The sequence below is a fragment of the Microcebus murinus genome, chromosome 21, assembly GCF_040939455.1.
Source record: "Microcebus murinus isolate Inina chromosome 21, M.murinus_Inina_mat1.0, whole genome shotgun sequence".
Taxonomy (NCBI): Eukaryota; Metazoa; Chordata; class Mammalia; order Primates; family Cheirogaleidae; genus Microcebus; species Microcebus murinus.
This window is the reverse complement of record NC_134124.1, coordinates 14,911,430-15,033,325: the sequence shown is the minus strand read 5'-3', so window position 1 is coordinate 15,033,325 and position 121,896 is coordinate 14,911,430. Positions and strand designations below refer to the sequence as shown.

Here is a 121,896-nt window from a genome sequence, read left to right as displayed (position 1 = left end):
TAAATAATCTGAGGTCACTCAGCTAGCAAGTAACAGAGCCATGTCTCGAATGCAGTTACTCTAAAAGCTTTTGCTCATTACCCTGACACTACACTACTACTACCTATATCACTGCCATATCAGGACAATTTCTCTCCTTGAGAAGGGAGAAAGGCCATCTCCTGATGACCAGATATTTGGGAATTCTGCTGTTCCCAGTATTCTGTTGTATAGAGTTCTGTGAGCTGAACATCCTATAGCCATAGAACTTAAAAGAGAGATAAGAAATTGGATTACACTGGAATTGTATTTAGATACAACTCTGTACATCGCTTTTCTGTGTAGTATTTGCTACTCTTCTTCGAAAAAGAGGGATTCAGGTCCAAGGCAAAAATAAAGTTTTTAATAAACTTTTATTTTTATATTCAAGATAAAGCATATACACAATTAAATGTGGAAATAAATAACTAGAAATGCTTTGGAAACTTTTCCATTTCCCACTCAAACTCATTTTTTTAAGCTCATGAGTCTTTTTACTTGATTTTAAGAAACATAGTAACTATAATACCAAGAAGAAAAAGAAACTACAGCTTTGTACAGAAACATACAGCCTCATCTGACTATAGGGTTTAGTCGGTGTTTTAATAACAACAAAAAAAAGCACACAAGACACAAACACTCTTCAACAGATTTACTCAAACAGCTTCAAGAAGAAAAAGGCACAGATTTAAGGGGATGACAATGATTATTAAGAATATAGTAAATGGGGCTCAGTCAAAAAATGATACTTTATGAACTAAGTCAGGAAAAATGAACAAAATGAACTCTTTCAAATTATCTGCCTTCATTAAAATGAATTTTTAAATTAAATTGTATAAACATATGATATAAAGTTGGAACTTTAGGAAGTATCTTTGTATATTTCCTCTATGTACAAATCTTTGTATACAACTTCAATGTTCCTTATTACATTTCCTATATATCGAACCGAGCCAGGGCCTCCCAACTGCATGCCTCAAGTCCCTGTGGAGCGTTCTGGCAGCTGGATGGCCCTAGCTGCTTTCTGACAGAACAGCTGGAAAGGAGGGTGGCCAATCAAATGTAGTCGTCTTCAACTGGTTCTCCATTGACATCACAATAGTGGATAAAAATTGCCACAACTCGCTGAAACACACCCTTCTTCATCTGTCGCATCTCTGAAATTTCTTCTCCTATTGTTTCCATACAGATGTCTGCAGAGAGCTGCCCTTTCCTTCGAGGAGCATAGATGGTGCCTTGGAAATTAGAAAGAAAAGGGGAGACATGTATGATAATCAGAATCATTTGGAAAATCACTCTGATAAGCTGGTCCATAAAATATAATGTAATATAATGTAACTAATGTATGAAAGTTCATGGAATGGGTCGCCATCAGTTAAGTTTTGTGCCATGTTTGATGTCTAAGACAGCTTACATGATTAAAGATCCAAGGTAAAAATAATGTACCAGAGAGGTAAGTCATATATCTATACATGTAGTTCATAAGTCCATTCCTACATAAAATATTTTTTAAAAAACCCTAGCTAAAAATAAATACTCAAGTGTGCCAACACTCAGAGAAACAAATTCAAAATTTCCTCTCCAAATTTCTACACCTAAATCATAAGTTCATTCCCACATGCTATATAATAAGCAGCTCATAAGTAGAATTAGCATAATTAGAACAATTTTGAAACAATATAGTTGATAAAATCTTAACAGTTAACACGATCACAAACATTTAGGTAATACAAAACTCTAATAGGAAAGTGTCTAGCAGGAATCCTATCCGCCAGCCTTCACATATCCCCAGTAAGTCTACTGATCATCTATTGTACAAATTCAGAGGTGTTTTAGGGTGGCATGGGGGGAGGAAATAAAAACATTTATACGGGAAACCATTTAAAAGCTGCACTGCTAACTCTCAAATGTAATATTAAGTATCTAACACAGTAAGATACACTTAAATTACAGAATACAAGTCAAGTCAGGTCATAATTACTTTCTTCATCGTCTTCAAAATCGTATCGGGCAAAGCTGTTGGGCTCTGCTGCCCGTAATGACCTAAGCCAAGGAAAGTCAGAAATCAGGGAATACGGCGCTCCATCCACAACACCTAAAGGAAGAAGACAGATGTGGTAGCGTTAAGGGTGTGGAAGTGCTGACAGTTCCAAACTCTGCAGTACTTTTTAAGTGGAATGTAAAATATAAAGAGTGAGTAGTCAGGTGCCTTCAAGTCATTTCCAACTCTCAGACCACACTAATTTTCAATTTTTACGCCTACTTTTTGTGTTTCAACACTGCTTCTTATTATTCTAGGGATGGTAAAGACTCACACAGGCAGAGCAGTATTTATCTGGTCCCTGCTTCTTGCAGGTATTCAAATCACCCATTATTTTGACAAATTGTAAGGTTCTCATTCATATCTCCCCTAAGGCATGTCCCTCTCTCTATCTAGCTAATAACTATTTAACTTTCCAAACATTTAAAAATGCTCACCTTCTAAAGTATAGATTTCTCTTCCCCAGGGGTACTTGGGGTACTTCTTTAAGTCTTCTTCAGTTCGAGTAGCCTCAGGGAAGAATTCATACTTAATGAGCTCTCTGGAGGCAACAAATTAAAATAAAAATTATAAAACTGGAAATAATATTAGGGCATAGGGGTAAAATGGAACCATCAAAATTATTTCAGACCTAGATTCTACTGAACATCTTAAACAAAATATAAAATACTTAACAGAAATAGAATACATTACATTCAAATTATAAAATGCAAATCTAGTCAGGTCAAAATTACTTCCTTCACTATCTTCAAAAGAAAGCAAGCTATTCTCCATGCAAATGTCTTATGTATAGAAGGTCCTCAATGCAACATTCATATAACAAATACATAAAAAGTCCAATTTTCCAATGATAACATGATAGGCTTAAGATTTCTTTAACTTGATCTCTTTACTATGCCCTAAGACTAAAGACATAAATTTAAATGTATATGTACAGTCTGTTCTTATAATTTTTCTCTAAGTTTTAAAGTAAAAGGTTACAAATATACATGTATGCTTTTTAGTTTTAAGTCCTTACTTCCCTCAGTTTTTCATATATATTGACTTCATGATAAGCCTGCCTGAAAAGCTCAGATGGAATCATTTAAAAATAAGGAACAATTAGGATTTGCTTTTGGGAGCCCCAGCTATGACAATTGACTAAAAAGGCCTTTCGAGGCCACAGAATTACTTACTGATTGATGTTTGCTATAGTGTCCATCCAGCTGCGAATGCGCACTTTATTGCGGACATTAGGAGGGTTACTGAATTCATGGATGATGCAGATGTGATAGGGGTAGGGGCCACTAAACAGCTTCTGCTCCAAAGTTAGTGTGTCTACCTGTGGAAGACATCATAAAGAGGTATTTGGACCAAGAAAGAGAAAGCCTTAGAAATCTTTCTCCTAGAGCTTGAACAATCTTTCCTTGGGTCTTTAGTTTTGAAATCCCTGGATGATTTGAAAATCGAATCTTCACAATCAGCCCTGAATACAGCATGCCACACTGGGGTTAAGATTAGCAAATTCTTCTGTCTGATGAACTCAAGATTTCTCTCACTATTATGTAAGTGCCCATTATACCAGAGAATCCTAAGGTAAATGATCTCAGTCAACTCAGAATCTACTTCTGATATGTTCTTTATAGGTGTAAGTATCAAATGCATTATAGAACTGTCACTGTGTAGCATCATATACTACTCCACAAACTGGACTACTACATAGTTTTAAATATATAACACACTTTCTCCTTGTCTCCTTGTGGACTCTGTTCACATTGTTTTCTTCTCATGGAATGTCCTCTTCCCAATCCCTAGTTATAAGATTCCACTCTGCCATCTAAGTGGCATCCTGTTTATCTCCTTTTTGGGAAGGCAAACCTCTTGAGGGAAGAATAATGTGCTGTGTGTTCTTTAGCACCCATCAGATTTTGAGTGTTGAGATACTCAACAATCTGTCAAACTCACTGCTTTGAGGCCATGCATACACATTTACTACAAGGGTGGTTTAATATTTCCTTTAAACTGTCTTTTGGTGTCAAGCACAGAATCTCAAATACAATGTTTACTCTTAATACCTGATTGTTTACTATATACTAGCAACTGTTCCAGAATTTCACCTATATTAGATTAACATTACAATAACCCTAAGCGTACTATTAGTCTCATTTTACAGATGAAGAAACTAAGACAAAGAAGTTAAGTAATCTGATGCAAGCCAGACAGCCAGAATTTGAATCAGGCAATCTGAAACCAGAGTCTATGTTCTTAACCATAGATAACTTTTAGTAAGTACAAAAATCTGTTGAATAACAACTACCCTCATCATATCATATAATTTGTTTAAAAATATATAGAAATCTAGCAGAAACACATTAATGAAAAAGACTGGCAAAGATCTTGGTCTAGCTTGGTCTAGCGTTTAGAATCTAAAAAATCATTATTGTGGATTGAACAAATACATAAACTACAAAATCAAAAGGTTGAAGAAAAACAACACTAAATTCACCACAATATGTGTATCATCAAAAAGGAGCAAAGCTCCTTACCTGCTGCATTGGGCGTAGGTATATGATACGGTTTCTCTCAGGAGGCATCCTTAGTATCTGGTCTAGTACCTGATCCATATTTAGTTTCTTGCATTGTGCATAGTCAAATCGGTTGACAATTGGTGCATTTTCTACTTTCAAATGTTTCAGTACCCTGCACCTGGTAGCTACAAAATAAAAAAAACAGTGGTAACCTTTTTAATTAATTTATATAAAATAACAGAACAATGTATAGACCATTTGGAATCTGCTTTGGAGGCCTGGACTAATTTATATTAGCACAAAAGACTATAGTTATAACATCTTTAACATAGGTCAGTCAAGTACAAATTATAAAGTACAAATGAATGACAGTTAACAAAAGGATTTGAAAATATAATTCTGTTTAGTTCAAAAGAAGGTGATTACCTTCATGCTAGAAGGGACATTAATGTGTCTTTTTCTATCTAAGATTTTACTGTTAAGAAAACCAAGTTCTAGAAAATGACTTGTCCAAACAGGAATTGTTTAGGAAATATTTATCGAAAAGAATGAATGATAACTATTAAGTTATAAATTTTTGTAGTTAATGGTCAAATAAACCTAGAATAATTCACATATATATCCTACATTCACTCACAGGAAATGAACAGAGATGATGTTAATCCTTATCACCAGTATAAAAGCAGAACCTTAAAAATAAAGACCTAGAAATAATGGATACTTAGGTCTAAAGCTTTATAGTCGAATATGGTAGCCACTAACCACCTGTAGCTATCTAAATTTAAATTAATTAAATATAATTAATTGTAATTAATTAAAATATAATAAAATTAACAATTCCATTCCTAGCCACAGTTTAAGTGTTCAACAGTCACATGTGGCTAGTTGTCAACACACTGAACAGGATAGTTAAACAATATTTCAATCACAGCCGAAAATTCTATGGAAAACACTGGTCTAAAACATAATTGGTCTTCCTGTTTAGATATAAAACATGAGATCATAAAGAAAAGTAATTGCTATATAATAAACATATTTAACTGTACTAGTTATATCAACTTCTATTTTTTCACCTCAAATTTCAACCTGGTCTAATTTAAGAGAGAAGATCAAATGGAAAAGATTATAAATCAATAGCTATTTTGCCTGATCTTTTTAACATTTCATAAAGACAACTTCTGTAACATCCTTGACCCAAATGTCATCATTTTCCTTAGCAATGTAGCCCTGTAACTACCTTTGGTGTTTAAATACTGAGCAAGTCTCCTGCCTTTTAGGTTCATTTCCTCCTTTTGTAACATGGCAGAAAAAAGGAGAACTTACGTTGAAGACAGGCAGACAAAAGAGGGAGAGGACTACATAACAATAAGGACCCAGTGGTTCTCTGCTATAAAACTAGACGTGGCTAAATTTAGTTCTAATCTCATTTAATCGTCTCATCTGCCATTAACTTAGCTGATATCTAGAGACTGAGCTAATTATTGAAGATGCTCTGTCCCATGATAGACTGAGATAAACAATTTGGTTTAACATATTTGCTGCCATGTGAGCTGTATTTAATTCATGATAGTTTTGAGCCTGAGGCCTTGTGAAGCATATGTAATTCACAAGCCCCTACCTTGGGAGCCGCGTGAACTATTTTTCAAGTTGCATATAACTCACGCACAGAAAATAAAAAATAACAAATTTTTAATTAAATTTGAAAGGATCATTTTGTTTTAGAAATTTTATTCTATTTTCGTAATAAAACACTGTGGCCCCAAGGAAAAATTTTTTTTCTAGTGAGGAAGAAGCCTGGACCTGAGGCCATGTGATCCTTGACTAGGTTAGAGAAGGTATGAGGAGAATCATCAGAGTGCAGTGAAGAGATGAAAACCAGTCAGGTTCTCAGAGCGCTCAGAGTAAAGAAAGGAAGGGAATAAGATGCCAACTAGCAGAGTCTGAAGTTTGAGCTCTAGATTCTCAGAGTTCAGGGTCAGAGGGTGGAGTGCTGACTTATTCTTACACCGCTGCTCTAAAGCTAGGGTGAACAGCACTGCTGTTATGATCTCTGAGCTTTTGAGGAGTTCATGTTTTTTGTTTTAGGAGGAAACTCAGAAGACAACAGTGATTTATTATATATGTTTAGGACCAAAGATCTCATTGACCAGGATGGAGAAAAGTACTACATCTTTAGGGTGACCATGGGGCCTGAGGTCCTCAAGGTCTGGACTCTTGTAGAACTAAAGGAGAGGTAACGTTTGAACCTCAGTTTCATCTCTCCTTTCTAGGATTTTCCCAGTTTACAACAAAATGTTTGGTAAGCACCTTTTAGTGGGATTTCTTTGCCTTGTTTATTTTTCTTTTTTTTTTTATTTCAGCATATTATGGGGGTACAGATTTTAAGGTTTCAATAAATGCCCATTTCCCCCCCCCCGCCTTGTTTATTATAATACTAAAATAGAAGAAGAAGTACAAAGAAAAGATAACCCCTTGATATTTTTTTTTTTTTTTTTTTTTGGTAATTCAGGTTGAGTATCTCTTATCTGAAATGCTTGGAACTACAAGTGTTTCAGATTTTAGATTTTTTCAAATTAGGGGAATATTTGTATTATATATTCACATGTTGAGCACCCCAATCCAAAAATCTGAAGTCCAAAATGCGTCAATGAATGTTTTCTTTGAATGTCATGTTGGTGCTCAAAAAGTTTTGGATTTTGTAGCATTTCAGATTTCAAAATTCTGAATTAGGGATGCTTACCCTGCACTAATATAATACAAATTAACATTTACTTGGTGTTTACTAGAGTTGAGACCCTGTACCATGTGTGGGTAAGTGTGTATATGTACATATACAGGCATATCTCATTTTACTGTGCTCCACAGATAATGAATTTTTTACAAATTGAAGGTTTGTGGCAAACCTGCATTGAACAAGTCTATTGGCACCACTTCTCCAACAGAAATGTGCTCACTTCGTATGTCACATTTTGATCATTCTCACAATATTTCAAACTTTCTCATTATTATTATATAAATTACAGTGATCTGTGATCAGAGATCTTTGATGTTACTACTATAATTGTTTTGGGGTGCCACATGCCATACCCAAATAAAGATGGCAAACTTAATCGATAAATGTTATATGTGTTCTGACTGCTTCACTGACTGTTCCCATCTCTTTCCTTCTCCTGGGGCCTCCTTATTCCCTGAGACACGACAATACTGAAATTAGGCCAATTAATAACCTTAAAATAGCCCCTGTTTATGTGAAAAGAAGAGTAGCACACCTCTCACTTTAAATCAAAAGCTAGAAATGATTAAGCTTAGTAAAAAAGGTATGTTGAAAACCTTTGGTCTGGATAGAAGATCAAACCAGACACTTAACCACTTAACCACAAACCATTTCCTTAACCACTTCGGTACAAGCCTTGACTATAGTCGATAGCCGTGATACAAAGGTGCACAGCTGAGTGTTGACTTTAGTCAACAGCCAAAAGCTTTTACTTTTACAGCTTTTATCTCTGCAGTTGGAGTATGTACATTCAGCTAATAAGTCACTACGAATCTGTGACCTTTTAACAAGTCCTTAGTAGGAGTTATTATAGTTATTTTACTAAAGCTGCCTGTAAAGTAAAACAAGCTTTCAGTGCTTTAAAGCTTTCCTCATCACACAAGAGCAAAACAGAATCGTCATCAATGCACAGCAGGAAATACCGTGCCAACTATGAGTGCCAGCTGTGGGCAAGGTTTAGTGGCCGGTGAGCACTGTACTGAAGTTTGCACTGTGCTTAAGCCAAAGCCTAACCCAGGGGAAGGCTCTCAACATCCAGGCCAGATTCTCCAACAGCACAATGATTATAACTTGCTCAAGGCTTGGATGACTGTTAGCAATTTTTATCAATAAGTATTTTTAAATTAAGGTATACACATTGTGTTTTCTAGACATAATGCTATTGCACACTTAAAAGACTACAGTATAGGCCAGGCATGGTGGCTCACACCTGTAATCCTAGCACTTTGGAAGGCAAGACAGGTGGATCGCTCAAGGTCAGGAGTTCAAAACCAGCCTGAGTAAGAGCAAGACCCCATCTCTACTAAAAAATAGAAATAAATTAATTGGCCAACTAAAAATATAGAGAAAAAATTAGCCGGGCATGGTGGCACATGCCTGTAGTCTCAGCTACTCAGGAGGCTGAGGAAGAAGAATCACTTGAGCCCAGGAATTTGAGGCTGCTGCAAGCGAGGCTGATGCCACGGCACTCTAGCCTGGGCAACAGAGTAAAACTCTGTCTAAAAAATAAAATCGACTACAATATAGTGTAAATATAACTTTTATATGTACTAGGAAACCAAAAAATTCATGTGACTCTCTTTATTGCAATATTCACTTTATTGTGGTGGTCTGGAATCAAACCCGCAGTATCTCTGAGGCATGCCTTGTATACATACACATACACAGACACATTAATGACTGCATTTAACTTTCTTAAATGTTTTATGAGTTAAGCATAGTTGTATAGTTTACAAACTGAAGAAAATGAACACAGAATATATAATTTGCCCAAAGCAAGAAGCAAATCAGATCTTCATAATTTACATGGATGGCTAATCAAAAATATAATTTTGAGAGAAAAAGGAAAAATTAATAGATCATATATAGGACATACTATATATCTAAAATTTAAACAATTTAAAAAATTTAAAACAATACATATGAAAGAGACATATATTAAGTATATGAAAGGTACACTGGAAAAACATATATTCAATACAAAAGTATGAATGGTGGGAATAGATGAGATAGATTGGCAATGAGGGACAAATGGGACTAAGAAGAAAAGCAGAGACTTGCCTAATGATAATGTGCCAGGAATTAAGAATATGACTAATCATCTCAATCAAATACAGAGCAGTTATGCACTTAAGGCCCAGTCACTACTGCCCCTCAAAACATGTCCAAATTACACAGGCTAGCAAATGTCTGAGTTGAGGTCAATTCAAGCTGAGGTCTATCTTACCTAAGCCCATACATGCTGTTAATCCATTCTGCCAGATCAGGTAGCAATTATCTTTTGGAGGAGAGGCTATTTTAAAAGATGAACCAAATTTCTACACCTGGAACCTCAGAAATACTACAAAGTTATTTGAGAACTATAGAACAAAAACTGAATTAGTGATAATCCAATACAATGTTTCTTTTAAAAAAACAATACAATAATGTTATTGTAGTATTTATGAGTTTTTAATTCTTTAAATCTATTCATGATGATCTTGTATTATACCGGCCCAAATACATACCATGGATGAACATCATCTTGGGACAGTCTTTTAGCACTAGATCTGTGATTCCACAATTGGTCATAGTGACTCCAACAAGATTTTTGGATTTTAATACAAGAACCTACAAGGAGAAAAATTAAAAAGTTGTATGTGAATGTATCTTTCTGTTCTTTGTTGTTTTTTAAGCTTACATGTTTTCACTGGAACAACTGAGAAGCAGGTGTTACCAATTTCTTCTTTTTAGGACAAAGAAACTACATAAAGATACAAACTTTAGTTCATTTGCATTATTCAAGAACTGAACTGGACTGTGATAATGATAAATGAGGGTTTTTCCCCTTTACCTGCACGTGGTCATCCTCAATCACAGGATCACTGGTACTGGTAGATTTATCTGCTGTCCGTTTCCGTTTCATGGCATGACGTGGCTTAGTTTTGGCAACTTCTAGAAAAGGCAAAAAGAATACCTAAATTTTAGCTTTGTTTTCTTTCCTTCAAACATATTTAGTTGCATACTTTAAACTCCATCAAGGCAATTCCCAAATCTACAACTTGGTTCCCAATGGAATACGGTTATATATATATCAGTATTTCCAATGGACCATTTCAAAACAGAATCACTCTCCACTATCTCAACTGTATCTACACCGAACATAATGCCCTTTTCATACCTGACCCATTCTAATCAACATGCTTGTCTTTAGTCTGACTCACCCTATCCTAAATACTATTGGTGGATCAAGCTCATGACTTTCCTGCTACAAAGACTTTAAATTATTGACTGCTGCACTAATAATATGTTTCAATGCCTCACATTTGGAGCTATGCTCTAGCTCTACCTGTTCTCAGTTTAATCCCATTCCACATCCTAGTCATCGTCTACTGCCAATGTTTCTATAGCCATCAACTATTTTAGCTTTTTCCGCCCAGGACAACTTTTCTGGCTTGACTTTTTGAAATGCTACCCATTAGTGAAAAGTCCAGCTGAAACACCATCACCTGTTCTAACAAATCATCCTGGATCTCGAAACATTATATATTGTTCTGAAGTTCCTGTACACTTGTTTTGTCTCTCCATTTAAACTAAAAGCTCCTTAAAGACAACACTGTCTTATTTCATCTTTGTTTTGATGTCAGCCACCATTAATGAGCTAAAATGAACATTTATTGAATAAACTGCCACTGAACAAGAATGAATGCACCACAAGTACATAAATAGAATAACAAATATTTACTGAGCGCTTACTGTGTGTCAGGCACTGTTTGAAGGGCTTTAATATATTAGCTTATTTATACCTTATTATATCTCTAAGCTAAATCTGTAATTCTCCTCATTTTACATATCAGGAAACTGAGGCATGGGAAGATAAAAGAGCTTGCCATGATGTTAAATGCAAACTAGGAGTGAAACCCAGGAAATCTGGCACCAGTCACTAAGCTAGAAAACCTACAATCTTTTATCTGTCAAACCCTGGCTAGAACGTCCTTTATTTACTGGCATTGTTCTAAAACAATATACTTCAATTATAAAATCAAGTATTACCTTGATTTTATTTAAAAACAATTTCTAAATTCACACCTAAAACTTAATAAGCACATATATATTAAGAAAATGCATTACAAGTCCTTGTCCTCACTTTTGATGCGTAGTCAACTGTAGCAGAGCACACATTGAATGAAATACAGTTGACCTTAATGAATTAAATACCCATCATACTGCTCTTTTAGATACCACTGCTAATTACAAACATTCCACTTGCTAATTCTGCAACCTCAAACATGAAAGGAAGATAGGGAAATGAGGTATACAAATACTGCAAATTCCCAAAAGTTTGGGTTTTGATGGGAACTCTAGAGAGCTAGTCTAAGATACTTTTTCTCCACCATTTGGAATCTTTGTGAAATTCTACTAAGCAAAACAAATGAAAGCAACTGCTTTGGTTGAAGGTGGGGCAGGGGCGGGGGTGGTGAAGAGCCCAAGAGCTCTACCCATTAAACTTCTTCCCAGGACCCTGAAACTAAGCAAAATCCTAGGGTTCCAAAAAAACATAAACACTAGGCAACCCAATACAGGCATTCTCCCATAGCATCCTGAAGGAACTTCATGCAAAATCTAATTACCTTCATCAACCTAGGACCTTCTGAAAGCAGCACATTTCACCTGATAACCAAAATTCACACATATGTTACAACCTCTACTAGGTACTAGTTCCCTCCCCCAGCACCACAAAAATAAAAACAAGAAATAGTCTATTTCCTCTCCTTCGTGACAGTGTTCTATTAATAATAAGGGTCATCTATCACAGCATTCTTCTTTCATGATCTAATTTTCAAACTTCTAACCTTCCTAGAGTGTTCTCGCCTTCCCTTTAATCAATCAGAATATGGGGTTCAAAGTTAAGTTCCTTGCTCTTCAGCATGCCCAAACTGGTGGTTTACATTTTTTTAAGAAAAGTTATAAAACTGAGTCACACTTTATATGTGGAATACCTTGAAAAACAAAGGCTTCCCAATGTAAAAGGCAAATAGTTGTGTTTGTTGTTATTCCCCTATGCCTCCTTTAGTTTTGGGACAACCAATTTTATTTAGGGATAATTTTTAGTGGTTTACAACTATTAACTGAGCCCCATACCATGTATAAAATATGGTGCCAGAGCTGGGATATTATGGTGAAAAAGCAGACACCATCCTTGCCCTCATGGAGCTCACAGTCTACTGGAAAGACAGTAAAACACAGAATTATAATATAGTATGGTTCATATTAGTGTTGAAGATGCTATAGAAACAGAGAAAAGCAAATCAATCTAGTCTTGGTGGGGGCAGGGGGTGTCAGGGAAAGAGTTTAATATTTATGAGAACTATATTAATATATATATATTTTTATATATTTATATATTTTCAGACAGAGTCTCACTTTCTCACCCAGGCTATATAGCTAGGCGTCAGCCTAGCTCACAGCAACCTCAAGCTCCTGGGCTCAAGTGATCCTCCTGCCTCAGCCTCCCAAGTAGTTGGGACTACAGGTGAGTGCCACCATGCCTGGCTAATTTTCTGTATTTTTAGTAGAGACAGGGTCTCATTTTACCTCAAGTGATCCTCCTGCCATAGCCTCCCAGAGTGCTTGGATTACAGGTGTGAGCCACCGTTCCTGGTCAAGAACTATATTAATCTTAAATGCTCTTCTTTGATATCTCAGTTAATTATTTCTGTGATATTTACTTTATAAATTATTATACAGTGAGGATAACAACAACTTAGAGGAGTTTATTTCCAAAGTAGGAATTCACAAAACAAATTACATTGTAGTTTCTAACATGGCTTTAACATTCTGCAAGGTAACAAATCAACCGAATAAAAAGCTCAAATGTTACTATAACTGCTTTAAAAAATCCATAACAATCAAGTGAGTTCCTTTATTAGTCTGGATTTCTCTCTTTAAAATTTTTAAAGCAGAATGGCCAATAGGTATCAAAACCATGCTAGATTAAAATTAATACATAAGCCACCCACATAATTTGTTGTTCTATCTAAAAGGAATCTGGTTAATATTAAAATCAGTTGAGAGTAGACAGACATTTGTACAGTGCTTAAAAAATATTAGGAAATAATTTAGCTACTATAAACATGAGTTATGGATATTAGAAGTCTCAAATTGAAAAAAATCACAAGATAATAAATATAATAGTAAAAAGTACAACATAAATGAGTTTTTTTCCCCTCTTTTCTTTTTTTTCAATCCAAGGAATTATTTAACCTCAGAAAAAGTTCTAGTTATGAAATAGGTCAGAGTGAAATGGTAAAGGGGATAAGCAGAACACAAGGCAAAAAATGAAAACTGGAAAACCCCAAAGTTAATATGAAGGATCCATATTAAAACAACACAAAACTATAACTTTACCGAGAGAAATAAGACAAATAAAATGGGAGACACAACAGTCCCTAAACAGGAAGACTCAGCTATAAAAATGACAATTTTCTTTTCAGTTACCAATTTAATGTAATTCCAAACAAAAACCAAGACGATTTGTTTTTGGAACTTGATAAAATTATTACAAATCACAGCTATAAAGACACAAGGCAAATGCATGACTAGTCAAGGAAAGTTTGAAAAATAATGATGAAAGAGGACAGAACACTGGGACAGAAGGGAGGGCTCAGAGATAACCCTAAGTATAACTAAGAATTTAGTACATGATAAAAGAGCATTTCAAAATGATAGCATGAGAATGGATGTCAATAAATAGTAATAAAACAACCTGCTGACAACTTGGAATGAAAACATAAAGTAGTTCCACAGATTAAAATAAAACTTCCACTGAATTAAAGAACTTTTAAATAGATGAATAAAGAAATGGAAAGATGTGAGTATTTATCTGAACAAAGTGTAGGGAAGAAGGCTTTTTACAGAATACAAATAAATAATTCATAAAGGAAAACATGTAAATCTGACTTTACAAGTAAGAAAAAACATGCAACAAACGATATCGCAGTAGGGAGTTACTGTGTAATGGTACAGAATTTCAGTTTAGAATGACAAAAAAGTTCAGGTGGTTGGTGGTGACATTTGCACAACAATGTGAATGTACCACTAAATTGCACACTATAAAATGGTACACTTTATATAATGAAAATTTTACCACAATTAAAAAAAATACCATAGAACATTTAAAACTCAAGCTGGGAAAAGTATCTTTACCAAATGGCAGAACTAGTATGTACAAGGCATAATGAAATCTTCAAGTAAAACTCTGATTTTAGTCCAGGAACACTGGCTCATGTCTGTAACCCCAGGACTTACAGAGGCCAAAGCAGGAGAATTGCTTGAGGCCAGGAGTTTAAGACCAGCCAGGCCAACACAGCAAGATCCCATCTCTACAAAAATTAAAAAATTAGCCAGGCATGGTAGTGTGTGCCTGTCGTGCCAGCTATTGGGAGGCTGAGGCGGGAGGACTGCTTGAGCCCAAGAATTTGAGGTTGTAGCTATGATGAAGCCACTGCACTTAGCCCAGGCAGCAGAGCAAGACCCCCTCTCAGAAAAACAAAAACCAAAACATCCCCAAAATAAATCTCATATACTTTAATATGAGTTTATGTTACTATAATAATTAGCACATAATTAAAATCTCATATTTATCCCACTAAAGCTTATTTTTGTTAATTTAACTCCATAAAATTCAACAAGCTCTAGGTAGTACGTAAAAAAGCACTGACTCTGCCTATGTTCTAGAGCTGATTTTAAGATTATACAATTGAGGGATACCTGGAGAAAATTAAAATACATTATTATTCACTGTCAAATAATAATGTTTTAGGCAGAAGGCACTACTTAAAAATAGGGTCAGAAATGGAAACAGAATTATGATTAAGAAATGTGCTTACCCTCACTTAACCTAATGCCTTAGCTATATATTATAAATATTAATGAAATTAAATATGTATGTATGTTTTGATACCTTCACAAAGTAATTCTCAGCAAAACTATTACTTACCTGCTTACTTCCTGGCAAACTTTACTGGGAGCAAAACTGATTTCTGAAAAAACTACTCAGTACTGCACAAGCAGACACAGAGGCAGGAAACTGCACTATGTTACCCCAGCCCTAGGAACTTAAAGTCTGTATTACCTTTTGGCTAAAGTTTAAAACTTTCTTAAGTTAAGGCTTCCCTGAGGTGAGATGGAAGCAGAATTCATCTACTGGGACTTAGACATCAGAATAAGTGTTATATTTAAGGGTAAATACACACAGTGATATTTTTCTTAAAAGCTGAACTACTTGAGTTTTCTAGGTTGGATGTTTTACAAACTGTTTAACAATCCCACCCTCCAAACAATTGCTGAAAATTAGTTCAAAATCTGTATGAGCCACAGAATCCCAAAACAGAATTTCCTAAATTTATTTTTTATAAGAAAACTCATGAAATAAGTTCATGCTTTCCTCCAGCCCTACCCTGCAGTTGCTAATCCTGGGAGCATTGTCATACCTGACTCAGATACCAGCGGTACATGGGACAGTCTGCTCCTGGCCCTGGTTAGGGGCCTCCGAGGATAGTCTTCATTAGACTGCACGTCACAACTCTCAGGCTGGGAGCTCCCCCTCCTGTCCTCACCTGTAGCCCCAGAGCCACTCCCATTAGTCCTCTCATCATGTGCTGGGCCTGAAGACCCCCCTTGTGGCAGAGTCCTAAAGGAAAAGGCGGATCTCGTACCATCCGGGCCATTCACAACACAGGCTCGGCTGGTTGAAGGACGTTCCTCATCAGAACACCTGCTAGTTCTCCTTTGGGATTCCTGGGGCCTGTGACAGCAGCATCTGGGGCAGACAGAACTCTCTGCATCTCCCTCCTCCATGGCCTCAGAGTCCTCTGACCCACCGGGGGAGCAGACACACTGCCTGGACACATCCACTTCTGTAGGGCTAGGCTCGGAAGAGCCGCCGCTGTTCACCGTCCTTACAAAGTCGGGGCTTTGAGAAGCAGTGCTGTGTGAGCTGGAGTTTCCCACTGTGCTGGCGGTGGTGCTGCTGCAGCTGGGATAAACATCCTTGTTTTTTTTCTTTTCAGGAATATCCCTAGCTGCTTTCATATCGGCTTTGATCTGCTCACTGGTGACCTGACAGCCTTTCTCACAGCTGCTTTCCTCGAGGGGAAACTGCTTCGACTGGCCCATCTGATGGGAGTTGTACCTCTTTCGAAGTGGAGTCTTGCCTTTTCCACTTACTGCTTATAGAAAAAGAAGAACGGCCCGAGGAAAAGAAAAGATTTCAGTACAAATTATGGACAAAAGGCAAGAGTAAATTTGGAACAGGAACAATGTATACTAATTTTCCTAAAGCATAACTGATGACATCCTGGAGCTGCTCAAAAATTCTCTATGGCTTCCTAGTGCCTACCTGGTTTATACTCCTTAGCTCAGCCTTCAAGGCTCTCCAGGATCAGATTCCAAAATACTTTTCCATTTTATCCCCTGTACATTCATTCTATACCCCATCCCCAACTTTTCTCTCAATATACCCCTGCATTACTACCTCAGGACCTTTGGTCTCACCCCAAGTTGTCAGCCCTGGACCTCTGTTCAATTTCATCTACACCCTAACCCTGAAGACACAGTAGTATATGCTCTGTAATACTGTTATCTATGTTTTTGATCTGACTCTTCAACTAGACTGCAAGTTCCATAAAAAAAGACAGACTGTGACTTACTCATCTCTGCTACCTCACAGTGCCTAACACAGTACCTGGGGCACAGTAAGGCTCAATGAATATATATATATATATATGAAGGAATAAACAAAGTTTTGTCTGGCTGACAGAGGATCTAGTTGCTAAATTTAGAAACTGAACTTTCTGGGAAACATTAGGTTAGTTAGCTAGTCACATTACTTTTCCTAAATTTTAGTTTCCATCAAAGCTCCTTTTAAACATAGTATAAAGTTATCTGAATTTCTTGAAATAAATAAATTAAAAATTAAATAATCAGTCAATGATTAGTAAATTATTACAAGTCCAAAGAACTAAACCTTCCATACACAGAAGTGTATATATATATATTTCAGGTACAGTGTTAAATGTATACTGAACATTCAAACATTAAGGAGTAAAGTTACCCAAGGAAAAACGAGTGGACAAATTTTTAAAAATCCATCCTTTGCCAAAAGTGGTAAGCAAATGGTTCTGAGACACAAAAGTGAAGTAAAGACAAGGAAGAAGTATGAACCTAAAAGTTAAGAGAATTCTAGTTTCTTGATGAGGCAAATGGCAGAGGCTGTTGCTTAGAATTAAAGGGAGACAAAGGATTATAAAAACATACTTTACGACTCCCTCAAGCACCAAACTAGCCAACAATATTGACTAAGCCTAACTGGACAGATTATCAACTGGGGAATGGTTATTTCTTCACTGCTGTGGATGACTTACAAGTCATCCCTTACATGAGGCACAGACCTCTTGCTAATTTCACCCTCATGCCACGGCTACTTAAAGCCTCCACTGTGGATTCACAATCCTTCCTTCTTCCCCTCCCTAAGCCCTCATTCCACAACATTTTTGCTGTGCTGCACTCACCCACGATAGCACCACCCAGATTCCCCTCCTTACTTGGGCAACTGACTTTCTTGCTTCCTATCACATTTCATAAGGAATATGTGAACTGTACCATCAGTTGCAATAGGGACACATTAATGAAGGCCAAATGTGTCAGTTTTGACAGTGACTCTCACTAACAGGTCAGAGTAAGACAATTTCTCACCTGATAATTCCCTGGACTGCACAGATTCTCCAGTTTTTTCTTCACGTTCAGAGTAACGCCGAGTACCATTCTTAGGAATCCAGACTTCTTGGAGTTCTAGACTATCTTCCTCATCATCGCTCTCTGAATCATGAACAGTAATTGGGGTTGGTTTTACTACACGTTGAAGGCCACTGGGACCTAAAATAAAAAGCACAAGCCTAGCAGTTACTTTTTTGTCTAAGAAACGCTCTCATGCAAAGTACTATTTCTAGGGATCTAGAATCACAGAGATACTTTTTGGCTGGGTAGCCTCCCTTAGCATTCATTTTAATGGAATATACACTTGGATGAGATGAGATACTGTGAAAGCACTTTAACTCGAAAGCATTATGTCAACATTAAGTATGAATAATATGCCAACCAACTATATACATTTCTAAAGGCAAATTAAAATAGAAGATCATATGGCATCCTCCTATAGGACCTTCGCTATTTAAAAAATAGCACAAATCATTTTAAAAATAATCAAAATAATCTTAATAATAATTTTAAAACTAGGCTATCTATTGTTCCAATTTACAAATGTATGAGCCAAGGCAAAGCAAATGAAGATGAACCTCACAAATTTATGGGACTGGTGAGCAACTCTGCATTTGTTGAGTATAGGTCTATTTCATGAGATGTCAGAGATATATTCTTGAAGGCTAGATGCATGTTACATTTCGGTTGAGTACATATACAAAAAATGCTTTGTCTACTTGGCCATATAGCTGTTAAACCTTTAGCTTTATGACGCAGTTCTCTCTGACAAGTGACTAATATTAGCTTCATCAATAAAATGTAAGCTCCAAGGAACCTTGCCTGTCTTTCTCTTGTTTGTTACACTGTATAATGCCTGGCATAGAGTAGGCACTCAATAAATGTTTGCTGCATAAGTGACTGCATCTGTAAGATACTTAAAACAAGATAAAGACATTTTCAAAGACAATGTAGCATTCCAATAAATTGGGAGTGTAAAAACTTGAATTCTAATCTAAATTCTGTCCCTTGATTACTGGTTGAGTAGTATTGAGCATATCATTCACTTTTTCTCCCCCATTTGTTTATTATTTATTTATTTTCAGAACATTACAGGGGTACAAATGCTTTAGTTACATATATTGCCTTTGCACCACCCAAGTTGGAGCTACAAGTATGCCCAACCCCCAGACATCACCCACCGTACCCATTAGGTATGGATTTACCCAATACCTCCTCCCCCCACCACCTGCCTGACACCCAATGAATATTACTTCCATAGGTGCACATAAGTGTTGATATCATTCACTTTTAAAAGAATATTAGCTTCTCCATTTATAAAGCAAAGGATTATGTGGAATTTTTAAGGGCCTATGACTCGATAGCCTGCTGTAAAAGTCATTCAGTGACATAAACTAAATCTTGGTCTGTTTACTGAAAAAAGTCAACCTCTCCACTGCTCCTCCTCCCCTCCGAAATGAGAAGAGGGTACAAACAGAAGATTTAATCAGGTCATTTATTTTCCCAGCAACAATTTGAATACTTTCTTTCTCTATATACATGGACACACACCTGTGGTTACATAGAGTAAGCAGTTGTTGCTATAGTTATAAATAATAAAAAACTTTAGTAACACACACACACACATACACAGCAAGGAGAATACCAATAATATACTATAGGCCTCAAGAATAAACAGCATACAACACATCATTCGCTGTAAGGTGAGAACGCAATCATTCTCAGGGTCTCATGTTCTTCATTACAGCCAGGCTCTAGTTTTCAGAAGGATAAATATGGAAGTGTCACATGATTACCTGCTTGTTCCTCATCAACATCCACAGGAATAATTGCCTGACTGTGAGCTGGAGTATTGTTTCCACTCTCAGCCACCACCTCTCCATCTTCTGGCACTATGTCTTCCATTTCATTCAATGCTTAAAAATAAACACAAAATAAAAACCAAGAGAGGTATAAAAAACCACAATAGCAGCAAAACTGTGGCAGCCCTGAGGACTGAACATCCCCATTGATTTCTAGGCCCACTCTGAAAGAATAGCATGTAACTTGTGCTTCATAGTAGAAATATTAACAAGAAGTGCCCAATCAGTCTACAGAAGAGAAAATCACAGATGGGAAAAGACAGCTGTGTAGAGAAAATCCATCCAACTCATACTAAGTCATATAGTTACCAAAGAAACAAAGCAAAATATAATTAAGCCCAAAAGACACCATTCAGATTAATGTTATTTAAATATACAGTAGTGAGGTATGAGATTTCATGGAGACAGTGGAATCTGCTCTGGTCTTAAACATATAACAGCACACTCCCCCTAATGTTTAGTCTCCCACTGTGAATTTTTGCCCAGCTCTATCCTGCAATATCTAGATTTCATTTAGTGCCAAAATGAAGACTGATTTATTAGTAGCTTCATTTGTGCAGCTGAGGAATGGAGGCTTAGAGGTGTTAATAGTTTGCTAGGATTGAAACAAAGGTGTTTCCAGAGCCTGCTATACTACAGGCACTACAAGTACGTGAGAAATTTATAGTTCCTTCTCTCAAGAGGACATACTCTATATTCTGGCAGAGATGTTAGACACACAGAATACGGTCAGAGTATACTTGCTAAGAGCTAGAACAGTCCAAAAGTGCAAGAGAAACAGATAAAAAAAGTAGCAACTAACTCTCATATTGGGTCAGGGAAAGGTTCACTGAAATAAGGTAACCTTTCATATATTTCCATACCAGGAAGAATGCAACATTTTTAAGAAGAGTAAACCAGTGATAATAAAGCACAGGTGTTTGAGTTGTGATAAGGATGTGAAAGAGAAAATAAGCTGAAAAGGTACCCTGGGCTCCAGACTGTGAAAAGCTTGGAAAGCCTTACTAACAGGCTTAGACTTGTTTCCTATAGGCAGAGGGGAACTTCTACTACAAGGTTTTTATGCACGGAATGGCATGAACAGAAATACATTCATATATCTATGTGAAAAGGTTTTCTAAAACTGCTGAGCAATTGCTTTTAGGTTGCCAGAAAAACCTACTGAAATACTTAATACCTAAAAGTTGTTTAAACAATTTCTTTCATTGCATTCATCTGAATATTTACTGAGCACCTACTACAATGTGTCAGTATTCCTGGTATTCTTAGGTGATGAGCAACAGTAGTGACATTCAAGATCCCTACTCTCATGAATTACCTAGTTGGGGGAGGAAAAAACTTTTATTTTTTTTTTTTTAAATAAAAACACCAGACAGTAATGTCTTATGTAACAAAATTTTAAAAGCATGATATGATAGAGAATGGATTGGTAGCTATGTAAGATCAGATGGTAAGCAAAGACATCTCTGAGATTAACATTTAAGCTAAGACCTAAAAGCCAAGGAGCCAGCCATGAAAAGACAGACAGAGCAGTTAGTGCAATGGTAGGTGCCAGCTGGCATATTCAAGCATGGTGAGAAAGGTGGGGAGGAGCACAAGATGAAGACAGGCCAGATCATGCATTACTTTGTGACTCAATTCAAGAACCTGGATTTTATTCTGAGACAATGGGAAGCTACTGAAGAGTTTTAAGTAAGAGATCAACATTGTCTGGTTTGTTTTAAAAAGACTGCCCTGACTGCTCTAAGAACTAATTTTAGTTGGGCAAGAGAGAAAATAGGGAGGTTAGTTTGAAAGCCATTAAAACATTTAGGTAAAAAAGGTCTGATATAATGCAATGCTAGTACAATGTGAAAGGAGAGATATAGGCATATTGGGGAGATGTTTTAGAGACATTTAACAAGACCTGCTAAAGGACTCAATGTTGTAGAAAGCAAGTAGGCAGTAAAGAAAGAATAATGTCTTGATTTTAGTCTCTGGTAATTAAATTGAATGATGGTGTTTTGGTCTAGGGAGGATACAAATTGTTCTTGGTTTTGACTCTGTATTTCTTTGTTTTAAAATATTCTGTCATTAGGCAGTATATCTTCTGTAGCTTACAGAAATTTATATAAGCTAACTTTTAACCACTTCAGTACCAGCATCGACTATAGTCGATAGCCACAGATGAATGCACACAGCCGAGTGTCTACTTTAGCCGACAGCTGTGATATGACTTTTCTAATTTTTCATTTATCTAAATAAAATTGTGAACATTTAAAAATATGTAATAAAAACATATATGTATATGTTACCTACTCTGATATACATTACAAGTAAAGCTGCCTGTAAAGTAAAATAAGTTTTCAGTGCTTTAAGGCTTTCCTCATCACACAAGAGCAAAACGGATTCATTGTCAATGCACAGCACAAACTATTGTGTGGACTATGTGTACCGGCTGTGGGCAAGGTTTTGCGGCCAGTGAGCGTGGTACTGAAGTGGTTTAATAGAATATCAATATTTATCAAATGTTTTGTTTAGCTGAAATGTTATTTCATTTGTAAAAATGTATTATTAAACATTATTATAAGCTTTAATAAATTTGAGCTGTTTTTATAAATATATTAGCTGGTCTCTTTTATAGAAAACATGATTAAAAATTTATAACCTTCATTAACGTAAAATAAAGGAGAACTCACTGGCTTTTAACAAAATAATTTGTATGCAACAATTTGCAGTATCAGAAATACTATTTAGTGGTTGACAATTACCTGCCCCAAAATACATTTACTGGGATTTTTTTCAGATTGCAGCTCACCCTTAGGCTTCACAAATACAGACTTTTCATAATCAGTGGTTCTCAAAGTGTGGTCCCATAGCAGCAGCAGCATCACCTGGGAGCTTGTTAAAAATGCAAATTCTCTGGCCCCACTCAGATCTACTGAGTCAGAGACTCTTAGGACATAGATCAGCAATCTATGTTTTATTAATAACAAGTCCACCAGTTGATTCTGATGCACACTCAAGTTTGAGAACCACTGCCATCAATAAAGCTGCAAAGCAATTTCACCCAAGGTTACTTTAGGCTAATTTGGAAAGGGAGGGGGGCGAGGAAAGAACAGGCATACCATGACACAATATTCAAAAGCATTAAGTACCAGGAATTTATGTTCAAATTAGAAAATTAGTTAAATGATGTATAGGTAAAAATATACTTTATGGTTATAATTACTTAAAAAATAATTATATAAAAATAATTAGACAATATGCTTTAGCAATTATAGAAGCATGATTTTAATACACGGCAATTTTGTATGTTAGGCAAATGTGAACTGTTAAAAAATGTGAACATTTATTCCTCTGTTTACACTGCTGCAAAAGTTAGTGAATTTATATTTTCAATTAACTAAGCTCACAATTAAATATTCTAAATCACAAGACTTCTGGAAGTACAAATCTAAGAAAGATAATATCCTACCAAATTATAAAATTTTGGTAAATTAATAAAATAACACTAAAACAATAAAATCATATTTTTGTTGGAGTTAATTTATACAAATTAAATGGCCTTTATAATTATACAATGTCCTTCTCTTAAAGATAGTTACTTCAAGCAAGCTGAAGTTAATACAACAGAACAATAGTGACTCTACTTCATTCTGGGGTTAGTCCAAAACCAAGTAGAGGCCGATGCATAAAAAGTTAGAAAACTTTACATCTAGGACAATCGACTTGTCAATACCAGTTTCACAGTAATTTAAAAAATATTGTTAAGTTTTCACCTTAGGAGTGGAACCATCAATGTTAGTTATGTCAACTAACATATTTCTTAATGATCTCATTTATTATGAAGTCCTATACTACTTCTTTGTTTTGACCAAAAACCAGTCTTTCTCCAGCTCTTTGTGAAAAAACAACAATAAGAACAACAAAAAACTATCTGATATGTGTATGTGTGTATGTACATGTATAATAGCATACACAACTAAATATACTGCCACCTTGGAGGAACCTGTGGAACTTAGTCTTCATTTCTCCATAAATGCTGCTACCACCTTTGGTGTTCTTAGGCTTCATCTTGTCAAAGCTATTTAATTCTTCAATCTTGGCATTTACGTATTGCTTATTATTCCTTTGCTTTGTAGCCTTTAATAGTATTTTGAAGATATTGTACTTGACAATAGTCCTTCTAAGTAACTGCTGAGGCTGAATCCTTTCACAGTAATTATGGCTTCTTAATTCTAAAGAGCTTTTCCTATACCTCAAGTATTTGGTTTTTATAAAAATCTCTCATCTACTGAAATCATATTTGTAAATCAAATTTTAAGATTTAAGTTTTATTGTACTCTCTAAATCAAATACAGGTACAATTTAAGTCAAATATGTTCTTGAATATATTTTGGGTACTTGCTGCACCAATATGTGATTTCACAATGGAAGGCATTCTCCATTTTATACTAAGAAGACTACGGCGATGTGATTTTCCACTGGAATCTACAATCTGTCCAGTACATGAACTCCAACTATTGGGTTCATAGATTTGGGGCAGTTCTGCATTGCAGCTGCTGTAAGTTTCCCATGGATGGTCCATGATCTCTGAAGTACAGATCTTCATGGTACTAGTGACTGATACAATGTTCAGTGGCACTTGGAACAATAAAGCAAAATGACACTCACTCCCCCTTTCTCACTCCTAGAAAGTACTGGCTCTGCACTTTGTTTTTTGGGAGATTTTTTTGTATTTTTGTGGAAGATTATCAGGGGAAAGATTTTACCGTAAGTTTGAAATGCCTAAGGATATCATGTGGAAATAAAGTATGGAGCTAGATACTGCTACAGTTACTTCAAGAAAGTAAAAAAGTCAAGGCTGACTTTTGGAATTGATGTGGAATTTAATACCATTATAGTAGGTACTCAAGCCATGAGACTGAATGAAAATGTGTAGAGAGAAAGGGAGATCATGGATAAAAGTGGAATAGAAGAGGTGGTACAAGGAAAGTAAACTGAGGGAAAGTAAACTCAGGTCAAATGAGGTATGAGAAAAACCAGGAAAATTGGTTTAGAGATGCTGAGAGGAAAATATTTCAAGAATGTAGAAGTAGGCAACAATGTCAAATGCTGCTGAAATGTCAAATAAGATGAAAGTGGCGAAATTACCCCCAGATTTGGTAAGACAGTCAATGGTGACTTTGCCAAAAGATAAAATGGAAAGTTCTTATAGAGATGTGAGGAAAGAAAGTGATGACAATGCCTACAGACAATTCTTTGGTCAGGACCTGTAAATACTCAGAGCGATTATAAAGAAAATCATGCTCCATACATGCTCTAGAATTACTATGTACAAGACAGTGGGCAAAGGGAAAACAAGATGGCTAGAAAAAATTCCTTTCCCAGTTCTTAAGGGTCAACTGGAAAATGTGATAAGGAAACCATCTCACTCCATCCTCACCCATCAATCGAGGAACAGATGGAGACTATTCACACTTAGGTTTGGTACACAGCAGATGTGCAGTAAATATTAAAGAAGTGGATAGATGATCATATAACCGAAATTGAATAGGTTTTTATTAGCTCATGTACTTAATTTGCTGGGTGGTTGTGAAGACTTAATGATTAAAGGTTCAGAAAAGGTGCCAATGTCTAGCACACAGTTGGTATTGATTTTTCAGTTTTTAGAACATATAAAAACGTTCTCCATGTTCATGCTATCTATTGGTGAGGGAGACTTTAAAAGATAACCTTTTACCTAAATCCTGAAAGTTAATTCTCAGTTGAATCAGGCCTTTAAGGTTATCATTGCACCCTAATTCCCATGGCATCTATCAATCTTTTTCATTCTATAAGCACCCTTAAAGATTCTGCGGACAAAGATGGTTTTGAAACAAGCAAAGAAAAAGGAAAATGCATCCATCGCCTGTGTGCCTTGTTAATTAGCACCCCTCAAGGTAGAAAGTGAAAAGTTGAAACAAGAGAAAAAGGGAACAAAATAATGCCAGAGAAACATGATCCAAAGTAAAAATCACTTCTATCTGGAGCTCACAAAAGATCTGGGTTACCGTCGGCTGCAAACTGTTGCTCTCCTGGTTGCAGGTCTTGCCGAAAGTCATTCTCCTCATCTGAGTCATCTGGGTGATGGTGATTATTGTCATGGAGGTTGGCATTGTTATTCTGGGCATTATTGTCATTGTCATTGTTGGAGTTCTGGTTGCTAACAAGGGCCGAGGAAACCCCAATTCCTGTGCCTGCACTCAGACCAACTCGAGCACAGCCCTAAGGCAAAACCAAACCACATGTTTGTTAATTTAGGTTAGTATGGAACATACACTTCATATTTAATAGATCATCACTTCACCCTTACACTAGAATTAATATTTATAAACACTTAAAATTTGTAAAATGCTGTCACACAGGCAGAGAAGAGCTCATTTAAGGCTTACAAAACTTAAAGCTATTAATAGATAAAGTGTTACTAGCCTGATTTACAGACTATGAGGTACACAATGGGAAGCGATTTACCCAGCAGCACATGGTCAGTACATAGTACAGCTAGGACTTGAAACCTGTACTTGAAACCTCAAATCCTGAGCTTTCCCCATTATACTGCTTCAAAAGTGAGAATACAACCATTAATAACTAACAAGAGAGAACATAATTAGCTGAAGAATTAATTAAATAAAATTTTTATTACGTTGAGAGTATAGAGTTTAAGCAGTTTTAAAATAACATTTTATACAACTGGCAACCTTAGACTTCCCAGTGTATATATAACTTAATAGAGAAGATAGCAGCAAAGTAAAACATTCTCCAAATAAATTCCAAATCCTTATTTACACTTTGGGCTCTTGATTAGAGATTTAATCTACCACCTAATTACTCCAGGTAATCATTTTTTGTCTTAGCTCAAATTTCTAGCCTTATCCTTACCTTACCTTTAGTTTATATAGAACTGATGGAGATCGCTTCCTTACTTCTTCCTTTCCCTTCCCCGGAGACCCCTTAATACTCATATATAGGAACAGGAGACAATGCATCATTATAACCTTTATGCCTTCACTAAGGCTGACAGTAAAAAGCCCAACTATAACACTATAAAGGCATGTTATAAAATAGAAAAAAAAATACACACGCTGTTTTATTTTCTTCCCTGAGTATCAAAATAAGTAAATAAATAAAAATTCTCAAATGTGACTTACCTTGGGTGGTTCACGAAACATCTGGTCCAGTGAAATAAATTCCAAGCTGGGCAATAATTCAATAAACTGGCCAAAGGAGTCTAGCTTCAAAGCATGGCACCGCACTAGGTTGATATCAACCAATCGAGTCCACCTTGAGTGGTCTGTTGAAGAAATGACATGACCAGAGAGAATTTAAGTAACACTTTACCCATTACTGATAAATTTTTCTATAGGTCATAAGGACTTTTAAATCCTTTTTTTCTTTAACTAACTTGTTCCTTATTTCATGATCTCTAAAACTTGATGACTCTAAGCTATGATGTTTACATACCTTAATTTTGTGTAAAAACTAAATGGCCTGGGAAGCACTAATTTGAAATCAAGTCAGCCCTGATTTAAATGTGATCCACTCAATAACCTACATGACTTTTCAACAATAAGACACTGGATAAAGAAATTATGGCAATTCTATTTAATAGAACATTATGCAGCTATATCAAAAGAAAGAAGGAAAGCTGAATATGCTTGTTGTTATGAAAACAACAAATTATTTTCACAACTCTCCAAATTATACTTAGTGCAAAAAACAAGCTATAGGACAGTGTATACATAGTAAGATCCTTTTGTATATATAATCATTTTTAAATGCTATACACATATACGCTGCAATATGCACAAAGTAATTTGTCCAGAAGAATATACAAGAAACTGTTGATGATGGTTACCTTTGAGAAGAGGAGACTTTTCATTTTGTACCTTTCTGTACTGTTTGAAATTTATCAAGTGCATGTATTACTTTTATTTTTTTAAATGTTAACAGGAGTTCTTAGTGATGGGATTATAGGCCATTTTTTTTGTTTTCTTCTTTATACTCTTCTGTATTTAAGAAAACAAACAAACCAAAAACCCAATAAATGTTATTTTTTTAAAGCGATCTACGCCTGCTACATCCTAAAGTTCATATTTCCCAACAACTTCTTGGTTCAGCTGGGCCAGGAATAGAATTTAACTTCTGGTAGGTGAGACATGGCCATTTTAATAAGTGATTTCAGTAGAAGCTCCAGAGCCCTAAAACAGGACTAGAAAGTGGCTTTGTAAGGAGATTCAGGTCCCTGTGAGGTGACTCCAGAGCAGAGGTAGAGGTGGCTACTCTACAGGTGTCAGTGAGTGGCTTTGTCACAAGTGAATGTCACAAGGAAAACTTTCCCCAGCTCTGAATATTTAAAGATTTATAAATTTAGGTATTTAAAAGGGCCTTTAAAACTACAAATAGTATTACTCTCTGAGAGAGCGAAAATGAACTCCCACCACAAGAAGAAAATATCAAGTGTCAAAGTCACACTGCTACATGTACAGGACTGGGTGAGGAGGGGAGGTCTAAAACAGACTAGGATTTCCAGTCAACAAAAAATTTCACCTCAGGTTAATGTTTAACATGTCACCTAATTAAAAAATTTTCAATATACGTACCTACTTTGTCCTTTCAGATCATATGCCATTTTGAAGGTAATTCATAGAAAACAACTAGAATAGCCTAGATTCTAGGTAACATCAACCCTAGTTCTTCTACACACCTAACCAACGTAGTACATATAAAGATCAAGGCACTTGAATCCATAACCTGGACAGTACAATTCTAGGCAGAGGACTTCAGAAGTTTAAAGAGGCATTGAATATACTTCTAACATGGTTATCAAAGGTTCCCAGAGCTTCTGTGAACAATCTACACACACAAAAAAATCTACATTTTACATTAGGAATATAAACATATCATACAGAGAAAACAAAGACATATTATTTCAATATCAATAAAATATAGCTATATTTCTAAGTCTGCAGTACCTGAGATCCAGTTGTATGGGTTGTGTAGATGGGGGCAATTGTAAATTGCCAGATATTTGATACAAGAGAAAACTTCATTGACGGCCTTCATCCCTATATCAGTGATGATACCAGGATTTTCTACCACGTCAGCCAGACCATACTTCACGAGATCTGCATTAGCCATTCTGCCTAAAAAGAGAAATCAATTTTAAAAAAAAGTCAAATTCTTAAGTGCCATTTAAGTGGTATGGAGTGTTGCCAATTTTGTTTCTCAGCATCCAGTATGATCAGTCTCTATGATCATTCTATATCAACTATTTATCATCAGATTCAGGTACAAGTATAATTTCATGTTATGTTAGGTAGTCTGTACTTCTGATAGCACTTTTTTTTTTTAAATTTAAGACAGTCTTGCTCTGTTGCCTGGCTAGAGTGCTATAGCATCAGCCTAGCTCACAGCAACCTTAGACTCCTGGGCTCAAACGATCCTCCTGCCTCAGTTTCCCAAGTAACTGGGAAAGGTACATGTTACCACACTCAGCTAATTTTTTCTATTTTTAGTAGAGATGAGGTTTCACTTTTGCTCAGGCTGGTCTTGAACTCCTGACCACAAACCATCCTCCTGCCTTGTCCTCCCAGAGTGCTAGGAATACAGGCGTGAGCCATGGCACCTGATTTGGTAGAATTTCTTGTAATAAAATAAATATATTAAAAGGCAAGAGACATGCAGTAGAAACAAACGTTAAGTTGTTAAATATGAAATGTCTGATTTTGAATCAAAAGTTTAATTTATTATATTTCAAATAAGCAGCAGCACAAGTAATCAAAGTATGGGCCTAAACTATTGACATAGTTTTACCATCTTAATGGTAGCTTGTTTATGCCAGTAGCAAAGAAGCCTGGAGAGTGAATGGCGATGAAACCGCAAATGGCATTTCCTACAGCTTGTTGAGAATTGAGTACTTTTGCTTGCAAGAAGTGGTCCAAAGCCTGGAAGAAGTGGTAGTCAGTTGGTGCAAAGTCTAATGAATATGGTGGATCATGGAGAGTTTGCAAGTCCAGCTTCTATAGTTTGAGCAGCATCGTTTGTGCGACATGTAGTCAAGTGTTGTCTTACAAGAGGATTGGACTACCTCTGTTGATCAATCTAGGTTGCTTAATGGCAAGCATCCTCATCATTTTATCCTACTGGTTGAAGTAGACATCTGCTGTAATCGACTGAACAGGTTTCACCAAGCTGTAGTGGGTAACACTAGCGCTGGACTGCCAGACAGACATTATTAACTTTTTTGGATGCATATTCAGTTTTGGACTGTTTCAGCACATCATCTTTATACAACCATCGTGCCGAATGCTTGCAATTGTCAACAAGAATCCATTTTTCATCACACCTAACAATATGGTGTAGAAATGGTTTACCTTTATGTCATAATTGCAAAGAAAGGCAAACTTTGAGATGATTTCTCTTCTGACACTCATTCAATTCACGCAGAACCCATCTATCCAGCTTCTTCATCTTGGCAATTTATTTCAAATGGTCCAATATTGTTGGAGTAGTAACATAAAACCTTGCTGCTAATTCATGCATAGGTTGAGATGGATTCACTTCCACTACAGCTTTCAGCTCATCATTATCCATGTTGGTATCAGGTCACCCACATGGTTCATTTTCAAGATTAAAATCACCAGAAAAGAACTTACCAAACCATCAAATTACTGTGTGTCCATTAGCCACATGCTTCCCAAACAATTCATTGATATTTTGAGCTGTCTGTGCTGCATTGGTTCCACGATGGAACTCATATTTGAAAATAACATGAATTTTTGACTTATCCATGGTTTCACAAAAATTTCTATAAAAAAATTTGAAAGATAATCGCAAGGCAAAAATGTGCATTTGAAAGACTGAGGATGTACCTTCACAATAAAAATAAAACAAGAAGTGTCAAAGGGAAATGTTACAGATAACAACTGTCAGACTTAAAGAAATCAGACATTTCATACTTAACAACCTACTATTGTTTTTCAACTGTTTAGAAAAGGAAAGAAAGAAGCAAAAATTCTTAAAGCATTACTGAGAAATATATTGTATTGGTTCATATCATGATGAAGTCTTAGTTTTACCTTTTAAAAAGGAAAATAAAATCTTAAAATGCAACTGCCTCATAGTGAAAGAATCATGTTCTTGGAGTCTGGCGTGGCCATGTGTAGAGAAGGGCAAATTCTGAGGAATTCAAGATTCATTTTTAGAGCCCATGTACTGGTTAGTAACTATCTATCTATCCCCCTGAAAGTAAGTTTCTGACTCAAACACTTGCCACTGAGCTTTAGTACCTACTGCCTGGTCACAAACCAGGGGTGTAATGTAAGTAAAGGAGAATGCTCCACCTAGATCATGCCATCGGGAATCACACCTCATCCCTTGCCTCTTATTGTTTCTCCCACCTGCCTGCCCCTCATTCTCCAAGATGGTCCACTTGATCATGAGAGCTCCTTGAAGGGATGATGTCTAGGTAGTTCATAGTTTCATCATTAGTGTTCAGCATAGCACTTGGGATATAAGAGCTCAATACAAGTCTCCCACAATCCTTGCAACCAATCCACAAAGAAAACACTGTTGCTCTGGTGAAGCTGCCCTGAACATCACAGTGATTTATACCTTTGGCTTGGAACATGTTTACAACAGTCAATCTACTCCTAACTCTCCCAATTTTACCTTCCATATCATTCATGGTCTCTCTGTCATAGTCCCTGTTTTGGGTATTTACTGGCTTTCTTGCAGATTTCACCTTAATCCATCCTTTACAATTTAGCTATTTTCTTTAGCCTCTTGGTAAGGACTTTTTTCATGCCCTTTGGATTCAAGATGAAACTTGCCTTTTTACCTTAAGATAGGGTAAATCTTAAACTGACCCTGTTCCCTGGGCATTATCTGCATAAATGCCACAGCCTAACACGACAAAGCCATGTCCTATATTTAGTCTTCTGAGATTACCCTTGTGTTCGTGCTCTTCGAGTTTCCCTCTGGCCAACTCCCTCAAAACCTGATGATATCACTTGGGATTCATTTTTGTTTCTTTTCTCTTTTCAGCCCATAGATCAGCTAAAAGTAAAAACTACCATTTAATAAATGCTTCCTGGGTGTCAGAGATTGTTATATTTATCGTTTTTTTCATTAACTCTTCAGAGATACCCAAGAGAAAAGCAGGAAATGATCTTATCTCCATTTAAAAAATGAGAAAAAATGACTTAAGGGAGTCACTTGCTAAGGTCTCATGATTAATAATAGGCAGGCCTCAATTCCATTTTTCTCCAAAGCTCTAGGAATAAAGATTCCTCTACACTACTTCTGAAGTTTTCATTGAGTTTCAGCTCCCTATCACCTTCACATTAAGCTCTGAGATAATGAATCCACATGAACAAAGAACTCTTCTCTAAGGATTCATCTTTGGGTCACTGATTTTCTCAAACACATCATCAGCATCTTAACCCACATCAGCCACTTACCTATAGCCCAGTCACTTTTCTTTAATACACAGCATCTATTTTCCAGCACATTCATTTCCCAAATCTGGTATTGCCATTCTTACCGTATATGTTAGGGGATAAAGGGGATGTTTCTATTTATTTTGTCAGACTCTTTGTAACAAAAAAGTAACTCAAGTTTTACCTGAGGCAACCCCTCAACTCCTGGAGAGATGCTTCAAGTCTAAATTACTGAGAAGAGAGAGACTAAGTCAGAGTACGTGACTGAGCAGTGAATTCTCATCCTTCTCGAGATGGATCTGTTAGAGGCATCTGGTGCCTATTCTTAAACAAAGAATCCTAGGCAGTCTTTGGAGGAACAGAGGAGAGTATGTATGTATGTATGTGTGTATGTGTGTGTGTGTGTATATATATATGTGTATATATATATATGTGTGTGTGTATAAGAAAGAGCTGAACTTCAGTGAATAAGAAGGGAATGGCTTGTACAAAGGTCAACACTAAGAAAGTATTAAATATGAAAGAGATTATAAACAACCTATGTTGAAAACTGTGAGTTACTATGTCACCCAGGCTACAATGCAGTAGCATCATCATAGCTCACTGTAACCTCAAACTCCTTGGCTCAAGCAATCCTCCTACCTCAGCCTCCCAAGAGTTGGGACTACAGACATATGCCACTATTCTCAACTATTTTTTCTATTTTTTGTGGAGACAGGGTCTCACTATGTTGCTCAGGCTGCTCTCAAACTCCTGGCCTAAAGGAATCCTCCTGCCTTGGCCTCCCAAAGCACTAGGATTACAGGTGTGAGCCACCATGCCTGGCTATAAAGTGTTTTTATTCTATTGAAAATATGTGTTGAGGAAAGAGACACACTGTAAGTAAATAACTGGTTATAAGGAGAACTCTTCAAGACAATCCTTCAGTAGTCCTAAATGTGGCCATCCTGAAGATACAAAATTTGTCAAGTTATGAGATTTTGGGAAAAACACAAAATAAAATTATAGAAAAGATAACAATTCCCAAACTAATAATTTTAAGTTACTATACGGATATTATAGAAGCACAGAGAATGTTAATAATCACATTCAAAACCAGAAAAGCTGGGTATCAAATACATTAATTTTACATAAAATCACTACATCATCTTAGTATTTTAAGCTATTTTGGAGAAAAGCTGATCTTTTTCAAAGCTATACAGATTTAAAGTGATTCTTATATTAAACTGGCTAAGGAAGGATGATTTGTCTTTTTAAAATAATCTTTTACCTGTATTAATGAAAACTGTGAACAATGAAAAACACACAACTATTACTGTGACAAATCTTAGAAATGAAAAACAGTCATTTTTTTTTACCAGGACTGTTCAGATTAGAGGAATTAAGCCTTGTTATGTTATTCTACAATGTATACTAGAGTCAAAGGAAAAAGTGTCATCTGGTATGATAGAGTTCAAGACAGATCTGTTGCTAATTACATGGGGTAGAATTTAATTCTTGAAAAAGTAAAAACATGTTGGTGCTGGAAATTTTCTTCCATGTCTTATTAATGCCATATGGAAAAAAAGTTTGAGTAATGAATTGACATGCATTCAAATCCAAAGGAATGAGCTCCCAATTGTAAATGCATTCTAGAAAATGCTGTGAACAAGCCTTCCAACAGCAATCATCATTAAATAATACTGACCATTATATGCTCACACTATCTGGAAAATCCAGAACCCCCAGCGGGCTTATTATGGAAATGAAGAGCATGGACAGGGAATGGGACCTCATCTGAGAGGACCATCAAAAGCTTCAAGAAGTGTGGCAGATCAAATTCAACAATGGAACCAAGGAAGACATTCTGTGAAAAAAATGAAGCAGAATGGGAAAGAAACTTGGGCAGTAAAGTGGAGACAATATCAAATGTAGCTAAGGATCTTTTCCTGGTGTACTGTTAATGATTATTTTTCTATAATATTTTCAAATCAGAGGCAGTATCAAAAAAAATCACTGACATTAATATAAGAGTTTCTTTTTCAAGAAGTGAGAGCACCTAAGATTTTAAGTTGTCTTATATTCAGGAAAATATGGCGCATTCCAATTCAAATTTCAGTTTGTCAAGTAAGTCCCCTACAGTAATTCTAGGAAATAAAATGGGATAAGTCTTACTCTGCAGCAAAAACTCATCTACATATCCCAGATGAAGGGTTTCAAATTGGGGAAACTCCAGTTCTGCCATCTTTAGGGCAGAAAAGACACCATCTTTGGTTAGAGAAGGTTGGATTCGAACTTCATGTAACCTGTGAACAAAGACATACAACATATCAGATTAAAATAAAAGCCATCAGAATCAAAGATTCTTTCTAAAGTAAGGCTCTCAAAAAAGCTTATGATTTTTTTAAAGTGTCACAGATGTCAACAACTTTTCCACCTCCATTAAAAAATATCAGATATTTCCTTTAAAGGAGTATTTGTAAAATGTAGGCACATTTCAGTTAGTACACTAAAGCTACACATTAAATAACCATATATTACACAGTAAGAACCATATATCATTTCAAGTGCTTTTCTAAACCTGATTTAGTCAAAGTCAGAATCTGCATGTGGTGCTGGTATTTAACATTTTTCTTACACTAGTTGTTAATGGCCCATTTTAACAACAGTATAGTTCTGTAGTAGGTAACAATACCTACTTAAATTTAGGAACACAATTTACCTTACTTATATTCTTAATCAATATTCTACTGAGGGAAAGTAAGAGTTTTGTTTTGAATAAATTGAAAAAAGTGGTTAATTTAAAGAAAATATTATAGAAATAGAAGTAGAAATATTATAGTAATAGAAGACCTTAGATATGTAGAAATAGTAAATGTGGCATAAAGTGATAAGAAGACATGCTTAAAAAATATAAAGATGTTACAAGGTCAGATTTTGGAAAAGTTGTTCTAAAATGTTGATTTCTGAATAGCAAATATTAGTCATAACATTAGGACCACTATAACATACTAATCTGCTATTTAAACAATTTTGTATTTTAAATCTGAACAAGGCATAATCAAACTTCATATACACATACATTCCCCAAGTTTGTTGTAAAACAGGGGAAAAAAACATTTAATAATATGACAAAAGACACAATATGAAGAGGAAACACACCTACGGGCAGCGGTGATGATGAGGTATCCAAGATCTACTTCAAGAGCATTTTTGCAAGCTCCCAAAACAATAGTGTGCAAATTTCTAAAACCACCTAATGGAGACAAGGAACAAAAACAAGCATTTCTTTTGACCACAGCACTTTCAGTAAAGCATTTATACACACAATAGATGATAATTATTTAAAAGTAAATCTATTTCTTCTGTTTGATCTAATCAAAAATAAAAAAAAAATAAAATAAAAGTAAATCTACGTTTTATTTTTACATTTAAATATCTCAAGATGAAATATAACTATTAGTCATCTCCTAAAAAGAGATGAGAACAGATATTCATTTTTAAAACACACTCTGATGGCATATGAAAACTACTGCAAAAGATCTAGACTGCTAAGTAAGGATTTTCAGAAAGCCAGATTCTCGTGAGAGAATTGTAAAGGGACCTTGCTATTTTCTGGCCATATTGCAAACCTCTGATGTATCATATGGAACAAGACCAGCACTACTTTAACTTCAACTAATTTTTTTCATGTTTTTGAAACTTGTATTTATATACAAAAAATGGACACAAATTATTAATGCATAGCTCAGTAAATTTTCACAAAGAATTGATTTATCTGTTTTAAATTTTATAAATAAAATCACAAAGCATGCATATTGTTGTGTCTGGCTTCTTTCACTAAACATTTTGTTTAAGCCATTTATCTATATTGTTAAATGTAGTTGTAGTTTGTTCCTTCTTATTGCATAATATTCTATTGTATGAATATGCCACATTTTCACACATTAACTGCCATGCGAGTTGTATTTAACCCAAGCTAGTTTTAAGCCAGCCCGGGGCTTCATGAAGCACATGTAACTTAAACACATGTCTTTTCACCTTGGGAGCTGCGTGAACTATTTTTCAAGTTGCATATAATTCACTCACAGAAAGCAAAAAAAATAACAAATTTTTCATTAAATTAAAAAGGATTGTTTTGTTTTCAAAGTTTTTATTTTATTTTCACAATAAAACACTGGTGGCCCCAAGGAAAAAAAATTTTCTAGTATGGTAGTTAATGTGTTAATTACCCACTCTATTGCTGGTGGGCATTTGGGTTGTTTCCACTTGGGGTCTATTAGGAACAGTGCTTCTATGAAGGATCTCAAATACATCATTTGGTGAACAATGTATACATTTCTGTTGGGTTTTAAGCCAAGAATGCAACTATTGTTATGTGTATAGTCAACTTTAGTAGATACTACAAAACAATATTTTAATTTATACTCTCACCAAGAGCATAAGAAAGGCCCTGTTGCTCCACATTCTAGCCAACATTATTGTTTATCTTCTTCTTATTAGGCATGCATAGGTGTAGTCATTTTAGTGTTTGTATATTACAGAGATTTTAATTTATATTTCCTTGATGATCAGTAAAACATCATTTTTTTTCATGTTTACTAGTCATATGAATGGCCTCCTGTGTGAAGGCTTTTCTTTTCTTTTCCCTTTTTTTCTATTGGGTTGCCTGTCTTTTTCTTATTAATTTCAGGAATTCTTTATATTTTTCTCAGTACAAATTATTTATCTGATATCTGTATTGCAAATTGCTTCTTCCACTCTGTAGCTTGGCTTTTCCCTCTCTTAATCATGCTTTTTCATGAAAAAAAAATCTTAATTTTAATCTGGTCTAATTTAACAATTTTTTAATTTATAGTAAGTGCTTTTTGATGTCCTGTTTAGGAACTCTTTGCCTACCCAAGATCAGTAAGACATTCTCTTAAGTTCTCTTTTAAAAACTTCATTCTTTTATCTTGCACATTTGGATTGATGATCCATCTGGAATTAATTTTTGTGTAAGGTATGCTGATTCCTTGAGGGACTTCCTTAAATACTCACTACAGAAGCAAAGTCTGTTTCTCTTTTAGGGACCTTTATACAAACTCTTAGCTTTTGGCACCTCTCTCCAGGTCTTTTCTCCAGTGAATGGACCTACTGTGGCCTTCTTTTCCCTTCTGACTTTTATCCTGTTAGCTACAGTCATAAAATAACGCTATTGGCCTCGAGGGAGCCTGTTCCATCCCCCAACTCAATGCAATGAAGTTCACTTATACCAAACTTGATTAACTGACAAAATGTCTAAAAATAGTGTGTACTCTTCATTATATTTTAACAATATTAATAACAATGTCTATTTGTTATCAATGGTACTTGATGATTTTCCATTTTATTTTAGATACCCAGTTAGATTTAACTGTTAACTACCTATCTAGCTAAACCTCTAATTTGTTTATTGCAATGAGATGATAAAAACAGTTCATATAATGCATATTCTGTCACTTATCATTACTTATCTATAAGGGATCTAAAGAGTGAAATATTTTTTCTTTTAAAAGCCATCATCTTATGGATAAAACTAATATCCAAGTGATAAGCATGAAAGCAATTTATACACTGTAAAGTAATAAACAAATGTTAGACATTAGCATTAATAATGCCTGAGTTCTTTTGGAGGCCTAGAATGTCCAAGTCACGAAACATCTCTTATCACCAAAAGTCACTATAAATCTCTGTTATGATTTCTATGAAAAATTCCAAAATATAGAATTTTCTATGAAAAATTCCAAATATAACAGAAGGTATTATTAATCAAGTAATAATACCCAGCCTTATTACTCTACTATTTATTTTGAGAGCATTTAACATACGTAAGAAAGAACAGGAACACTAGCCTATGCTTTGGTTATTTATTTCCCATCAAATATACCAGAGAGAAAGCGCATATCACAAGTATTTTCTTTTAAAAAGACTCATAAGAGAAGCTAAGTAAAACCTTAATAAATTTTTGAAATTGACTTTTAAGATATTTAGTAACTAAAGAAAATGAATACCTGATCTCCAACTGTCTTCAACTACATGTTGGATAAGACCTCCAAGGAAAGGAACTCGAACCATTTCTAAATGTTCCAAGTTTCGGGCAGAAGCTAAGCCTGTTACTAAAGGGACATATTTCAAGGAATTTGTGGGTCCTGGAAAAAAAAAAATCTTTACTAGAACAATGTAAAATGCTTTACAAATGAATTTTCAAATTAGTGACTAAAATGAATAACTTATAAATTCTATGTCTTAAAATGACAGCTGAACTATTGGCTCTCTACAATCTGTAATTCTTATTACAAATGAAAGTTGGCCTGTTAACTATACACTTATTCAGCATAAGGATTTTTCAGTACCATTAGAAAGTACATTTTACAAATTCTCTGAAGTCTCCATAGTTTTGAGTTCAAAATAACCTTAGTTATTTTTCCCTTAGGGAAAAAGCCAAGATGAAAATTTGATCATCCACTCAAGTAAACATCTCAATCATTAAAACATCTCTCTGTGACCAGTGCTGTAGTAGAGACTACATGGAAGATCATAAAAGACATAGTCCTGTCTAACTAAAAGCCTGTAATTGACATGGAGATAGAACATAAATAATTATAAGAGGATAAAAAGGTATAATGTATGAAGTATAAAAATAAGATCTGCTACATTCCATAAATAAGGAAAGAGAAAGAGAAGAGAAAGATAAGTTGGAAAAAGCAGAGCCTGAAGGATGTATATAAGTAAAGAGGAAGAAGGAAGAGTGTGTTTCAGGATAAGGAAACAATAATACAGTGTTCAGGCAAGACACTGAGGTGAAAGCTGTATGGTTGTGTAGGGGTCAGCAGGCACTAAAAGAAGGTACATATTAGAACAGAGTCAGAATAAGGACAAGAATAAGGGGGTCTTGGCTATTATGAATCTTGATGCAGAGTAGCTCCTACTTGACATTCTAGGGCAGCGGTCCCCAACCTTTTTGGTACCAGGTACTGGTTTCATGGAAGACAATTTTTCCATTTGGGGGTGGAGAGGCGGAATAGTTTCAGGATGATTCAAGCACATTACATTTATTGTGCACTTTATTTCTATTATTATTATTACACTGTAATATGTAATGAAGTAATTATACAACTCACCATAATTCAGAATCAGTGGGAGCCCTGAGTTTGTTTCCCTGCAACTAGACAGTCTCATCTGGGGGTGATGGGAGAGATTTACAGCCGAAGTGTGTTGCTTATGTCCAGTCTACTTGGTAATTTCATTTTGGTTGCTGGCACTGCAGAAAACCCTGCTTCACAAAGATAGGATGTTGGAAATGGAAGCAGGCTTTTCAGTGCTTTTATGGCAATTTCAGGATATTCCACCCAGATCCTATGGAGATCTGAAGTTGTCTCAAACATACTTTTAAGACCACCGTCATTTTCAATCTTGAGCAGTTGACCTCTTCAAGCACAGATAAAGTCGATTCATCTGGCTTATTCACCAATGGGTCACAGATCCACTCCTTCCCAGGTCAGGGGTCTTTTGTGGTTGGGAAGTAAAGCTCAAATTCTTTTGAAAGCTGAAATAGGTGATCATGCACCAGCTGGGAGAAAAAGGCTCTGGCTGAGTCTCTAACAAAATCTTTCCTAATGTTTGAAACATGTCAAAAATCCCAGTGTTCACTTGTCATCCCAGAATTCCAGTTTGGTTTTGAATGCAGCCACTACTTTATTTGCCAACTTGAACGCAGCTATTATTCTCCCCTTAAGTGACAGATTGAGCTCACTGAGGAGGTTGAATATGTCACATAAGTAAGCAAGTTCTGCGACCCATTCTGTGCTGCCAGCAGTGATTGTTTTTCTAAAAGAAATCTGTGAAGTGGTTCTCATAACTCAAAAACTCTAGCCAGTGATCTACCTTTAGAAAGCCATCTCACTTCTGTGTATAAGAGAAGATGGGTGTGTTCTGCGTCCATTTCCTCACAGAGCTGTGCAAACAGACGTGAGTTAAGGGCATGTACTTTAACGTGGTTGATAATTTTAATCACATCCTGAAAAAAGTTTAGTTCATGTGACATTTTTCAGCTAGCCAGCATTTCTCTATGGATGACATGGTGCGCAGACTCACATTCAGAAGTAACCTCCATGACCCGAGTAGTGAAACCAGAAAACCATTCAGTCACAGCAGCCATTCCGTGTGTGCATATACTGACACACAATGATCAATTCAGTTTTCATGATATGTAACCATTCAAAGACTTGAGTAGTTCTGCAGCTGTGGTGTTGGCTGGCAACAAGAGTGCACATAACATATCCTTATGTACATCCTCCTGAAAAATATATCGCACAAAAAACAAGCATTGTTGCCTTGTTGTCAATATTGGTAGACTCATCAACCTGGACTGGTACCACGGTGACTCATTAATCCTAACAATTGTGCCTCAATATCTTCTATTCTTTCATCAATTCGTCTAGTTACAGTGCTAGCCAAAAGAGGAACAAGTGCCACCTTTTGAACCGCAGCCTCTCCTACAAGTTCATGGCAAAAGTCCTTGGCAGCAAACAGGACCAACTCTTCACCAATAGTAAAGGGCTTCTTAGCTTTAGCAATGTGGTTAGCCACTAAGAATGATGCTCTCAGTGCAGACACATTTGATGAAGTGGTGTCCTTCAATAATTGCTTCTGTTCTTCATGTTCACATTTTTTCTTTTGAAAAACTCCAAAGGATTGTCTTTTAATGCAGGGTGCTTGGTCTCCATGTGGAGAAGGAGTTTTGGATTTGTTGGATAGCAGGTCACCATATATACAAAGTGGGCTTGGAGAATGTGAATGACCTGTTGTAATGAACTTGTAATTTAAGTAGGTACCTTGGTATTTTCTTTCAAATGCAGCTTTCATTTTGTTGGCAGTCTTAGAGTCTTCTGCTGTCTTATCATTGGGTTCTTCCCTCTTTCCAAAGAAGCTCAGTGATGTTTGTTTTTTACTCATTTTTGCTAGGGTTAGCTTGTGGGCTTAACAAAACTATGACTGAGACAAGTGCACAGTGCGGAAAAGAGGTGTGGACCAAAGTGGTAAATAAAATAACAGGTGGGCCACTGTGGACTAAAATAAATGTCGGATTCTGACTTAAAGCCTGCCATCAGATGCAGCTGTACAACTGAAGTACATAAACTCACTTGCCACTACAAGGCCTGCCACCTGATACAGCTTAATTGTCACTTGCCACTCACTGATAGGGCTCATATGGGTCTGCAAGCAATTGATTTATTATGGTCTCTGTGCAGTAAAACCTCCCTGCTAATGATAACCTGTACTTATAGCAGCTCCCCAGCGCTAACATCACCTCAGCTCCACCTCAGATCATCAGGCATTAGAGTCTCATAAAGAATGCACAACGCAGATCCCTTGCATGTGTGGTTTACAGTAGAGGTCTCACTCCTATGAGAATCCAGCTGATGTGACAGGAGGTGGAGTTCAGGCGGTGATGTGAGCGACGGGGAATGGCTGTACACAGAGATGAAGCTTCACTTGTTAGCCTGCCGCCCACCTCCTGTTGTGCGGCCTAGTTCCTAACAGGTCACAGACTGATACCGGTCCACAGCCCGGGAGTTGGGGACCGCAGCTCTAGGGCAACAGGGACACTGAAGGTTTCTGTTCAGAAGAATGATATCATAAAAACAATGTTTAAGGTAGATTACATGAGACAACTATTTATATGTAGGATGATTAAGAGACCAGAGACAGACAAAGCTGACTGAAATTTAATAAAACAATCTTATGAAAAGTAAAAAGTGTCTATAAGAAACATATAGAGATATTCTGACTTATTTTTGTTGTTTTTTGTTTGTTTTGCTTTTTGCTAAAGTCTAACACAAACCATATTTCTAATATGTTTTAAACAAAAGTACATTTATCTTCACAAGATAAGTTACAAAACATATATAGTAACAGCATAACATAATTTTATTTACAAATATAGCTACAGAGTTTGCTTGAAGGTATTTTTAGACTCACATATGTTTAATTCTACCATAATTGTGCACCATTACCTGCACAGTTCCTCATGACGAAAGTTCGTAAGCTGATACAAAGAAAGTCTTTAAACGGTTGTGGTTTAGTGAGTCGTACCCACTTCATATAAAGGTGCCTTAGCATTGGGATACAAGGAATTTCAGGAACATTCACCCCTAAAACACAAATACAAAAAAAAAGAACAAATAACATTACAGAAATGCCCTATATTCTGTATGTAAATTCAAGAGTTTATTTTTCAAATTGATAATTTATCCTTCAAGGAGATTTTTATTATAACAAATTATATAATTAAAATCAACTAAGTGTAGCTTATTTAAATCAGACTTATTACTATAAAGAGCAATTTATGCAAACCACAAACAGCCCACTTTGTAAATTTTTTTAGAAAAGGCATATGGGAAGATGGGATTTAAAAAGTACTTCTACATTTTACACATGTAAGTCTTTCTCATAATCTTACAACTCTTCCAGGATCATTTGCCCTGAAGATATAAAGTGAAAATAGGTTACTAAAAGCAAAATTGTGAAGATGGACATGGAATACAAATTTAAGACTAGACTAGCACTACCCACTCACCCACCAGCAGAAAAACTAAATTTCTCTGCAGAAAGTCAGGATAGCTGGATGTCAATACAATATTGTGGTTTCTAGAAGACATCCAGAGATAGAGCTTAAAAAGCTATTTCTACAAATACACGGATCATAATGATTAGTAAATATGTGACAGAAGCCAGCCAGCATGGTTCTGGGAAAGTGAGAAATCTGACAGTTATTTGTTTCAGCATTTCAAATTGATACAGGTATTTTATGCTTCTGATTCCTGAGTGGCATAGTACTAGGAATCATACTCATAGAGGACCAGGTCTAGAAGAAGGACAGTGGTGTAGAATGAGGGGGGGAAATTCAGGAGATATGGAAGAAAGAAAGAAAGAAAATTCGTAAATTCTAAATGGAAGGGAGCAGTTTGAGAAACTTGCCCAAGAGTCTAAATACTGTGGGCTTGAGAAAAGCTGAGGAAGGGACACAAGTTTATGAAAGAAATTCAAGGATTTCTCCTTGGATTTCTGATGGCATTTAACAAACCGTAACTGACAAAACCAGTTCAATACAGCTTTTAACTTGAGACAGTAGAACCCTGCTAGCAAGAGTAACCAGAAAAAGCAAAGTTGGAGTACTTGAATGGCCAGTTCTTTAAAAGCTAAATTCTGCAGAATGTTCCTACTGTAACCTGTAAGTATTACTCCTTAACCTAGTCCTCTCAAAACAGCATAGTTAAATCTAGCTTGAGGTATGAACACACATTGTGTGGTAACACTTGGAAAGGGAAGTTAAAAGTGGGGATGAGACCAAAAGAAGAAAAGCAGAAGTGAGGTACAGATTGAGATGCAATATGCAGAACTCACAAGGTAAATTTAGTATCTACCATGAAGGTGGTTGTACTGACTATATTGATTAGGAAACTCGAGGTAGCAAGGGTGAGACAGATCCAGAGAAGATAGTATACCTTATGCTCAATCTACATTTCGGCCCAAATCCACTCTATAAACAAAGGATGTAATTATCCATTCCTTCAATCATTAATTTACCACATACCTTTATATGACCATCATACAGTAAGTATTAAACTGTTGAATGAATCACATAAACTAATGCATTTCAATAAAATTTACCTTACAAAGCATTTATATTTGCAATGAACTGTGTTATGCATCGTGGAAAATATAAAGATAGAAAAACAGTCTTTAACCTTAATAAGCTTATATTATAAACTACAGATTATTATGGAATCCCTTTATTATCTAAAAATCCAATTTCAAAGATATCCAAATTCCTAATTAAAGTCATTCTCTTAACTTCTATTTTTATAGAGATGAGGTCTTGTTATGTTGTCCAGGCTGGTCTTGAACTCCTGGCCTCAAGTGATCCTCCTGCCTCAGCCTCCCAAAGTGGTGGGATTTACCAGTATGAGCACTGCACCTAGCCAACTCCCTGATCTTATAAATGAAGCGTTGCTAGAGATTTTTATTCTTCTTTCATAATTATATGCATCTTATTTAAGATCTACTTCTTATTCCTGCTGTGCTGCATTCCCTTTACCACCTGACAAAGTTTTAGAAATTTCCAGTTCTTCAGACCATCTCCAACACCTGGAATAATGCTTGGAACACAGCACATACTCAATACCTATATGATGAATAAAATATTAAATGACTATTAAAGGTTAGATTGTATTAACAGGGTCCCCAAAATTCCTTTAAGAAGTCTAAGCCAAACATAAATTGCATCTGAGAAAATATCTGCCCTTATTACTTATTTAGGTTGAAATTATTGGTATATAATTTCAAAATTATTTAAGTGGAGAATGCACATATATGAAGCAGTATATTTCCCCATAGGTCTTTAATGGGAAATCTGAGTTTTTAAACAAGTTTTGCAAGCATTTCTTCTGCCATCATCAATCAACAAAGCCATCTCCAAAATTATCATTATTCCCTTTCAATGAATATTCAGTTATACAGGATTCCAAGGAGTTCCAAGTGACCCAAGAAACATGTACTCACCAACTAAATGTAAAGTTTGAATTTTGGCTCCTATCGGAATTTTCAGTTTATTTTCAGGAGGAATTGGAAATGCTCCATTACGATTACGAAATTTCCCCAAAATATGAACATGTGGCATATATGTCCAAATGGATTCTACCAACTCCAAATGAGAAGTTTCCACACCCTAGAAAATAATGCCAAAGCAAGCATAAGAAAGGTTTCAAATTTAGCATCTACAGCTTCTACTTCTCTATCATAAGATACTAAATATACAATGGAACTTAAAACAAAAGTTTGTTATGGATGAAATTTGTATATGAGTAAAAACATGTTCTATCATTCTTTGGCCTACTGTTTCTTCAACAGGAGTTGATGCCAAAAACGTCCAACCAGGTGCACTCACCACTAAGTTTGGACATGCCTGCAAAGCTTCTAGGACTCCTGGAATGCTAAAAGCCTCATGGCCCCTTACTCTTCGCCTCTCAAGGTATCGAGGATGAAGACCATATAGCTGTTCGACATCTGGCATCTTCTTCAATAGTGTTAGAAAACTGGAATCTGTGAAGCCTGAGAAGTTCAAAAGTATTTAGAGCCAGAATCTTTCTGTTCATTAACATTTACTAGGCACTTATAATTTGTATCAAAAGTTAAAAAAAGAAAGAATTTCCTTTTTAAATTTTCATAAGGCTAACACTATAGCTGAACAAATGGTTACAAGAGAAAATGTATTCTTTTAGTAGCAAAGGAAATGTATCACAAACTCCACTTATTCTGAGTTAATACTTTATAACTGAGGTTTTTAACTTATTATTGACTTTTTTGTTGTTGCTTTTAAAGCACAGAAATCTTCAGCAAAAAACACACTTTAATCCAGATGACTTGGATCTATTTGATTGGTGGATGGAGAGGGACCATCCACCTGATCATAACCACCGTCCTCCTCTCCCAAAGGTGCTCTCTGGTCTATAAAAGTTCTAGGGCTCTGTAGAACACTTAACTAAAAATATAAATAAAATGAAAAGTCCTCATCTTCAGGAAGCTCACAGTTCCAACCTAATTTGCATCTCAAACTAGGTTCTCTTATCCTATCCATTTCCTAATAATTAGTCTGCCCTGGTATTTATCACTCCCTTGCCATTTTATATAATTTATTCTTTTGGAAAAGAAAGCACAAGTTACCTAAGAGAACAAGAGTGATCCAAACTGGGGGGATACTAAGTTGGAATCAACAAGATGGAAACTGAGAGAGAGAGGTTACTTCCACAGCAGGAGCTGTTAGCTATATAAGCAGGGAGACAAGTCTCATACAGATGACATGTTACCTATTACAGGGGCTTTTTATTTTTAATGGGAGCAGTCAGAAAGCCAACTGCCAGATCACTAATGACAAATTAAAATATTAACTGTCCAGAATAAAAATAAGTCCCAAATGACTAAATCTTACTTAAGTTTTCATATAGGACTAGTCCAGGTATGTTAACTTTAGAATCACAAAAATGAAGAGTAAGAAGGGACCCTGGAGATTATTTGGTCTCTGTAATTATAGTACTAGTTACTCTCTTATATGGTAACCTTTACTGACTGAGCCATTTAGTGTGTTAACCATTCTACATGTTTTCTCGTTTATTTTCACAACCAAAGTCAAAAAGGTTATCATCCACATACAAATGTAAAAAATGAAGTTAAAAGAGTTTAAGAGCTACCAAGTGGTAGCTTGGTGAAAATCAAAACCAAGTCTGACTACTGCCAACATCCATACTCTCGTCCTATGTTACATATAGCCTCTCACCAAAGAAATAGGGAAAGTTCTATTAATACCTTATTTATAGAGAGGGTGTGACAACCCAAAGAAATCACATATGTAAACCATAAAAACTATTATATAAAAGATCAGAGTTTAAACTCTAGGGTGGCATCAATGAGCAAGGTTAGTGTGATCTTATCCTAGGCTAGGGACTATTTGCTTTGACTCCATTTTATATTCATTGCAGAGATGGGAAACCTTGGGCTCATAGGTATTTATCACAGCCTGAAAGTCAACAATGTGCAGACAAATTCATCCCTAATTGGGTAAGGAGCTGAGATGTTAATGCTAAATTGCATCACATGGGAGCTCTACTATCCTGCTTCTTTATATAGTACGTTAATCCCATCTCTAGAATTCCTGCTGGTCTAAATTCTACTAAAGTAAATCTAATAAAGGAATAAGACAACCATTTTCACACTGCTCTAATTTTTTTTCTTATCTGTATAAATGATCAATCTCTGAAATAAGATAAATACTTTCCCCTTAGAATGGCTTTTTTAAAAGCATCTGATGACAGATCTGGGTTTGCCTCCCACAAAGCTAAGTTCTGGCCTCAGATCTTTGCAATGTTCTTCACAAGAAAGCATATATTGATAGTGACTCTAGCCAACTAACAGAGTTACTAGTTGACTGATGATCCTTGAAAGGATGCAGCACTGCAAACTGCACAATGTTCCAGTATTCCAGAGGTCATCTGCTCAGTTCTACAGAACAGAACAAGACAACTATCTCCTCAGCACTTTACTTCTACTAAGGTTTTTTATTGTCCCCCTGAGCCTCATATTTTCAAATTCAGACATCACAGAAAAAGGATGATGTAAAAAGATTTGAAATTGCTAAACTGTAGTAACTAATTAATGGATTGGTCTTAATTGAAAAGAAGCCTCAATTGGCCTTTCATTTTAATTTTTTCCTTTCAGGAGTGCTTTTGCTTAGCTAAAGTCATCAACTTCCTTTTCAGATGGTCTCTTCAACTGAGCACAATCTCTTGTGGTTAGGCTGTTAACTCAGTTTTTCACCTAAAAGGCCAATACCTTATTTGAGAATCTCCAAGACCTACTGTAAGCCTTTGAAAAGTGCTAAAGAAGTCAAAGTTCCAGAAGTGCAATTTCTGTGGCCTATTAGAACAGTTAAAAAATAAATAACTAAGTGTTTGTTTAACTAGAGGGTGCAGTTAAAGTGCACAGGAAAACTATGATGGAAAATGTTACCATTCACCAGAAAACCTGTATCACATACTAATGGACACACTGTCTAACATAATACATATATACTCATTTACTCAAAGGCTCAGGAAGTGTTTTCCAATCATATCTGCGTGAAACAGGCTGATACAGTTTCTTAAGTAGTAGGAAATGATAACAGCAAGCTGTTAGAAGAGTAAAGCCTCAGGCAAAATGCATTTTGCCAACTTAAAGCCAACATAAATAATTTGGATAAAATCCTGCCTTCTTACATACAAGGTGACTGAGATTGCCTTTTTCAAAACAACAAATATTTTATGGGACCATTATTATTACTCTCCAGTAGGGCTCGACTATACCTAAATCCACTTACCACTTGGCATGTATTCCCACCACCGCCCTGCGCAGAGATCCACAACCCTCACGACTCTCAGATACAGGGTCACTGCTTCCTTTAGCTTCCGGGAAAGACATTCCATACACATGATATCCTGTAGAGGGAGGTACCTTTGTGAGAGAAAGAAACTCATATTTATTCAAGTGGATAAGTACTTCCTCTCATCAATAAGGTATTTTTTTCTTCCCTCCATTCTCCTACCCCTCAAATGAAATAAAAATCTTAACATTCACAGGGCTTCTAAGGCTAACATGCATAATAGTTTTTTACTAAAAACCTGTAAGTTAGCAAACACTCAGGTATTCAAATAATATATTGAGCTTCCTCCATATAGCATTTGATAAGAGCTGCTTTTCTTCTTTTGAGTTTTAATATAGACAAAGAAAATCTAAAAACAAAGAAAGAAAAGAAGAAAGAAAAAGAAATCTTGGTGCATTTCAAGGTATGATGATAAGGGAACCTAGGAAAGATTAGAAAGAACTAATTAATATGAAAATGGACAATGTTATTTCCTATCTTCTACAGAATTCCATTTCTATAGTGACTCTGCTCTCTGAACCCACCCCACCACCCCAGAAACTCTACAATTTTCTCCATTAACAAATATGTATACTAACTTTATAGTATACAATTTCTTTTCCTAGATCTTTTACCTTTAAGATCACACACTGATAAAAGTACCGCATAAGTATTTAGAGAAGTTATCGTATCTCTAAAGGAAATTACAATTTCCTCTTTTCTAATCTTCTTTAATATCTTTTCCTTCCTGAAACTTTTCAATTAATCTCTACTCTTATTCTGTTTCCAATAACACCCATATATATTTTGAAAGATCAGAAAATCTCATCTCTCTTTCTCTTAACACTCCTCCACATACACCTAGATTAAATTTGACAAAAAAAAAAAAGAGAGCTACCCTTCATTGAGCCTGTACTGTGTCACAGACACTGTACTACACTCATTGTTTCACAATAACCTTAAAAGGTAAGTAGCTGGTTATTCTGTTTGCCACACAGCCCTCTCCCAGTCCTTTTTCCTCCTCTCTCTGCCCTGCTATGTTCCCTAGCCCTCTGGCTAATAGTTGATTGAATGTGGCCAATGGGAGATACCACCTGAGGGCTACAGGTGGCAATGTTGCCTTTCTGCTGCATACTGCTAGTCCCCTAGATGAATTCTTCAATATCACTTACTGGTTCACTTAATCCCATCTATACCTCTGTAAATAGTTCCTGCATTAAACTACCTTCTAAGGCAAGGCATGGTGGCTCACTCCTGTAATCTTAGCACTCTGGGAGGCCAAGGCAGGAGGATCGCTCAAGATCAGGACTTTGAAACCAAACTGAGCAAGAGCGAGACCCTGTCTCTACTAAAAACAGAAATTAATTGGCCAACTAAAAATATATATAGAAAAAATCAGCCAGGCATGGTGGCGCATGCCTATAGTCTTAGCTACTTGGGAGGCTGAGGCAGAAGGATTGCTTGAGTCCAGGAGTTTGAGGTTGCTGTGAGCTAGGCTGACACCACAGCACTCTAGCCTGGGCAAGAGAGTGAAACTCTGTCTCAAAAAAAAAAAAAAAGTTAAACTATCTTCTAATTCCAGCTAAATGTATCTTCTGTTATCTGCTGGAATCCTCACTGATATGGTAAATGCTAATATTACTCCATTTTATAAGTCATAAAATTAGCTCCAGAAAAGTTAAAACCTGCAAACAGTAACATGGCTAGGTAAGGGGGAAGAAGAGCAGGAATGTCAACACAGTTTGGTCAGACACTAACACAAATAGCTGACACTTAAAATTTTTGCTAATTCTAAAAGAAAAGTCCACATACACTTGCTGATTATTAATGTTTCTCTGTTCTCTTTTATTCTATCTCTGGACCCTCTTCCTTCCCCTTTAAAACTATTTAAATAAAGAGAATAAAATCAAATGAAACTTTCTACAAAAAAGCATCACCACTAGCCATAACTTAATTTGTAGTTTCTATAATTTAGAAATAAGTAGAATAAATAATTTTCAAGAACTACATAACTACACATTTTATAAACAATGGAAAATAATGAATTTGTTTTTGAAATCATGTTTGCCACTATAACATTTTTTTCTAAATCATTTATTGTTGTCCAAACTATTTGCCTGGGTTAATATTATACTTCCTTTAAATATAAACAGATCGGTAATCACAAAATCAAGATTATTTTATAGCGTATTTGCCCTAAAAGGAAATATATTTTTTCTTTATAAATATATAGGCAAAGGGCTGGAGTTCAAAAGGCAGATCAAATATTTCACATTTTAGAAAAGACACAGCACAGCAAAGTTAGTTTTCTCTTAAGGAAGGAGATAGTTTTTCCTGTTTCATGAAAGCACACTAAGTAGTTACTACAGCACTATACAACATGAGTCCTCAAATCAAAACTTTAGAAAGGCTAAAAATAAAACAAAACTCAATGTGTTTATTTTTAGAATAAACATCTCATACAAAGTTCAAGAACTCAGCTTAGTTCATGGTTCTTCCTACCTTTTGCCAATTGCTATTAAGAGGGCAACATCCTACTTGATTTCACCTCTTCCATTTGAATATTGTTTGAACTGCAAAATCTTATCTGATCTACTTTCAATTTAAAATATCATCCAATTTGTTCACAATACATTCCAGCATTTTCTAACCATCATTTAACACTTACCCCTGGAAGCAATTTATCTATGCTTTCTTCTAGAATTTTAATGGCTTTATTATTTAATTCATTGATCCACTTCAAATTTAGTTGTAAGATAAATAAGAATGATGCTTTTATTCTGATGATTGTGACATCATCACCAAATAATCCACCCAGCTTTTCCTTATTAATGCAAATATCATTTTATCATAAACTAGATCCCTACATGTATTTGAAGGCAGCCTATGTTTATCTATTGTACCCAACTGATAGGGATGGCTTAGATATCTGGCTCTCCAAATCTCATGTTAAAATTTGATCCCCAGTGTTGGAGGTGGGGCCTGGTGGGAGGTGTTTGGGTCATGGGGTCAGACCCCTCATGAATGGCCTGGTGCCAGGCTTCTTTGAACAATGAGCTCTAGCATGTGAACTCACATGCCTCCTCCCTCTCTTACTCCTTCTCTCACCATGTGACATGCCTGCTTCCCTTTCACCTTCCACCTTGTCTGGAAGCTCCCTGAAGCCCTCACCAGAAGCAGATGCTGGTACTACACTTCTCATACAGTCTGCAGAACTGTGAGCAAATAAACCTATTTTATTTATAAATTATCCAGTCTTAGGTATTCTTTTATAGCAACGCAAAATGGACTAACACACAAACTGTCTGGCTGTCTTCTCCAGAACCAAATGTTAGGAATGTATTTGAACATCTTGGTAGGGCTGGACTCTTTTTCTGAAAAATTTTGGCTATTCTGGCAGATTTTTCTTCTGCCAGATGAACATTCATATCATTTTGTTATGTTAAAAAAAACCCTAATATTTTAATGGAATTGTCTATTCCCAGACAGAGCCAAATTAACAAAAACTACACTGTGTCACAGAATAACAAATTACAGAAGATAAAGACTAATACAAATTTATATTAGCAAGCAAAAATAAAGTGCTATGGTCCCCTAAAATAACTCTGCTTAACTATTTTAAAACTTCATAATCTGCAAATATTCAACAATTTATAAAACTTTTAAGTTTTATAAACTTTTCTAAGGGCTTCATATGTGGAAACATTTCCTAGGTAAATAATCTAAGATAATAGAAAATCCAGATGCTTGAAAGTTTATTGCAACTGTACTTGCAGAAAACAGAAAAAGTGGAAAAAATCCACATGTCAGACAAGGGAAATAGCAAATATCATATCACATACACATTCAATGGAATAGTAAGCAGTGACTAAAATGATAATTATGAAGACCAGGTAACATTATGAAAAAAGGCAGAACACAATAATAACCATTAAAGCTTACCAAGCATTTATACTATGCAGTGTGCTAAGTGCTTTTATGCATTGTCTCACTAAGTCCTAATAATATCACCTTTTTATCTACCATTGGACCACAGCTAGTAAATGATGAACTCAAGATTCAAACTTAGGTCTCTAACTCCAGAGATAAAGTATTATAGAATTTATTTATTTGAATGGTATAAATAAAGACAATGACTGAAAGAAGAGAGCAATGGGAACTTGAATGACAGGTTTCTTTTTTTTTTTTTTAATTGTTGTTATAATACAGTTTGGGTAAAAATATAATTTTTAAAAGAGTTTTTTTTTTTAAAAAAAGCCTTTCTTGTGTTGCATTAATCGCAAAACAACTTTAATTGTGTGCACTGCATAATAATGATGGGTATTATTTCACAAAACTTTAGTTTCAATCACTTACCTATATATGCACGTTGAGCAAAATGTGTTTCTCACTGCAGGTTGTAGTTATAGAGAGTCAGAAACACTGCTTTATATTTTACATACGTAGTATTGTTATAACATGATAAGAAAAGTCAACAAATCTATCAGCCAATAAAATTCCAAGAAGCCCAGCTATCCAATAGAACTTTCTGTGACAAAAGAAATACTTTCTATCTGTACTCTGCGCTGTCCTATACAGCAGCCACTAGCCACACACAGCTACTAAGCACTTGAAAGGTAGCTAGTACAACAGATAAACCGAATATTAATTTTATCTAATTTAAACTTAAATGCAACATGTAGCTAGTGGCTACCATATTAGACAGCACAGCTCCAGGGTTTGCTCTTATATATTCCAGATAGATGAAAGTCAACCAAACAAAATCTTACCTAAAAATATGGCAAAGTACTTCATGTGAAAGTTGATTCATATAGTCCTTTGTTTCATCTGATATTGTTTCCTCTGGGATTTCATTATTCATAAGACAGGTTTTAACACTTTTCTTTCGTGGCCCCATTGCTGTGTAGTCTCCAGTATCAAAGAGCAAATTTCTCCTTGTTTATTTGAGTTCAAAGCACCTGAAAAGCAAGCAGAGAATACAGTAGACTAAAAAAAAAAAAAATCCAAACACAGAAATCATTCCTATTAAAACCTAGGCAAAACAATGTTTATTGTAAAATACAGACAGGTATACCACATTCAAATTAATAAAAATATTAATTTGTTCTGTGTAAAAGGCACATAACATCTTTTTCTGAAGAGCAGTTGACCATATAAATATGTATTATTTAAAATGAGCAAAAACCCAGGAATCAAGAGTCCTATGTTCTAATTTGTACTCTGTTGCCTCCTATCTATTTCACTCAATTTCTCTAAGTGTCGATTTCTTGAAAGATGAAATATCATTAAACTAGAGAAACAAACCCCTTCCAGCTCTAGGAGCCTGTGATTCTAGGACTGCCCTTAACACTGCAGAAGAAAATAGACAGGATTCATGGGTTCTAGTCTTAGATCTGCCCCAAATTAATTTTATTGTATCAAGCTTTCAAATTCTTCATTCTTCTACCTATAAAGTGAGGGGATTAGACTAGTGGGTTGCAGACACCTTTGTGAATCTGATAAAAACTAGAGACATTCTCCTCAAAAACAAACACAAGTTTATGTACAATTTCAGAGGGAAAATGAAGCAATCTTTCTCCTTCTCATGCAAATACTGAGAAGTTAATTCATTTTTGTATCACATGTATATTTCATTTTTAAAATAAGCTTTAGTGAGGGAAGAAAGGAGAAAAACAGAAAAGAAAAAGGGAAGGAAGAAGGGAGAAGGGAAGAAGGGAAAAAGTAGATTGAGTGAACACCCAGATGTTTTTCTGTTTTGTTTTGTTGATCAGCACTTAGAGTAACACCTTGATTCAGGACTTGGAGTAACATCTTATTGTCAAATTCTCTGGGAATAAATATTGCAATAATGTTGGTTTAGATATAGAACAGTTCATATAAAAGGTTGGTCTCCTTAGAATTAACGGCATTGTAGATGGAGGTGGCATAGGATGACAGCTGAAAAGAAGTTCATTCATGTATTTGTTAATTCAGACGTGCCTTTACACATTAATTTTGAATGCCTGCTATGTGTCTAGTTGTGAACAAAGGACCCTGGAGGCATGTGGAAACAGATTAATCAAATAATCATGCAAATGAGGTCAGAATTACAAATAGATATAAGTGATACAAAGAAAGTAAAGACAGCATATGACAAGGGAGCCTGAGTCACTGATGGTTTTCCTAAGGAAAGGACAATTGAGCTAATATCTAAAGGAAGAGCAGGAAATAACAGTACAATAAGTAAGTAGGGAAGGAAGGAAAGTATTCCTAGAGGTGCAAACAGCATGTTCTGAATTCTGCAGAAGAAGCTTGGCTCTTTTAAGGAACTGAATAAAACCAAAGGTGTTAGGACAGAGGGTGATAAGACTAGGGGAGGCTGAATGCTAGCATGGCTCTTAATCCTAAATGCAATGGGAAACTACTAAAGAATTTTAAAATAACAGGAGTGTACTACACTTCAAGCCTCAAAAGGACTATTAAGCAAGAAAGCCAATCCACCTAAGGATCACCTGTACATTTGGACCAATCCTCCAGCTATCATATTTTAGCACATGCTTCAGATTTAAGAATCCTGACAACTCTTCATTGAGACCATGTTCTTTACTCTTCATTCCTTCAGTAAAATGCTTTCTAAGTTCTTCTTACTTCTTTTTCTTTACCAAATCCACACCACTTAATAATTTAACACCTTTTTCTATGATTCTACCTTTCACTGCTCCTTACTATTTTGGAATGCTATGACTTTGTGTAAATCAGATTTAGTAGCACCAGTGCACAAACTACACTTAAATTTTTAGACTAAATAGCTTGTATTTCACATATCATGTAGCTTATAAAATTTTACTTGTTTAGATATTTACTCACAAAAATGATGTTTTACAACTTTATACACAGGTTTAGGTCTCTAGCAAGCTGACAAAAATCTATTTAACCTACAGTATACATTAACACTACCCCAAATCCTAAATTAGCAGGACTAACAAAATTTTAGGTAAAACTATTCTCTTATTTCCCACATCATACTAGGAATTGAAGAATTGGTCTTGCAGCTACCTACTCGGCAGCAACTACCCTGCTCTAAACCTTTAGGGGGAGGGGACTCATGGAGATGAACACTGGGGGTAAAGGATAAGATCTCTATCCTACATCTAGAAGATTGACAGTTCAGGACCTACAGCCAGAGGAAATTTACCAGCCCTTTCAAGTCCAAGTAAGTGTCTCTGAAAACGTTCAGGAGATGAAAAGCTTCCTCAATAAACACCATGCAATTCATGCAAAGTCCCAAGTGCTGATAGTGTCTCTTTTATTTGTGCACCCTCTCGTACTTTCTTTTCTTTTTAGTGGGAGAAGGAACAAAACCAAGTGAGAATAGAAAAATGTGATGACTGGCTTGCTTTTTCTTGCTCTCCTTCCACTCCTATCTCTGATATATCACCAATGGCCACTAAACACTGCTTTCACTTCAGAAACTCAACAAGATAAAGAAGATCCAAAGCAGCAGCATGTTAAAAGAGGATGAAGAAAGGAAGAAAAGTCCAGTTATCAGCAGTAGAGAAAGAGATAAATTGAAGAGGGCCTAGCAGAGAAGTCACAGAGGATGAGGGAGACATGAGTACTGGGACACCTCAATTTATACTGTTTTGCTTTACTGTGCTTCACAGATATTTTCTTTTTTTAAACAAATTGAAAGTTTTTAGCAATCCTGCATAGGGCAAGTCTACCGGTGCCATTTTTCCAAATGCATGTGCTCACTTCGTGTGTATCACATTTTGGTAATTCTCGCAATATTTCAAACCTTTTCATTATTGTTATATGTTTTAAGATAATCTGTGATCTTTGATATTATGATTGTAATTGTTTTGGGGGCACCACAAGCTACAACCATAGAAGATAACAAACGTTGGCTGGGTGCCCCCCACCCCCACTGGCTCACATCTGTAATCCTAGCACTCTGGGAGGCCAAGGCGGGAGCATTGCTTGAGCTCAGGAGTTTGAGACCAGCCTGAGGAAGAGGGAGACCCCATCTCTACTATAAATAGAAAGAAAAATTAGCCAAACAACTAAAAATAGAAAAAATTAGCCAGGCACCGTGGCATGTGCCTGTAGTCCCAGCTACCTGGGAGCCCTGGAGTTTGAGGTCGCTATGAGCTAGACTGACGCCACAGCACTCTAGCCCAGGCAACAGAGTGAGACTGCCTCAAAAAAAAAAAAAAAAAAAAAAAGACAACAAATGTAATGAATATTGAAACCCAAGAAAGGCCAAAAGCTTGTCCTCTTGCATCAGTTAGCCAAGTTACAAATGTAAATAAAAAGTTCTTGGAAAAAAAATAAAGGTGCTACTCTAGTGAACACACAAATAGTAAGAAAGCAAAATAGCCTTATTGCTGGTATGGAGACGGTTTTAGTAGTCTGGATAGACATTCAATCCAGCCACAGCATTCCCTTCAAGCCAAAGCCTAATCCAGAGCAAGGTCCTCTCTTAAATTCTATGAAGGCTGAGAGAGGTAAGAAAGCTACAAGGAGCTAGAAACTAGCAGAGGTTGGTTCATGAGGTTTAAGAAGTCATTACCATTAACATAAAAGTATAAGGTGAAGTAGCAAGTGCTGATGGAGAAGCTCCAAGACATCCAGAAGATCTACGTAAGATAACTGATAAAGGCGGCTACACTAAACAACAAATTTTGAATCTGTAGAAGAAACAGCTTTATACTGGAAGAGGATGCTATGTAGCACTAGCTAAAGAGAAGTCAATGCTTGGCTTCAAAGGATAGTTTCTCTTGTTAGGGGCCAATGCAGCTGGTGATTTCAAGGTAAAGCCAATGCTCATTTACCATTCTGAAAATCCTAGGCCCTTGAGATTATGCTAAATCTACACTGTCTGTGCTCTATAAATGAAACAAAGCCTCGGTGACAGCACATCTGTTTAAGCTTACTTTTGAGATCTGCTCAGAAAACAAATTCTTTTCAAAACACTACTGCTCATTGATGACGTATCTAGTCACTCAAAAGCTATGATGGAGATGTAAAAGGAGATTAATGTTGTTTTCACATCTGCTAACATAACATATATTCTGCAGCCCCCAGATCAAGGAGTGATTTTGACTTTTGAGTCTTATTTAAGAAATAGATTTCATAAGGCTATAGTTGCCATGGACAGTGACTCTTCTGAAGGATCTGCACAAAGGAAACTGAAAACCTTCTGGAAAAGATTCACCATTCTAGATGCCATTAAGAACATTCCTGAGCCAAGAGAAAAGCACAAAACATCAACATTAACAAGAATGTGGAAGAAGGTGATTTCGACCCTCATGTATCACTCTGAGAGGTTCAAAACATCAGTGGAAGAAGTCACTGCAGATATAGTGTAAATGACAAGAGAATTAGAAGTAGAGCATGAAGATGTGACTAAATTGCTATCATCTCATCATAAAATTTGAACAGATGAGGAGTTGCTTCTTACGGATGAGCAAAGTGGCTTCTCAAGACGGAATCTACTGGTGAAGATGCTGTGAACATTGTTGAAATGACAACAAAGGATTTAGAATATTACATAAACTTAGTTGACAATGCAGCAGCAGAGTTTAAGGACTGACTGCAATTTTGAAAGAAGTTTTACTGTGATAAAATGCTATGAAACAGCATTGCATGCTATGAAGAAATTTTTTGTGAAGGGAAGATTCAATCAATACAGCAAACTTTATTGTTGTCTTATTTTAATTAAATGCCACAGCCACCCTAACCTCCAGCAACTACCCCTTCCCTGATCAGTAAGCAGCCATAAAGAATGAAGCATGACCTTACACCAGCAAAAGATTATGAAGGCTCAGATGATCATCACCATTTCTTAGCAATAAAGTATTTTTAAATTAAGATATATACATTGGTTTTAATGCTACTGCACACTTTAACAGACTATAGTATAGTGTGAACATAACTTTCATATGCATCAGGAAACAAAAAAGTTCATGATTCACTTTATGGTGGTGGGCTGGAACAAAACCTGCAATATCCGAGGTAGGCATGTATAAATAGCAGGTGAGTATAATATGTAAAGACTCTATTTTGTAGCACCAAGTGTTACTTCTAGGGTTAGCAAGTTCTAGAGGCTCAAACTCTGAACCTCAAAGAGATGTCATACTGACAGAATTATAGAATCCCAATAAAAGTTGAAGGGGCCCTGAGAGACTACTTTGTCACACAGTTCTCAATTTTTTGTGGGTCACGAACCCATCTGAGAATATGATGAAAGCAGCACATCCTCTGTCCAGATTCAGGCAAGCAGAATTATATACAATTTCGGGGGGTTCATTCACAGACATATCAAAGTTCCTCCAGAGATCCCTATCCAAGACTAGTTCCTGAAACTTCCAGATGGACAAACAGAACCAGCAAGGATAAGCTGTTAAGTCACTTGCCCAACGTCATATAGTGCCAAAGCTCAGGCTGGGCTTCAGACTTCTCAGACTACATTACACACCCTATCATCAAGTCAGTCCTTTGCCACTGTGGCTGTCTTCCTGCATTCCAGAGTTATGCCCCAATGCTTGGAGATGGGCTTCTGGATGCTCTGACAGAAATGCTTCTAACCACACCCTCCTTCACAAATTAGGGTTTGTAGTCCAACTAATTTAGGTTCCTACATAGTAGCCTAGAGTCACCTTGGGTGTCCTAGTCATTCTGCCTGTTTAGCAGACCGTAGTCACAGGAAGCATCACTTTTGTCCTGGTATCTCCAAGCACATTCTTAGACCTCAGCTGTTTGTCAGTATTCTTTAAGCCAGGGTTCTTCAAAAACACAATTTTTCTAAGTGCTCTTCTCCTTCTTTCCTGCTAATTCAAATCTCCTTCCCATCCCAAACAAAACTATTACCCCCCCTACTAAGTCACTTGGGTTGTTCCCAAATGACCCCTATCTTTTAACCCTTACTGCTCAAAGCTATCTCCACCTCTAAAAGGGGAGCACCAACATTTTCCAGCTTGCAAAATTAAGTTCTTCTTTTAATCCTCTATTTCCATCATAAAGGTTTTAACATTTATGGTTCCTAATACTGATAATTGCTGATACCTAAAAAATCTTACCTCCATGTCTTTATTCTCTAAATCTGTCACAACTAAAAATCTTTCTATACCTGTTCTATCTTGTCAACATTCTCCTTCATCCTTGACTTGTTCTAATTACTCTTTTCCTCAGATCACACCAGGCTCTCTGGAGCACTGAATGTCTCTTGTTAGCATATCTCACAGACAGAGATTAACTTATCTTGCAACTGATCAAGTTAGGGACCCCTTCTTTTACAAAATTTTCATTATTCTGAATCAATTTCTCATCTCTATCTAATCAATGACAAATCACGATTTTCTGAAAAAGCTTCTTCTTTTCTCGACTACTATTATCTAGTCACTCATCTACCCTCTCACTCATTTATTTACTATCTAGTAAGCACTAGACAGCGACAAAATCTTTCTCACCATGAAGCTTATAGTCTAGAGTCAAGAAAGATTCTAGCACCATCTAAGTCATTCGATTCAACAGGAATAGCTTAAAAACAGGAATAGTGCTGAAAAATGCCTAGGAATCATCCAGTTCAACCCCTCAGTTTACATATTAGGGAAGTGAGGCCCAGAGAGATGAGCTGGCTAGCCCAAAGTCACAGAGGCAGAGTGTACCAGTGCTGAAACAACAATAAAGGTCTTCAACTCCAGTTCAAAACCAATTTTATTTTACTATACCACTTTACCTTACCAAAACCTAGTTATTTCTTTTTCTCCTATACTCTATACTATGCATTAATAACGACTAAGTGTGTACCTCCAGGCACAAAATCATTTAACCAAAGAGGTACACAAAAGTCTATATTCTGCACCCAAAGAAGGCATTAGAATAACAAATTTTAAAGAGAAGTCTTACAGATCATCTAACCAATAATACTAAAAAGGAAAGTTAAAAATGACAAGCAGATTTTTTTTTCAATCTATGACCACATAATGTGTACCTTTCACATTACACCTTCTTCATCACCCAGAAAATTATGGCCTTATAGAGCCATTATTTTACTCTTCACTTGTGCTGGGGAGTTGGGAAAAGGGACTAAGAACCAGAGACATAATCCAACACCTTCCTTCGACAGATGAAATTTCAAGTCCAGAGAGAGAAAGGGACTTGTGCAAAGTGAACTATCAAGTTAATAGTAGCTTTAAGTCAAAAACCAAGGTCTTGTATTTTCTCCACTTTGGAGTGATTTACACTACTGGTTTAGGTTTATAAAACAAAGTTTTCTGAAAAGAGCTTCCCACTGCACAGGAAACTTCCTAAGTGTCCAGTTGCCCTTGGCCAGCTTGGTGTCTGGAAAGAAACAGGGTAGTCATTTCTTATCAGTTAAATCCTGGTTATGTAGGGTGTAGGGTGGACATGCTTTTCAGGTCTTTCTCTAAGACTCCATGAAAGGAGAGCTGAGAATCTGATTTCCGTGGCTAGCAGGGGCATCAAAGGCATCCAATATGTTCATGTCACAGATAAATCGCAGCACAAAGAGGATAATGGACTGGGACAAGGTCACGTAGTGACTCGGTGGAGAAGGTAATACCAGAACTCAGGGTTCCTGATCCCCAGACGTGGCACCCTTTCAAAGATATGTTCATTGCTTCCTGCTCAGAGACATCCCCTCAATGCGCTGACGACAGGCCATCTTAAATTTACTGGCCTAAATACCAACTTAACATTAACATTGTGGATTTTGTGACGCCCGGAGGGGGAGTCCCAGAAACTGTCCAGGCCAAACCTCCCATTTTCTTGAGGAATGGAGGCCAAGAGAAGGTTCTCTAGGCCGGAATTTTAGGCTGGGATCAGTCAGACAAGGCGTCAAACCCGCAAACAAGGCCTAGAAAGCCAGGAACCACAAATTCAACCCCTGCTCCCCCAGGAGGTCTAGGCCCGAAGGGAGCCGGAGACCGAGAGCCTAAGCAGTCGGGAGCCCAGTAACCCCATCCAGCCGCCTCCGCCCTGCCGCACACAACCTTGGCTCTGCCGCCCGCCTCCCGGTCCCCAAGCCCGCTCTACAGTCGCCTCACCTACACCGGCCCTCCGTCTGTTATTGTGGTTGAGAGGGAGGGAGAACGCTACAGACACTTCCCGCGGCCCCCACCGCCGAGGCGCTTCCGCTTCCGCCACCGCTCGGGCATTTCCGGAGTGTAGTCATCCGGGCTGGGCCCGCGCCGCCATCTCCATATTGGGTGTGGAGCGCAGCGTACAGGCGCGGCAGCCATAGTAAGTGTGGCATTTCTGAAGGCCTAGAGCTGGTCTTTCTTCACGTGACACTTATGAGCCATTACCTAAGCTCTGGGAGTCTGTTACGCGGGAACCAGTGTGTTTGCTCTACAGTTCTGCTGATGCTCTGTGATCTTGGGTAAGCCTTTGGATCTCACCTTTGTCATTTGAAAAATAGACAGGTTCCGATAGAGGTTTTACCAGAATCATTCAACTGAAAACCAGAGAACTGGTTCTTTTTGCAGAAGGAGCAGTTAAATTAAACATTACTGTTAAATCATCCCTTCTGTGATTTGGGGACATTGTCTCTGCACATAATTAATAGCATTTTGCAGCTGAAAGGGCTTTCACTTCAGAGTCTCCCTACGACTCTGTGAAGTAGGCAGGGATCAACTTATTATTTTTTTCTTTGTTTAATGGATAAAGAATTATCTTCTCTGAATATCACACAGCTGGACTGAAATCCAGATATTTTTTGCCTACCAAATTCCGTGTTCTTGTCCTTATGTACATGTAACTAATATAGGCTAAAATACCGAGATATAGATACAAATACCCCGTAAGAAAGTTGGTGTACATTGAAGCCATATAAGACACAGGTTACTAGACTATGATGCTGGAGAAGAAAACAACTAAAGATGGCTTGGGGGAGGGGGAATCTTTTGTTCCTTATTACTTTCTTTATTGATAGGTGACCTACTGTTTCTTTCCCTCTTTCCCTGGTATGGTTTGACACCCTGGATTTCAGCTTGTCTTAGGCAGTCACCGTTCTAGCTATCTTATTACATGTGTCAAACTGTGTATCTTGATTTGGTGCTCTTGGAGGACAAATGGAACAAAACCTCTTCGTATTCAGGTACTATTCATCTTCTTCCCAGCTTTCATATTATATTTTTTCCTTCCTGTAAGTGAAGATAAAATTCTACTCCCATGTTATTTGCTTCTGTCAATTTCTTTTATATTTAAACTTTAAAAAATGAAAGAATAAGACCTTGGATTTTTCTGTTTCCTACATTGTTCTGAAGAGTAAATAGGAAATGTATATGAAAGTGTCTAAAACAGGGCATGGAATATATAGAAGGCATTCAATGAGGTTTATTTCAGTGCAAGTGGACTGACTTTTTAATTCAATTGAATATGTTTTTCATTTGATTAGCAATTCCCCTGTTGTAAAAAGTATAGTGATAGGTCAAGAAATGCTCATGAATAAGCTAGGTTTCCCACCTCAAATTTAAAAAATGAAACAAAAGCATACCTTCAAATCATTGTAATAAATGCTACATAGAGATATTTTCTAAGTGATATGAGTGCCTGCTATATATAATAAAAAGTCAAAACTAGTTTTGACATTTTGAGGTAGAACATGTAATGTGGATCCTTTCCTCTCTAACATGTTCCTTGATGATGTGGGTTTTCATTAGGGTCCTGAATTACTATTCTTCACATACAGTGGCATCATCATGAGAGCCCTGAGCTCTACAAGGAAGTTTGTTCTGCACTAAATGACCTTAAAACACTGTGTTATTTTATTTTTAATCTCTACTTTTTCATTAAATTCTAAAATACCTCTTCTCATTTTTTCAGAGTTCCAGTATTGGCCTTTCCCTTTAAATTTCTTAGGCCCTACACAACAGATAATCCCTTTATTATAATGATGTCTAACATTCAAGAGAAGAAATTTTGGTCAGGGATAGTGGTTGGAGTTTGTTCAGGGCCACCTCATATGCCTAGGGAGCCTGTGTATTGCACAACTGCAGAAAGTGCCACAAATATATGGGATCATTCACTGCAGTGACCTATGATTGTGCCTCTGTACTCTAGCTTGGGCAACAGGGCGTGACTTTGTTTTTTTCAAACAAAAAGACTGAAAATGTGACTTTTTTTTTTTTTTTTTTTGAGACGTAGTCTCATTCTGTTGCCCAGGCTAGAGTGCCATGGCGTCAGCCTCGCTCACAGCAACCTCAAACTCCTGGGTTCAAGCAACCCTCCTGCTTCAGCTTCCCAAGTAGCTGGAACCATAGGCATGCACCACCACGACCAGCAGCTAATTTTTTCTATTTTTAGTGGAGACGGGATCTCACTCTTGCTCAGGCTGGTCTCAAATTCCTGACCTCAAGCTAACCTCCTGCCCTCACCTCCCAGTGTGTTAGGATTGCAGGCGTGATCCTTGAAATGTGATTCTTTATGTTTTCTTGTCACATACAAGCCAATAGCTGGATGTTAACAAGATTCAGATTAAGCCTTTGTAAATGCACCCTTTATCCTTGTAATGTATATCAGAACTAGACAGTGCCTATACAGGCTTTCTGAAGCATGGCACCATACAGTCTTTGATATACACTAAAATATCTCTACCCTTGTGTATTTTTGAAGGGAAAGGAGAAATGGAGGGTGAGAGGAGGGGAACATTGTAAGTAAATTTTAAAAAATAACTGGAATGTTGTGATTTTGTTTCCTGCCAGTTTGGCTGATGTGTCAACTTTCTTATCTTTTCAACTTAATATTCTTAGTTTAAACCAATGCTCAATGAAAAATTTCAAATTTGAATCATACAACTCATCCATCAGATTATTTAATATTTTAAGAAAATATGACAAATATTTTAAATGCTAATTATGCATAGACTAGTTCTTAACACAGAAAAATAACATAGGTGTGATTTAATCCTCATTTCTTTGCTTGAATTTGATCTTTTGGCATAGACATTTTAAGGTACTTAATCACTTTAAAAAAACATTCTATTTACCACATCTGGGGACTGCAGTTGCATATTGACTGGGAGAATGTTTTGCTGGGTGCTAGGAGTCTCTTATTCCCACCCCCAACCCTTTTCTTGTTGGATGGCAAGCTGTAAAGACACATGACTAGGGTGGTAGCAGCCATTTTTCTCATCACACAGATGGAGTCTGTATAGAAGATGATGAAACCAGCATGTATGAAATTCAGAGACAATCAGAGGGCAGGGATGGAGGCTGAGGTTTCTGATAATGCCCGAGTCTATGAATACAGCTGTACCTGAATTAAGACCCACCCTGGATCCTCCAAATTGCATGAGTCTACACATTTCTTGTTCAGCCTAAGCTAAGCTTCATTTAGATTTGTATCACTCTTAACTGGAAGAATTGTGACATATTCTCTATGCTGTGTTAGCCATTATCATCCTCCATTACCCCTTCAGAGAACCTTCAGAGAACATTTGTTACCCAGAGTAGCCCTGAAAGTGCTTGAGGAATGAAGATAGATGGGGGAAGTCTCATATGCACCAATTTGGTGGGGAATTAGGCAGCAGTATCACCAAGTGAAAGGAGGCACTGTTGGGGAACTCTGCACAGTTAGGGATATGGGACAAGAACATAAATGCTCTGGTGTCCTCTGAAATTGGGAGGACACCAGACTTCCTATGGTTTGTAGGATGGGAGGTCAAGTCATTTTGTTTGGGTAGGAAAGAGTGTGCTCCACCAGGCCAAGAGCTCTGGGTGACATTTTCCTGCTTTCTACCCAGACAAAAATGTTTCAGCTCCTGAGAGTATCATGACATATTATGACAAAAATAGGCAACTGCGGTAAGGGCAGCAAAATAGTAGGGGGTTGGCCTGAGTACTATCTTAGACATAGAAAAGTATAGTGTCAAATCATCTGTTGTTTGCTTGAGCTGCATCAACTTCTCCTTGTGGCAGTAATGCCTCAATATTCCTATAGGGAACAATTCTTTGTCCTCTTCTAAGTCCATACAGTAGGGCTGGCCCACTCCTGGCTCCTGTAAGGTCTTATAATTCAGTCCATTTCAATGAGAGTTATACATGATTAGAGCTATAATTACTGCTTCAGGAATTCCAACTAATATAACAAGACCCAAACCTTTTATTATAAGTTTTGGAAAAGGAAAGCTCTCTTCCACTGAAATTGTACCTCTATAGCTATCAGGTCTACCACTGGGAATGGAGGTAGGGTGAGGTTGGGTGAGAAAACCTGTCTGTGAATAAAAACAACATTAAGGAAAGTATGGATGGATCCAAGAGATGGAGAGAGAAATATCCAGCAAAATTTTTGGAGATCCTGGATATCCAGCTATGCCTGAAATCAGAGATTCCTCTGGACTTTTTGGGTACAGGAGACATAAAAGAATCCCTTGTCACCTCCATCCTCCACTCAGTCACTTGCTTACTTATTTATTTATGTCACTTTGAGTTGGGTTTTCTGTAAAGTCTGGGAAGTCTGATCAGTACCGAAGGAAGGTGGTAGGCAGAGAGTGTTATTCTTCCAAATTTCAATATATTACATGTGATTTCTCCACTAGAGGGTGTAGCTCACCCTGCATTAGAAGCAAGCAATATTCAGAGAGGTAATGCTGGCAGGCATTTACTGTCAGGAAGACCTGTTGGGATGCTTCAGGGTATTGGCCACAGAACTCACATCCCTGAAAGGGCTCCTGTCTTAGAAGGACTTGGAGAACAGTCAGATGACCAAGGCATGGCTACAGGCAGAGGAAATGGATCAGCACAAAGGTACCAGGTTGAGACTTCATCTCAAGAGCCATGAAGCTTCCTTCATTGTAAAAAGAAAAAAGGTAAGGGCAGGACTAGCAAATCAGTTTTATCTTCCATTAAAACCTGATGACAAGGCAGCCTGGATTGCTATGTTGAGAAAGAGTTTGAGGCCACATCCAGCTGAGTGGCATGTACTATTATTCATTACTGATACCTGGTGTGGGCATGAGGAGAAGCAAGAGGGTTGGATGTGATAGACAGTTGCCATCTACAGGTGAGATGTTTCTCAATGGGAGCACTATTGGCATTTTTGGAGAGTTAATTCTTACCTGTTCAGGACTGTTCAGTGCATTGCAGGGCCTTAGCCCACTGAATGCCTAGTAGTGCCATTCCAGTTATTGTAACAAGTAAAAATCAAGTCCCCACATAGTTTAAATGCACCTTATGAGACTTGGTTTAGATTTACCTGAGGATTGAACTATAGAAGCTTAAATTCTTCAAGGCTAAGAAATGAGGATTTTTCTTCCAGATCCTGAGAACAGACTGAGCTTGCCATCAGTAGGGGATGCGGCTTGAGGATGATCATGTGGCTTGAGGATGACGATGGAAATGCAGAGTCTCCAGTGAAGGGAAGAAGATGGGGAGTCAGGTAGAACTGACAACTGTACCTCTCCATCTCGCTACTCTGTACCTTTCCATCCACTGAATAGTATCAGCCACCTTAAATAATTTTTGGAACAAGGTAGCTTATGAATCAATAGATGAATAAATAAATGAATAAAATATTTCCTATCCCATAATTTAATATTCCATGGATATCTATTTTCATAAATGCCCCTGGACAAAGAAGTGAGGCAAAGAGACTTTGAGTAATGAGGATGATATTATTGCTACTGTCAAGTTTTGCATTTGTCATACCCTCCAGCCAAAAACCACTGGTAACATAACTATAATTGAACTAGTTGGATTTATTCATTGCAGGAGAATGTACTCGCTGGGGGAGCCGTAGGGCATGTCAGTAAGAGGATTAGAAAGGATTTATTATAGGCTTTGGGGTTGTTAGGTTAATTTGGGGGAAAATTTAAAGAAGATAGGCTTTGATTTGGATTGAATTTCCTCAGAAAGCAGGAGTAATCATGCAATGGAGCATCTTTAAAAAACCTTATTTAGAAGGAGGGAAGAGTAGTCTATAGCTATAGTTGTAATTGGTGAAGAAGCAGCAATCACTCATATTAGTCCAAATAGGAGAATGTTTGGTATTTTGTGATTTGGCTAATGTTCATGTTTTGCTGTGTTCATACATGATTATGGAATGGTATTGTCTTTGTCTTGATTCATCATAGTTACATCATACCTTTATCAGATGTAAATGTTCTATGAAATTAATTATCTCAAATAGTAGAACATTGAGGCTCAGGTATAAGTAGGAGGCCAACCTATACCAATGCCAAGGTCAGCTCCTGGATGCTATTAGGGTGTCTTACTTTTTTCACACATTTTATCGTATTATTTGATATTCATTTGTTTTCTTGCTCCTTCACTACCTTGTAAAATGCAAAATTGCCCAAACCTCTTTTGATTACCACTGAAAACTGAAAGGCTAACCAAGTTTCTCAATCTCATAAAGTACTTAAAGAATATGTACTAAATAAATGACTGAATTATCTAATTAGTCTATTACATTATGAGTTGCTCATCATCAGCTCTGAATTTCTAGAACCAAACACAGTTCTGGCACATCTCATTGAATTTATTTCAAGTCAAAGAGGAGCTTTCCAGAGGATAAGATTTATTGATTCTTAAAAAATAAAGTAATATAATAAATTCTGCTTTATGAAGGAAAGATGATGCTTAATTCAAATGGCTTCTATCATGACGAACAAAGGAAAATCACATCATATCCAAGATTTTGGGGCCTTTCCACATTTTCCTCGGTATTGAATTCCAAGAGTGAAATTCAAAGCTCTAAGAGAAATTGATATACATATTTAGAGACCATTTGTATGGAATATAACCTTTCTTCCTCCTGGCCAAGTGATATTATAATAGGAATTTTAAAAGAGAAAGAGACCTTGATTTGTAAATGCCTGACTTACAAATAGCCGATAGCCACAAAGATTTATTTCTCCCCTCAACATACCCTTTCACCCTGAAGACCCCTTTGATTTGTAATCATGGTGAAAAATTATTAGAGCTTTTAGCAAATGTGCAAGCCTCTGTATTAAGAACTGGAGGGAGGGAAAGCAATGGCTTGCTGAGGCACCCTGAAAAAATCTTTTCACTTCTCTGAATCAGAATTCTCTGTAAAATGACCATAATCATGGGCACCTACTGAGACCGGTTTTTGGTTTTTTTTTTTTTGAGGCTCACTGTAAAACTGCTGTATGAACTACAAATAGGAAGGAAATTATTGGGACAAAAACCATAATGATCAAGAAGAAGATAAACACAGGAGTGTGGAAAACATAAGTGAAAAGTACTTGTCTTGTTCATCAGAAATGTAAAAACAATAGCAAGCCAATTACACCATTTTGTACTCACTTATAGTCAATAGAATTTTGCTTGTACGTTTCATGTCGAAGTGATCTAGTTGTTAAAAGTTAAACAATAGCCACATGAGAGCTACTATGAAATGGTAAAAAACCATTATTCATCTTCTGTAAATACTTCCTGTTTGACATTGGACAAGGCAATTAACTTTGGAGTCTTGTCTTTCATATGTAAAAGAGAGTAGTCTCTTTCCCCACTCACCAGGCCATATTGGTATAGGTCTAAAAGGGTCCCTATTTGGGAAAATACTTTCTAACTATAGCAGGCTTATAATCATATATCATTTGTAGTAATAGCCTGAGAGTAATAGTATCTTACTCTTTTTTTTTCTTTTGCTTTTCCAGCACCTAACACAGTGTCTGAAATTTACTAGGTATGTATTAAACATTCATAGGACAAATGGATAAATATAAGAAATTGTTTTGAAAAATCCTAAAATTCTGTCTAAATATAAGATTCTAATCATGAGATAAGATAATGGGAAGTTAAACTTGTATGTTCTAGGTATCACATTCCTAGAATTATTTTATGGTTTCTTTTTTTATGATCAGTTATGTCTTGGAAAAGTCTCTAAATCTCTCTAAGCCTCAGTTTTATCATCTATAAAATGAAAGTAATACCAATACCTACTTTGTGTGATTGTTTTGAATATTAAATTAAATAATTCTTATGTAGCACCTAGCGGAGTGCCTGGTATATATATATATATATATATATATATATAGGCACTAAATTAAAGTCAGGCATAACCTATAAATATTTATAGGTTTTCAAAGGATCTCCAATTATGTATTCTCTTTAATATTTTATATTTCTGAGTATATGTAATACACATATATTTCAAAAGTTTGAACATATTTTGTGTATCGTGTTGTTTTTTAACTTTATATTATGATTATTTTTAGAAAACTTGGTATGCAATGTCTAGCAAGATTTTTTATCCTGTGTAATTAAAAAAGAAGGAGGCTTTAAGCAAAAATCCAGAGATCTTTGGTGTGCTCAAATGGATCAACCTTCTGACTGTCCCGGATGCAGAAACAAAGTGCCAGGCAGAACCTGACTGTGGCCTGAAGGATGGAGGGAGGCACATGTCCAGTTAGTGTAAAGGGAAAGCCGCCCCCCCCCCCACCTTATCACGAACATGACCTGGCCACACATTTGGAATGCCTCGGTAATCTGAGAAGAAAACAACTATAGGCTAAAAGAGGTAAGTGTGAAGGTTGGGGAGTCAGATAATTCTTCTGTATGAACTCTCTCTGAAATGTGGGGAATGGGAAGCAGAATGGATTTCTCAACTGGCCTGGGATAAAAAGAAGATAGGCAGTAGGGCATAGGTGTAGTAAACATCAGGGAGCATCATGGACAAGGATATTTAAATGGTAGCACCACAATGGGAAAAGGAACAGATTTTATTTGAGAAAACTTTCTTCTAGCCCCACTATTGTCTCTGGAAATGCTAAGATGCTAAGAACTATTTGGGAAATAAAACCTTGGAAAATACTGGATTTCTTGCCAGTAAAGTCAGTAAGCTTTAGAGCATTGATAATTGTAGCATTACTATAGGTAATGACACAATTTCCTTCACTATCTCTTTCCCAGAAATTATTGACTACAAATACACTATAAATTATTGAAATTAATTATCTGTTATTAGAATATTTAATTTTTTTCCTAGTATTTTACTGTTAAAACTATTATGCTGAACAGATCTGTACATTATTCTTTGGCAACATCTTTAATACTTCCTAAGGATAGTACCCAGAATAGTCAAAACAATCTGAAAAAGAGAAAAGTTGAAGAACCCATAATTCCTGATTTTAAAGCTTACTGAGCAAAGCTACAGTAATCAAGAAAGTGTGGTAAAAGTTGCATAAAGATAGACACATAGACTAACAGAATACACTTGAAAGTCCAGAATAAATCCTTGTAACTGTGGTCAATTGATTTTCAACAAAGATTCTAAGATAATTTAATGTGGAAGGAATACTCTTTTCAACAAATGGCACTGAGATAACTGGATATCCACATATAAAACAATGAAGTTGGATCACCTACCTCATATCATATACAAAAGTGATGTAAAATTGGCCAAAGACTTAAATGTAAGATCTAAAACTGTCAAACTCTTAGAAGAAAACAGAGGAGTAAATTTTTTTTTACCCTGGCTTAAACATTGGTTTCTTGGATATGATACCAAAAGCACAAGCAATGATAGGTAAATTGGACTTTATCACAATTAAAATATTTTGTCCTTCAAAGGACACCATTTATAAATGAAAATATGACTCATGTAATGGGCGAAGATATTTGCAAGTCAATATCTGTTAAGGAACTTGTACCCAGAATAAAGAACTCTTATAACTTGACAACATAAAGATAAATAATCTGATTTAAAAGTGAGCAAAGGATTTGAACAGACATTTATCCAAAGAAGACATACAGATAACTAATGAAGTCATGAAAAGCTATTTAACATCGTTTGTCTTTTGGGAAATGCAAATCATAACCATGAGATACCACTTCACACCTATTAGGATGGTTATTATCAAACAGATGAGCAATGATAAGTATTGGTGAGGATGTATATTGCTACTGGGATTGTAAGATGTTGCAGCTGCCTTGGAAAGCGGTTTGGCAATTCCTCAAAATGTAAAACATGAAGCTACCATGTGCCCTAGCAATCCACTCATCGGTTTATACTCAAGAAAAATAAATACATATGTCCAAACAAAACCTAGTACATGAATGTTCATAGGAACATTATTCAATTATTCATATTAGCCAAAGGGGAAACAACCCAATGTCCATAATGAATAATGGATAAATGAAATATGATGCATCTATGCAATGGAATATTATTCAGCCACAAAAGGGGTAAAGAACGGATACATTCTACAACATGAATCTTGAAAACTTACGCTGAGTAAAAGAAGCCAGAAACAAAAGGCCATATATTATATAATTCCATTTATATGGATTGTCCTGAATAGGCAAACTCATAAAGGCAGAAAGTAGACTGGTGATTGCCAGGTACTGGGGATGAAAGATATGAGAATGAGTACGGGTGTCTGTTTGAGAAAATTGTTCTGAAAGTAGCTCGTGGTGGTGGTTGAACAATGCTGTGAATACATTAAAGGCCACTGAGTTGTATACTTTAAAAGAATGAATTTATTATTGACCCTGCTATTAAAATTAAAATCCTATGGATAAATTTTTAGCACTGAGAAGTTCCTTTTTATTTCCTTGAAGCCTTCAGATCCCAGAGAAGGAGGTAGACAGTAGGTTTGAAGAAAGGGTAAAAATGGAGAGCTAATAAATGTGGGAGAAGGAGTCCCTGTGTGTGCCATGGAATTATCATGATGATAGCTTGAAGGCCTATCAGATAAAGTTTTGAGATAGCCTGGAAGACACTGTTGAACTGGTGGAAGATGGGTTATATGGTCTGAGTGAGAGCATCAGTAAATATGGAAGGAGCCCTAGGGGGCTGAGTATGAAGGAATGTTGATGATAAGGTGAATAACCATTCTGGTTTGTCTATGACTGTCCTATTTTAGTACTCAGAATCCCACGTCCCAGGAAAACCCCGCAGTCCAAGAAAAAGTGGAATGTTTGGTCCCCTCATTGGCAGCAATACTAGGTCACCCGTGGCTTGTATGTGACAGGCATTATCTTTTTCTAGTCTCACAGCTGACCTCTGAGGTCATTACTGAGGTTAACTATAACTAAGAACTCTACGTCATCATGTTCGAACAGAAGAGCTGAGGTTCCAATTCAGGTCTGTAAGATCAGAGTCTTTCCTCTTAAATATACTTTCCATTTGGGGAAATTGAGCTGAAACAACAGGTGCTAAAATTTTTTTTAAATTACCTATAATGAATGCTTTAAGTCTGTAAATAAATTTTATACCCATTAGCCCATTGATTCTGCCCCAAATGCCTTATTCATTCATTTGACAAGTACTTATTGGGGGTTTACTTGGTGCAGACACTGTGTTAAATGCTAGGAATAAATCAGAAAGCTACCTTCTGACTTCATGGAGCTTACGTTTGGTGATAGGCCAAAAATAAAGAAACAGAATAGTAAAGCATTTGGGATTTATGACAAGTATTACAAAGGAAAGAGAAGGGGATTAATATGAACAAAGAGAGGTGAATCTATGTCAGATAGGATGGTCAGGGAAGGCACCATATATTTAGATTAAAACCCAAGTGATAAAGAGCTGGCCTTGTGAAGAGCATGAGAAAATATCCTTGTAGGAGAGGATAATTTGTCCAAAGTTCCCAAAGAAGAATAAAGCTTTGTAGGTTTGAAAATATCAGGAAAGAAGAGTCAGTGTGGATGGGGCATGAAGAGTCACTTGTGGATGTAGCAAGTGAAGCAGTAAATATAATCACAGATTGGTGATAAGAATTTGAGGTTTGGGGGGGGACGTGGGGGGTGATAAGAATTTGAGGGTGGGGGGGATGATGGGACTTCCCAATATCACTTAACCTCGGGAGCAAGATTCAACACAAGCTCTTCTGACCTTGAGTGCTGAGACTTGTTGCTTTGGTCTGATTTTTAAAGAGTGATGTTTATTACAGCTATGATTTACATACATTTTAAGAACAAAACCTTTTTTTCACACGGAATCTCATATTGAAACTCCTGTTCACAACAGTTAAAGGGAGATTTCTCTTCTGAAGTTAGAGGTAAGACTTGGAGTCCCATTTGTTTACTCCCTGTCACCCCTTTCTCCAGTGACATCACTTTTATATTACAGAATCACATTTTGGGGAATTCACAGACATTTTCCAAAATAGTAAAGAGTGAATAGCTGACTTCTATCAGTCAGCTACATTTTAGATTCTCAAAAGCAGGTTATGTTTTTAATTTCGTGCTTTTACTTACATGTTAGCAAAGCAGTACACGCAGGAATTAGGATATGTCACATTATTAGAAGCACATACTAGGCTGACTCTTATGGAGCATATGCGTTTCTGTTGTTCAGACTTCTTTTGGTAATGATCACACGGAATGTCCTAAAACAAAATTCACTGGTCAAACCTTCTATCCTGCAACGATCTCTTAATGGTTTCTAATAAAAGTGCTTAAATATTTTATTTTGTGCAGAGAGGAGATAATGATAAAAATGTCTTGTTTTAAACCTCAAACATCCAAACTTTATTATCCTAAATTCAGCCGCCAGAGTCTATGGGATTTCCATCTTGTAGGGCAAGTGAAGCCACACAGCCCAGATCTTTGGTTGTGTAGTGCATATCTGCAAATTTGTTAGAGGAGAAAAGAACCATTCCATAAAGTGACAACAATGACTATAACTACTGTCTGGGAATGACTATAAGCACTTTCCATATGCCTCTGAAATCCTTTCAGTTTATGAAAGCCCCCCCCCCCCCTTAACTGCGGTGTCTGGAACAAGACACGTTGTATTGTTCTACTTTTAGTCCTCTAGGGATTAGGATTTTGGCATAGCAAGGAAGAAGCTACCAGATCTAAATATTTCCCCATTTTATTTTACTTTCCTCAATATCACCAGAGTTGGAGAAAGCTGGTCTTAGAGGGCCTTGAATATTAAGAATAATGTGTCTATAGGTAGAAGCTTGGAAAGTTCGTGAGCATTATGTATTAAAATAAGCAGTTTAGGAATGAGCTGCCACAACCTCCTTCTCCAGTGGTTCAGGTCACAGTGTGTCCATATGTACAGTATATCAGGTTATTATCTTGTCTATATTCAAAGGCTCCCATCACAGGAATGTTTCCCAAACTTCAGCCACTTTTGTTTTCATGATTCCTTCTAAATTTGTGGTATTTTTTCTTTAAAATGTTTTGCTTTAATTATCTCACTTTTTAAACTTGATTACCAACCTTAGATTGTCCTAAGTATGAATATCCATGATATCTTGGGTTTGAAGTTGCAATTATATCTTTTCTAACACATAGAAAAGCTGTAATTATTGAAATAAAAGAGATTCATTGGTATATTAACTAAAATCATCATTAATACTATTAGAAGGTACTCAAATCACTCTTTGGGAAACACTGTTTATGTTTCTTATCTCTTCTTTTAATGATTAAGCCTACATAGTATATTTTGGAAGCCTTTACCAAAGAACTGATGCTTTACTGGGCTCTTAAAAGATGCAGATGACTTTTAAAATTGGATGTGAGTATGGGAAGAAGGATATTTAATTAGAGGGAATTATATACACAAAGACACAAAGCTAGCATAGTGTGGAGCCCAAAATAGTTTAAGTTTACTAGAACCTAGGGTGAGAGAAGGAGAGTTCTTTTAGGGAGAACCACCTGGGTTAAGAAGGGCACTATAAAATATGCAAAAAGTTTATCCTGGGGATAGGAGAGTCACTGTTTTAAGTAGGGAGAAGTATCAATCAGATTTGCATTTTAGAAAGTCCATTCTTGAGGTTGTGGAGAAGATTAGAGCAGGGGTTGGCAAACTTTTTCTGTTAAGAGCCAGGTAGTAAATATTTTATGATTTTTAGGCCATTTATTGCAACTACTCAACTCTGTTGTTCTAATCTGGATGCAGCCATAGATAGGTAAACAAAGGAGCATGTCTGTGTTCCAAGAAAACTTTATTTTCAAAAACAGGTGGTCATAGTTTCCAACCCTGGATCAGACTAAATAGGAAGAGACAATTAGATGGCCATTACAGCAATATGGGCAAGAAGTGAGGAGAACTTGACCTAAGCAAAAGCAATGATGTTAGAGGGGGGAAAAACATTAAAAAACAAATATTAGAAGGTTTAATTACCAGTGGTGTATAAGAGAATAAGGGAACAGTAAGAGTCAAAGATGAGTACTGGTGTTCTCCAGGATCTATTTTGATGGAGATATTTAGATTGAACCACATGAAATTGCCATTATGTGGGTTGACAATGGTCAGATATTGGCAGTTTCATATGTTTTAATATGGGTCAACCTAATAGAAATTCTATGAGATTAAGATTAGAAAAATCATCCTTATGCAGGAAGTGGCAAACTTACCATAGATAGACCAGTACCCAAAATATCTGAAACAAAAATGTTTAGAAAAAAGGATCAAATCAATGAAGTATTGAAATGTGAACAGCTAATTAGTTTATTAAGTAATCACATATAAATTAATAACCATAAAAATCATGAAAAAACAAGTGGCTCCTTCATATGAAGTTTATCTGATTGTGTTGGATTGCCAAAACACTGCTTCTTTCCTCTCCTTATGCTTGGGACACTTAATGTCCCACTTGGGAACTCAACCTGAGCCTATTCCTAGGTTTAATGCTGACCTTAGGCAGAAGGGATTTAAACTCCAGTTTCATCTTCTGGGACTCAGCAGTGTCATCCACTGCTGAGCTGCTCAAATACTGTGTAGTGTTATTTTAGGAAAAGGTCGCATTCTTCATAGCCATCCTATGTGCCGACAGAAATCTTAGATACCTGCCTTGATTTTCAATTATTGCATCTTGAACGTACCCTTTCTCTAAACTCTACCTACTTTTAAGGAAGCCTCTTTTCTTGGGACCTCTGTGTCAAAGTCGGTTTACTCAAGCTCTTAATGGTTCCATTTACCTTTATACCTTATGTTCTGCTTGACAGTCTTGACATCTTTAAGACACTGCAGCTGAGCCTTTTCCTTGCCTCCCTCTCTACTTGCACCACTCAGCTAGCAGATTCAGTTTTACATCTAACCTTATTGGTCACTTTGTTGAAGGTACTTAGAAATCCTCTCTTGGGATTTGATAACATCTGCTCTCGTGGTGCTCTAAGAGTAAGCCATGCCAAAAACTGACAGCACTTTGCACAGAATAGAGTTATGTGCATGCACACAAACACAAAAAATACTGTGTGTGTGTGTGTGTGTGTGTGTGTGTGCGCGTGTGTATGATGGGAAAAAATTAGGATGCAGAGGGACAGTCAGAATTGATTATCAACTCAGAAGGCCAAATTATTTGTCAGATATTGATCACAACTCTTATAGATCATTCTTTAAAATAGCTCAAATCTGAATCTCTTTATGGGAGAGTTCTTGAAATATATAAAACTATTCAACCACTGATATTCTAGTTAAGGTAGGAATTCTTCCCGAGAAAAGCTTCAAAGTCTCACAAATTTCTGTGTCTAGATAGCTGTAATTGTTGGCTTATTATTTCTCCTGGAACATCAACTGTTTACTCCTTCCCCGAGATTCTTTCACAAATTCTTACATGAGAAATAGCCAGTAGCCAAGATAGCCACGAAGAAAGTTTTCATCTTTTCTGTAAGGAACAATGTGATTCATCCAGTTGAGTTTCTTCAGTCAAGATTTTACCAGCAAACCCCTAAAGGCTCAGTTCTCTTGCTGAACTGAAGGCTGTGGCCCCCTTATGAGAACCTCAGACCCCATTATGAAGTCATTTTGCAAATGATCTATTTACACATGACACCAAGGGCAAAGTCACCAGATATCTCAGTCCATTTTGTGTTGCTATAACAGAATACCTGAGGCTGGATGATGTACAAAGAAAAGAGGTTTATTTTAGCTGACAGTTCTGCAAGCTAGAAAATTCGGGGGCATGTGCTAATATCCGCTCAGCTTTTGGTAAGGGCATCAGGCTTCTTCCACTCATGGAAAGTGGATACATGCAAAGAGATCACATGGTGGTGAGGAAGAAAACAGTAGAGAGAAACTAAGGAAGATAAACTTTCTAACAACCACTTGAGGGAACTAATCCCTTCCTGGGAGAGTGAGAACTCACTCCTGAGGGAAGGCATTGATCTATTCATGAGGTACACAACACCTCTTATTAGGCCTCATCTCCCAACACCACCACAAAGGGAGTCCAATTTCAGCATGAGTTTTGGTGGGTTCAAATTATATCCAGACCACAGCACCATGTCATCAAAGACCAAGAAGGCTTCCAGGGCTAAATATTTCATTCTTAGCAAGTTATAGAGCCATGGTAGGACAGCATGACTTAACATTGTTTTGTTTGATTGCTTGATTATTATTCAGTTCCATAGAAGTGCATTCTACTTTTTTAACTAGCAAATCAAAATCACAATGAGATATCACCTCATACCCATCAGGATAGATATTATTTAAAAAAACAAAGATAGCAAGTGTTGGCAAGGATGTAGGAAAATTGGAACCTTTGTGTACTGTTGGTGGTAGTGCAAATTGGTGCAACTGCTATGGAAAATAATATGGAGGTTCCTCAAAAAAAATTCAAGATAGAATTATCATTTGATCCAGCAATCTCACTCCTGAGTATATATCCAAAAAAATTGTAATCTGGATCTCTGAGGTATATGTATACTCCCATGTTCATTGTATTAATAGCATTATTCACAATAGCCAAGGAAACCTCATTAAAGACTCTGATAATAATTTCTTGCCTGTGGGGAAGGCAAGTAAACAGTTACACTCTCAGTCCTTTTGGCAACAAATTAATGTTTATTCCTTTAACTCCATCAGGTATTAAGAACTCATAATTGAAGGATGGGGAATTACTTTATTAGGTTACTCAATACATAGCTGGGTTCAATGATGTCCTGTGGTGTGTGTCTTCTAGAATAATCTTTAACATTAGCTCAACACTCACTTACTGAATTACGTTTAAGTGTGTTTAGACTCCATGTTAGACCCTAGAGGCAGAAATGATTAAGATGCAATCCAACCCTTCAAGAGATCTGTACTCCAGTGGTGGAGTTTTGCTTGTTAGCAGACAATTACATTTCAATGTGTCAAATAACATAAAAATATATATTAGTAACATGTAGTTGTAGTATCAAAAATGGAGACAGCAAATATTGTTGAAGAAGAATGAGCCAATAAGTCATCAAAGAAGTTCCAGCTGAAGGATGGATAAGCAGTCTTTAGCCACATTTGCAGGGTAAGGTTCATGTCTTCCAATGATTGTTTCATCCTCTGATTGCCTGTAACATTTAGGGTCTGTAATTTGTTATTTATCCTGTGGATTTCTATATTATTTATTTGTTTTTGCAAATGTTCTCTGTATAGCATACCTGTCTCCCAAGCCTAAATGCAAGCTCTGTAAAGTTAGGAACCATTTCTTACATTTCCTTGAATTTTCAGTGTCCATTGGAACTTTTCAAGTAGGGAATAACACAATGAAAATGCTGCTTATACTCACTGTAAATTATTTCAGAACTATTCAGTCTTCTCAAGTATAAACAGTTAAATTTATTAATACTTGGTTCATGGAGAGAAAATAAAGACAAATGACAAATACTAAGCCTGTAAATATTTTCTTAGCTTTATACTTCCCCATTATGACTCAGAAAACTTGTCCCTTCTTGTCAACAATTTTAATGGGTATGACTGCAGCCCAAGAATATCTTAGTGACTGATGTAATGTATTGAAGAAAAATAACTTTCAAAATTCCCCATATTTAATTAATGCCCTTTAGGTCATGATTCTATTAATTTTTATTTTCAAAGGGATAAAAATAATTTAGAAGGTTCCCTTTATTCTAGATTATTGTTATTTTATTTTTTGGCAGAGGGTAAGGGGACCTGAATAAACTGCCAGATATATTTTATACCCGTTTGCTTGTTTTCTTTCATAAATAATATATTGTGGAAATAATTAAAATGAAAGATATGTATATCTTCAGATTTGATTGTCATTTTATTCTGTTTCTTGATATAGTACTAATGTGTCTTTTAAGATGATCACTTTGAAACTATTAGATTACTTTAGCCTATATAATAATTTCTTCACATCCTTCTTTGTGGATTTCAGCACAGCAAAACTGTCTTAACTTAGCAAAACACATAAATCATTTTGCCAAATTTTAACATAATATAGAACAACAAAAAAAAAAATCTGGGCTCTTCCTAGATGTTTGAGCTACTTAGGAATGTGCTGTGCAGATTGAGAGGAAGTGGAATTTCATGTCACTAGAAGTATTCAGTGTGGCCTGGTAGACAACTTGGTGTGCTTCCTAGGGAGAGAATTTAAGTGATGGATTTAATGATAGAATATTTTGATTCTCTGGCTCATCTTAACAACCAGCTTATGCCATGAGAAAAGTAACGTAATTTATTTGAAAGTTCTGCATATCAAGAGAATACTATTCTTTAGAGTGAACATATGACACATTAAGTTCTAAAAGACATCTCTCAAAGTTTACTTATACAACTTAAATTTTTGAAAATAAGACATTTATATGTTTAACTTTGAAGCAAAAATGTTAATTTTTGGAATAGGTTTTGCCTACAGGCTCATAATCTTTTATATATAATCATTCTTCTTCTAGTGGCAGCTTCTTATAAAAATATTTTTATACTTTTTAAATAATGTATATTAATCATTCTTAGATAGCATTGATTCTAGGAATTTGGCCTTCTCAATTAAATCTAGTGGATCCTAAATACAAAAATCTGGTCCTTATCAATATCCTATGAGATCAATGAAGGAAGTAAAACTCTACGAATTACTAACCTTCCCAAAGCTCTTGTTGTCTGTAAAATGTATACGTAATCACACCTATCTCATATATTTGTAGTGAGGAATAATAAAAGTACTCAAGCATGTTTGGTGCTTAGTGCAGTGTACTACAAATAATAAGGGCTAAATGTTAGTGATTTTGTTTAGTTTTGGCCTCAATTATATACCCAGATGACTACAGATCTGCATCAGTACCTTTTACTAACCCGGAGTTTCTGTTCTGAATTTCTAATTGATAGCTGAACATCTCCACCTGAATATTCTGTATTACCTTCAACTTCAAGGTGTGCAAAATTTAATTCATCTTCCTCTCAAACTCCTTCTACCATTTATTTAGTCTTCTTCTATATGTTGTGCCCCTGCTGTTTCTTCAGGCACTGGAGTGGGTGCCGAAATTACACAAGATATGACACTGGCCAAGGACAATCACAGACTGTAGTGGAGACAAGAATGACAATATCTCTTACATAGTCTTAGACAGCATTACTCATTAGGAATGAAGGGTTGGAACACACTGAGTTCTGCACATAGCTTTATAGAAAGCTGTGACTGAGAAGTAATAACATCACCATGTAACCAGTTGTCCAAACCCCGAACTTCAATATCTTCAATATTTTTGTCTCTTCCTCATTACCCATATCAGATAGTTTTCCCACTCTTTTTCAGTTCTATTACTGAAATTTGTCTCCAATTGCCCATGCCCCACTTTATTCTCCTGTTCACTAATTTTGTGCAGTTCCACATTATAATTTCCAAATGTTTCCTAATTTTTCTCCTTTGCACTCTCTCTCCTCATTCCTCCCATCTTCTGTTCTATGCTGTCTCTTCTACTCTCTCCTTTTGCTTCTCAGCATCCGTTCCCCATCCCGGCTATGTGGAGGCAGTGTGCTGTAGGTGGTTAAAAGTAGGGACCTTGCTGCTAGAATTTCTGAGTTCAAATCTCACCTAAACTTGAGCCAATTACTTGAAATGGTTGTTTTGAGCATTAAGTGACTTTATTTAGAATAGTAGCTGGCATATAGAACAGAAAACATGTATTTTCTATCATTATTTTCACTGCTTCTGCCTAGAGAGTGATTTTTCTGAAGCACAGACCTGCTTAGAAACTGCCTCCTATGAAGCCGTGCCTGCAAGGTGGGGGCTGAATGGCTCAGCACTGCAGGCGTTGGTCGTCACTACTCCAGGCTGCCTTAGGGCCCTTTCTAGTCCTAAGACAGCTCTCAGATCCCACTACCCACCCACCCCACCACCCTCAAGCCAAATCCTCTTTGCTTTAGTTCCAAATTCTCATTGCTCCCAACTGAAGGTCATGTATTATACTTTATTGCCCGGGATTCTCTGTCTCTCATTGCTTGTTTAGAAAAAAATCTTATTTATTCTTCGAAACCAGCTCACCCATTAATCTTACAACCACTCTTCTGTCATCCCTTTTAGAGCCTGCATGCTTCTTAGGAAGGCAAAATGGTAATAACCGACATTTATCGAACACTGGTGAGCTGCCGGGAACCCTCCAAGGCTCCTACATGTGGTTTATGGTGTAATTCTTGTAATCCTTTGAGGTAAATGCTGTAAGTTTTCCTAAAGAAAAGGAAACCACAACAGAGAAAAGTAAAAGTAAATTTTTCAAGATCATATAAATAGTAATTGATGAACCTGTTACTCAACCCGAAGTCCATATTCTTCTATGCTAGTTTTTCACTCTTTTGCTTATGAGACACAGCCTCAAAGAGAACTAAGAGTGTTGGTTAGATTGCTTGCATACTAGTTGAAAGTTTTTATTACTTTATATGAGAATTCTCTGTGATATATTAATTATTTTCACAATGAATCAAAATGGGAAGGTTAAATAATATATATATTTTTTATCCTCTGATGGGTAAAGACATATGTGACTATTTTATAATACCAGTTAGCCATCCTGTAATTCTTAGTATGCACAAAGGGCTATGTTGAGCCCTTTGTAAGAATTACGGCATTTAAGCTCACAGTAATTCAATGAAGTAGGCATTATAACTCTCCTCATTATATAAATGAGAAAACTGTGGTACAGAAAATTAAAGTGATTTGTCTTAGTCACATAGTGACAAAGCTGGGCACCAACAGAAATCTGCCTGATTCGAAGCCAGTGTACTTAGCTACTATGCTCTACTGACTGCATTGCATAATGATTTGAATTACAATTCTTTCAATAAAACCAGCTTTGATATTCAAAAGGATAAATACTTATCTATGTAACAAAATTATATGGCATATCAAATTTATTTTTGATGACCCTGGATAAGTGATTCTAAATCATATATTTTACATATTAAAAGATACATGGAAAGGCTTTTGATTTTGAGATAGAAAAATTCATCACAACTTTTAGACTATGTAAATGTAGTAATCCTATACCACATGTTGTGGGAGGACCATTTTGTTTGGAGCAAACTTTGCATCTAGAATAAAATCAAAACTATTTATTTTTGGAAAAAAAAAATCTGTTTATTTCTTTCAATTCTTAGTCTGTCCTAATGCAACAGGGTTCTCATCAAGGCTTTGAATCTGGTAAACTGGGCAAGAGGATAGAAAGAATCCCCAAAGTCAGGCTTACCCTTTGATGAGTCACGCTGGGCTTGGCTGGGTGGGGCTCCTGTTGTTTTTACCTCCACACCTATTTGTGACCTTTAAATGCCTCATGTTCTATAAAGCAGAGCCTCAGAATCTGACAGCTGATCTACCAGCTTCCCAAACTCGCCGGAAGCATCTATCAGAACCCCTGTAGTCCTTTTCCTGTGTTTAAACAGGTGATCTTCAAAAGCTTAATTTTATATTGACTGTTATCTTTATATTCAGAGTTGCCTTTTTAGAAGAAATTCTGAAAAGTTTGCAGAACTTGTCCATGTGGATGAGTTTTGTTAAGGAATGTATTTGTAACACTGACTTCCATTTCCTTAATATGCACCCTTAGTGTTAATTAACATTCTGAAGTCAACCGGCTTCACGTTGTTCACTGATGGAGACATGAGTCACCTGTTCCAGAAGGACCAGATTGTTGGGTATAGCGATGCTGGCTTTGCTTAAGTGTGAGGAAGGACTAATTTAAAAATGAAGCAAAGTGAGCTTTCATAGTATTTGAGTAAGCTTCAGTTCTAGCAACAGGTTTGGGTAATGTATTTGGTTGTTTTTACCTTATTTGCATATTTTAAAATTTTTTATGGTAATTTTCTTTTCATATAACAAATGACAAGGATTTTTACCAGGTGGTGTTGCAAAAGATGACAGGGCTGTAATGAGGAGTCTTAGGCTGTGGGGTGTGCAAGGTAAACTGCCATTTTTGTCACTCCTCCACAGTCTCTAGAAAAGCATTCATTGCTCTCTATTGTTTGCGTGTTTCTGGGTTCTTTATAGGGAACTCGAAGACGCAGTTTGGGTTGCCGCAGAATGCAAATAGGTACTATACATTCCAATGGTCAGAACTGGATCAGGGGTTGACACCTGACTTAAAGGTTATCTGGAATGAGACACCATGGTTTCTTTGCTTTTTTGTTGATAGGAACCAAATTAAATTCATTTTAATTTAATTTAGTTAATTTAACTCAATAAGCCATTAATTGAATACCTATGGAATGCCAAATACAAGCTCACATTGTGGCAGAGGAGACAGATGATTACAGAGCTAATGCGAATGTACCATAATGAATGCTAACCTAGGAGGACCAAATACATAGAAGAAGCGTTTAAAAGAAGAAGACATTAAGATTCAAAGATGATATGGAAATCAGTGAGATGGAAAAGTGGGAAGAGGGATGAGCATATGCAGAATTGCAGAGTGCATGGGAGATGTAGAGAGTGATGACCAGTCTGGGGCAAAGTGTGAATGGAAAGAGATGAGGTTAGAGAGTGAGGTGGCCAGTACTGATGGGGTTGTAGTCTGTGAGATTCACTAAAGCACTTTTAGCAAGGGAATGATAAAATGAGGTATATGTTTTAGAAATATCACTCCGGAGGCCATTTGAAAATGAATTGTGGGGAGTAGGTATTAGAGAGGAACAAAGAAAGAAGTGAATTGGCCAACTACTCTTTGTGTTAGTTTTCTATGTTGCAGTCTCCTGCTGTTCCCTCTTCATTTCTTAATCCCATGGCCACCTCCCCCAACTCTAACCACTCCCCTCGCCCCAACTATCTTCCTTTGCTGACTTACACCCATCATTCAGGTTTCTGTTTATAAGTTACCTCTACAAGAAAGTCTTTCATGATCACCAAGTCTATATCAAGTTTGTCCGTGTGTGTACACACACACACACACACACACACACATATACATATATTAGATCGACAGATTATTAACATAATTCTTCCTCTGTAGACTTAAAGCTCCATGAAGAGTGAAGAGATAACTAATTTTTCTTTTTGTTTGCTCACTGATGCATTTTTAGCAGCATCTGTCAAAAAGTGGATATTTAATAAATATTTGGTGAAAAGATGAATGCATAAAGTCTAAGTTAATATTTTTAATTTCTTTTAAGAGTTTCTTTGAAAAATGCTTTTAAGTAATCCTAGTGATGGTCTTGCATCACTTAAAAAGCCAGAAAAAAGCAAAAGAGAAAACATAAGAAAATAAGCAAAACAAACACCATTCTACTTGCATTCTTTGGAAATTAGCATGGGTCATTGTGATAGATAGTCTTGGCCCCTAAATCTCTGATTGATTTGTAATACCAGAGAACAGCTCAAAACTGGCTTGACTCTATTTTTTCTTTCTCCTTCTTTGCACATAATATATAGTTAGATTATACATGTATAATTTTAGTCTGCTATAATGCAATAAAATATTGATTAATTTCAAATCAACTTTACTGAACATATTAGTATATCAGTTCTATACAAGATGCTGTGAAAAGCATAGCAAATTCTTCCGCAGGATATAAGCTCTAAGAGGGCAAGACTAAGTCTACTCTATTCAACATTGCATTCTCCAAGGCAGAACACTGACACTGACAAAATAGGCATTAATAGATATTTGTTGATTGGATAGATGCACAAATGGATTACAAAGATTTACAAGGCACATTCTCTACTCTTTAAGAAACTTTTGATGTAACAGTGGAATAAGATAAATTTTAGGTCCTAGACCTGAGATCAAACCATAGAGAAAGAAAAACATCAGAGATGTCAACTAATGTATGGCAACTTGCACAACTTTGCCAGCCACATTTTACCAGCCATGTTTTACAGGCCTGTCCTTTGGTAGGAAACAGTTGGAGAGCAGTCCCAATCCAGGGCAGCTCTCAATGTCTTAAACAAAACAGACATCTAATGGAACAGAACAGAGAACCCAGAGATAAAACCATCCACCTACAGACAACTTTGACAAAGCAGACAACAATATACACTGGGGAAAAGAAGCTCTATTTAATAATGGTGCTGGGAAAATTGGATAGCCACATGCAGAAGACTGAACCAGGATCCATATCTCTCACTACTCACAAAAATTAATTCAAGATGGATAAAAGATTTAAATGTGAGGCATGAGACCATAGAATTCTGAAGAAAATGTAGAAAAAACTCTCCTAGATATCGGCCTAGGCAAAGAATTTATGAAGAAGACCCCAATAGCAATCATAGTAACAACAAAAATAAATAAATAAGAATTGATTAAATTCAAAAGCTTCTGCACAGCTAAGGAAATAATCAACAGAACAAATAGACAACCTACAGAATGAGAGAAAATATTCCCAAGCTATATAGCTGATATAGGGCTAATAACTAGAATCTACAAAGAAATCAAGCAAATCAGCAAGATAAAAACAACAACCACATTAAAAAGTGGGCAAAAGACATGAACAGAAGCTTTCCAAAAGAAGATAGACAAATGATCAATAAACATGAAAAAATGCTTAATGTCATTAATCATCAGGGAAATGCAAATTAAAACCACAGAAAGATATCACTTTACCCCAGTTAGAATGGCTTTTATTAAAAAGTCCCAAAACAATAGATGCTGGCATGGATGCAGAGAGAAAGGAATGCTTGTACTCTGTTGGTGGGACTGCAATTAGTACAACTTCTATGGAAAACAGTATGGAGATTCCTCAAAGAACTATAAGTAGACCTATCATTTGATCAAGCAATCCCATTACTGTTTACCCAAAGGAAAATAAGTCGTTCTAACAAAAAGACACCTGCATTCAAATGTTTATTGCAGCACAATTCAGCATGGAACACTACACAGCCATGAAGAAGGATGAATTAATGCCTTTTGCAACAATTTGGGTGGAGCTGGAGACCGTTATCCTAAGTGAAGTATCTAAAGAATGGAAAAACAAACACCACATGCCCTCACTTTTAAATTGGAACTACCTGATGAGCATACGTGTGCATAGAGGGAAGTAAAACTCAGTGGAAATCAACCAGGGGAGAGGGGGAGGATGGAATGGGTGAAAACTACCTAACACATATAGTAAACACTATCTGGGTGTTGGGCACATGTATAGCCTGACTCAAGAATTACAAAAGTGATCCATATATCCAAAAACATTTGTACTCCCATAATATTTTGAAATAATGAAAAAAAGAAATGGATTTAAAAATAAAAATTAAAAAGAGACATCTAGCAAAGCATTATTATCTGATTCTTGGGCCTGAAGTTTCCCTCTTTATCTATTCACATACATACTTAGTAGTATACAATGGGGTATTTTCATAGCCTGGGTAAGAAGAATGCATTAGTTTCAGGGCCTTTGGTTTTCTGGTTCCTATTATTGGCCCTTTTCTCTCCCTAAGATGGTGTATTAGACAGTACCCATAGTTAAAACAAATCTAGAAATTCAACTCCACCCCCCCTCCCCCAAAAAAGAGTCAGATGCACATTTATTTTTTTTATGGCTACTGTATTCTACAAGGAAATCTACATATGGTGATAAAATTAGGCAATGTGGCATAGATTATGTGGGGAAAAAATATGTCTCATGTGAGTAGATACATTAAAAAATATCTTGGAATCACAAGATAGATTCAACATCTTCCAAAATGTACAAATTTAAGTTTGCCGTCAGTTTCCCTGTGGAGAGAAAATAGCAACAAATGAGAAATGCTAAGTCCATAGGCATTTCATTAGCATCCAAACTTCATCAATGAACCCTAAAAATATACTATAGATACCCCACTTATTGATATTTGTAAAAGGACTAACTACAGTTTAGGAATATTTTTAAAATGAGTGCTGGTTATGTAAGGATAATGCTCAAAATACATCACATTCAGTTTATATTCCTGAAAGCATTCTTAATAGATTTTTTTAATTTAAAGGAAACAACCATTTAGAAGTCTGTTTTCATAAAAATTGTAAATTTTTCTTTTACTAAAAAAAAAAAAAACAGAACAATATGCTACATATATTAGATGCTTGTTTTCATTTCATGTATTTTTGAAAATACTTAAAAGGATCTATATGTTTCTATACATTCTAGTATATTGTTCATCATTTCATATTTTTGAGCTGATGTTACTATATCTCGGAGATAATTACTTTATAACTTTTTAAACTCTTGGCTATTTAATTTTTCATATAACTTTGACTATAGCTTCACATATATTTTGTTGAGAAATTATGCTCTGAAAGAGAAGTTCTACAGGTTTTTCAGATATTCTCTCCTTTTGTACCAGTCATTAGGAGGCTCTAACATATCCTTCAGTTGTTGAAGCTGAACAGTAAGCATGGCTCATTCTAACAGATGTGGACCGGCACACTTGGGGTGGGGGGCATTGTTGTCCCTGAAAATAATCAACATGAACTGTGAGACTACTTGGTGACTTTTTTGTAGAGGGAGCTTAAGCAATAGATTACCAAGTGGAAGTGGAACTAGATGACCTTAAGTTTCCTTCCAACTTGGAGATTATAGGATTTTCTGATTCACTCTTACTGCCACAGTATATAGGGGTACCATGATACCAGGGATTCCCAAATCCTATAAATTGAAAGGTTCTATTTATTACGGTCAATGTGAAATAATTCATATATTCCTTATGCCCTAAACCACTTCTAATTAAGGTACATTTGCTTTAACACATAAGTTTACCTTAAAATATGAAAAGGAAAATATTTAAATACTTACTTAACTTCAGAACAAAAGAGGCAATCATTGCTATAAGTTTTGCCATCAGATCCACAAATTGGTTGATAGATTTCATAACAAAATCTCTGTTCTCCTGGTGGTAACTTTTTATAATGACTGCAGTCAAACTGAAAAAAAACATATTAAAAGTTTTAATTCTTTCCATCAGAATCTTTATTTCTGGGATTTAGGGTTTTCCCGGCAAGTTGAGGGTCCTAAATGCATTTCTTTCTTATTCTGATTGTTGGTCCTTATTTAAACCCTTTGAGATATACCAGATTTTTTTAATATCAGATACAAAATCATGAGTAATAAACATCTTTATGGTAAGTGGTTCCCAAATCATAATTTATTTAAAAATAGAATTTTTTCCACTCAACTGGTTGATGTATCTATTTTTAAAATGCATGGCATATTCTCCAATGCAATCATTTTCATGGGAGCAGTTAGAAATGTGATGTATTTTCTGTATGAAGTATCCTACTTCTCTTTCACTTAAAAGTTTCAATATAAATGCAAGTGTGAGATATATTGTAGGAATAAGTACTATAATTTTAAGGACTAGTACATCATTGATAACTTTTTACCATTAATTTTTGGTAACAAGTTAACTTGTTACATGCTTCACCGGCACATAGATTGACAAATGCATCCTAATGTTGTAAGTTATAATTGGGAACCACTATTCTAAATTCCTGGAGCAAAGCAAAGATAAAGACCTACCTGTGGGATCAGGTAGGCAATCACAAGAAAAAATGTTCTGGATTTTTAGAATTCTATGAGCAAATTGAAGGATGTGGACAGTAAAGTCAAACACATCTGAATTTAAATCCTGACCATATGACCGTTGAACAATTATTTTACCTCTCTAAACTTTAGCATTTTACCTGCAAAATGAAAGTGATAATAACTCCATTGTAAGGTTGAAGTAAAAAATATTTAAATGAGAAGGTATGTGTACAATGCTTAGCACTACATGGAGTGGAAAATACTGAATAAAATAATAGCTATTATTTTTATCCATTGGTTTGTCTTCTAGGCCTACACAAATTCCAGCTCATTCTGCCCCAGAGATCTAGGTATGCTATTTTACTAAATGTGGAATATCTCTATTTGGATAGCTTGGAATATGCTCAAACTTAAAGTTGAATTCATCTTTCCTCCCAGTTATGATCCATTTATTCATTAGTTCATTCATCAAGTGCTAGCCTCCATGTCCTTCCTAAGTTTTAGGGCTGAGCTGATGCAGAGACTAGTAACCATGTCATAATGGCAGGATGACCTCAAAAGCTAGTGCACAGAATAGCATAGCAGTGACCCCTGGTAAATATATGCCAGTGTGACTTCACTTCCTCTCCTTGTCTGTTCAGACCTTAGAGCCAGAGTTTATGTGACACTCGCAATGTCACTGAGAAACTACCAAGCTCTTAATTAACCTTCATTAATCCTTTTCATTCTCTCACAACTACTAAATTATGAAGGATGGCTTGAACTCAGGTCTAACTCCAAAATTTATATTCTTAGCCCTATTGCTTTCTTTAATAGTTAAAACAAAAGATTCAAAGACATGAAGGAAGTTGGCCAAGCCCCAGGGTCACACAGCTAATGAGCAACAGAGTTTACACTAGAACTCAGATTGCCTGTACTGGTTTAAAGTTTTTACTGTCACACCTAGATTTTGTCAACAATAGTCATTACTCTGAGTCGTAAAGAAAAGGTTAATTTAAAATCTTCATTTTCTGAGATAGAAAACAAAGATGTTTGTGGCCCCATTTAAAAATGATAAGAATTCTGGCTTGTTCTTTTTGAGTTTCACTATGTAACAGGCACTGTGCTAAGCCCTTTCCAAACATTATGGCTTTAAGTCTTGGAATAATCTTGTCAGTACTAATACCCGTGGCCATGTGATCAAAGAGGTGGAATTCAAACCTAGGACTATAACTGTGACACAAAGTGTCACACCACTTTGTTCTCCATTTTAGAGAGATCAGTCTACAGTTTTTGAAATAAAACCAGTTTTGGTACTCAAAAGTAAATCTTCAAACACACAAAAACGTAATTAATATGTAGTATCAAATATTTCCTTACTGATAACTGGCCTTAAAATTATATAATTACATAAAAGTAAGAATTTTGTATTAAGGTGGATGTACTGACCTGTTTCTTCTGTAAGGCACATTCTATATCTGTAAGAAAAACAAAGACAATATTAAATTAAACTCTGGAAGAACTTAATCTTATTAGAAAAATAATCCTTGATTTATGTTTTAGCTTTCAGCTTGTCATAAAAATGTAAGCCTCTTCTGTGTATCAGCATGATACCAAACATTGAAACTTTTAACACTTATCTTTTTTTCCCCCTTTTTTTGGAGTGAAATTGGAATGTAGCCAAATAGATGGAAATGCTGACATGATAAATGAGAAGTTTGTCTTATTTTCTGCTTCATAATCAGAGCTCAGTAAATACAAAAGAAACAAGTGAGTCATATTTAGGAAGCATCTGCTATTATATAGCAGGTATGGATGGCAGAAGTTGGACTAGTGGTTGAAAATTCTGCGAAGGCGGATTTTAACTCAATAATGAATGAAAAATAGTGGCTCATGTTGAGAAATAATGGATTGTAATGTTTTATGAAAAAATGAGATTCCTATAAATGGTGATAACAAGTCAAAGAAGATTCTGGATGATTATTTCCCTAAGATGTTATACAAAGTATTTATATTAATAAGCATTTGGCCTTAGTTGACTAGTAACATCTATTCCACCCCCAAAATGACATAATTTAGTGATTCGTTGGTAGGCAAAAAATGTATTTCTAAAAGCTTCCCTTATTATCTATGTGATGAGTATATCCCAGAATTATGGAACTTGTGCTGGAGTGGTCTGGGGACAAGCATCTTAAGAGGTAGAAGAAGGCATTAGCTATTGGTATCAGGCAGGGGTAGTATTATGAGAGAGATACTCACTGAACATGGTTGCAAATGTCAGAGCCAAAAGTAGGACAAAGGCTGTTGCTCTCATGGTGCTGAAGTGGCCAAGGACAGTCAGATGTAGGCAAAAGAAGTGAACTTCTGGTGTCTGTCCAGCTCACTTGGATCCTGCCTTATATATTGTCTCGAGTTCTTACCTGAATTGTGAAATAGCTATTGCCAGTAACATAATTTTATAAAGAGGTCAGGAACATCTGCTGGGCATAGGTATTCTTTTCTTGTGAAAGACACGTAATTGCACATGATGCCATTTCAATATCCAGTCCCCAAACCCAGGCTGGTGGATCAAGAATGAAATGGTAACTTTGCCCCAAGCCACAACTCTATATAGCCAATGACGTCTTCTATTTAGTACAGTAACTTCTAATAGACAAGCCACTAATCATTTGGCCTTGGCTTAAGTAAGTTTAATTGTACTTTTATTAAACCATGCTTCATTTGAAGTCTTTGTTAAAGGCTACAAGACCACTGATTTTGGCATGTCCCAATTTTCAAATAGAGTGACTCCATGAGAAAACCTTGGAAGCAGCTCTTGCAGATTTGGTAGAAGAGTTGGAAGATACTATTTATACCACTAATAGAAGTAGTGCCTAAGGCCAAGAGGATGAAATTCATATTTGTTTCCTTTCACAAGGATAAAAATAGCTGAAACTTGTGCTGGGATGGTCTGGGGACAAGCATCATAATATCCCTGAGAGCTGAAACTTCATCAGTCTTGCAGACCTGAATTCATTATCAGCTACATAATTCTCTATATGACTTTGTGCAAGGTATTTATCCACTATAAGCCTTGATTTCTTTATATTCATGAGCTTCTCTGTCTTAGAGACTATATTATACCTTGAGTATGCCATGATCAATGATAAATTTTATGACTGCCTCATGTAGCTTGATAAAGACTCTCCTCTTTACCAAACTTTATGCAGACTCCTCTGAACCCTTTTCTTGACCAGGCCTTGGGCGGGCAGGCCAAGAGAAGATCAGCTGCTTCTCCCCGTGAAAAACGTAGGTAGAGGTCATCACAGAGGATAAGAAATTAATAGGAAATAGAGAGAATAAAAGCATACACAGAGACGAAGGTATAGTTTTATAGGTTTACATGAAGAAATTAGGGTAAAGTGAGGGTACTCAGGAGTCTCTTCTACATCTCCATCAGTAGAAGAGCCCTGAGGTTAGATTCACATAGGGTTTTATAATCACAGATATCAATTATCAGTTGCCAGGGTAACAGAATTACATAATAACAGGTAGTGCAGTTGCTATGGGTAACAGATTTACATATCAACAGGTAGTTTCTGTTTGGGTTAAAAGTTTTTTTAAAGGGCTTCTAACAATTTCTAATCTATTCTATCTAAGTGAATAAACAGTTACAAAATCTTTCAAGGACTAACTTATAAGTTATAAGAGATAGCTATCAATTAACACAGGAATAACAAAAAGATATAGTGGCTCTATATCTCTTTTATCTAGTTATTGTGGATTTGAGACAGACAGGAAAAAGCGGGAAGCCCAACTCTACATTCTAAATTGCTCATAACCACAGGGGTGCGTCTCTGGGCTAGGGCGCTAATTGTTCCTGCTCTCATCCTGTGAGCCAGGTATTCACCTGTCTTGTCTTTCAAGATCAGGGAGGCCTCACAGATCTGAAATAAGGAGAAGCTTCCTGGAACACTTCCACACTGGAGCTTTGAGAGTCCTCCCAAATAGAGGCAGCTCTTGATATGCAAACTAAGGAGTTCACATATTTCTTCAGGGCAAAACCCTGCAAACTCTTGTTTCTGTCTTTAATATAGCAATATTGGGCAATACAATAAAATAATGATCTTATGAGCCACATCTCATTAATTTCTCAATCATCTTTTCCCAACAGCCTTGACACTGGCCCTTGTTCTATCCTTGGCCTGCCTTGCTCAGTCTTAGCAAAGAATTCTGCTAAATCATGCCCCCACCCTTGATATCTGATCACCCTTGATATTTGATTAAGTTCCACATCCCCCACCTCTGGTATGTATTTCCTTTGCCTGCCTTTAGCAAGAATCTGCCTACCCTTGATGTCTTCTCATAAATAATTTTCCATCCACTGCTTCCCTCACCCTTCTCCTTGGCTATAAATCCCCTCATTCTTCTTGTGCTGAGAGTAGAGCTCAATCTCTTTCCCCTGCTATAATAATTCTATTATAACAGTCCAGGCTGGGCGTGGTGGCTCATACCTGTACTCCTAGCACTCTGGGAGGCCAAGGTGGAAGGATTACTTGCGGTCAGGGGTTCAAGACCAGCCTGAGCAAGAGCGAGACCCCCATCTCTACTAAAAATAGAAAAAATTAGCTGGGTGTGGTGGTGCATGCCTGTAATCCCAGCTGCTTGGGAGGCTGAAGCAGGGAATCACTTGAACCCAGAAATTTGAGGCTGCTGTGAGCTAGGCTGACACCATGGTATGATAGCCCAGGCAACAGAGTGAGACACTGTCTAAAAAAATCCTGTTATAGCAGTCTTGAATAATGTCTTCCTTACTGTTTTAACAAATGTTGGAATAATTTTTCTTTAATAAGGTTTCAGGATAAAGTTAGTTAATAAAGGCACCATCATGATAAGTTTGCTGTGAGTTTTAAATGAGAGTATATTACTATATGTAAAGCACTTACCCAGGATCCAGCTTATAGTAAGCTCTCAACAAATGTTGTATTTTATTACAATGATTATGATGATAAAGACAATGATGGTGACAGTGATATGGAGGGGAAAAAGGCTCAGAGAATGCTTTGGGCCTTTCTTCAAATAAGCAAGTAGATGTATCTTGTGGCCTTACTAGAAATAATAGATCTTGGCTTAATAGAAAAAGAAGGTTTGTGATAATCACAAATGTTTGATAATGATTGGAGGTAATGAGCAACCCATCATTTTAAGTGTCCCATTGGAGACCAGATGAATACCTATTAGGAACCTTACAGAGGTCATTTCCTTATTGAATGTGAGGAATTTCCTCCATCCATATTTTCTAACTTTTGTTTTTTAACAGCAAAATGCTTTCTTTAATTACAATAGCAATAATAATAATAATACTTACTGAACATGTATTATGTGTCAGGTCCTATTGTAACTGCTGTATGTGTATTAACGCATATAAATTTTTAAGTTTATGATACAAGTATTATTACTACTAAGGGTTTTAAAATGAATGAAATGATATACAGAGAGATGAAGTTTTTCAAGGTCACAATAGTAAGCAGTAGAGTTGGAAAATACTACATAAAAACATAACATATCAAACATAATAAAGGTGCTCTGTTAGTTGAAGTGGGAATGCGGGAATGTGGTAGCCTTATTTCCTAGTCCCCACATTTCCATGATGACCCCTGAGTCATACTCATGGAACCCTTTGAGATACCTGGAGCAATTTGAAGATTACTAGCTAGATAAGAAGTTCCCAAATTTCAGAATTAGAATGTGATAGAGTTTTTGTCATTATGAGGCAAAATATGAGAAATTTTTACTATTACCAATTACTTTTTCTTTGAGAACACTATTTAAGACCTCTTTTTAAATAAAATATTTATTATAATATTTTGTAAGTTTCCCAAGTAAGGTACAACATTGTTACAGATGATCTCCAATGTCCCATTTCTAACTTTCTAAGTGTCCGTCATTCTTTAACCCAGGTGACCGTACTTACCTTTTCAGGGATCATCTAAGAGAGTAAGTAGAAATATCCAATTCATGTAGGTTATTTAGGAACCTCCTTGTCAATCTCACTTTTCCCTCTAGAGTGAGTCCAGCTATTCAATTTAGTACAACTTTAGAATAGTCCATGGCATTTCTTGAGGTGAGTCCAGTAGAAATACAGATATAAAAAAGAAAGAGAAAGCCTGTTTAACATTGATATTTTACTCTTGAAAAACCTTGTAAAAGCCTGGTGATCTTGAGCCCCCATGATTTACTGCTACCTTTTGCACCCCTCTTTCCAATTATAGTCTTCCAAACATTCCCCTTCTTGTCTGTCATGAAAACTCATCTAGTACAGATTCTAGGAGAACCTATAGGTATTACTATTTCCATTTCACAGGGTGAAAATGAGGCTCAGAGTGGTTAAATTATATTTCCAAGGTTTCTCATTAAATGAATTAATTTTTTTTAGAATCCAGAGCAATTTGTCTCAAAACCCTTAGTTCTGAAATTCTGTACAATGATGCTTCTCCTGACAGGTGTAAGCCAGATGGTAAGACCAGTTCTCTTAAGGTCTGCCAGAAAAACAGCAGTTATCTAATGTCCATCATGAAGTAACAGGTATACTCTTCACACTGTAGAAAGACAGACAGATTCAGTGAGGCAGGTACTACTTGAGAGAGCTGTCTGGATCAGAGCATCAGATACTCAGCTCTGGTTATAAGGGTATGAATGCAGAAGAGAGGAGAAAGGGAGAATGGTTCAGAAAGAGCATAGTATCACAGAATTCCAGGGCCATCACAGGAAATGCTCAAGGTCAGAGAAGAAAGCAGTTATTTGAATAGAAGCCCAAGAATAGAACTGAATCTCAAGATGTTAGACCTAAGGTCAGAGGAGGACTAACATAAAGGTAACTCTATGGTAGATGTCAGAGGACTGGGAAGTGTGGGACTTTAGTTGCTTAAGTTTCTTCTACTTCTGTTTGTTGACAACTGGCCTCAGAGTCCAGGACCTGTTGATGTGCATGCAAGTTTTAAGAGTTCAACTATAGGGAAAAAAAGTTATAAAATCCAGGAACCAGGGAATTCTTGACACAAAGTCACTTGAGCTCCTCAGAAATGTCTTTCAAAACGTCTTTTCTTCTTAAGTAAGCAAGGCCTTTTAGGTACCCTTGAGTTTATACTTAAGACAATAAAAAACTTAAAATGTCACTATATAAAATTGGGGTTTCATTTTTAAAAATCCTAAAATATTTTTAGTTTGATGGGGGATGGGGAAAGTGGGGAGAGCCTGGTGTTTTATTTGAGAATTTACCTAAGAACTCAGCCTGTGTAGTAAATCCTTTTCATATTCTCGTTGGTATTGAACATTCTGAAGTCACTACTGTGCTCAGAGTTTTCTCTCTTGGAGTTTGGTTTCCTTCATAAGAACAGATTTATCAGGTTACTAATACCTTCCTTGCACTATATTCAGGAAGAACACATTTTTTAATTTTAACAGTTATTTTGAATTTACTGTTGCAAGAATAGACCAAAGAACTTCATGTGTACTCTTCACCACAAGACCTCATTCAAATTTTGTCATCTGTGCTAATTCCTTTATAGCAAAATGATCCAATCCAGCAAGACTTAATAGTGTTAAAATGACAATATTTCCCAAATTTATCTACAGATTCAATGTAATTTCTATCTAAATCTCAGCTGCCAGTTTTGAAAAAGTGGATAAACTGTTTCTAAAAATCTTTTGGAAGTACAAGATACATAGAATAGGCAAAACATTTTGAAAAAGAAGAATGCTGGAGAACTTACACTTCTTGATTTTAAAATGTACTATAATGTTATAGTAATCAAAACAGTGAGGTAATGGCATAAGGATAAAATATAGATCAATGTAATAGAATTTATAGTCCAAAACTAAGCTCTTACATTTATGGTGAATTGATTTTTTAAAAGTTCTGTTTTATTTATAATTAATAAATAATAATTGCATATATTTATGAGGTACAATGTGATGTTTTAACACATGTATACATTGTGGAATGATCAAATTAGGCTAATAAAGAGATTCATCACCTTAAATACTTACCATGGCTTTGTGTTGAGAGTATTTGAAATCCATTCTTTTAGTTATTTTGAAATATACAATACATTATTATTGACTATAATCATCATGCTGTACAATGGGTCACCAAAGCATATTCCTACTGAAGCTTTATATCCTTTAACCAATGTCTCCTCCTTCCCTCTCCTCCCACCAACCCACAGCCTCTGGTGACCACCATTCTACTCTCTACTTCTCTTGAGTTTGACTCTTTTAGTTTCCACATGTGAGGTTATGCAATATTTGTCTTTCTGTGCTTGCTTTATTTTACTTAGCATAATATTCTCTAAGTTCATTCATATTATCACAAATGACAGAATATCATTCTTTTTAAAGATTGAATAGTATTTCTCTCTCTCTCTCTCTCTCTCTCTCTCTCTCTCTCGTGTGTGTGTGTGTGTGTGTGTGTATCACATTTTTTTAAATCCACTTATCTGTGGATGGGTACTTTGGTTCTTTCCATATCTCAGTTATTGTGAACAATGCTGAAATGAACATGGAAAAGCAGACATCTCTTTGACACACTAATTTCAATTCCTTTGGATATATACAAAAAATTAGGATTACTGGATCATATGGTAGTTCTAATTTTAATTTTTAAGAAACCTCTATACTGTTTTCCAAAATAGCTGTACTAATTTATAATACTACCAGTCATGTACGAGTGTTTCATTATCTCCATATGCTCACCAACACTTGTATCTTTCATCTTTTTTATACTAGCCAATTTAACAGATATGGAGTGATATCTCGTTGTGCTTTTAATTTGCATTTCTCTGTTGATTAGAGATGTTGAACATTTTCTTTGTATATGTGTTGGCCATTTGTGTGTCTTCATTCAAGGAATGTCTCTTCAGGTATTTTGTCCATTTTTAAATAGGGTTATTTGTTTTCTTATTATTCAATTGTTTGAGTTCCTTGTATATTTTGGCTGTACAGTGAACTGATTTTTGACAATGGTGCCAAGGCAATACTTTGGAGAATAATATTTTCAAAAATTGGTACTGGGACAACTAGATAGTCACAGGTAAAATAACTTAAAAAACGATATACAAAAATTAAGTCAAAATGGATTAGAGACTAAAATGTAAGAGCTAAAACTGTAGAACTCTTAGAAAAAAACTGAAGTGTAAATCTTTGTGACCTTCGAATGGGCAATAGTTTGTTAGATATGATACTAAGAGTACAAGAAACAAAAGAGAAAATATATAAATTGAACATCATGAAAATTAAAACCTTTTATGCTTCTATCCTTTATTATGTAAGAATAACTTACAGAATGGGAGAAAATATTTGCAAGTCATATCTGATAAGAGACTACTATCTTGAGTATATAAAGAACATTTGTAGCTCAATAATAAAAAAAGACAATGCAATTAAAAAATGAGCAAAAGATTTGATTAGACATTTCTCCAAAGAAATATAAATAGCCAAATAAGCACATAAAAAGAATCCTCAAAATAGTTATTAGGGAAATGCAAATCAAAACCCAAATCAGATACCATTTCACATATTTTAGGATGGCTAAAATAACAAAGATGAAAGATGAGGCAAGGATGTAGATAATTTGGAACATTGCTGGTGTAAATGTAAATGTAAACATAAAATGGTGTCAGCTATTTTAAAAAATGGTCTGGTAGCTCCTCAAAAAGTTATTCATTGGGTTACCATATGGCTTAGCAATTCCATTCTTAGGCATTTATCCAAGATTATCAAAGATATATCCATATAAAAACTTGTACATAAATATACTTATGTATAATTCATATATGTATTTATATATATATACATAGTAGTTTTATATATAATACCCCACATTGGCAGAAAATCCACCTATTCATTAATTCATGAATGACTGAATGTAGTATATCCATACAATGAAATATTTAAATATAGAAGGAGATGAAATACCAATGCATAGGTTAACCTTGAAAACTTTACACTAAGTGAAAGAAGCCAGACACAAAAGGGCACATATTATGTGATTATATTTATATAAAATCTCAAGAATGGCAAATCTTCCTTCCTAATTATATAATACAATTACAGGCATGGGAGAATGGAGGAATGGGAGTGACTGCTAACAGGTATAAAGTTTACTTTTGTTGTGATGAAATGTCCTAGAATGAGACAGTGGCGATGGTTGCACAATTTTGTGAATAGACTAGAAACCACTGAACTATATACACTTTAAATATGTGAATTTTATGCTATGTGAATTATTTCTCAATAATAATAATACTAATGTAAAGGTCCATTCAGGATCACACATTGTCATGCTCTTCAGTCTCCTTCAAGGCGGAACATTGAAATAGTCCTTCCTTAGCTTTGAAAATTATAGACCAATGATTTTGTAGAATGTTCCTGAATTTAAGTTTGTCTGATATTTGATAATGACTATATATTGTACATTTTTGGCAGAGAAATACAGAATTTATGCTGTGTTCTGTACACTATATCCTTTTAGATAGTATGTGTGATGTTGATTTGCCTATCATTGATGATGCTAATTGTGATCACTTGGGTAAGGTAGTGTCTGGGAGGTTTCTCAATTATAAAGTTACCTGTTTTCCTTTCATAATTAATAAATATTTTGGGAGGAGACTCTGAGATTATGTAAATATCTCATTTTTTTATTCTAATCTTACCCATACTCCGAGTTAACTAGGTCACATTTAAATGGGACAAACTATATAAGTAAATGTGTGTTATCTTTGTATGTTACAAATTATACATTGTTTTTGCCTTCAAACATCAATAGGAATGGAAATATTCCTATTTCTCAAGCAATGAAAAAAACCCTGAAAATTTACTGGTTGTATGTCTTTAATATGCCAAGCATGTTTCAAAGAATGTGATATATGCTTTTAGGTCTTGGTAAATATTGGAGGAGGATGGGCATGCAGATCATAATTATCCCTTTCATTTCTATAGGACATTATAGTATACAAATCATGTTTAGATGAATTATCTTATTGACTCTTAAAATGTACCATTTAGATTTGGGGTTATTATTCTCTTTATTTTATAAGTAAGAAAATAGATACTTGTGTACCTTAAGCAGCCTGTCCAATTCTACACACCTGGTAAATATCCAGGTTGGGGTAAGCAGACAAACTTTTGTGCCAGGGTCCATTGTGCTCTTCTGAGCTGGTTGGTGGAGATTTTTAATGAAGACAACATTAAGGAGGATGATAAAGACTGCAATAAATCAAATGCTGATGGTTACACAGAGAAATGAGTAAAACTGAATAAAATCATTTCTTCTCCAAAGCCTAAACTTGTAAAAGTAAAATTTTAAAAACAAATCCACTTCATGTCCATATTTACAGTGATTTAGTAGCTTCCTATGTGGCGAAGATTTCCTTTTCCTTGGAAAAAAAGAAGAAAAGAAAGTTAATATATATGTCATAGTAAGAAATAGTATAATTCCATTGACATTAAACAGTTTATTATAAAAAATAAAAATGTTTTATCATTGTCATACTTCAGTGAAAACTAATTTAAACCATTTCTATTTTTAGGCTGTTACCATCATTTTATGGTAATAAAATGTGCCTCTTTTTCTTGTTTTATTAACTAAAATCAGTTATTTATTGACTTTCATCTATGGAAGAAAAAGTTTTTAATTTGCATTACCTTTCCATTCTTTTCTTCTTCTCGGTTTTTGATAGGCATATCATGAGTTTGTCACATATTATACATAAAAATATTTTAATTATAGTTTATTTTCTCTAGATTTTAAATCAATGATAACATATTGGCATTGGAAACAGGGTGGCATAGTAAAAAGAAGATTGGTCTTGGAATTAGAATATGTGGGGTTGAGTCCTGGGTCTCCATTTATACTTTCTAGCTTCATTTTCCTTATTTGTCAAAAAATAAAATTAGGAAATCCTCATGAAGATGTTCCATAAATGATAAAATTCTGTTTGAAAACATGATTTAAAAACTTAAATGGATGCAGTAGCTTCAAAATAACTTTTACAACATTCGATATAATTAATATACAGAATCAAATAAAATTTACATTTAAGATGATGTAGAAAAAAGGAAAACAAAGTGAAAAAGATAAAGACTAAAATTTTCTCTTTATAATTATTTACACACAAGAGATTGTATACATTTACAATCAATATCAAGGACTGTTTTCCATTTCCCATCATATAGTTTTGTCATATGACTTAACACTCACCTTTTTCCCCCCCTTAGAATGCTCCTAGACTTCATGGATAACAGACAGGGAATGTCCATGATTGACCAGAGATATACTCACCAGAGGAAAACAAAAATGGCAGAATGAGGAGACTCAAGCAAGATGCGACACTCATTGTGGAGAAGGTTGTTTCTTTACTGTGGGTAGGGCACTGTGTTGAGTGATTGTTCTGGCTAAACTCTCCTACCAGAGGCCCTGTTTATATGTATCTGCACAGAGCCTGTTGGGGAGGGGGATTTGTTATAGGCCAATTAGCAAGAGAAGTGGAGTTTTGATTCAGATCCCATTTGCCAAGAATGACTCTGGTGAATAACCACAGTTCTGCCATGTTGGGCCCAGATCAAATTTCATCTTCTCTAAGAGATATTTCTTGTTAATCTCATGCAGTAGTGATTTTGCTTTCCACGGGGACCTTCTTGTATTGAGCTAGGTGGAATGTCTACTTTTGAATTTTCTAATTCTGAATGTATGCAAATTAAAAATTCAGATTGTTTTTAGGGCTTTTCTCAGTTCTATTGAATTATAATTTGTGGGGCGAGGTCCTGGCATCTTTAATTGGCTTCTCGTTATTCTTATGCAGCAAGCTTGTTATTTGCAAGCACATCAGGTTTCATTCTAATGATGTTTCTACATAATAATTATGGTCCTTGGTGCATCAGGCTGCTTTAATAGAAGGAAATGATTAGTAGAGGAGTGATAGTTTTGATTTCTTTGCATCTGTCAGACAAAATTTAGAGTGATTAGTCCAACATATTGACGTACTTTAAGATGGCCAATCCCTAATTGTAATAGATCCAGGCAATGTGGTCAAGGCTAGAAATATACAAGGGAGATAAGACAGGAGAAAGGGTTAACCAGAGGTTTTTATCCTGGAGAAAATAAATTTTAATGGAGACAGAATATTTATCTTCAAATATTGGAAACTCTGTTAATTGGGAAAAAAAAAAGTGAACTTCCTTGTAATATGGTCTCACTAGCTCTGATGGTTGACATCCTCATGCATGTAGTTTTCAACTGTGGGTAAGTATACTGTCCCAACAATCAGACCTCTACAGCGAAGGACATACTTCTTCATGAAACAGTGACTTTTCCATCAGTGCTCTAGTAGAGCTGACCTGTGAGAAAGCATAGTATCTTTCTGGAAAGAAATTGGTAGGAAAACTTTCCTTCTATAAGTGACTTGTTGGAATGAGAGAGGTTCCCTTTTAAGGATCTTTGGTCTAGAGAACAAGATAGAGAGACAGTATGGTCTGTAGACTAGTTCCCAGTGGAGAAAGACTTCACAAAAGAATAAGGTGTTCACTAGTATTTGTGTGTGTGTGTGTGTGTATTATGTGTGTGTATGTATGTATTGTGCGTGTATGTATGTATTGTGTGTGTGTATGTATTGTGTGTGGGGGGGTGGAATGTGTGCATGTGTTTCTCAGAAGCTGGGATTCTTTGTATAAAAGTTTCTCCTGAACAACAGGCTTAGTGTGTTCCTCAATTTTCTTCTATAATTGAGATATTACATCCTGGTCTAAAAAACAAACACAAACAGAAGTAAAAAGTAAACTTTCTCGGGAGATTCTTTTATTGAGGTATAAAAATAAGCCAGTCTGTCAGGGGGGCATGACTATGTAGAAGGAGCACAACGACTTTCTTCATTTAATAAAGGTGACTCTGAACCTGGCTCTGCTCCCACCCAGAACATCAGCGAAGATGAAGGAAAGTCAGTCAGAGGCTGGCAGTGTGAAGAGGATGATGAGAATATCATTGCTTTCTACCCATGTCCATGAAGAATTTAGCAATTTCCTTCATGAAGAAACTGGACTCTTCCATGACTTTTCCTAAGGGAAGACATAGTTAACAAGATTCATTAACACTAGAAGAAATTGCTCATAATATTAGCGCTGAAAGGACCTGTAGAGATTATGAGGCAGAACCTAATTTTACAAATGAGGAAATTGAGTCCAGAAGAGGAAGATCTCTGCAGCTTCTGACAGAGGCAGAAGCAGAGTTTCCTTAGTCTGGTGATAATTCCACCCCATCCGCTGCCTCCTCTAATCCCAGAGCCTGACTGATCACCCAATGTCTTGAAACAACAAAGACAGAGCACTCTGACCATAGAAGTTGAGGGACCTGTCCGTCAGCTTTTCCTGGTTAGCAAGGCCTATGATGAAGCTGTGTCCTGCATTAGTGAGGAGGACTTTCAGTGTCCCTGAAACACAGCTAGTTTCCTGGACAAGGGCCCAGTGTGTGCCTATGTTAGAGAGTCTTTTCATTTGTGAAGTAAAACTTTCTGAACAGGAATAAGTATATAGACATATCCTTCTGGGCTCAGGGCCCAATTCAATATTCTAACTTGTTAAGATAATCACAAAGATGAAAAACATAAGCTCTAAGATAAGTGACCAAAATCCAGTAGCCTAAAAGAGAGTTAATAATGATCATGGTGGACTTTGTGTGAGGTAGCAAGCACAAGTTACATGTCTTGCGCCAAAGAAATGACATCCAACAAGTTATAGTTCTTCATAAACACTGTGTGGGCCCACCCAAAAAATACCTAAACAAAACATGTCCATGGGATTCTGGTCCAAGTGCTAACAGCTTGCATCCCTTATTTTAGATAAAAGAAAAACAATCATTTTGGTAGCTTTATTCCCCCTTACAGCTACAGATACCTCAAGTCTCTAGAAAATTGAAGATAAAGAACCTCTAGCGACAGTCCAAGAATCAAGCTATATTAAGGCTGCTAAATAGCTTAAAAGTCATGTAGATTAGTGATTTTCAATTTTTCTTTTTGGTGTGGAGTTCAGGACCCTTTCTTCAAACAAGATATGTGGAACTCCATTATTTAAACAGTTGAAAGCTAATCATGGAGTTGGAGACCACATCAAATGGTCTCTTTAACCCTTCTAGTGGCTCCTGATTTTCTTCTACAAAACCTCTAGGCTCTGGAGATTGCAGTTTGAGAACTTATGGTCTTGTTGGATTCCCAAAACTGATAGAGAGGAATTGGAGGTTCTGTAATGGGCTGGGACCAGTTCCAGCTGGCAGAGCCGGTGCCCCAGTCCAGGTCTGACTGTATGACAAACAGGATTTTATCATTACTGGATGGGATTAAGTGTAATTTATGGAGATTTAAACAGGATCCTAGAAAGAGGGTTTGTAGCAAAAAACACTGGCCCCAGATATCTTTTTCTTCCCATGAGGTACTTACAAGCTCTCAGAACACAAGAGACATTCATTCCCATATGTGATATAGTCAGAACCACAAACTGGCAGGTATGTGATGGGGCAGGGGATGACTGCCACTGGGTACTTCTTGTAAATGCTGCAGTCCACCTGTGTCAGACACAAGAGAAATGTCTTGTTTTTCCTCCTGACCCCAAGCTAGGCTTCTCTGGCCTCCATTGGGCAGGAAACAAGAGGAGGCATTTCCAGTTCAGATATTCTGATGCTGCTATGGCTACTTTTATAAGTGCCAATGTTACCATTATGCATAATATTAGTACTCCTGGCACCACTTCTACTTTTACTACTATACTCAGTCAAATTGTTGAGCATTCCTGTGCCAGGCATTAAACTTAAATCTTACGTGAATTTTCTTTGTTTAATCTTCAGAACAACTGAAGGTTGTAGGGTTGGTTCTACTATTACCTCTATTTACATATGGGGAAATTAAAGCTTAGAAAGGGAAATAACTTGTATAAAGTAAAAGCTGGTAAGTGGTAGAGTCCCAACTCATTTTGAATCCAGAGGCTGCATAATTAATCAAGTTACCTCTGCTTGACTCTTACATGTTGTCCCTTCCATGAAAATATCACCAACCTCTCAGCTAGAAGTCAGGTCTTTCTCCTTTAATTCTGAATTTTTTCTTTTTTTAAAAATCAGGACATGTTTATTTATATTTCTGTCATATTTTTTCAACTGTCTTCTGGAAAGCAGAAGCCACTTCATCTGTGTTTGTTTCCATCTCTGATCCCTTTAAACATACTGGTTTAATACTACATGTAAACATTTGTAGGATTTGACTAAATGACAATCTATAGGAATTGAAATTAAAATGTTATTCAACATACTCACGGTTGTTAAAGGCAAATTGGCAGCTTCTGAAAGAGAAATACAGATGGAAATGTTAAAAATAAAACAAATGAAAATTAATGAAATCTCATTAATTAATGTAAGTTTTATCCCATAATTAAAGACTCCATTTTTCTTCTGGCAATGAGGTTCATCACTTATGGGCCCATCCTTATGCAAAATCCCAGCTGTTTGCTGAGGGAGTTGAATGGCCAATTAGGTAAGTCCTTGGTTCAGACAAGAGAATTATCCAACTTTTCTCTTTTTATTGACCAAGGGACATTTTCTGGAGCTCATAGTGTCTTTGATAATGGTTAAAAGTCAGATAGCAATAAGAAGTATTGCAATTACCAATCCTACAAGCCTGAAACATCATCCTTACCATCTTTCTCTTCTAATTGATATAAAGGAATGCAATGGGAATCTCTGTAAGGTGTTAGAAATTAAGTTTAAGTATGTAATTTTTCACCCTGAAAAACCTAATTATTGACTCCCTTCCTTTGGAGAACTGTGCTCTGTTTTGTTTCTCCTGGATTGATTTGGGGAGACATCCAAGTTTTTCTGCATCTTTGCACTGAGGAATAGTATGTAATAACTCTAATAACTTCCAGTGTCCTTATGAAATGGAAGACTTATGGAGAAATTAGATTGTTTTTGTTGTTGTTCCATGGATACAAATAGGAACACCTGAAAGGGAAAACACTAGATGTAAATCCCTCAAATTCCAGATGAAACATAAGATTCTCTTTTTCAAAGCCAGGGCTGTTTCTGTTACAAACCAGCACACTTTAAATTCACATGACCAAACGTTTCTCTCAGATGCTCACATCCCAGGAGGGATTATTTGGGAAAATAAGCTTAACTGTATGGGGCACTTATCTGCCCTTAACTCACCTGAGCTGCTGCAGAAATGGGTCACTGTACAGAGCAGAAGGAGCCCCACAAGGATCTTCATGGTGGAAATGGCTGTGACGCAGAGGCTGCTCTGAGATTGTCCCCACAGCTGCATCAGCCATGGCCTACGAAAGGGTCACATTTATATGGCAAGGCTGGGTTTCTCCACCTTTCCTGTGAGGTCATCCAGGGTCACTGTTGGCGCTCAGAGGATCTCAAAGCACAACGTCACACCCTGGGTGGTGTTGTGGTACTGGTTGCTTAATTGCTACTTCCTATCTGACCAACACATTGATTATTTGAGGTGAGAAGGATTTTTCTGTCTGACCTATAGGTGAGGATTGTTTGGAATTATAAGCTTTCATACAGTAGAAGAGATTAAGTGGGGACCACTTGGCCTCGTTATAAAACAAGCGAAAATTTCAAACTTCCTTTATTTTACCAAAATGGAAATTATTAAACTCAGATTAGACGGATTGTACCTAAATTTATATCTTGCTCCTGGGAAAATATTGTTTTATTTTTGAGGCAATGAACCTATGAAACAAGCTGGGATCTAATGGAAGGAACAGTGAAATTTTAGCATTTACACGGTATGGGGAAGAGCGTTGACATTACTTTTGACATTTTCTACCTGTATGATCTTGGATAAGTAATTTATGTGCGGTAAGCCATGTCAGTTAGGAATACTTGGTTATGTTATGGCAACATATAACCACAAGATTTCTGTGACTCAAAACAAAATAATTTTGTTTGCTTCTTAATTAAGCTATGCATGTATGGTGGCCAGCTGATGGTGCTGCATTGCCTTCACCCTGGACCATCTGCAGATAGACTAGGCACTATTTGGAATATTGCTGCCCAGGTGAAATGCCGATGCATTCTCAGGGATTTCTGTTTTCAGCAATGCTCCAGCCCCGAAGTGATTACTTCCCCTCATGATCATGTGGCCATCACATGGTCTCCCCCAACCGTAGAGACTCTGTACAGAGTGAGTGCAGTCAATCTTACCTTGTCCCTGCAGGTCACAGAGGGAGAACTGGCATAGTTGGCAAACAGCACAGAGACCACCCCAGAGCCTGAGTTTCATCTTTTGTCCACTGGGGCCTATTTTTAGCCATGATAGAGTTCATGTAATTGGTGTCACTTACATGAAAGTCTGTTTTAAAGCACAGTGCGTTTAATAATGTTATGTGATTATTATTCTTGATGAGCCAAGAGCTAATGCTATGAATAGCAGACATTAGATTGTAAATTGTATTTTCCAAGCACAATTGTCCAAATGGCTGTGTGTCTATTGAGCTTAAAGATATATGTATTTAATAAAGACCTGGGGGAAGGCAATGGCTCTATCTCATCAGTTTATTGCCTGGAAGATTTATTTTAGTGCATTCTGAAACACACGTCTACAAAAGATATTAAGCAAATAATAACTGATATTGCATGACCCCTAAAATATGGACTCTTACATCTCTTTAGAAGGCAATATAATCTAGTGGTTAAGGACATGGTCGTTGAGTCCAGTGACTTTCATTTGGAATTTTTCTTCTAAAAAATGACTCTGTAACTTTGAGTATATAGGTTAACATCTGATACTTTAGTTTTTCTCATCTTTACAACAGGAATAATATTTACCTCACAGAGATTTTTGAATGCTAAATGAAATTTTCCGCACACATACAACTATATAGTTGACCCTTGAACAAAGTGGAGTTTAGGAAAACCTACCCCCCATGCAGTTGAAAAATTTGCATATAACTCTCCAAAGCTTAACTACTAATAGTCTACTGTTGACCAGAAGCTAATGGTTAATATAATTAGCCAATTAACACATATTTTATATGTTATATGTATTATATGCTGTATTCTTACGACAAAGTAAGCTAGAGAAAAATACATTAAGAAAAGCATATGGAAGAGAAATATATTTACAATTCATTAAGTAGAAGTGGATCATCATAAAAAGTTTCATACTCATTGTCTTCACCTTGAGGAGATTGAGGAGGAAGAGGAGGGGTTAATCTTGCTGCCAGGGTGGCAGAGGTGGAATAAAGCTGCATATAAGAAGAACTGCGCAATTCACACCCATGTTGTTTGAGGGTCAACTGTATATGTAATCTCATGGATATGTGTGTTTGTAGGGGGTGTGTGTATGTGTATTTGTGTATCAGGGTGCCAAGCTCATAATTAGATCTTGATATGTGGTAGCTAATAATATTAGAATATGATCTTCATAATGACTCATTAAGAAGAGAATTTTTATTACCCTAATTTTACCAGTGAGTAAGTTGAGGCTCAGAGAATTTAGGTAATTTTCCTAAGATCATGATACCAATGATGCTAATTAATGGAGAAGACTGTTGAGTCCACTCATGGAAAAGAAGCAAAGTGTAGGTTCTAATAAAGAGAAGTAATTGTATGTTTTATTATTCGCCATGCAAGCTTGAAGAAACTAAATCCTGAGAAAAAGCCATTGTGTTTCCAAATGAGGTGTCTTTATTGTAGACTGAAAATGCAGTTTCATCAAAGAGGAATAGGAATGGAATCAAAATATGATCAGGATCGTGGGGATGGATAGGGTCATAGGTTTTTGTTTTTTAATATGATAATCAAAGGAGGGGAATGGAAGAAACTGAGGCTTCAGTAAGCTCTAGAATAGACTGTGTTAAGACCAAAGGGAAGAAGAAGAAAATCAAGATATATGGTGGAGGGTGGCTAATTAGAGGTATGTACAAAGATAAAAATAATATTAAGAGCACAGATGAAGCAGCATTCCTTTGACCCAGGAGACAGGAAGGGTAAATGAATGTAGAGACAGAGATATTAAGGTAGGGAAGGAGAGATGAGGGGGGAATGCATTGTAAAGTAGGCTCTGGTTGTTGAGTGCTGGGATTGCTTTTTGCAGTGGGAGGACTGGGTTGGTCTGAAAACTTGATAATGATGGTAGAAGGCCTAAGACAGACATTGATGGGAGCATGTCCAATAGCAAACAATGGATGCACAGATTAATGGCCACTAGCCAAAGCTAGCACTAGAATTTAGACAGGGTAATCTGTACTATGCTGCATATTTCTCCCAAAATTTGACGCAGAGTGAGAAATGGGAAGAATGATTTTCTGGAAAGGGAGTGGATATAGCAAAGAGTTGAGGGGACCCTAAAGCTGTGTTAGGAAGTGGTAAGGCTTAAAATACTCAAGTGTTCCAGGAGGTTCTGTGGACTATGCAAGGTGCAAGCAATTAAGTGTTTAGAGATCAAGGTTTAGGAAAAACGTGGACTTAGTAGGTGTGGGGAATATGACCAATTGTTTATGAAGGCTGTGGCTAGGAGGCAAGGTGTCAGATTTAATTTCTCAGGGGTAGGGCTGAGATAATGGTACTCAGGGTGTAATCAAAGGTCAAGTACATGAAGGATTGGTGGAGACACAGTTCTCTCTATTGAATAGGATGAGGAAAGGTAAGGTCAAGGCATCAGGTAAAAGGTTGCTTTGGGTTTTGGCTGTTGTTTACATGGAGAAGAAATTTTCAAGCTGGACGTAGGCAACAAATTATGGGGGTAGGGGTGAGAAAATGAGGCCTTGTAAGGGAGAATCTCTATGTCAGTGGGTCCATTCCCAGGAAGGCAGGATAAAATTACTGCAAAAAACTTAAAAGCAAAGTAAGATACAAGTTTGAGATTATTACGAATGTCTTCCCTAATAGATTTGAGGTGCTATAAAGGAAATGTAGCTTAGTACAGACATTGATGGGAGTGTGTCAGGTAGCCAGCAATGGTTGCAAGGATTAATGGCCACTAGACATGGTTAGCACTACCTTTTAGAAGAGCAGGACGACCCATTTAGAAGTTTAAAGAAGGGAGATAAAACTACATTGGAGCAGGGAATGGATGAAGAGGTCCAGATCAGTTAGCTGAAGGGAAATAGGGAAGACAGCATCACAGCTGGGCAGTAATCCAGCGGCTGTTGGAATGAAATGTTACAATAAAAATATCAACAATATATTAAGCTCTTACTATGTGCTAGAACTGTGCTATACCTGCTGTATACATTATGCGACTTTAATGTTAATCTTATAAAATAAGGACTGTTATTCTCCCTGTTATTTAGCTGAGACAAGGAGGATTAGAGAAGTGGATAGTTAAGGGTAAATAGCTGATACTTTTTAATCACTCTGGTGTATTGCCTCAGAATATAAATCTAAGAGGTAGATTTGGAAGCACATTGGACACTGAAATAATAGGAAGACAACTGGCAGAATCAGAGCAGTCAGGAAGAGTAGCTGATATTTTATTTATTTATTTATTTATTTATTTATTTATTTATTTATTTATTTTTTTGAGACAGAGTCTCACTTTGCTGCCCAGGCTAGAGTGAGTGCCGTGGCGTCAGCCTAGCTCACAGCAACCTCAAACTCCTGGGCTCAAGCGATCCTGCCGCCTCAGCCTCCCGAGTAGCTGGGACTACAGGCATGTGCCACCATGCCTGGCTGATTTTTTCTATATATTAGTTGGCCAATTAATTTCTTTCTATTTATAGTAGAGACGGGGTCTCGCTCTTGCTCAGGCTGGTTTTGAACTCCTGACCTCGAGCAATCCGCCTGCCTCGGCCTCCCAGGGTGCTGGGATTACAGGCGTGAGCCACTACGCCCGGCCTAGCTGATACTTTAAATAAGCAGCAGAGGGAGCTGATCACTGGGGCGGATTGGGTGGCAATTTTATGTGTGATGATGATCATGTGGAAAGAGGGAGGGTCCCAGGGGGGAGAGGGGTTGACTGAGAGCTAAGATCCAAGTTGTACTGTCCCCTAACTTCATGTATCTAAGGAGTAATGTTGGGACAGCCTTTTCTTCATAAGCTTTCTGCTTCTCCCATATCTGGTGTGATTAGTCCACATTGGTGCTTCAGATTTTCAAGTTAAAAATCGATCCACAAAAACACTATTATGTACAACAATAAATAAGGCTGAGAAGTGAGCCTAGGTGGGAAGGAGGGGCTGTAACTCTCCTACTTGATTTTGTTTTCCCTCCTCATTTCTGCACCAGTCTACCCCACTCCTCAGGGCTCCTTCCTTCTTGACAAGCAGCATACACACCACCCAGTGCTCTCACAGCCATCTTGTGACAGTTTTAAAATCATGGGCCTAGATTTGGCTGGAGTAGCTCTCTAGTCTTTTGTCTTTCCTCTCCTCCCTTCCCTGTGGAGCCCCTTCACATTCCAGCTCTTTTCCTTTTTTCTTGATATAGCCCCTACTTGTCATCATGCCCTTGTGTGCCCTGGGGCATAGTGACCTAGACATCTGGATATTTGCATTTTACAGAGAGTTAGCACATCCAGGGATCCTGTGGTTTGGTTCCATTCAATTCTCTTTGAGCCACTGCAACTAAGGAGCTCCAATCATGGAACAAAATGATGTGAATGAATAGTAATAACCATTGTTTTCCTGTTGGTTCATGTTGTTACTAGGTGACCTCACACTATCTGGATGTAGATTTTTACACACACACAAACACACACACACACACACACACACACACACACACACACACACACAACTGTAGGCTCTGATTAGTAAAATCATGTCTACTAGGAAGGGGTAGAGCAAGATGGCAGAGTAGGACTCCCCAGCAGTCATCACCCATGACAGGAACATCAATTTGAAGAATTATCGAAGGCATGAAAAAACCTTCACAAGAGCTAAATAAATCAGGTAAGAGATCATAGTGCCAGTACCTAGTTTTAAAATATATTTTCATCTTTTTTTTTTTTAGTTTTTTTAATTATTTTATTTTTTTATGTTTTGGTAGCGGCTCATACCTGTAATCCCGGCATTTTGGAAGGCCAAGGTGGGAGGATTGCTTGAGGCCAGGAGTTTGAGACCAGCCTGGGCAACATAGTGAGACCCCTTCTCTACAAAAAGTTTTTTTAAAAAATTAGCTAGGCATGGTAGCATTTACCTGTAGTCTTAGCTACATGGGAGGCTGAAGCAGGAAAATCACTTGAACTAGGAAATTCAAGGTGGCAGTGAGCTGGTACCTGTAGATGGAGTTTGTAGACCTGCCCCAACTCCAGACAGAAACTTGTGGCCTGGTGGGATGGACTCAAGTTCCAGCCACATCACCATTAATCATTGATTCTAAATAAACTATAGCAGCATGCAGGCCATAGCTGCTGTGAGTCTTATGTGAACCCTAGTGCTATGCTGGTCTTGGCATCAGTGGGCTTTGGGTGCAAGCTAAGTGCTATGTCAGCTTCTGTGGTCACAGGATTGCCTCACCACCTCTCCAGACAGCTCAGTATGGAGAGGGAAATCACCTGCATGGGGAAAGGAAAGGGAAGTAAGCATAGGACTTTTCCTTAGAATGCAGTACTGGGCTTACCACAGTAACACTCAGCATAGGGCAGAACACTGTAGCCCATGACACATGTTTTTCTCTACTTTTTATTTTCTATTACGAGACTTCCTTCCAGTGATTTCAACTGGAGTCTGTGTTGAGGAGTTTATAGGCTCAAACATCCATCCAACGTCTATTTACTGAACTCTTATTATATGCCTCACTTGTAATCATAGGACTTTTAAAATTCATTTCATCATAGCATTCATTATGGACTACCTGATAGTGCCTATTCATTTAGTATATCATTTGTCTCTCATCACTAGAATGCAGATTCCCTAAGAACAAGTTCTTACCTGTCCTTTTACCCGCCTAATCTAGCACCTAGCACAGTGTACTGCACAGAGTAGGAACTACTCAAAAAATAATTGCTAAATGAATAAATAGTCCTAAGATTCCATATGATTAGCCAAAGGGTAAAGGAAAACAGAATTCATTCAGAATTTTGGAGAAATCATGTGTTTTATATCCGTGAATTTAACAAAAAATAGTAAATAAACTTATCTCCCAGAAACTTAAAATAATTTAACCATTTTTTATTGATTTCAACACAAATAAAAAGAAACTGAAATGTTTAACATATTATCTTACGCTATTTTTTTCTAATGATTCAGAATTATCTTCAAGTTGAAATCACTCTGCTCTCTGAGTTTGCAAGGACCCTTTTGCAGAGTTCCCTTCAGCAGAAAAAGCCACAGGATAGGTGTACACTTTAGAGCTGAGAGAACCTCTGCTTGCTCCTCTTTAGCTGCTACCACCACTGCAGCAATACAAGGGGTATACCAACCTTAGCAGTGCCCAGATACAATCTATGAAAAGATTTATGAGATAATCAAAAGGCTTTATTAATTAAGAGTGTATCTACATAATTAAAACATGGATACTGCCTAAATGTAGCATGTCCACACCAGGTATCCCAGGGAAGAAAGAAAAATAAAGCAGGACCTGAGAAATGATTGAAGTATTTTTTTTCTGGAGAAGAGAGATTTGAGTGTGAATTGAGTAGAAGACAGAATATGCATCTGCTATAGTTTATTGGGAGAGGAAATAAAGAACTTCTATTTTGTCATGAAATTCTCTGAAGATTGAAAGCATCATGAATATTGGGATTGGGATTCAAGGAAAGTGGAACTTCCTAACAATTAGACTTTACAGCAAAGTTCATGCTTCATTATCAAGTGAGTTTCCTATTTGTAGGAAATCCTGATAGATGTTATCCCGTTAAGAATATTGTGCAGGAAGTCAAGAGATTGTTTAGGTGGTCTCTGAGTCCTTAGCCAACTCTGAAAGCCTGTGACTGTACCCAAATTAAGCTCCCATTCAATATACCTTGGATTTGATAGACTTCACTTTACTCATGTTTGATATATAGGCATACCTTGGAGATATCAGTGGATCAATTCCAGACCACCACAATAAAGTAATTATAATAATAAACTGAGTCACATGATTTTGTTGGTTTCCAGGTGCATACAAAAATTATATTTCCACTATACTGTGGTCTCTTACTTGTACAAAAGTATTATGTTTAAATATGTATACATATTTTAATTTAAAATATTCTATAACTAAAAATTACTAACAATCATCCGAGCCTAATGCAAGTTCTAATAATTGCTGATGGAGGGCCCTGCCTGGGTGTTGATGGCTGCTGAATGATCAGGGTGGTAGCTGCAAAACGTTGGGGTGGCTGTGGTAATTTCTTAAAATAAGACAACCAGGAAGTTTGCTGCAACCATTGACTCTTCTTTTCCAAAAATATTTTTCCATAGCATGTGATGCTGCTTGATAGCATTTTACCCACAGTATAACTTCTTTCACAATTGGAGTTAATCCTCTCAAACCCTGCTCCTGATGCTTGGCCAACTAAGTTTATGTAATTTTCTAGACTCATTGTTGTCATATCAACAGTGTTTCTGATATCTTCACCAAGAGTAGATTTCATCTCAAGAAACCACTTGTTTTGTCAATTTATAGGAAGCAACTTATCATTTGTTAAAATTTTATCGTGAGATTACAGCAATTCAGTGACATTTTCAGACTCTACTTCTAATTTTAGTTTTCTTGCTATTTCCATGGTATCTGCAGTGACATTCTCCACTGAAGTCATAAACCCATTAAAGTCATGCAATAGTTATCCAAATCCCTGTTAATATTTATATTTTTACCTCCTCCCATAAATAATGAATGTTCTTAATGACACCTAGAATGATGAATCCTTTCCAGGAAGTTTTCAATTTACTTTGTACAACTTCATCAGAGGAATTGCTATCTATGGCTGCTATAGCCTTATGAAATATATTTCTTAAATAATAACACTTTGGGATCGAAATGACTCCTTGATCCATGGGCTGCAGGGTGTATGTTGTCTTAGCAGAGATGAAAACAACATTAACCTTCTCTACATCTCCACCAGAACTTTTGAATACCTAGGTGCATTGCCAATGAGCAGTAATATTTTGAAATTGGGCTTAAAGTATTCATCAAACCATGCTGTAAATAGATGTACTATCATCCTTTCTTGTTATTCCATTTATAAAGTATAGGTAGAGTAGATTTAGGATAATTTTTTTTGTCTTTTATTTCAGCATATTATGGGGGTACAAATGTTTAGGTTATGTATATTGCCCTTGCCCCACCGGAGTCTGAGTTTTAAGTGTGTACATCCCCCAGACTGTGCACTTCACACTAATTATATATGTATATATCAATTCCCTCCTCCCCCTCCAATATGCCCAACACCTGATGAATGTTACTGCTATACATGCACCTAGGTTTTCATCAGTTAAAATCAATTTGATGGTGAGTACATGTGATGCTTATTTTTCCATTGTTGGGAACCTTCACTTAATAGAATGGGTTCTAGCTCTATCCAGGATAGTACAAGAGGTGCCATATCACTATTGTTTTTTATAGCTGAATAGTACTCTATGGCGTACATACACCACGTTTTATCAATCCAGTCATGTATTGATGGGCACTTGGATTGTTTCCACATTTTTTGCAATTGTGATTTGTGCTGCTATCAGCATTTGAGTGCAGATCTTTTTTATAGACTGTCTTTTGTTCTTTTGGGTTGATGACCAGTAATGGGATTGCTGAATCAAATGGTAATTCTACTTGTATCTCTTTGAGGTATCTGCATATTGCTTTCCACGGAGGTTGTACTAGTTTGTAGTCACCGTTAGTGTATGAGTGTTCCTATCTCTCTACAACCATGGCACCGTTTATTGTTTTGGGAATTTTTGAAAAAGGCCATTCTCATTGGAGATAAGTGATATCTCACTGTGGTTTTGATTTTAATTTCCTTGATGATTAGAGATGTTGAGCATGTTTTCATATGTGTGTTGGCCATTAGTTTGTCTTCTTTTGAAAAGTTTCTATTCATGTACTTTGCTCACTTTTTGATAGGGTTGTTTGATTTTTTTTTTTTTACTGATTTTTCTGATTTCTATATAGATTCTAATTATCAGCCATTTATTTGCTGTGTAACATGTGAATATTTTCTCCCATTCTGTAGGTTGTGTGTTTTCTCTCATGATAACTTCTTTGGCTGTGCAGAAGCATTTTAATTTGATCAGGTCCCATTTATTTATTTTTGTTTTTGTTGCTTTTGCATTTGGTATCTTCCTCATAAATTCTTTTCCTAGGTCAATGTCTATAAGAATTTTCCAACATTTTCTTCTAGAATTCTTATAGTTTCATGCCTTAGGTTTTTAAGACTGTTATCCACTGTGAGTTGATTTTTGTGAGAGGTGACAGTTGCAGATCCTGTTTCAGTCTTCTACTTGTGGCTATCTGGTGTTCCCAGCACCATTTATTGCATAAGTATTCTTTCCCCAGTGTATTTTCTGTCTGCTTTATCAAAGATTAGATGGCTGTATGAGGATGGTTTTATATATGGGTTCTCAGTTCTGTTCCATTGGTCTATGTCTCTGTTCTTATACCAGTAACATGCAGTTTTAATTACTATAGCCTTGTGGTATAGCTTAACATCTGGTAAATTCATGCCTCCCAATTTGTTCTTTTTGCTTAAGAATGCTTTTGCTATTTATGGTCTTCTCTGGTTCCATACAAAGCATATAATTATTTTTTTCTAGATCTGTGAAAAATGATGTTGGTATTTTAATAAGGATTTCATTGAATCTGTAGATCACTTTGGGTAGTATAGACATTTTAACAATGTTGATTCTGCCAACCCATGAGCATGGTATGGTTTTCCACCTGTTTATGTCCTCTGCTGTTTCCTTCCTCATAGTTTCCTAGTTTTCCCTATAGAGGACTTTTACCTCCCTAGCTAAATATATTCATAGTTAATTTTCTTTGTTGCTATTATGAAGGGTATTGAGTCTGTGATTTGTTTCTCAGTTTGAGTGTTGTTGGCATGTAGGAATGCTATTCATTTCTGTACATTGTAAGAAAACTCAATGATATGCAAGAAAAAATGGATAACCAACACAAAGAAACCACAAAAAAAATTATAGGACTTTGAAGAAAAATTCCCTAAAGAAATTAAAATATTAAAGAAAAATCAAACCAAACTGGAAATGTAGAATTTATTTAAGGAATTACAAAACACAGTGGAAATCGTCAGTAACAGGGTATATCAAACAGAAGAAAGAATCTCAGGGATTGAAGATAACACCTTTCAATGAAATAAGTAAGTCACAGAGATAGAGCAGAGAAATAAGAGAAAAGAGCAAAGCCTATAAGAAATGTAGGATAATGTGAAGAAGTTTAATGTGACAATCATAGGTATCCCTTATGGTGAAGAAGAAAATACACAAGGTTTGCATAAGCTATTTGAGGATGCAATAGAGGAATATTTCCCAGGCCCTGCTAAAAATCTAGCTATCCAGGTACAAGAATCTCAAAGGACTCCTGGGAGATTCATTGCAAACAGGAAGACACCATGGCACAGAGTCATCAGAATGTCTTTGTTTAGAGCACAGGCTGGCCACACCAGATCTTGAGGTACGGCTCGCCACACCTGCCAGTGTAGGGTAGGGCTGGCCAAACCAGAAAGGCCAACTGTGGCTTTTAGGGTGGAGAGTCCAGTTGATCTGGAGACTGAATTAGACAATGGGGCAATCAATCAATTGTGCTTATGCAATAAATCCCTCATAAAAACTCTGGACATTAAGGCTTAGTAAACTTCCCTGGTTGGCAATACTCCACGTGTACTGTCACGCATTGAGATGCTACACAGAAAGTAATAATGTCCTGACTCCACAGGGAGAGGACAAAGTAAGGTTTTCCCTGCCCCTGCCCTATGTCTCTTCCTTTGACTGATTTTAACCTGTGTCTTTTTCCTGTAATAAACTATAACCATGAGTATAATAGCTTTCAGTGAGTCATGTGAGTCCTTCTAGTAAATTGTTGAGCATTAGGGTGGTTATGGGAACTTCTGAATTTGTAGTTGATGTCAGAATTGAGGGCAGTTTTATGGAGGACTATGCCCTCAACCTTTATAGTTCAGCTAATTCCAGGGATTTTCACAGGGTATGTGGGATATGTGTACAGTTTAGGAAATGAGCATGTGGGTATCTGCCAGAAGCAAAACAAATCCAACAAGATGCAAACAATGGTAAGGTGAGCTTTTCAGAAGAAAGAGGTTAGCAAATGTGCATTGTGAAGGGGGTCAGCAGGAAAAACTAGGAACAAGTTTAAAAGTATAAGAAGGGCTGAAGTTTAGAATCAAATAAAAGTTTGGAATAATTAAAGGAACAAGGAGGCAACTAGGCTAATAAACAACTGAAGAAATTGATTTTTTATAAAGATAGAAGCACTAGAGGACAGGTTCTGAGAACTGGTGGGAGCATAAGGATAATTCAGGTGGATAGGCAAGGGAAGCAATTATAGCAGCAGGAACATTTTGGAAAGAGATTTTTAAAAAGGCTGAAGAAATGAGCGGGATGGAAATGATGAAAAACACATAGGTGGATACACAATGTTGGAGGAGATATGACAAGTTCAGAAGGTGGATGTCGCTCCATACGTAGAAGCAGCTGTAATCAGTGAGCAACTGGCGAGTAAAGAGTAGCCGAGGAAAAAAATCTATGTGTGTGTTGGGGGAGGGATGCAGATGTGATCAATGAGGTTAGCTGGCGATTGTAGAATAACTGAAGAGAGAGAAATCACCAAAGCAAGAAGAGCCATGGGGCAGACACAGCACTTTTAAAATCAGCTAGGAAGTTTAGGAATCAAATAGGAAGAGGAATAGCATTTAGAAAGGGGAGAAGTTGATGTAATAAGGACAGCAGAGAGGATATACATCTATCAATATTGAAACAGCTACAAAACAAAGTAGAGAACCAAAGTGGATCAGAGGAGAATTTTTTATTCTACACAGGATTCCATCTATTTAACTTCTTGTTAGCTACATCTCACAAAATCCTTTTTTCCCCATGATAGTCAGCTATGCAATTCCTTTCAGATGTTCATTATTCTCAGAATAACATCACCTTTTTCTTTAGCAAAGAAACCCTCCATGATAAACTACCACGAAAGTTTTCATTTCAGAACACTGGAGATTTTATCTATCAACCATGTCTACTTCTGTCTATTAATTTATCTGACAGACACTGTGTTAAATGCTTTATATTTGTTAGCTTTTATACTTCTCACAACAACACTATGTGAGATATACTACATTGAACCCCATCTTAAAGATAAAATAACTGGGGTTCAGAAAGGTAAATGTGTTTGTCAAAGGATGACATGGCTAAAATGAACAGAGCTAGGAATCAAAGCCTATGTTTCCACTGCCTTGGTCACATTTCTCTTCATTCTAGAATACTTTTCCTTCCTTTGATTTTAGATATACACTGCAGCAATTCTCTTGGCCTTATTACATCAGCTACTTGCTCGGTTAATTATCATTTTCCTGACCTGCACTTTCAGTCTCTTTTCTTGCATTGATCTCCTTCACTTGAAAGCCAAGACGTTTAGCCTCTCCACAATACTACCTCAGAACTCATAGACTCTGTTCAGTGACAAGAGGACCCTCTTTGCAAATAAAACTTGGCATTGAAACTATAATGTGTTCATATAATGAAACTATCATGTAACATTCATTGGGTTCGGGCAGGTGGGCGTGGGGAGGAGGGATGGGTATGTTCACACCTAATGGGTGTAGTGCACACTGTCTGGGGGGTGGAAACGCTTGTAGATCTGACTCGGGCAGGACAAAGGCAATGTATGTAACCTGAACATTTGTCCCCTGTAATATTCTGAAATTAAAAATATACAAAAAAAAAAAAAAAAGAAAGAAAGAAACTGTAATTCAGAGCACATTGATAAACACTTCAAAGTTTGTATTAGATATTTTTTAGGAAATTAAAAGGATACTTTCTCTTTCTAACCTTCCATATTGAGGCATTGATTTCTGCCAGTTCTGCCTCCCAAGTGTCCCTCTTTTTAATTCTTTTTCACTCCCAATATTCAAGGGACAGTGTTCATCCATTTGTCTGGGAACATACGATCACGTCCAAGCTATTTACCTTGACTTATTCTCTCTCCTTTTACTTTTCTGTATCTATCTAAGGCTATTTTAATTTTTTGGTAATAAAAGCATGATGAAAAATAGTAAATACAAAAATGTAAAAAAAAAAAAATAACCAAAATAGAAATTACCTATAATAATCTACAGCTTTACCTCTGCCCAATCTGAAAAAGATATACTTTAAACTTAACTATATTTCCTATATACAATAATTAAGAAGTATGAAATGACTTTAAATGGCTATATGGTATTATATTACATAGATTACAAATCTGGAAAACAAAGTAAGGAAATAGAACATATAAGAAACAGTAATTCTGAATTAGAATATAAACCACATGATACTATTGCCTTCTATAAAAATAAAAGTAATTATAGAAGAACCATACTAGAAGTTGAAACAGGAAGGAAGACCCATATTTGGATATATAAGGATTATTGACTATAAGGAAGAAAAAAGAATAAATATAAATATGCAGTCTTAAAAATATTTCTGTTCGAGATGTTCAAATTTTAAAAAGTATTCTGTAAAATATAAAACAAATAAAAAAACAGTTCAGAATAGATTAGAAGTCAAGATCCTATCAATTTTTTTGCAACAACAAACATAAAAAATTTTCTATAATTCTCTCAGTACATGCTTCTTTGCCATCTGTATATTTTCTTCAATGAAATGTGTGTTCTTAACTTTGGACCATTTTCCAGTTGAGTTGTTTGTTTGTTTACTATTGAGTTTGTATATCCTAGATATTAGTTATTTGTGGATATATGGATTACAAATGTTTTCTTGAAGCCTATAGTTTGTCTTTTCATTTTTAATAGGTTATTTCACAAAGTGAAAGAATTCAAAAGTTTTAAATTTTGATGAGATAAAATATGTGATATTTTTAAGGTCTTTTTTTTACTTAAAGTGGTATAATAGAGTCAGCTTCTTACCTCAGCCCCTGAGAATTGATTATTAAATATTTTGGGATTTTTACAAACTGATTATTAAGGGTAGCCTGAATTTGATCACTTGAAAGTATTTACACCACAAAAATTGGGAAACGCTACAAGTTAGGGCTCTTGCCTACTCTCTCCTCAACACTGCCGGTCCCTAAAATATATTTTAGTCAGAGAAAAATGTAATCATTCATTTATTTAATAGCTTTTGAATTTTATAATCATCTTAATTTTAACCAAGTCTGTTTTTTAAGTTTATTTAATCTCAGTAGATAAATTAGAAAACTCAAATTTGTATTTACTTTACCAATAATTTATATATGGCAAAACAAGTCTTGCTGGATTTTTAAATTTTTTGTCCAAAATAGACATACCTTTTCTGAGTGTAGCAGAAGTAGTGACACAAATGATGGTGGAACTGGTTCAGAAGAAATAAAGATGAATAGAGTTTTTACTTGTTTTACTCAACAGTATGTTCCCTTATAAAATTGAATTTAATTCTGTAACCATTATGAACAGCTAACACCATAGTGTTTCATCACTTATGGGAATGTTTTTGCTAATTAAGCAATGAAAACATTAAGATTTAAGTAGTATTTTTTTTACATACAAGATAGAAAGAAACAGGATCAAATCAAAATAATTCTTTAAATGATGAAAACAGTAAATTATTTCATTGAATTTAAAAGGTTTATGAAAACAGAGGCTTAAAGTTATAGCTAAACATATTAGTGCTTTATGGGCTTCTTACTAAATGTCACTTCAGGTTGCTTAGACCAGCTGTCCTCAAATTATGGCCTGAGAGCCACATGCCGCCCGCCTAGGACATTTATCCGGCCCGCTGGGTGTTTTTGCCACCGCTGCCTGTCCTGCTTAGCAGCCAACTCGTCCTGGGCCCACAGTGTGCACTCTCCAATGGTCTGAGGGACAGTGA

General features: G+C 36.3%; 3 protein-coding genes and 1 long non-coding RNA gene across 12 annotated transcripts; 1 reads left to right on the top strand and 3 right to left on the bottom strand.

The window, feature by feature from the left end:
* Positions 1-373: 373 nt before the first annotated feature.
* Positions 374-61,529, bottom strand: FBXO38 (F-box protein 38). Of its 6 annotated transcripts, none has more exons than XM_075996193.1 (22): positions 61,422-61,529; positions 53,142-53,330; positions 48,331-48,464; positions 45,370-45,533; positions 44,985-45,150; positions 42,437-42,574; positions 38,432-38,569; positions 35,562-35,655; positions 34,575-34,705; positions 28,953-29,123; positions 27,129-27,271; positions 25,992-26,205; positions 19,891-20,010; positions 18,074-18,253; positions 15,811-16,548; positions 10,173-10,273; positions 9,847-9,949; positions 4,585-4,751; positions 3,235-3,380; positions 2,497-2,600; positions 2,000-2,113; positions 374-1,253 (listed from the first exon to the last, which is right to left on the bottom strand). In XM_075996193.1, exons 2-22 carry the CDS (start codon positions 53,267-53,269, stop codon positions 1,075-1,077), a joined length of 3,573 nt encoding a protein of 1,190 aa, XP_075852308.1. In that variant the 5' UTR covers positions 53,270-53,330; positions 61,422-61,529; the 3' UTR covers positions 374-1,074. The 6 variants fall into 6 exon arrangements, with proteins under 6 accessions (XP_075852308.1, XP_075852310.1, XP_075852311.1 ...); XM_075996195.1 differs by having other exon boundaries at positions 15,937-16,548; XM_075996196.1 differs by having other exon boundaries at positions 16,036-16,548.
* Positions 61,530-61,620: 91 nt separating this feature from the next.
* On the top strand, positions 61,621-73,064 carry LOC105858446 (uncharacterized). Of its 4 annotated transcripts, none has more exons than XR_001148122.3 (5): positions 61,621-61,756; positions 62,366-62,473; positions 66,634-66,753; positions 68,999-69,027; positions 69,560-73,064. It is a non-coding gene; the product is annotated as an uncharacterized LOC105858446 (long non-coding RNA). The 4 variants fall into 4 exon arrangements; XR_001148123.2 differs by having other exon boundaries at positions 66,634-66,846; XR_012913983.1 differs by having other exon boundaries at positions 66,634-69,027.
* Positions 73,065-81,585: 8,521 nt separating this feature from the next.
* Positions 81,586-91,264, bottom strand: LOC105858444 (serine peptidase inhibitor Kazal type 9). Its single transcript, XM_075996001.1, has 4 exons — positions 91,171-91,264; positions 90,361-90,389; positions 88,204-88,331; positions 81,586-81,685 (listed from the first exon to the last, which is right to left on the bottom strand). The coding sequence occupies exons 1-4, from the start codon at positions 91,223-91,225 to the stop codon at positions 81,586-81,588; spliced, it is 312 nt and encodes a 103-aa protein (XP_075852116.1). The 5' UTR covers positions 91,226-91,264.
* A 12,835-nt stretch (positions 91,265-104,099) lies between these two features.
* SPINK7 (serine peptidase inhibitor Kazal type 7) lies at positions 104,100-106,190 on the bottom strand. Its single transcript, XM_075996000.1, has 4 exons — positions 106,130-106,190; positions 105,239-105,264; positions 104,373-104,497; positions 104,100-104,262 (listed from the first exon to the last, which is right to left on the bottom strand). Exons 1-4 carry the CDS (start codon positions 106,188-106,190, stop codon positions 104,100-104,102), a joined length of 375 nt encoding a protein of 124 aa, XP_075852115.1.
* Positions 106,191-121,896: the final 15,706 nt, after the last annotated feature.

Coding starts and splice junctions, on each gene's coding strand:
- FBXO38 (XM_075996193.1), bottom strand. CDS start 53,269: ATGGGGCCACGAAAGAAAAGTGTTAAAACCTGTCTTATGAATAATGAA. Junction 45,534..48,330: donor GTGGGAATACATGCCAAGTG/GTAAGTGGATTT, acceptor TGAACTTCTCAG/GCTTCACAGATTCCAGTTTT. Junction 29,124..34,574: donor AGATGAGTTTTTGCTGCAGA/GTAAGACTTATC, acceptor TTCTCTTTTTAG/GCAGAATGGCTAATGCAGAT.
- LOC105858444 (XM_075996001.1), bottom strand. CDS start 91,225: ATGAGAGCAACAGCCTTTGTCCTACTTTTGGCTCTGACATTTGCAACC. Junction 90,390..91,170: donor GACATTTGCAACCATGTTCA/GTGAGTATCTCT, acceptor TTTTTCTTACAG/ATATAGAATGTGCCTTACAG. Junction 88,332..90,360: donor GTGCCTTACAGAAGAAACAG/GTCAGTACATCC, acceptor GTTTTTTTTCAG/TTTGACTGCAGTCATTATAA.
- SPINK7 (XM_075996000.1), bottom strand. CDS start 106,190: ATGAAGATCCTTGTGGGGCTCCTTCTGCTCTGTACAGTGACCCATTTC. Junction 105,265..106,129: donor CCATTTCTGCAGCAGCTCAG/GTGAGTTAAGGG, acceptor TTTCTCTTTCAG/AAGCTGCCAATTTGCCTTTA. Junction 104,263..104,372: donor CTCTTGTGTTCTGAGAGCTT/GTAAGTACCTCA, acceptor AATCCCATCCAG/TAATGATAAAATCCTGTTTG.